Below are 144,179 nucleotides of genomic sequence, written 5' to 3'. Positions count from 1 at the left end.
CTTTCTTTCAGATGGCTTTCCTTTCACAAATGCCTGCTATCCTTCAAAATGAAGAGTTTTAACTTCAAAGCTTCCTTAGATCATCACAGCATCCCCTCATCTGAAGGTCTATAACACAGTTTATACCATGAGAGCCAACCAAGTGCTGCCCACTTAGGTTTGGAATTTAGTATCTGGTCCTACCAATGATACAGAAAATGCAGATGATCAGAAATCAGTGAGAAAACATGCCAAATTGTTCTCGGAGGTATCACTTGAGACCGGCTGGCAATGCAATGCAAACTTAAAAACACTTGTCAAACATGCTTCCGTGATTTTTTTTTGAGTGATGTTTTCAAATTGAATTAACTTTGATTCTTTTTTAATTTTCTTTTATTTTCACAATGAAAAATTTAGTACATGGAAAGACACGTCATTGTTTTTCTCTCTTTGCCTTTAAATTCTGAGAGTCATCACATTGTTTACCCTTCTTTTCTGTTTTCTTTTTCCTCTTTTCTGTTTCCTCATCCCCTTTATCAATCTATAAATGTGATTGCCACCATAATTAAGTTTAAATTTCTGCAGCTTTTTATTCCCTTTCATTTACTTCTTCATCTTGATCCACTAGCAGCCAAGTCCTTTAAAAATCTATATCCCTTGTTTTAGTTCCAAGCGATGTTTGTCAAATTTTCTTTGGCACTCTACCATAGCAATGGCATTTGTCTAGCAGGTGACCAATAATGCCTGGTAGTCAATGAGTTGGGCTGCTTGCCTTTGCTTTATTTACTTCATTGTCCTTTTGATTTTTACAGTCTCTTAGCCCAAGCTTGAGTAGAACTCTGTGTAGTCCAGGGCTCAACTTGCAACATTTCTGCCTCATTTTCCTGAGAGCTGGAGTTACAGATGTGTGACATCAGATCTCACAGGTGAACTAATTGCATTTATTTATTTATTATAAATTTTGATTAAAAATAGATTTGTTTATTTGATGGTGTTCATAGGTGCTTTGCCTGCATGTACCCCTGTATATCATGTGTGTGCCTGGGGTCTCTGATGTTCCAAAGATCACTTGAGACTGAAGTTAAAGACAGTTGTGAGCCACCTTGTGAGCTGGGAATCAAATCCGAATCTTTGCAAGAGTAACCAAGGCTCTTACTGTCTTAGTGAATTTTTAAGTTTTAGTTTCTGACTCACTTAGCCACTTAACTGAGCTCAACACTTCTGAGCTCTGCCTCTTGACAATCTTTCTTGACTTCTAAAACTTCCTAAATGGGCTCTGTCCTTGTTCCTATGTGGTCATCCAAAAGATCCTCCATGCTTGCTACTTTAATGATCTAAAAAATCATTCTCAGTGGTACTCTTTTTTATTATGAGAATGTCTCATATTCTGACAACTAAATACTTACGATGTTTATGAATATATACTGTGTCTATTGTAGTGGAGAAATTGAAGCATTTACTATACTTTCCTGAGAGTTGGGCATATCCTATCACTGACTCATTCTGTCATCGGAGTTTGTCACCTAGACAGTTTGGGATTAACAGTGTGTACTAAAGGCGTGTCTGCATTCCAGCTGGATCACACAGACCTAAAAGGTCTTTGGTTGTGACCAGAGCTGCTAAGTGGAAAAAACTTGCTGGTAGAGGTGGAAACATTTTGGGAAGCAAGTAGCACAAGAAAAGGGAGATGGCTCAGACCTGATGATTGAGCAGAATGGAAGTTACCCACAAGATGAAAGAGGAAAACAAAATGGGCTAAAAGGTAGATCATCACCCCCACCCCATCCCCGGCCAAGGGGCTGGGAGCTAGGTGTGCGGCCAGGAGGAGGGAGAGGCTGTGCAGGGTGAAGAACATGTTTCTAGAGAAAGGGTTAATCTCAAACTGACTGTGCCACCAGAGGGGAGCAAGATTACCACCCTTAGCTTTCCCAGTAGTCACACAAAGTCTTTGATATCAAAACACCAGTGCTTCAGCTGCAGTAAATTCAGTCATTTGCAAAGAAATTGTGAACAAACCACTAAAAGTCTCAGATCTCAAAAATGGCTGGTGCATTAATTGTGAAAAATATGGTACTTTCCACTGGAGAACAGAACAAGCTCTTTCTGGCAGAAAGGGGTTTTGGAATGACTAGGCTTCCTGGGGTTTGCAGAAATTAAATGGGAGCCCTGGCAACTCCTGGGGTTTGCAGAAATTAAATGGGAGGCCTCACAGTCAAAAGTACAAGCCCTTTCAGACAAGAGCAGCTGAGAGTCACCAGGTTATAGGAAAAAACCTTGACCACTGATTTGAAAGGTGTTTAGTTTAAAATGTCTCTGTTTCAAGGAAATCATTAATTTTGCAGGCAAATGGTGGGATCTAGAAAAAATCATCCTGAGTGAGATATCCCAGGAGCAGAAAGAGACACATGGCATATACTCACTTATAAGTGGGTACTAGACCTATAAGCTAGGATAAACATACTTAAATATGTACACCTAAAGAAGATAAAAAAGAAAGAGGACTAGGGGTAAGATGATCAATCCTCATCTAGAAAGACAAAGGGGATGGACATTGGAAATAGGAGAAAACAAGTAACAGGACAGTAGCCTACCACAGAAGGCACCTGAAAGACTGTACCTAGCACTGTATCAAAGCAGATGCTGAGACCCATAACCAAGCCTTTGGCAGAGTGTAGGGAATCATATGAAGGAAGGAGGAATTAGTATAACCTAGAGGGGACAGGTTAGCCCCACAAAGTCCAAATATATATGGGCACAGGGGTCTTCTCTGCGACTGTTTATCCAACCAAGGACCATGCATGGATATAAACTACAACCCCTGCTCAGACATAGCCCATGTTAGCTCAGTATCCAAGTGGGTTCCCTAATAAGGAAGACAGGAATTGTTTCTGACATGAACTCAGTGTCTGGCTCATTGAGCTTCCCCTCACCGCTAAGGGAGGAGCAGCCTTGCTAGGTCACAGATAAGAACATTGCAACCATCCTGAAGATACCTGATAAGCTAGGGCCAGATGGAAAGAGAGGAGGACACCCCCTCTCAATGGACTCAGAAGGGGGCAGGGGGGCGATGAGGGAGGGAGGGGAGGACACCCCCTCTCAATGGACTCAGAAGGGGTCAGAGGGGCGATGAGGGAGGGAGGGGAGGATTGGGAGGGAAAGAGGAAGAGGGCTACAGCTGGGATACAAGTGAATGTACAAACTTACTTGAAAATAAAAAAATATTTAAAAATAAAATAAAATAAAATGTCTCTTTTTCAATAAATGACTTAAAACAGAATGGGGAAAATGTTCGAGAATTTTTGGTTTCTTTAAAAATTCAGTTATGTTATGTGAATTTGTTTTTGTTTTAATCCCAGTTCTGGGATATGGGGCTGCTTCAAATTGTCCACAGCCGCTAACTATGATTGTCTGTTCCTCTAGGAGCAGCATGATTTTTGCCAGCTGAAGATAGTTTATGTTTAGAACTCTGGGGACTCTAAATGCCAGAGCCCAAGATGGGCCAGAGGTGATTTGAAGAGTCAGGCTGCTGCTCTCCCTGCTGCTGCAGTTGGTTGCCTTTGTCAAGTGGTTGTGCACAAAGAAATGACTAGAAAGAAACTGCGTATCCTGTGGTCAGAAATCAAACTTGCTTTAAGGAACCAATAACCCTAATGAGCAAGAAGTAGTCTAAAGAGATCTACCCCTCTATCTTTATTCTTCTTTCTCTAGTGTTGGGGGTTGGAAGGGATTTGGGTGGAGAAGGGTTGTAGGTATAAGAACACAATAAAGTAGCCAAAAAAATCCAGCTACAACCAAAACTTAGTATTTCTTCGGGTGCCACATGAATACATCCACAAAACTTGATCAGATTAGGAAAAAAATATACAGCATGTAATGCGATATATGCAAACTTCTTTAGGATTCATTTAGCAGAATACATGTGAAGACAAGTGATTGGCAAAGAAGGAGAACAGACTCTATGAATAAACAGTGGATGAACAAAATTCAAAACAACTATAATGTGGAATAGTCTAGTGATGGAAAGAAACAGAAGGAATCTGAGGAGACAGACGGGGCGGGGGAAGGAGAGAGAGACAGAGACAGACAGACAGAGAATCCCACTAGCATTAAACTATGTCAATGCCAGCAATTGTGAACCTTTTCTCTTTGTTGTTGTTAAGTACAACATTACAATAGTTCCTGTGACACAAGTTACTCAACAGAAACGCTGACACTAGTTGTCGACAGAAGATACTTGAGCAGCATCCTTAGTGTTACCATAATGTGCTCAAGCTACAGAATGGAGCAGGAGCAGCGGGGACTCTTGCCAGCTGTGCTTCGATGAGTGTTTGAGTGAATCTGCATACTCCATGTTTATTTTTAAGCATTGTTTCTCATAAAACAAAAATCTGTTACAAAAAAAGAAAAGAAAAGAAAAGAAAATAGTCTGTACTTAATTTTCTTGGTATAGTCTTTAATTTATTCATGTGACAAATCATATCTGTATCTTTGTCTTTTAAATGTGTGTGTTAAATTGCACAAAGTTCTTTAATAATTATAACTCTTTCTGATGGTTATGAGGTATGAAATATATGATCTTTCTAATGTCTTGGTGTTTACCATAAAAGCTTATCATGGGTACTGCTGAATTTAATCCTGATGTCTAGAACAATCGTATACATGTTAGCACATACAGATCATTTCAATTATGTACATTCAACCAAGAAAGTTTAAAGCATAGCTCTGGAAGTCAGAAAATGAAAAAAGAATGATGTTTTGTGCATGCACTTGATCTAAATCAGATAATTTTTCAATATTTTATCAATAGTTTACTTTTCTTGATGTTCACCAGAATTTATATTTCTCTTTAAAATGACTGGCCCTAAGACAAAAGTGATATCAAGTGCAACAAAACCCAACATTCTTTTCCTTTGTTGTTGTTGACTAAATCTGGTTCTAATACAGAGAGGAATTTCCAAATATGACCCTGGAGCAATGCAGAAAGCAAAAGTCAATATGATTCCCAAGGTATTAAAGCTATCAGAAGGAAGTTCTAGTATTTCCTTATATACACACAATGTAAAGTGAATCAAGATATGATGTCATGCTTTATTACAGTGTTTATTTTCATTACAATTCACACAGTTCGTCAAGGTCAAAATGACACCAGTCTTACTAGAAAATGTGAGATTTGAGTTACATCAATCATTTCTCTCTGTTTAGTAACAAACCCTGAATCTTCTCAAATTTAGGGCATAATTCTAGAAAATAGATGGTCTCAAAATTCAAACATAAGTGGCAAAATTTCTCCTTTTAAAGGCTTCATTGGAAAAAGTTAACTTTTGTAGTTATGTTGAAAAAAAAATGCAAAGACCAGGGCACACTGTCCTTTTTTCTTTAGAAGTTGTAGAGGCCTTTTTTTCAGCAGTGTGATTCCCTGACATCCCCCCACTCTGCCATTCTACTAAATTTCCTCTCACATCTTCTATACAGCCCCCTCCCACATACACAGGACAGAAGCCGAACAAGTGGAGAAGAAAATGATGAGAGTGATGCCGAGGAGACAGCAGCGTGGTTAACATCACAAGATCAGAGGGAGCCCAGAAGCAGAACCTAGAAAAATCCTTTCACAGCATGCAATATAGAACAAAAATCCCCAGAACACTCAAATACCACTATTATCATGTTTCAAAACAAGAAAGCTAAGAAAGGTGACAAAGGGACCCAAGAAAGGATTGGACATACTTTAAGCCACCTGTGTGTCAGGTGGAAAGTTTTCATCAGATCCCTTTAATTCTTTTCTTTGATGTATAAGCCCAATCAAGACAATAATATGTCCTTGAACCAAAATGAATCTTCTGTGATAGACTATCACTCTGGGTGATAAACAAAGCATTTAAAGACATAAACCAGCTCCGTAGGTGGCCTTCCCTCACTCCAAGAAAGCTTTTGATTAAAATAAAAATGTATGTAAGAAGTAAAGTTGAATGAAGTCGCACACAAAGTTTTATTTCATTTGGGAGACATAAACACAATAATGACCCCTCTTTAACATCTCCACTCAGGTAGACATATTGATCAAACTAGTCAGGAAGTAAAAAGGAAGAGACTTCCCTTCAGCTGTCTGAATGTTTTTCAGTTTTAGGAGAATAACCATCAAGTGTTGATGTGCCTCTGAATAATTCTTTTCTGCAGTGTTCTTAAACTCGCTCAACAGAGGATAGCATCTGTTCAATGGGCTTAGTAAGAAAGCTAAAAAGCAAACTTGACTTCAAGAAAGTCCCTGACTTCTGACCTAAATGCAATCTATTTTGAGGCAGCCTTCTCAGATCGAGAAATGAATACTGGGGAAAGCCAAGAGAAAACAATCAAAGAGCAGGCAAGAGATGGAAGAACAATGGGAAGAAAAGCAAAGAAATTGGGGCCAGATTTCAGCACGAAGAAGAGATGTTCTGATGGGAAGGAATTTCTTCTCACACATACCTATAGGCAGCTTTAAAAACAGAGCTGCTTGCTTTCCAGTGTGAGCGGAAATATGGAGACTCTACTTTATTGTCTGGCATTTAAACAAAGCAATCTTAAGTATTGTAAATGTGACCATCTTAGACACAGTTCTGTTGGGCCTCTGCTTTACTGTGGAAAACATGTTTAAAACAACTAGAGACAGGGCACGCTGGCAGGCAACCCTCTTTCTCAGCTCAACTCTTTTGGTAAGAAAAACTTCAAACTTAGGGCACTGCGAGTAAATTGGCCATTTAATTTCTCAGTATGTCAGAGTATCTGGAGGAGACAGAGAGCACGCCCAACCAACATATTCACTCAGGATCTCTTAAAACACTGCTTCTTAAACAGCTGCAAGTGAGAGGGAGCACAAATTCACTGAATTCGGGTGAGGACGGTTCATTAATATATATTTAGGAAAACTGATAAAAATGTAAACCATAAATAAATCAGCATTTTGAACCTGCTACTTTGTTTGTAGGTGTCGCTGATAGTTTATAGAGCAAAGAGGTTGCTCTGGAGTTCTCTGCAATAAGAGGTTTTATAAAATGCCTTATTTTTCCTTGAAAACTTATATACTAAATTTTTGAACATCAGAAGTTACAGATATGGGTGTAAATTCTGTCCTTTGATAGAATTTTAAAATTAAATACTACCTTCTCATTTAGTATCTTGCACTGAAATGAAAATGAGCATAATTAGAAAACTGACCTCAAATTCTTTTGTGATTCTAATTATCAGGCCAATCTTTCAAATTGTGTGCAATCAGAAATTAATAATTCTTAATTTGTCTTAATAATGGAGGAGTAAGGTGGTAAGAATAACTAAAATTGATATGAATTACACAAGCCTATTTAAACCAATGCTTTTCACTTTTCACTTATCATATAATTCCTATTTTTAAAAATAACTAAAGGTGTTACAACTACAGACACATAAATATACTAACAACAACCACTGTGTGTTTCTAAATGTTATATAAAATATACTTCAAGTGTGAAAAAATGTTAAGTGCTTGGAAAACATATCAAAAACACCTACAGTTATTTTGACCGTATCAATTTAAAACTTTAAAATATTTGTCCTGTAAACATTTATGCAAGCTTTTCATATGACAAAATATAGAAACAAGAAAAACTGAACAAAGTACTCAACAATTAAATAAAAACACACTTTATATGCTTTGGGGAGAAAGAGACAAAGAAGGAGAGGGCAAATGAGAAAAGAAACAGAGACAGAGAGAGACAGTGACAGAAAGAGATGGAGAAGGACAATGGAGAGGCTCTCCAGCTAAGGATATTTTAATAAAACTACATATTAACAATTGTTTTTAAAATCAAGAGCAATTACTTCTTATATAAAAGATACATTTGGCTCATAACATTTGTTGTAACATTTTTCCATTTAGCCATTTTCTCAGTAAGGTACTGGGTTTTGTGTGTTTTATATTCAGCCATTAAAATTTTGTGAACATAAATTACTTTTTTCTTAATGATTTCTTCCATTGTGTTTAAACCTAAACTATCAGTAATGAATGATATAGAAAGTACAGTTATGTATAGATGTTATCTTTGGAGTAATGATTCTTAAACATTTAAATTCAAATTTTCTTCATGCTGTAAAATTATTAAGAACTCTAAAAGTCTTAGGTTTTTGACACAGCATAGCTTTTTCATAAATTGAAAGGTTAAAAACATAATGGTAATAGTTTCTCTGTGCCATTTATACAGATGCCCTCACAGTTAACTTCTTATATAATGTATATGTCAAACCAAATGACCAACGTTGATAAATGTTGTTCACCACATTCTAGACCGTGTTTGGATATTGCCTACTTCTTGGCTAAAAAATCATTTCATTAAAGATTAAGTCCATGGTTTGAATGCTGGTGACTAAATGCTGGTGAGTCCTCTGTAAGAACATCAACAGCTTTTGCCTGCTGAGTCTTCTACCATGACCTCATTATCATTTCAAAAAGCTAATACCATTCTCATTCGTTTTCCATAAGTAAATGCGTGAATCGGCATTTTTTCTACATCCTAAGATACCATTTTGTAACAAATTTAAACCATAAGCAGATATTAAACTGACTCCTGTTTTTAATCTAGACAGTTTTGTGAAAGTGTAAAACAGTGAGATCTTTATTTTATAAACATTTATTATTATTATCATTATTTACAATTTATTCATTCACTTTATATACCAGTTGTAGCCTCTCCCTCATCTCCTACTGGTTCCACCCTTCCTCCCTCCCTCTTCCTCCTCTATCCCTCTTCCTTGGTCCATTGATAGGGGAAGTCTTCCCACCCTACTGTCTGACATTAGCCAATCGGGTCCCATCAGGACTGCCTGTATCCTCTTCCTCTGTGGGATGGCTAGGTCAGTCCACCAGGGAGAAGTGACTAAGGAGCAGGCAACCAAATTCATGTCAGAGACCGTCTCTTCTCCTCTTACTAGGGAATCCACATGGAGACTGAGCTGTGCGTGGGCTACATCTGAGCGGGGGCAGGGGGTGTCTAGGTCCTCTCTCTATATATGGTCTTTCCTGAGTGAGATATCCCAGAAGCAGAGAGACGCATGGTGGTATATACTCACTTATAAGTGGATATTAGCCATATTATATAAGCTAAACATACTAAAATCTGCAGACCTAAAGAAGCCAAAGGACAAAGAGGGCCCTAGGGAAGAGGCTTAATTCTCACTCAGAAGAGAAAACAGGATAGACACAGGAGGCAGTAGAAGAGAGCAAACAGGACTGGAGCCTACCTGGATGTCCTCTAAAGACTCCAACCAGCAGGGGACTGAAGCAGAGGCAGAGACTCACAGCCAAACTTTGGACAGAGAGCATGTAGTCTTATGGAAGAAGGGGACATAAAAGGACCCAGAGGAGACAAGAGCCACACAAGGAAACCAACAAAGCAAAAAAAAAAAAAAAAAAAAAAAAAACAGGGCCCAGGGGTATTGCAGAGACTGATGCATCAACCAAAGACCATACATAGAGTGGAATCTTTCTTAAAGGGTTTTGTTTGGGATATGTTGCTTGTGATCTCAGCATAAGATTTCTTGAGAGTTTGTTCTTGCTATATCTGCGTAAGTCAATTAACTAGCTTTTCAAAAATATGTTTTTAATTTCTAATATGGAAACTATGGAAAGTTATAACCGTCATAAAAGATTATTGTCTTAGTTTACTTTGCTGTAGCCATTTAGTGATCTGAACTGTTCCTGAATCATCTTAAGCAACTGTCTTTTCCAAGGTCTTTGCTCTTGCCTTCCCTCTGGGAGGAACATTCTCCTCCTAGTTAGTAGAATACACCTTTCCCTCACATCTTTGAGGTTCACCTCACCAGAAATGCCTTTCTTGGTGATTCAAAAAGATCAGAAGTCACAATTCACCACAGTAATCCTTATTCCATGCATTCTGCATAATTAACAATATTAATTATAAATATTTCCATGTGTCTGTGTGGGAGTATGTGTGTATGATTGCAGGTACCCTCAGAGGCCAAAACAGGGTCTTTTTTCCCCTGGAGCTGAAGTTATAGGTGGCTGTGAGCTGTCTGTCTTGGATGCTGGAAATTAAGTCCCAGATCTCTATAAGAGCAGTATGCTCTTGACTACTGAGCTATTCCTCCAACACAGTACTCATTTTTTGTTGGTGATGCTTTTTTGTTTTGTTTTGTTTTGGTTATTGGTTTGACTTTTGTGTTTGTTAGTTTTAAATTTCTATTCATTCATCCATTTATTTTACATCCAGACTGGTTTCCCCTTCCTCCTCTCCTCCACCTCCCAGCCCCCACACCTCTTGCCCATCCACTCCTCTTCCCTTTCTACTCAGGAAAGGGAAGGCCTCCCATGGATATTGACCAGCCTTGGCATATCAAGTTGGCAGTAAGATTGGGTGCATCTTCTCCTACAGGCTGGAGAGATGAATAGCTCAGCAGTCAAGAGCATGTCCTCCTTTTGTAGCAAACTGGGGTGCAGTTCCCAACATCCAAGACAGAGAGCTCACATACACCTGTAACTTCAGCTCCGGGAGATCCAATGCACTGTTCTGGCCTCCAAGGACACCTGCCATCACATATTCCCACACAGACATACCTAAATACATGTAATTAATATTGATAATTAAGCAGAACGAATGAAATAAGAACTTTGTTGACTAGACAAGGCTAGGCTAGACAACACTAGTAAGGGAAAAGGGTCCCAAAGGCAGGCAACAGAGTCACAGACAGCCCCTGTTCCTATTGTAAGGAGTCCAACATGAAGAGCAAGCTACACAACTGCTACAAATGTGCAGAGGGCCTAGGTCAGTATTTTTTTTATGTACTTACCCTCAACAAGCTAATATGTCTACATGTGTATTGTCTCCTTCTCCTAAAATGTATCTAACAAAAGTCTTTGCTTAAAAATAATTTATCTTAACATTATATCTTTAGTAAATTTTTTAGGTATGTAAAGGATTCTAATGGCGACATTAGTTCTGGTAGAATACCACAACACTTTCAAAAGAATGACCCACGGAAACTATGCCCTGAAGAACTGTGAGAAAGGCTTCAGGAAAAAAGGAAGAGGACCTGTGTTACCTCAGGTTTACTTTGGTCCCTGGATTGTTCTTGGATATGATTTTGTGCTTCCTGTGACAAACACCCACATTTCAATTTATAAGACATGTATATTCTTGCTGGATATCAGATCACAGCTATTGAACCCAGTCAGGTCAGTATAGCCTGAATTTGGGTATGGCTTTCCGGGTTGCTTTCATGCTTTCCCAGATATAACTTATGGTGTTTGCCAGGCAATTGTGTTTAAATTGGTCTGTCCTGAGAAAGCTCTGTTAATATTTACTGTTTGCTTGCTGGCATTTATTTACTTTTTTTAATCATGATTTTTTCTGATCTTAAACAACCTTCCTGAGATTCTTGCTTTCCTTGTTACCTCTGTCTATGAAAGTATACTGACCCTGAAGTAAGAATGTCTAGAGCATCAGAATGTAGTGTGTCCCATTCTTTCAGGTCCAGAAGACAAGACCTGCACTGGTTGGCTGAAAATCAGCCTTGGAGTACACCTATCATTCCAGCACTAGGGCACTGAGACATAAGGATCACAAGCAAATTTTTCAACAACATTGTTTTGATGTATATAAAAATGAGCAGGATTTTGAAAGCTACATTTTTTGAGAATTAAAGCAGACTTAGAATGTATAATATTGAGGTTACCCAATCCCAGAAAGAAAATATTACATGATCTCTCTTATCTGAATAATCTAGCCAATAGTGTATGATTATACATAACCAAAGACACATGTGGGTACAACAGTATTACATAGAAAATATAACAAGAAAGGCTAAATATTGGGGGATATAGGACTGAATGTAGGTAATGGACCTGAGCTGTGAAAGAGGACATTAAGCTAATTGTTTCTCTAGTTATAACTGTCATGAAGTTTTCATTTTTGTTGGTAGATAAGTGCATACAGAAATATTTAATACTGTAAGGATAACAAGCATTGTGAAGCTTTAGAATGTTATTCTAACTGTGTAGAAATTCATTGAGATATAGAGATTGTGAGTCCTGTTAATGTTGGTGTGCTATATCTATTTTATTTGCAATGTTTTGAATAATAAAGTTTTTAAAACATAGTTGAAAATGCTATTTATCCCCAAAATTGTTTTGTAGAGGAGGGTAAAAATAGTGAAAGTATTTGTTGAAACTGGTCATTTTACATGAGATATTAAAAAATACACAATAACTAATTTGAAAATAAATTTTAAAAATGATTCTAGGACTGCTGCTGAGAAATCCAACAGTAGAATATTAAATATTCCACCATACAAGGTTGTAGAAAAATGGATTATTTGTTAGAACAGAACTGCATTTCAGAGATTACAACCACTAATGTGAGTTTTATTGGCATAAAAGAGCAGCTTGAGTGGTAGATCTTATAAAATCCTGTATTTCTGTTAAGTTTTGTCAAAAATCTCAGGTTGAGAAAAACCTGTCCACTGATCTCATCTTCCCAAGGGTGCTGTGGCTATGCACACGCTGAGAACTGCCAGAAAGGGCTGGGAGGAGATCCTTGCCTTTTTAGACTCAGGTAAAATTTTGTTGGAAGAAGTATTTTAGCTGTTTTTTCTAATTTATCCCTAACTTGCTATGTAGGTCTAGTAGATATATCTACACACACACACACACGCACACACACACACACATTCACATTACAAACAAGTGATAGTCTGAGAGAAAAGCTCACAGTATTAGAAAAGAAAGTCCTTCAAGGTCTGATTACATTGTCCTTCACTAATTGTGCTTAACAATTCATTCAAACTTTGATGCCTTTTTTTTAAATTATGCTTTACCTCATTTATAAATAACAATAGAAAATTAAAGGCTACATGTCATATTTTGAGGGACGGTAGTTCTTTAAAGACAAATAAGTTTCTTACATGCCTGCAATGTTGTCAATGATAAAAATAATGTTTACTATATTCTAGCTGTATTCAATGTTATTTTTTACTCTTTAAACATACTGGATCATTAGGTGGCTATGGTTGTCTCAAATAAAAATAGCATTTTCCTTTTAGTAATGAAAGAGCTGATGTACTTTAAAACAAAGCTTACTGACTGCCTATCCTGCTTCTGATCTTCCTCCCCTTTCCTGAACTCCTTCTTCTCCCCTGTTCTAGGGAAGTTTGGATTCTGGCCTATGTATCAAATAATAACATTTGATATCTGGCAAGAATATGTGCTTTAAATTCACTGAGTTATTGGGACATGAAAGAAAGTTTTGAGGTTGGATATATAACCAATAGTGTCATAAAATCAATAAATCTACTGTCTAAATAGAAATGAAGATCTCAGAATGAATTCTAAAATATAGGTATCTTATACAGCCTCATGCATGAATCATACCCTTTGTGTTTTCGTGCTTCTATTAAACTTTGCATTTATTATGAAACCCTTACATATTGTCAATCTATTTTTTAACCTAATTATTCCGCTACTCCAAAAGCATAGCAATGTAGAAAACCATATACAGAAAAAGAAGGATTGTGCAGGAGAAAAAAAATGAAAGAAAAGAGAAGATGAGGAAAGACATTGGTGAAGCTGAGGTAGGAAGACTGAGGCCTGCTTAGGTTGTGTACTGAGTTTCAAGCTAGTAAGACATTGTCTCAAAAAATTCCAAACCAAACCAAACTGCAAAATAACAAATTAAATAAAAACACAACAACAACCAATTTAAGGAACTACAGAAAAAAGTGGATTGATTACACCACATTGAAAAATGAATGTGAGGGTGGAAGGTCTCATTCTTCCCATGCAGGCAAGCATTGCAGAAACTTCATTTACTTTAGAAAGTAGATTCTGCCCAGTCTAGAAAACTTACCAGAAACTCCATGGTTCCTAACACAAATTTCTGAATTGTTTTATATCCTCTGCTTCCATTATACATTGAAAATTATTGTGTTGGGTCACTTGGGATAATGATTTACTCAAAGACACATACTTTGGGAAGCAAGAGGAAGCGAAAACCAAATCCTATCCAGTTATTGACTTTCTAATACGTTGTTTGTATAATAAGCACCATTGGTCAGAAATGGCATCTCCTTCTGGAGCACAGACCATGCTTGCTTATTCTCCAATAAGTCAATTACATCCTGTCAGCAAAGAAGTAAAGCATGAGGGATTACTGCCAATTGCAACTGTAGGTAACTCAACAGTTAGCACATACAGGAAGTGCTTGTCAGTCTTTGTAGGAACCTGAGGTCAGAGAACTGGTACAAATTCCATACCCCAGACAGTTCTACTGTTGTTAGTACTAAATCTTTCTATTCCTAACCCTGAGGCTTTTGTCTTCTGCTAGTATTTATGACATCGTAACAGACAACCACTTAACTTGAAAATACACTCTTACATCCTTCACAGTTGACACTATAAAAACACTGAGTTGAATTTATAAGAATTATGTGGATAAACCTCTCGTACATACTGTTATGGGAAGAAAGCTTTGAAGCTACATATGTATAAATGAATAGAACATATGATTCTACATGTTTATACATTCACATCTATATTGATGAATGTACACACAATATAAACCCGTTTTGAAGCCAACATATGCAAATAACTACATATATGTTTAAAGAAGGTTAGATACCAAACAATTGTACAGAATTACTAATCCCCTGGAAAGGAAAGGTGATCAGACATTCTGGCTAGGGGGAGCAGAAGCAATGAATAGGGAGGGGAAAAGAAATCTCACAGTTGGGTTGAGCTTCATTTAACCTCTGGGTAGAAAGCAACCAACCAAATATAAGTAAACAGTAAATAAATACAAGTAAGTTGGTCTAATCTCTTTGCCTAATGCATTTCTGCATATGTAGACAAATAGTATTTGCTGGGATAAAGGGACCTTTTCCATAGAATTCCCTTAGCAGGATGATTCCCATGTGAAAGAATTCATCATTATAAATATATCTGAAATGTATGAGCTTATAAGGAATAGTACTTTGAAGAGTTCAGTATATCTAATTGAACGTTCCTTAGTATAAATTCGCAGTCCAAGTGCTTCTGTTGTAAAGTCACTCTGGAAGTCCATATTTGGGAGCATCTAGCCAACTACTGCATTCTGATTTTTCTTAAAAGTAACAAAATCTTAGTAAATTCTCCAGTCTATCCCGTGTTTTTGTTAATTAGAACTGTTGCTTGTTTCTCTGTGTGGTTCTTTTATCTCTGATTCTACTTCACTGCTGCTTCCTGCATACATTCTGCTTCAACAAAGCATTTAGTGAGCATTTATGGCGAACTTACGGACTTTCTATTTTGTACTCATTCAACACGTGAATCTGTCTCCTGTTCCTTGCGTTAAGCCCACTAGGGTGGAATAAGACCATTATCACAATTTTGAGCCAAAGTTGAACCTAGCTTTAATTAAACACTGGCCAGAATGAGGAACTCCATCCAGGACCCTTGTAATGTTCCCAGGAAATGGTGACAACTCACATTTGGCAGAGGCTTATAAAAGACAAACTCATAAAAGCATGTTTTTTCCCACACGGTCCATTCACGGGCACACATATAGCCTTAATGTCTTCTTGCCGCCTTCCTTCCACCTACATCCAATCAGGGGCAAGCACACATCCTGACTTCCTGCCTAAGTATCACCTATGTCCAATCAGGGGCAAGCACACATCCTGACTTACTTCCTGCCCAAGTACCTCTCACCAGCATGTGATCAGATCAAGCACATCCAGTGGAGCTGGTCAAGCAAGCTTGTCTAGGGAAGCAAAAACAACTGGCTTCTTACCTTACATAAACAATAGCCTCCAACTTTTCAAGAGCGGTCTTTGCTTGCGCAGGGCTCACGGGTTAGAGGCATTTTTGTTTTATGGATCTCTGGGTCACAGAACTAAAACAAAATATAACTTTAGCTCTCACACCTGCTTCCTCAAGTCAGCTCTCAGTATCCCTAGCATATAAACTAAGTTCTTGGTATACACTCTCCTTCAATAGCAACGTTATTAAATGCTGAAAAAAAAAATCCTCCAATATTTCAAATTTGACTTTCTGATGCTGGCCTTTCCCTTACCCAAGCCCATACTGCCTAGGCTGGCTTTTCACTGAGCTCTGAGATCTACGGTGCTGGGGATCTAGAATCACACCACAGCACCTAGCTCTTTTATGGGTGCTCGGAATTCCAGCTTAGGACTCCATGCTTCCAAGGCAAGCACTTTACCCCTTGAACTACCTCTCCCAGCCAGCCCCACGTGGCTGGTCGGTCCAAGAACATATTTATGTTTCTTATCCTGTCTGATGTCGTTATCATGAGGGAGATCTCAAAGAGAAGAATAGCACCAAACAAAAATGAACTTGGGCACACTTTTGACGCCTTCCATTTCTCTCACCACGTCCCTTCCCTTTGACCTCAGCTTACCTAGGGTTTGGCTCCCCTACCCCACAGCCAGTTCTCCTTAAGCCACTGTCACAGCTTTGTCAGCTTCTGGTGCTAGACACTCACTTCCCTTCTGTACTTACAGCCCAGACTCTCTCTTATTTTCTTCTTCCTTTCTAGTATCCATCCTGTTTACAAAGATGGTCTCTCTAATCTTACTTTCTGCTCCAAGTTATCACACTTAGAATAAAATCTGAAATATGCAGCATTAAAAACAACAACAAATGCAAACATTGGGCTGTTTAGGCTCAACTTGTGTTTGTTTGTTTGTTTGTTTGTTTGTTTTCTCCTTTCATCCTACCGTACTTATGCAGCTGGTTCTCAGCCAGGGCACGTTCAGCATTCTCCGGTCTTAGCACATTCTGCGGTCTCTGCCATGTCATGGATTTCTGGGTACCATTACTCTGTCTGCATTATGCTCTCTTCTCTCTTGTTTCAACCCAAATCATCACTTGAAGGTTGACTCTGGCGATGTCTCCATCCCAATTCTTACTTTATCCAACTCTCAGCTTGCTGCAATTCTAAACAGATTTCACCTTCCTCCAAGCGGTCTCACCAAATCTTTTAAAGATTTATTCAAGTTTGCTGGAGAAATGGCTCAGAGGTTGAAAACACTTGTCGCTCTTTCAGAAAACCCACTAGATTCCCAGCACCCGCATGGTAGTTTACAACCACCTAGAGCTCTAGCTAAAGGATCTTCTGTCCTCTTCTGACTTTTGTGGACACTAAGCACACACATAGGGCACACACATATGCACACATGCACATGCAAACATACATGTGTATGTATGCAAGCACATTATACATATAAATAAAGTGAATAAATCTAATAAAAAAACAATAAACTTTTTACCAGTGATTTCCTTCAGTCTACAGTGTCTTAAATGTCAGAGCCAACTGTTTTGTTTTGTTTTTTTTCAATACCTGGAAGGAAATAACTTCTTAAAAGGTGTGTGGACTAGACACAAGCATAGAAAAGGCAATGGTTGGAACGAGGAGACCATATTTAGGTAATTTCGGAGAAGTGAAAAGAAATGCCTGACAAATGGAGCTTGGAGAAAGGAGAAAAGTCAGAAGTTATAAAGAGAAAAATGTCCATAGACAGAATGCAAAGAGGAAGCTAACCCAGAGACATAGGAGTCCAAGTTCAGACATGTCCCTTGAGCGAAAAAGAAAGTGTCTTATGAGTGAGTAGTGCTAAATGTTCAAAGGATTGCCATGGTTAGACTGTTGTATTTTTGAATTTAATTTCGTTCACCAATTTCAAACTATTCTCTCAGAATTATTGAACACATAAAGGTAACAAGTGCCCATGCATGCCAAATAGTTTGCATGTCTCTCCCTCTTAGAAACATTTTATGAGATGTCATTCCCCTTGGAGAACCTTGGTGCTCTGGGTTTGTTACTCCAAAAAGCCAATGAGCATCCAGGATTTTTAGGTTTTCATATTTTACCTGATTGGAAAGCCAGAGCTCCATGTGTAGTAGTATTATGCTGGCAAAAAGCTTCAGAACCTTTCACAAAGAAGGTTCGTCACTCTCACGAGTCCTCAGAGGGAGCAGTTCTGATTTATACTGTTAATTCCTTTTTGCCGGGCAATAGTAGGTAAACAGAAGTGATTTGAAATCCTTTCTCATTTCATTAAAGAGTATATGTTGAAGAGATAACAGAGTTTTATGTTGACCCAAAGTTCTGAATTTCTAAGGAAAAGGACCCATCTTAACTCTAATAAAAGCCTATTTTTCCTCCTGAGCACAGTGTACTTTCACTGCCTCCTCACAGCACTAGTTGGTTTATTGTGCTACAACCTAAGGTTCTGTAGATTCTTTTTTTTTTCAATATATTACCAATGGAATTTGAGAATATTTGCTGAGCACAGTATGATCATTTTTAATCTGTCCTCTATATGCCCATGTTCTCTGTATAACCAAGCTGTTTTAACACAGATTTCATCTCTTGGGAAGAAAGAATAAGGTTTTTCACAGCAATATTATACTCACATATTTCTACAGAGATATCATCAAATTTTCTTCACATCCATCACACAGGAAGCCTCCCGGGGTGATGATGTAGGTGGTTACAATGAAACAAAGATATTTATACATAGACGTGTACACATACACGTCATTCACCGGAGAGCGCTGGAATGTTGTCTCATTCAGTGGAAAAAAGATTCAAAATGCAAGTTAGAAAATATAAGCAGTTGGGTAGTGCACACCTGTAATCCCAGCACTTTGGGAGGCAGAGGCAGGTGGGCCTCTGTGGGTTTAAGTCCAACCTGCCTGTTCTACAAAGCAAGTCTAGGACAGCCAAAGCTACACAGAGAAGCCTTGTCTTGAAACCAAAAGCCAAAACACAATAAAAGAAAGAAAGAAAGAAAGAAAGAAAGAAAGGAGGGAGGGAGGGAGGGAGGGAGGGAGGGAGGGAGGGAGGGAGGGAGGGAGGGAAAGAAGAAAGGAATGAACAAAGGAAGGAAGGAACGAAGGAAGGAACGAACAAAAAAAGAAAATGTTATAAGCATAAAGCTTAAAGTAAGTCAATAACAGTGGCATATTGCAAACATAAACTTGGAAAATACACTTTTTATTCTTCTCTCCTGATGAAAATTAGTGTAAGACAATAATATTTCATATATGTGTGTGTGTGTTTATAAGTACATCATTATATGTAAATATCACTTTCTCCCATTCTACACATACCAGTTTCTCCCATTACCTTATAGGAATTCCTGGACCATAAACTACTCCTGAGAATTGATTCCACACTCTCTCAAATATGACTTTTTATAAGCCAACTCCTTTAAAAATATAACATTTCATGTATTTCCCAGACTACAAGTCAAATCAGTTGTATGCAAACATAATACTTTTTCTACTTTTTTACTGCATGGTGCTGAGAGGAAAAATTTTAATATATCTGTGTGATATCTACATTAATGTAATGGTGGAATATTGAAACCACTTTTATCTGCCATGTTTCTCAAATGGAAGCGGCAGCTAATTTTTATGGTAGTTAAACTGTGAACCTGGCTCACAGTCTCGCCTCTGTGGCTGTGCCCCTATGGTATTATTAAGGCAGTAGTCTTTATTCTTCATCGTAGACTTTCAAAGTCGCTATGGATATAAGAAGCCTATCATGTGGCCATGTCTTCACCGGAAAATGTATGCAGCAAGTCCTTAATAGAATTCACAGGTCTTTTGAGAGATTGCAGTTAAAGTTTCCTGGCATTCCCAAGGCATGCTATAGGGAGTTTGCCACACTCTACCTGTTGATCGTCTGGCTTGCTGTCTATCTTATAACTTCCGACAGCACACACCCCTGCGTGAATTTTCTTTCTTGTAGTGAATAAAGGCTTCCATTCACATTTTGAGGTATGTACGGCAGCAGTAAATCTTTCACAGTTACTGTTAGCAGCAAAAAGAATGTGCTGAGAAGCAGACTTCTCTTTGGTGAATGCTTGAGTGATGGGGCGGATGTGGAGGAAAGATTATGCTCAAGTATCCCTATGCTTTTATGTAAATCGAGCAGACCAGATTCCTTGCTGCAACTCTGATAAGCTCCTTGCAACACCTACAGTCAACAACATCTTTTCTTTCACTCTCCGCTAGCTCTCTGGATTCCTTGAGTGACATTCCCTGTTGGTAAATCCCCCACAGAGTGACTTGGGCTCCCATGTGCCTAGCCACAATACCGGTAATGACAAGATCCTGAGGGGATCTGAAACCCTACCTCGACAAATTGATTTCTGTTTTTCAACATATATTCAAAGCAACACTTTGGCATTGTAATGTGTGACTCTTGACAGGGTAAGGTAAATTCATCATGCTAAACTGAAATGTTTCTGGCAGATGTCTACTCTGTAACAATCAAATTGCGTGTACTGTAATATATGACAACGACAGTGCTACCTCTAGTTGTAAAACTTACAAGTATAATACTTTATTAATAAAAACCTGGAAAGCAATTACATAATGCATTATCCCACCATGTTTTTTTCATTTAGGAAAACTTTTCTGCAGACAGCTTGCCAACTTACAAACAATGGAAAAATTTTTAAATGAATGCAGGAAGAAAAAAAAAAAGCATAACCTGTACATTTCAAAGATATTCAGGCATTTTGATACTTTTCAAATTCATGTGGCTGCTGAAATTTAAGAAAGCATAAAAGTGAAATGTTTTCTCTTATTAAATATTAAGTTTGCTCTCCATGGAAAAAGTCATTTGTCCCAGATGAATGCCCTTCTTTAGAGAAGAAATTATTAGAATGCCAACAGTAAGCGCTGAACTCTTAAAAGTGAATAGTTTTGCAATAACCTAAATATGGACACCATTTATGTGCTTCAACACCATTTATCTTATTTTAGCTCTAAGCACCTGAAACATATTTTGCTTAAAAGAAGATGTCATCCAAATGAAGGCTCCCTTTTGACTTCCTAATAAATTCAAAAGTTCAGCATGTGACTTTGGGTCTTCGGCATGCTCACTCAAAGCAAAAACACTCATGGGACCAAAACACAAAACCTTCTTATTGTCCACCACATTTAACTTTCCATTGTATAGTTTTCATACAGCAAAAAATTCCTGTTGCCTTGCTTCCAATACTTTCAATAATTATTTCAAAATAAGTATTTGCATGAACAAATACACTGCTGTTTCCTATTTGCATGATGCAGTTGACAGAGATAAATTGAGTTTCTATCAGGGAATCTGTATTCTGACTCCCTTCAAGTATTTACCTCTCTCAGTAGAAAAAACTCCGGACAGCCTCCACCTGCCCTTCCAAAAAAAAAAAAAAAAAAAAGAAACAAAAGAAAAACAAAAAAACACCAAGTGGCTTTCTTTTGCCCTGGTTATTCCTCTTCTTTTGCCCTTATTATTTGTGTTCTCCAAAGTCTTCCTTGAAATTCCATTGGTATTTGCAACTCAAATTTAAATATTTACAATGACATTAATTATTTAAAAACATTTAAATATTTACATTTGAAGTTAATTATTAAAAAAAAAAAACACCAAAGTGATTCATTCAATGTCTTTTTTATAACTTAGCATGAAAGTTAAATAGTTAATACAAGCTTGGGGCATTTTATTAGGATTAAGGAAAAACAACATATGAAGCCTGGAACTCAAAGCAAGTTAGGTAACTTCTTCAAGGCAGTAAACACCCTGTCAGACCAACACAAAATTGGAACATCTCCAATTGAGAATTTAAATCAGGTGCTGCAAGAAGACAAAGCTTGGCAAGAATATAACTTTGGAAACTTTACTCACTAATTTTATTGCTGCTGGAGGCCAAGCAGAGATTTGAGTCATAGAGTGCCTAAGTCTGATGCCTGGAACTGGAATTACTCATGGTACTGGTTACAGAATTATTCACTTAGTCGATTGATTAGTTACCAGTAAATAAATGGTTGGTGATTTGCTGACTTCATTTTCAAAGGTAAAGCTAGAGGGTGTGAATAATTCAGTAGAGGCCTTTCCTCTAATCACATCTCCCTCTTGTAAGTTCTTAGCCCAAGTCTGGTTTTATACCTTTCTCAGGGTTCTACAGTATACACCTAAACACCAACAGCTGAAACTTGAGCATTTCTTCTCTGCCAGGTCCTCTAGATGTCTTTGTCAGTGTCACCCTGATCGGCTTCTTTCTTTCACATCTCTCACTCTCACCTCATCTCTATGCATCTCTCTCCTGACAGTCACCCTTTTCCTAAACTCACCCCACCCCTGTATTTTGGCTTACAGGAAACATTAACCAACTAAAGAATTGGAACACATCATTCCAATTTATCTCCTAAGATCGACCACCCGACCACCACATGTGCAGCTAGCTATAGTTACCCTCCAAACTCAGGAATTTTGGCAAAAGTTCCTACCTCTGGTGAGGTTGCATTAAGCACCTTCAAATCCATCATGCTGCCGAGGGAAACATCAGTCATGTCTTCAAGCACAAATGTTCTTTCAGACTTTGATGAGCTTGATTTTATTTCTCATTGACACAGTTCACATGAGAACACTGGATATACTTAACAAATCCATTCACGTAGGACACGCTTTCAATGATCACACCTCTCAAATGGGTTTAATTGAAGTCCCCCTGTCCTACATGTGTCCCTGCAAAGTCTTGATACCTGTTTTCATCACATTTGGATAATTAAATCAAAGCACACTCTCTCCAATTTGTGCTTCATCCCCAACAGTCCGCCATCCATATTGACTCCTTGATAAAATGCAGGAAAATATGAATATGATCTCATCTTGTCCTCATTTAGAATCCTCACAAGCTCCATTAATATGCCCTGCAGGAAGCAGTCCAAACATTTCCAAAGAGCATTCACAGTATTGCCTACTGTGGCTCAGTTCTGCTTCTCACCTTTATTTCTTCTTCATGCTGACCATTACCATGATTTCATAATACACTGATGATTGTTAACGTTGTTCAAATCCAAGTTGAAATATTTCTACTTGGTAAAACAACTTGGTTATAAGAGGGAGTCTATTTTTCTTATCCCTCTGTTCTATGAACATTCTGTCCATCTCTATAGTAATGCCAATCCTCTCTCTACAAACTCAGAACTTGACAAACACCGTAATCCCATCACTTGGTCATGTGTGCACATCTGTGTGTGTAGAGGCCAGAGGAATATCTCTGGTATTGTTTGTAAAGCATGATCCACAGTGATTTTGAAAACAAGGTCTCTTATTGGCATAGAACCTGCCAAGCAGGCCAAGCTTGGCAGCCACAGACTCAGGTAGTCACAGGTCTCTTGGTGCTATGTTGCCTTTTGCTTCCCAGGGTCTGACAAAGATGATCAATAGATGTTCCTTAACTAACTTTGTGAATAACTGGGATGGCAATAAAACTGTTACAAGTCTCCCTGCCTAGGAATGAACTGACACCTAAGGCTGGTACTGGACCTATTTTAGTTCAAGAGAGATAGAGTCGCTGAAGACAGACACATTTAAGCTATTTTATTACCATTTGTAAGGTTATTTAAATGACCTCTAAAGGACACTTCTGGGAGACTAATTTCCAGACTAGGATTTCTCCTACAAATCTGCTTACGTGTAACTTGTACAGCATCATTTCAGATTGGGGGGCAAAGTAAAGTTCCATTACACTTAGGACTCCTACAATGTTCTTTGTAAACCCACACGTAAGCCGGACCGTTCTGAGTAATGATTCTCTCTCCCCCCTTTTTTTTTGCCTCCTCTAACTAATTTATAATAGTAGCAAATGACAGTGGGTGGTCATTAAACCAAGGTTGTTGAGGGGCTATCTGGAATGTCCAGTGTCGCACTTACTCTATACTATTTCACTAGCTGTCTACAAAGAAGTACACAAACATCCAAGGGAATCTCAGTATTCATGTTTTTTGAAAGAAATTTAGAAATCTACAGCAAAATGACTGGATTCAGTCATGTGCTTTGGCACACACACAAACTTACAACCTCACTAGTAAGGACACTGGCAGGAAATAGATGGCTCCCTCATAGCGCTTAAGGGACAGGGGTTTTATTACAGACTGTTTGCAGAAGAAAGTCAGTTGTAAGAACATCAACAAGGGGATTGGGGTGTTAGAAACCAACTAGTCAGAAATTATTAATTCCAAAACCTGGAGAGGAAGAATGAAGTACCAGGAGCCCAAGAAAGGGGACTTGTGGGCAGAAATCTTGTCTATGGAGGAGGTTAAACCACTGCCTATAAGAAAGGAGCCTCAATCCATGATGGGGTTAATAATAATCCCTTTCTTCCCTTCTTCGATTATTTTTTTTAGTGTCAACCATCAACAGATGTCCACCAGAAAGCAAAGCACATAGAAGAGGCAGAGATGTTAAAAAAATATCGAAGGGTAAATAGAGGACAAATTACTTTTTTAATTTAAATTTATTTTTTAAAATTTATCCACTTTACATCCCAATCATAGCCTCTCCTTTATATCATTATGGCCCCACTCTCCTACTCTTTTTCCACCTCTTCTCCTCCCCCTTCCTCCCACTAGTCCTCCAAAAGAGAGAGCCCTCCTCGCTTACCAAGTCTCATCAGGATTGGCTGTATCCTCTTCCTGTCATCTGGCAAGGGGGATGTAATCGAGAATGACATGATCTCAAAGACATCAGAAACGTGACTAGCAGAAAAGGCCAAGCAAAGGTCAGTAATCTACATTAGGTTCTCTCAGTTAAGGGCTAGTACACACAATGACAGTTGAGTAACTATGATTTTATATCTTGTGGAGCATTTAAGCCAGTTCAACCATTCAAGATGGGAAAGACTAGAGACAAGAAACAAGACAGGTAAGATTTCATGTCCTCATTCCAGGTTGAAGCAGAGCAATGGTGATCAAATCTTTTTTTTTCCTACTAAACAATGTGTGATATTTCATAAGACATGTGCTGATATAAAGAAATGATCTAAGAATACAAATTAGGTTTCCTTGGTTTATCAGTAAGCTAAGCATTACTTTGGGAAAGAAGGTCTAGTAATATATCCCGTTTTTTTTTTTCATCTGTAAAATGGAGGTAAAAAAATAATGTATATCCAAGAAGAGCTGTAGTGTTGAGAAGATCAAATAAGAAAATGGATTTGGTTTGCTTTTGAAAAGCTTAACAAGCTCTACAAATGTCAGGCCCTATCACTTCTGGATGCTATCTCCCAAAGCTGGTCCCTGGGTATGTGCTTGCCAATCATCATATCCTGTCTTTGGACTATCTTCCCTTAACACATGGAGCTCTTCACTCAACTCCAACTGAAACATCACACACAAAGGGAAGATAAGCAGTGAGGAAATCCAAATGTGTTGGCAATGCCACTGCATGTTAAAAAGAAAGAGCGAGATTCCCGTTGAACTAAGTTTCTGCCATGCATAACTCCTCTTTCCATAGGTTCTATTAACTTCAAAGGGAGCTCCATGCATGTAAATGATTATATTTATTGGATGCGCCAACTCCTTCTTATCCTCCGGGCACAATTAGAAATATCATAGAAAATGAGTGTTAGGGACTTGGACCCATATTTGATATTCTATGGGAAATTTCCCATCGTTACAGATGTTAAAAATCCTGCCCAACAGTCCAACTATGAATTTGTAGTACTTACCCTTTTATATCCGTGAAGTTTGTTCACCCCCAACACCCCGTGGTTTTAGAATGCTCTTCTTACCATAAAGGAAACTTATTCCCTTTATATCTGTATAAACTGGTGATAGGCTCCTGGCAGACATACAACTTGTTCTAACACAAATTTAGACTGCATAAGCCCTGTCTTTCCAGGAATTGTTATTACCTTCCTAAGATCATCTCATAAACACAGCAACTCTGTTCCCAGTTCCTGTTCATGCTGGGAAATGCTATCAAAGTCATGGTACAGAACTGCCAGGATGCTCAGTTCAATATTCCATCCACTAAACTACACTGTGATTTCAGGGTTCATTGTAAATTCAGGTATTATCATTCTTCTTGTTAGATAGTGAGGCTTCTCTGGTAGGAATCTCTTGAATCAATGAGAAGCCCTTGGTGTGTACAAAACTCTCTGTCATTCACAGCAATTTGTTGTTTATTCATTCAATATTCAGAAGTCTTATAGCTTATAATGGAAGTGTCTCTGAGACTGTGACAAATAACTTAATGTCCTCATTATGTTCTATCAGTAAATATAAAGATCCTATAAATGCTACAGACACCTGGCCTCAGCAATGTTGTCGTTATGTGTCTGTGTGTTTATAAATTCACCTAAGAGAACAAGTTAATATCCAACTGTGCACTCTTTTAAAGTATCACATGGAGAAAAGAAATGAGCCTTTCAAATTAAATATATAGAATTATTATGAGAGAATGTTGTAATTACATGATGAAAGTATCTGTACTGAAATATACTCACAAATAATTGACAAATTGAAAGACACAAATACTCCTAACAATGCTTTGATAAACTCCTAGTTACAATGATTCTTTCCAACTCATCTGTAAAACAACATATAAAACTACATCAAAGTAATTTAGGTCCACTTTGAATTATTTGTAGTAAACAAAACCGTAATGAGAGTCTAACTTTAGTAAACATTTATAAAGCAAAATAATCTGAAGTCCATATAGCAATAAAAATTTCTAGCGAAAATATGTGTAAGTGGGTTTATTTTGAAAGGAAAAGTCCTACTCCCAATGTCATAACCAATTAAATTCTCCAGGTAATGACCCCATTTGCATAGTGAGCAGAACCCACAAGTGGGAATTCTAATGGGTACACCACCTGAGTACAGTAATTGAGAGTGACAAACTTGAACTAGTTTTGTGCTAACCTCACTGAAATTCTGCTCAGATTATTTTGAATGTCAAGCTACAAGTCAAATTCCAAGATGATGGATTTGTTCTTTTTTAAGCTCCAAGTTTGAATAAAAGAAATGCATTGCATGTCTTCACTTTAACTAATCTGTGTTTCTGTTTCTCCCCTTGCTTCATTTTCTTCAGTGATTGGAATTTAATTTTATTCATTAATTTGTGAATAATTAGATAAAAAAGAAATAATGTCCTCAGCAGCTAAATTGCTTTTGGATTGCAAGTTAATGTACTTTTACCAGAATATATATTATATAGTTAAACTGGCATAACAGTTTACTAAAATGTAATTGTGTAAATATGCCCAATTATTCTTTCTGATTATCTAACAAAATTTAATGTAATGAATATTCCAGGGTATTTCACTTGTCCCCTACTCTGATGCTGATAAAACACACTTTCTGCAGAGCTCATCAGAGATGATTTGTCACCTGAAAGTGCTGCTTCTAAGACATTCTCTGTATCTCTCAGGCACTATTCATGTCCTTGAAAGAACTGTGCACTCTGATGGAGGGATCATATGACGGCCACATTAAATTATATAATAAAGGAGATTTTAAAACTCCAAGAGTCAGACACCTGATGAACTGTGCCTCCTAGGTTTTGAGGTGACATTTCAAAACCTCTTTTGTTTCACTCTAAGATTGCTTTCAGTGCTGTTTGTAGGTGTCTGACACAACTCAGCCACATCTGTAATTGGCATAGCATCCAGCCGACAGGCTCTGTACATCTTTGCACTGCAACCTACCAAGTTAAGAAATGTATTGGTTCAATATAAAACAGCAGGATGTTTTTAGACATAGTTACTAGTGCACAAGCTTTAATATGGCTTGGTTTCATCCTATAATGAGATCTTTTGGTTCCCTGCTCAACAGACTTTTATTCCTCTGGAAAAGGCTATGAACTATGTCAAGTGGCTCGGATGCTTTTGTCCACCCTCTTTCTTGGCTTTGGAATGTAATTCCTTTGCTTCTACCTCTCTATGCATCAGACAGAACTTAAGAACCGTTTCAATTTTTTCAAGTTAAACTTAGAATTTCAGTGTTTGAATTTGCTTTTCACTATTTTTTTTTAAAAATTACTTTTCACCTAAATTTCACAAAAGGGAGCTGCCTAGAGGTAAATGTCTAATTGTGGAGCTACCTTTGTCTTTGTCTTCCACAGATGTATCTTTAGCTCCAGGTGGCTAATGTATCAAAGGATGGGTTTCTTAAAATGATTTCTTTACAGCCACTACCCAACCATGTAAATGATTCTTGTTTTGTGTTCATCAAATAGGCTGAGGGGAGCCTATTTGATATAAAAATAAAAAGATGTAAACAATGCACAAACAAGCAGCAGAACTAGAAATGTGAGCTTCTGCCCAATTGGAAGACATGGATCTCCTTATTTAACAACTGGCTGCTTCTGAACTTTAGTTGAAAGTATCCTCTCTTCTGGCATGTTAAGAACAGGATGGGACAGGTCTCTCCCTGAGGGATGCTGGTTTGTAGCTGGGGAGTGGTCATAATTTTGACTGTAACCTTCAGATTAGCTACTGATAACATTAAAATCTGATCTTATGAGTAGTATTTAGAATCGCAGTCCTATATATATAATTAGATAAAAAAGAAATAATGTCCTTAGCAGCTAAATTGCTTTTGGATTGCAAGTTAATGTACTTTTACCAGAATATATATTATATAGTTAAACTGGCATAATAGCTTACTAAAATGTAATTGTGTAAATATGCCCAATTATTCTTTATATTTATATTCCAATATAAATCATATATTATATAATATCTATTATATATAATTATGTGTAAATAATGTATATAAATAATATAAGTATAACATATATTATATGTAAACATATATAGATAATTTGTTTATGGGGTGAGAGGCATGTACATGTAGGTACCCCAGGAGGTCAGAAGAGGGCATCAGATCCCTTGAAACTGGAGTTAACAATGGCTGGGAGTCCCCTGATGTGGGTGCTGGTAGCCAAACCCAGATCCTTTCCAATGTGTATCCTCTACAAGAGCAGGAAATGCTCTTCCAGCCTGAGTCACAGATGTTTAAGGTAAATGGTGCTGCCATTGTTCCCTGAAAATTTTGCAATAGGAAGATACAAGGTAAAACTAGTAATCAGTGACAATTTCTGCTAAAGCAACTTTCCTTATCAGGGCTGTACCACAATGCCACTCTGTTTCCGTAACTTTTTCCTATCTTAAAACGAACCTCAAATAATAATCTTAGAGAGTTGGGAAACAATGGCAGCCTCAATGGTGGAGGTATCAATTTCTCTCTGGAAAGGCCAATCTTCTTCCTGGGGTTGAAACTTCCGGAGCATCTTGTCATTTCCTTAGGGTAGCTGGTTGCACGTCAAGCACATAGAAAACACTGACAGAGATGAACGCTGCAAGGTACTCAATAATAACAAACGTGTGGTGAAAAACATCAGTAGATGTGGAGGAAATCCCAGCCATACATTAACCACTGCTTCAAAAAAATCAGTATGCTAGGGCATTAGCATAAGAGATGGGGGAAAATAACATTTGATGAAATCTTGATTGTTTCTCAGATCAGAGAAGGCAATCCTATGGCCCTGTAGACCACAAGCAATTGAAAGAGAGGAAAGTGTTGAATAGTGTTTAACTAAAAATAATCTTAGTTATGTTATTAATCCATTACTAAATATCATTTTTAGTAAATGATTGCTTAGGAAGATGGATAAGCATAAGCATTAAGTGGCATTGCAGTTCCTTGGATGGAGCCTTGCCTTTGTTAGGTAGCGGTGCCTAATGTAGAGAACTTCACAAGCTGGAGCGTGAAGTTTTTATGGACAGAGAAGATCTTATACGGGGTTGCCTTGGCTACTCTTTTATCTATTCAGACAACACCTATAGTTCAGGTAAGGAAAATGGTTACAGCACCCCCCCCCCCAGAAAGACATAGAATAAAGTTATTTTTCTTAAAAAAAAAAAAAAAAAAAAAACACAAACAAAGAAACAAAATGGACTGGGAAGACCCCCCCCCAAAAAAAAAAAAACAACTTCTCATGAATACTTATATCATTGTTTTTGTTCAATCCCAAATCCAAAGCATCTCCAAATATTTTCCATTGCTGTCTTAGGTAGAAAGACTTCTGACAATGAAGTTTTATGTAAAATTCATTAAATGTAACACCCAATTTTATATCTTGGAATGCTGGTGTTTGCCATTCAATGTCAGCATATACAAAATACCTTTTTTTTTGGTTTTGTAAATGGAAATGAATTCCTCAGGTAAATAAATGAAATCAATCTACAGAAAAAGTGAAAGCTAGTGGATTGTTGATGAGTAATTCCTGCCCTTGGGAGGGTGAGGACAGGAACTCAAGTGAGTTTGACATTGCCCACAGTGAGGAGCAAGTCAGCCATCGTTACTCTGTGAGATCTTATCTCAAAAAATACAAAATGCAAAGGTTTTGTGGGTGGGTTGGTGTCTTTTTCTCTCCACTGAAGTCCTGCCTGGACACTTGCAGCTCCATATCCTCCGCTGCTAGAAGTCTCAGCGAAGATGACCCCCACAGACTTCCTGGGGCCTCCCCTAACCCAGGTCTCTGGCAAATAGCAAAGATGTACCCCACTGCCAGTTACCTTTCTCTCACCAGGCCCTCTCTCCCAAACTCTCCTTATTCCTAGCCCCCTCCCCTGCTCCCTTTCCCATTCCCTTTCCTACCCAATTCCCTCCCTCTCCATCCACCTCCAATGCCTATTTTATTTCCCTTCTGAGTGAGATTCAAGCATCCTCTCTTGGGTCCTCCTGTCCTCCCCTTAACTTAGCTTCTCTGGATCTGTAGAGACAAAGATGGAGCAAAAATTGAGGAACTGGCAGAACAAAGAATGGTGCTGCTTGAGAACCAGTCCCTGACAACATTAATGTTACTCTGCTATGCTTATAAACTGGTGCCTAGCATAACCCCACTCAGAGGCTTCACCCAGAAGGTCATGGAAACAGAGACAGCCAAACTTTAGGTAGAGCTCTGGGAGTCACATGGAAGAGTTGAAGGAATGAACTATGGAGGGAGCCGGAGGGGTCAAGGACTCTACAAGAAGACCTTACAGAGTCAACTCACCTGGGCCCACGAGCCTCACAGAAACTGAACCATCAACCAAAGACCGTGCATGAACTGGTCCTAGGTCCCCTGTACATCTGTAGCAGATGCGTAGCTTGGTCTTCAAGTGGATCCTCTAACAACTGGGGCACCGGCCCTCTCTGACTCTGATGCCTCCCTTTCAGTTCTGTTCCCCTAACTGGGCTGCCTTGTCTGGCCTCAGTGGGAGAGGATGCACCTAGTTCTGCAGCGACTAAATGTGCCAGAGTGAGCTGGTGTTCGTAGGGGTCCTCCTGCTTCTTTGAGGAGAAGGAGATCGGGAATGGGGAAAAAGGGATTGGGCGGAGAGGAGGTGGTTACAGTCGGGATGTAAATTGAATAAATGTTTTTGGAGGGAGCTTTTGAGACGGGGCTTCTCTGTGCGGCCTCGGCTGTCCTGGACTGGCTTTGTAGACCAGGTTGGCCTGGAAGTCAAGAGATCTGCCTGCCTCTGCCTCCCGGACTGCTGCGATTACGGGTGTGAGACACTGCCTGCTCAACTCTAAATAAATACATTTAAAAGAAAGAAAGGAAAAAAAAAAGATGTGAACTTAAAGAAAAAAGAAAGAAAAGAGGGAGGGAAGAATGTGAAGGGGAAGGAGAGAGGAGATTGAAGGAAAGAAAGAAGATAAAGGGGAGAGAGGGCGGGTGGAGGTAATGAAGGAAAACAAAGAAGCTTATATTTTTACATGCTGTGAATATTTAAAAGAATACTGTGTTTTGGTATCCTAGGGCAGCACTGATTTGTGGACAAAATATTCTATATTTTTCTCAGTTCATTAGTGGGCATGGATCTTTTGAGAGACTAGGAAAGAACGACTAGGTAAACTTTCAGGAAGGGTAATGAAAATCTTCAGGTTTTAAATTATTGTCGAAATCATTTACATATAAAACAACTAATATATTAATTAGATATAAAATGATCTTAAAGCACAATAAAGGAGTCATGTTTTTAATTTTAAAGCAGCCAGAATAATACAGCTCCAGTTTGAAAATATGCCACATTTAAAAAGAGACTGAATGTCTAGCTGTAAACCATAGCAATTAGTCTTGACGGCCATAAGATTCAACAAAACACTTTACATACCAAAATTCTAAAATATGTTGAAACTGTTTTCACATTTGCCTATTTTTCTTTTGAATTATACAAGATGCCTTAAGGAATGGCTTGCCTGTAGTAGAGTGCGGAAGAAAAGTCCTACACAGAAAAGTATGGAAATTAAATTCTGGTATTCACGAATGCTCTCTATTGCAGAAAAACATTTCAAATGCACGAACATTTTCATTGCAAATCATAGCAGGATATACTCAAGCATCAGACAAGCCTCTGGTTAAACAGTTTTACAGAATAGCAAGTCAAATGTTCTAACCATCATTAGGAGGCTTATAAACAGGTGCTCTTCTTCATCCTACGATACAAGCACAAAATAGCATTGGGTATATGGAAATATTAAGGTTCCCACTATATTTGACATAACAAATGAAAGTTGCTATTTAAAAGACAGAAGAGGAAGGCAGCTGTAGGTTAGCATTGTATTTAAAGTGTATGCATGCGTAAATGGTACTAGAAAGAAAACTCACTTGATTTTGCTTTTCAACGAATATTTAAAATAATAATTTAATTATAAGCTAGGCTTTTTTGAAGGAAAAACATAGCTGACCTTCTCATTCTTGATGTTAAAAAAAATATTCAGGTCTCCTAAAAGTATAGGCTGGCTAAAGGCTTCTAAAAAATGCATTATTTCTAATGATATGAATTTCATCCGGAACTGAAAAAAATAACATCACCCAAACATACTTTCAGGAGCCTACAAGGAATTAGTCAATGCAACCAAATTTTAAATCCGGAGAGAGAGAAAACTCATGGGAGGATGTGTGTGAAACCAAACTCACGCTTCCACGCGAGCTGACTCCGCCGCTATCTAATCAGTCTCCCCCCGAATTTATTTCTTTATATTTTTACTATCCTTCTAACGTGCCATGTTGCCGTAACTTAGCACACACTTGGAATACTGATATCTGGTGATGGTGCAGGACATCTGAGCTCTTTCTGTAGTGGATCCAAAACTTACATACTATGAAATACAACAAGGCTATGACTAGAAGTCAATAAAAATAAATAGAGCCCTCCCTCACCGCACACCACCCCTACATAAAGAACTGAATCTTTCAAAACATAAGCCAGCTTTGGAAAAACCCCAAACCAGAATCCTGGGTTTTTTTGTTTTTTTTTTGTTTTTGTTTTTTGTTTTTTTTTTTAATCTTAAAAAAAGCTCATTTAAATGAAAGTTGTTAAAAAAGTGTTCTACATTTTTTTTTGGTAAAATATCATTATGTTAACAAGGTATTATGTTTTCATTAAAATTTATAACATTTAAATTATGTGTAGGAAAGTGCATATTTGCATTAGTTCAGATTTTATAGTTCTAAGAAAGCTGTGTTACTGCAATGTGCAAAGGAAGGCACATTCTTTTCACTTGCTCAGAGCGCAGACAGTTCAGGCCGTCTACCCTAAACTTTTCCCTAAGTTTAAGTAGCTCATCCTAAGGCATCCACAATGCCACGCCCTCCATCAAGCCTTCCTCAAAACCCTGCTCTTCGCTTCGATAGCATCTTGCCTGAACTGCCCTGACACCAACATGACTTGCTACCGCGTTCCTTCCTTAAAGCTCCTGTCCTGCTCTCCTCCATGAAGCTGCAGGCTGCGCTAGATGAGAGCAGGATGCCCTCAGTGTGCTCTGGGCAGAACCCCAGAGGTGGAAAGTTCACGAAGGACACCAACACGGACCTTCCCACGTCTGCGAACGGCTCTGCCCAATGCCGTGCTTAGTTAGAATAAAAAGATGTTCACTTTTAACCTCCAATAGATAAACAGCAGACATAAGCGATCTGGCTTAAATACATACTGAGCAATGTTGTATTTAGAGCAAAGAGTTGGTGAGAAACGGTTACAAGAAACAGACATGTCAACAGAAAGAAGACATTTAACTTTTTAAGGTGTGTATGTGTGTGTCAAAATGTCTTCCGATTATTATCATGTATAAAGAAACTCCAAAAACCAATTAGTTAAAACTTCACATATTAAACCACATAGATCTTGTGAAAGAGGAAGAATTTCAGAGATTACTTACAAAATAATGAGTTAAACAGTGCAAATACTGAGTCGCTTCATGAGAATCTTACCATGTGCTTTTCTTTCCCCTACCAGAACTATTGTAAAATGGTCTCCAGTTTTAATACAAACAAAAGATGAATCTTTAGGAAGGGAAACAGATGCCACAGCATTCCATACAGATTTCTAAACAGTCTGAGGATTCACAACAGGCATCCATGATGCCACAGTCCATGTCACAAGGGCAGTTACAGTCATCGCCCATCTCGTCGCCACAGCAGCAGCAGCAGGCTTCAGAGGTACAGATGCCACATGAGGCTTGTCCCAGGACAATGTTGCAGAGGGTCAGGAATTCACAGAACAAGCACGCCAGGATGCAGTGGACACAGCAGTCTTCACCCGCACGCCAGAGGGGACCACATAGGGAGAGAAGGAAGGGACAAAATGACACGTTATCCAGAGACTGGGCAAAACTGGTCCAAGTTACAGCTCAAATGATACCCAGCCCTACACTTCTGTTGTTGACTGGGAGCTAGATGTACAACAAGGAGCTCAGCCTACATGAGTGATCTGTACACATGGAAACTGGACTGGAAAACTGAGCCGTGGTTGTGTGCATGTGTGTAGAGTGTCACTCTGACACTCTTTGTCATTCATCTTGATCCCAAGTATCACGTTTCTGGGAAGCTTACTTATTGTTCACACAACCTACTGCTCTCAGTAACACTGTGTTGAAATAAATTTACTAAGAGAAAATTTATTCACTTGTGACACGCATAGGCTGCAAAATTGAAATGAAAAAATAGGAAATATTAGATATACCAATCATTAGTTCAGTAGTTAAACCAGAGCCCACTAAACCATGAGGCACACATTTTCTTTTCCAAATAACTCAATTTCATTTCATTTCCTTCCTTCCTTCTTTCCTTCCTTCCTTCCTTCCTTCCTTCCTTCCTTCCTTCCTTTCTTTCTTTCTTTCTTTCTTTCTTTCTTTCTTTCCTTCCTTTTTATAATGATACTCTCTAGTTGGGTCCAACTATAAAGTCTAGTTTTGCCTACTTCTAACAAAAGGAATAGCAAATACCAAGAATGACAAAGTGGCTTCACCACTTCCTGATGGTGACAAAGTAGTTCAATCTCTACCATTTCTTGAAGACTTCCCAAGTAAATCGATAGGGGAAAAAAAAACCAGACAGGCATCTAATACATTTATCATACATGTTACAAAGTTCTTTTTTTTTTTTTAATAGTGAGAGGATTAACTGATGGAAATACTTATTTCTTGAATCTTTAACACTTGTAATAGAACCATGAATAATGTTTCAGACAGGTTCCAAATGAGGGATATTTAAACATTTTTACAATATACGTATTTTTTTATGTGTGTTTGTTAGTCTGTTTACATATTTTGTACAGTGTAAGTTGGACTGTAGTGGGGACCAAACTCATGGTCTCAAGTTGCTGGGCAACTGCCGACCTTTGAAGCACACCACCACCCTTCAACAGAGTTTCAGCAAATTATGTGAAAAACCGAAGGAAAAAGGAAGTCTCCAGACAAAAACCAAGGTTGTTGCGTGGTTGGCCTTGCTGTAATGGGGAAAAGCAGTCCTTATTCCGCCATGCTGCTATTGTGCAAGTAGCTATGACCTGCAGGACTAGCCCATCACCAGTGTGACAGTGTCTGCGGTGAGGAAATACAAGCGGTGACCTTTCACCCCCGCAAATCTATCACTGCCATCCCATCATCAGCCTCTCAGTTCCTGGACCACGTCAGGTGGAGAATTTGGAGGGTGGCTGAAATAAAGGTTGAAACCTACAGTCCTTTTCCCATACACTGAGTATCATGAATGAGAAGAGGTCAGAACACTCAGAAGATAAACTTCAGAGCCGTTCGTGGCACTAAAGACTAACAAGCCATCTCTTTCCTTTTTAAAGGTTTAAAGTGGCAAACCCATTGACACACAATGCTCGCGCAGAAGCTAAAAAGAGACTAGAGATGAAAAGAGGTTAGGTCTCTCCTTCTTCCCCTAATGTGTTGATTTTTGGTAGTATCCAAACATTTCAAAAAACTTTGTCTTGTTTTTTTTTGTTGTTTATTTGTTTTTGTTTTGTTGTTTTTTATTTGTTTGTGTTTTCTGTTACAAAACCATTTAAAGAAAAACAGTGATTCAATGTGAATGTCTAGACTAGGTGAGTCTGAAGCCCATAGTCTTACAAAGCTGGTTTATAGTGCATACCTATGGTGGGTTCTTCTGCCCATTTTTCCTGTATATCATCATCCCAGTTTCCATTTGATATTTCTTTGTTCATTTGAGATGTTTCAGGATGGTGATATCATCATGACTTGTAAAATATGTGAAAAGTTATAAAAATAGTATTGAGGGCTCCATGTCATGGTGAATGCCTATAATCCCACCACTTATTTGGAGTGGGGGAATAATGAATTAAAGGCCATTCCAGGCTGCATAGTGAGAAACGGTTTCAAAATTTAACATAGTGTTTAATTGTCAGTATTTCAGCCCTCCCAATTTAATAAGCTTCAAATACTTACCCACTCTGACCAATTTCAGCAACATTTCACTGAAAACTTAATTTCTATCCTACTATAGAATGTTTAAATTTCAAGAATGAGAAAGGAAATTAATAAAGAGTATACATTTCACTGAACAGAACACTGCTTGGGCATATAGAGCCCTTATATATGAATCATAAAATATGCCACACATAAACCTATTTGTGTGTGATAAGCCTATCAAATATAAAGAGGGAAAATGCTTGTCCCATTGAACATTATAACTAGAGAGTTGGGCCAAACATGGTGGTATCCTTGCCTGTAATCCTGGTATTTAGGAGACTGATGTAAGTGGATGCAGTGGGTTCTAGGGCAGCATGGGCTACAGGGTGAGGCCCATTCTCAAATAGAGGGCAAAATGAAACAAAAGAAAAACACTGACCCTTGGAAAAAATAATAGGTTATAATATCAACATGTGCTCTCTCCATCAGTATGGAAGTCATCATGCATGAAGGCCAATAAGCAATACATTTTCCTCAGAGGGCTAAGAGTTATCCACCTTGACTCATACGGCTCATTTTCCTGCTCTACAGCATCTTAGTTGATGAACACACCAGATCCAGTTTACTCTCACAAATCTGTAAATATTCTGGTTGCTCCTGTAGCTCTGCTTGATTAAATATTCCTTTTGGAGAAAACTGCAACTATGTTAATAGTAGCTTTATTCGCAATAGCCAGAATCTGGAAACAACCTAGATGTCCCCCAACCAAGGAATGGATACAGAAACTGTGGTACATTTACACAATGGAATACTATCCAGCTATTAAAAGCAAGGAAATCATGAAGTTTGCACATATATGGATGGAACTAGAAAAGATCATCCCGAGTGAGGTAACCCAGAAGCAGAAAGACACACGTGGTATATACTCACTTATAAGCGGATATTAGCTATATAATATAGGATAAACATATTAAAAATCTATACTCCTAAAGAAGCTAAACAACAAGGAAGACCCTAGGGAAGAGGCTCAGTCCTCATTCAGAAGGGCAAACAGGATAGACATTGGAAGTGGGAGAAGACCGGAAATAGGACAGGAGCCTTTCACAGAGGACCTCTGAAACATTTACCCAGGAGGGTATTGAAGCAGATGCTGAGACTCATAGCCAAACTTTGGGAAGAGTGCAGGGAATCTTACGGAAAAAGGGAAAATAGAAAGATCTGGGGTGGGGTGCAGGGGACTAGAGTTCCACAAGATGACCAACAGAGCCAAAGAATCTGGCCCCAGGCTCTGCAGATGAACAGCCACGACCCATGCATGGAGAGGACCTAGATCCCCTGCTAAGGTATAGCCCATGGGCAGATCAGTGTCTATGTGGGTTCCCTAGTAAGGGGAACAGGGACAGTCTCTGGCATGAAATCAGTTGCCTGCTCTTTGATCACCTCCCTCTGGTGGAGTGGCCTTACTAGGCCATAGAGAAAGAGGATCAAGACAGTCCTAATGAAATCTGATAGGCTAGCATCAGATAGTAGGGGAGGAGGACTTCACCTATCAGTGGACTAGGGGAGAGGAACAGAGATGGAAGAGGGAGGGAGGATGGGAACAGAAAGAGATGAAGGAAGGTGCTACAGCCAGGATACAAGGTGAATAAATTATAGTTAATAACAATAATAAAATTTAAAATGTATTTTAAGTGTGTTCATGCTGTTTCCTACTTTTGTACTCATCCTCATTGGTTAGTGAATATATATATATATATATATATATATATATTCATATATCACATTCCATCTGTAAGACCGTTGTGAAATGAGACTGGTCTCTCAGTGTATGACATGCTTTTGTTAAGATAAAGGGACAAAATGGAGAGCTGACCTAATCTTTAGACTTCTCAGAGTTTGAGGCAATGAGGAAAAATGCTAACCAAATGTCAGAGTAGCTAGAGATACACGGTTACACGATCAAGTCAATGAAGTGCATCAGACAAAGTGAGGAAACAAAGAATGAGCAGAGGAATAGGAATCATTACCAAGACCTGGTAGAAGAATGAGCTGATAAGCTTCAGCATCTCCACTTTACTAAAGAGTCGACAGTAAAGGTGACCCTTTAAGTCACACTGGTTTGGAAGACTGAGAGACTACCAGCCACACTGCTGAAACAGAAGCAAGACAATGGGCAGCCTAGAGATGATGCCTCACTTAAAGAAATGAATCTGCAAATCCAAACCATAGAAATTTGTGTGCACTTTGAACAGGTGCAGAGACATTATAAAAGAACTGCTGTGGGAAGGCTGATGGAGACAGACAGATCAGAGGATAAATCCCTTTACAGGAAATTAACGTTCACAACATTCCTCATCAGCTGAAAGATCTGGGTCCCACGTGGTTTGCTAGAGAGCCACTAGAGCTAAGAAGAAGAAAAACCTAAAACCAAAGTACCCCCAAATGCTTTGTATCCTTCTAAATCACAAGCAAAGAAAACCAGTCTATGAAAAGTACCTGAAGAAGCCAAAGGCCAAAATTGTAATTACAGTGATATCACTTAAGCCACATACATTCATTTTCTACTCTCCATCCCTAAATTCTATCAGGTCAGTTACACAGTTGTATTTATTACTTGCCAAAAAAGCTTTTGAGCTTTTTTTGTTTTATTTTGTTTTTGTTTTCAGAATTATGACTCAGCAAAATGAAAAAGCTCACAGAATCTGAGCACAGAGTTGTAACAGATTTTCTGCTTACCAGTGCCTAGCGGACTCAAAGGTCACAAATGACATTAAGGTGGTGGGGATTTGTGAAGCAAAAATATGTTGTAAGAGTTATCCTGTTCATGTGGGTGAGCATGCAGGCAAGCATCACACTTGGGAGGTAGAGGCAGAAAGATCAAGATCTCCAGAGCGGCTTTGGCTTTAGGGGAACATTGCCTCAAGACAACAAACAAAATCCACAGCAAAAGAGGAAGAAAATGTCGGGGGAGGTAACGTATATTATAATGCCAAGGTAGGAGTATTGCAAATTTAATGCCAGCCTAGATTATAAGGGAGGCTCTAGCTTAAAACTAACTGCATACATACAGATATACATACATACATACATGCATCAAGTCCAAGAAAAGAAAGTTTTAAAAAGATGAGACCTCTGCCTGTATCTGGTTCATTGTTAAAAAAAAAAAAGAAAGAAAGAAAGAAAGAAAAAAGAAAAAAAAATCCTCTTCCCTGGGTCTTTGAGGTTTTCAGCTTTTATGGGTTTTATTTAGTCATGATTTGCAGTTTTTGCCAAAACTGTTTAACCTTTAAGAAGCCAACTGGGTTCTGGGAAGGGTGCCGATCCTAAACTGGGCCAAGCAAGAATTGTGCAATTCAGTGTACTGAGAGGAGTACTCAGCCCAAGACTGACAGCTACTCTAATGTTAGCAAAACCAAGGACACAGCAGCCACCAAGGAGCCAAGAAGAAGCATAAAAAGATCTTCAGCAGGACTTTTGACTTAAAAAGCATCAGTGAGTAAAACAAAAACATACTGTTAAGAATTACTGCTGTCAGAGCCCCAAGCCAAGGTCACCCCTGGGAAGCCTGTGCTGCTGCCCATCTGTAGAGCTTCCAGCCACACACCACCCCTAAAGTCACAACCCAAACCATAAACAGCCCCTTAGCCACTGGGGGAAATTGTCTGTGACAGATCTCAGGAGCTCCATTTGGTTGAAAATGAAACTGAAGGCTCTGTTTGGGAGGTCAGCCAGTTTATAATGAAAATGTCCCCGATTGAGTTATCTGATTAGTATGTGGCTAAATACACTAGGAAATATTGATACCAAGGAAGCAGTTTGTTGGAGCAAATATTTGATCAAGAGCCATAAAAAAAAAATGGAATGATAAACTCAGGTCTACTATAGACAACTCTTTTTCTTTCTTTCATTTCTTCCTCCTAAGATGTGGTATGACAGTTACTCTTAATTTCTTGGTACAAAGATACCCAACAGAGGAAGTTGAATACAGGAACCGGCAGAAAGCAGAGAATTCTCAGAATCACCCACAACCCACTTTTGAGGGAAGGAAGATTTATATGTGCCTTATCTTGAATAATCTGAATAAAGTTTCCTATGACTTAAAGTGCTTAAAAATACTTTCCTTTCTGAGTACCCAACATGTAAACAAGATGCAGAGAAACAAAAAGGTGCATTAGCATTTGGCAGGCCAAGGAAAGCAATGCTGGGTTAGAACTTGCAGACTGATACACCGTTAGTGACTGAGAAAACCACGTGGAGATCCAAGGTAAAGAACACCCACAGTTAATCGCTATGCGCTAAATGGTGATGCAAACTACATGGGGTCTGTGGCCTAACTGGGTGAGGGCATTCCTGTCTCAGAGACTGCATCACTGGTCCCAGAAATTGCATCACTGTGTTTGCTGTTTCTTAATAGAGAATGGCAAAGCAGGATAGAGGTGGGATTGAATTATCCCACGTCACAGCCACAATGGCTGAGGCGGTCTAGCCTTTGCGAAAATCCAGCTGGTGGGGCCCTGACACAGCATCTCTTGGGCGTTCTGCTTTTCAAGTGTGTGGTGTGTGTGGGTGGGGTGTATTTACAAACTGTGCACAGTAGCCCAGCTGCAAGCGAATGCGTGACTCAAGACAGGGGCTGTGCAACATTCCTGGCCCACAGCCCTAGACTGACCACCTGCCTCAGAGAACAGGCCTGGAGTGCACCGCCCACACAGAGGCCTCTGGCACAGGGCAGTCCCTGGGGCTCTGGGCCATGGCTAGAAAACAGAGGCAACATTTTCCTAATGGAGAGGAAAGTGAGCTAGGTCAGGAGGTTTATAAGAAGAACGTTAGAGAAGAGTAATATTTTCCATGCAGAGCTGACTTTGGGGAAATGAACAATTGTCTTTACTATCATTTTTCTCCTCAACATATTCAAAAGAATATTAGAGAAAAACCACCCTGTCCTCCTGCACCCCACCAAGGAACCCATCAACAGCTTCCCCACCCCACCTCCGAATTCCGGAATCCACCTCTTTTAATGGAAAGGTTACTATATGTTCCAGGCAGGTAGCCTGGCGTTTCTTTTTTCTCTGTGTTCTTTATTCTGTCACCAGCATTGTGCACAGCTAACACACAAATTCTCCGAGATTTGATCCAGAACTCGGTCTCAACTACAGCACTATTCCAAGAAGAGTGTTTAAAGAGTTGTCTTACAGTCTAGGAAGATAACATTCAGAGCTGAAGAATTGTTGTTTCATAGAAGTTTAACACAGAAAGGAGCTTTGGGTGTTAGATACGTTTTTAAAAATCACTCTATTTTCATTATTTATCTATTGTTTCTAATGTGCGATGTGTATGCAAGTGCAGGCTCTTTTTCGCCACAGTGTGTGTGGGAGTCGGAGGACATACTGTTATGATTCTTTCCTTTTACCTCATGGGTCCTGGGGGAGTAAACGTGGGCCACCAGGCTTGGAGGTAGTGCACTGTTACCTCCTGCGCCATCGTGCTGCCTCCAAGGCGCTGTCTAACACATTATGTCAAGATCTGACTTGAGAGTGGCTAAAACATCAGTGATGTAAATGATAGCCCCTGTTTACTGAATTGTATTTAGGATCACAAGTTCGATAGAATGTTACTGTCCTCAGGCTTGTGAGGAACACCAAGCAATTACGGAATTGACAGGTGCACTTGCTAAGTGTTAAGCAGTGTGCTGCTGCTGCCGCTGTTCCTCCTGGCAGTAGTGATGGCGATGTTGGTGTTGCTGATGGTAGTGCGGGTACTGGTGGTGATGGAGGTGGTTGTGGTGGTGGCAGCGGTGATGGTGGTGGTGGTGGTAATGTCAGACTATGATTCCAGGAAGACCACAACTCTCCTCCTCTGTCCACTCAGCTTCAATGCTACACCAACATGGAGCCATTCTCCTCAAATCCAGGAAGGCTTGAAAAAAACTCAGACACAAAAGAGGAGAAGGCACCAAAAAGTCATTGTAATTCTAGGAGACAGACACAGCACAAGAGTAAAATAGAAACCTAGCCATAAAAAATTTTTTTTTAATTATCTGTGTCTGACTACAGCAAAGTATTTAAAAATAATAGTCTAGTTTTCCATATTTCAATAATCTGTTTTCTTCAGAAGTTAGAAAGCATGGAGAAAAAAAAGGGTAATATTGTTTTAGTTGAATGCATTCAGTGCTATTTTCAAGTTGACCAGTTGAAATATGTCTCATGTAAGATTGAGTACATTTTTAAATATAAAAAATCTGTAACACTTTATCGAGTCACAAAAATGCATTTTGAAGGCTGTCTATAAAGTTCAGTAAGCAACAGTACTTGCAACCAAGGCGGTTGACCTAAGTTTGAGACCCAGCACTCACATGGTAGGGGAGAACCGACTCTTATAAGTTGTCCTCTGATCTCCACTCTGAATGTCATCACAAGTAGAGAATGTGTGCATGTGTGCACACACACACAAATCATACACACAACGAAAATAACTAAGTAAATAAATAAAAAGTAAACACAGTATTTATTAATAAAGCATTACTTTGCTTGAAAAAAGCAATATCCAACCGTCTGCTCAAATTGGTAATAATGCCTTCTATGGACAGGACAAAACAAATGAGAGTAAATCATCTAGTTTTCATGAAAATATGCATTTGAATAAAAATGATGGAAAAGTTCTTTCCAGATGCTTACTTCAACATTTTCCCCAATTTTATTTTCCAAACTGTATTTATTTCAGAGCTAAAAATTTGGCTTGCTTCTTGTTACTTATGTCTTTGGTTTAAGAACTGTGCAAGGCCTATTTTGAAAGAAATCATGGCGGGTTTTTTGTTTTGTTTTGTTTTGTTTGTTTTTTTGTTTTTTTATGCCAAAAGGCCCACAATTATGTGTCTACTACACTGTAACTATGAGGTGATGATTATGATAATAAGCAAATTAACACAGTAGCCAGCCAGTCAGTGTAAGTGGTCTATTACAGAGACCCATGAAGGTGGCCAGGCTGCCTGTATCAAAAGCCCCCATGGCGGACTGAAGTGCACAAACGGGATAAGAAAAGGCTTGGGTCACCTAGGCCAACAACCTCACAGGACAGGAATTAAGCACACTGCTCAGGGCATTTAACTTGCCAGGGCTTGGCAGGGTACAAAGGGCACCTTTGCCATCCAAACTGCACAAAAGACACAAACCAGGCTGGTGCTGCGGCTGGGCAGGACATCTGGTCCAGCAGGAGGCACTATGTCCTCCAGGCGAGCGCTGTGTAGTCTAGGGAAGGCACAGGATGTGTTCCCTTGCCCTGACAGAAGGGACAGGCTCCAACCAAAGTGTCACAGCGGTCTAACACACACACCAGGCAAGATGAAGAGACAGCCAGAGCGAGCCGCTACCACGGGACAAGACACCAAAGCACAAGTTCAAAGCCCTGCACAGGAGGTAAATCCTATTATTTATGGAATTAATTTGTAAATCAAGGATGGTTGTTAGTCTTTCCCCATTACCCCTTCTCAGCCTGTCTCATCTATTAATGTAATGTGATTTTTTTTCCAAAGGCACCAGCACAAGCCCCAGATGAACAAGACAGCATGACACTAAAATTATACGGTATACATTTCGCCACTTGAATTTAGTTCCCCAGCAATTCTGAAGCCAAAACAACCTACTGCCTGCCATGTTTGCGAGTGTCCTAAATGTGACAGCAGCAGCGGGACTGGGCCTTCTAAACAAGACGTTTTGTAGGCGTGTCAATTACTTTAAATTGAGGAAGAGAAGATTAAAAAAAAAAAAAAAAAAAAGCCCTCGCAGTGAGCTGTGGCACAGTTCCCTCCACAGTTCTCCCCCCACCCCCCACCCGGGCCTTCCCTCAGTCACAGCTCATTACCTGCTACTGTCATTCACACTACAAAAGGAAACGCGGCCAGTTTCCAGGTGGGGAAGGCTGTTTGTGTTTGCTTGAACAAGGCTCTCAGCACAACAGGGAGAAACATACTCTGGGGCACGGAGAGACAAAAGGACAGCAGTGAGGAACCATCCTTCTGTCCTCACCCAGGGGCACAGTCGGGAACATGCTGTTCAGGATCACTGTGGCGCTAGGAGACGCGCACTGGCTTTCCAGCTCGGCTCTCCCACTAATGCATTAAGAAATCTTGAGCCGGTCATTTGTCTCTGCTTTGCTAGGCATACAGGAGAGGGGTAAAAGCTGCCAAGCTCTTTTTGAGCACTAAGACCTCGGCATCATGTAATCTGTAGGAATAGATTTTTAAATCTAGCTTAGGGTCTTCTCTTGGACTTTTAGAGCCGTTATTATGTTTATCACAATTTTCATTTCTCTTTTTTAAAAAGGGATTTGTTTTTATTTGTGAGAGAGAGAGAGAATATGTCACAAGGATGCAGGTGCCCAAGAAGTCCAAAAGAATGCCAAATCAGCGCTAGATTGGAAGGAGGATGGGAGCTGCCTGGTGTGGGGTCCTGAAAACTAAAAGCAAGTCCTCTGCAAGAGCAGGGAAGTGTTCTTAACCTCTGAGCTGAATCTTCAAGTCCCCAGTATTGATTGCGTTCGTGTGTGTGTGTGTGTGTGTGTGTGTGTGCGTATGCACCCAAATATGTGACTCTGGGTACCCATGAGTGTATACAGAAGCCGGAGTGGGGCATCAGCCATCTGGTTATATCACTCTCCACCTCATCCCCTCCAGACAGAGTCTCTTGCTGGACTTGGAGCGCAGCGTTTTGGAGCTGGTCTGGCTGGTCAGAGAACACAGGTGAGCCTCTTCTTTCCACCCCTACAGTGCTGGTGTTACAGGTGTCACACACTCAGCTTTCACATGGGTGCTAGTGGCCCAAACTCTAGTCTAATGTCAGCTCAGCACTGATCCATGTCCCCAGATTCTTACCCACAATCTCTGTCCCTAATCTTACTGAAATACTTAAAGTACAATGGAAAACTAATTGATGCAAAAATAATAATAATAATAATCAGACTAAAGTTCAGATAAGCCTGAGGACTGGAGCGACATATTGTGCATGAACCCCAAAGTACCAGTCTTCGGGCAGAGGATGTAGGCTTCGTAAAAATGTTGGGCAATGGCCAACATACAAGCTATATTTTCATGCCCACAGAAGACATACAAGTCAAGTGGCAGCAGACAGAGAACACGTTCTAAAAATGGCAAAATAGCAGGAAATTGGTAAAATCTGAATGACAAAATACTGTCATCACTCTTTCTCAGCATAGGAACCCAGAGACAAGGCCTTGGTGGTTAAATTCAACAAGACTTACTGAGCATTGGCTTACGAGACAGACACTGCTCTGAGTACATAGACAAAGCCCAATAAAATGATGATGAAGACAGCATCGTGGCAATCTAGCACGGCAACTCTGATGGTTCAGATGGAGCCATAGCGCTAGGGGAGTACTGGTAAAGCAGGCTGCCAGGCCGCCGATACACTGCTTCCTACTTTCCAGGCACTGCTAGAAGTAGTTTACAAATGTATCTTCATTTACCGCAAAATTGTAGAGGATAGCTGTTATGATTACCCTTAAATGAGAAATGAATAGAAGAGTCACTCTTGATTCAGATTTGTAAGACAGAGCTGTGAAGGATGAGAGCAATGAGTGCAAGGGTTGATGGGGAAAGTCAGAGGGATACATGAGCTATGCCTTGAAGGAGGGCATGCTAAGTGAGATGAAAGTACGGAAAGGTTGTTCCACCCAGCGGGAAAGCTATGCAAAGGAACACAGCAAGGATACATGTGCTTTTTTTTTTTTTTTTAAAGAACATTATGGCCCAGTTTTGTTGGAGGTGGATAACCAAGAAGAAACCCTTCAATTTTCTATGTCAGAAGCAACGAGTCACAGAGGAAACGCAGCCATAATCAGGATCAGTGGGGTCAAACAGGTAGCTTTAAAGTGATACAAGGCATTAGAGCGATATAAGTTGACATGACACTGACTGTGGAAGCAATGACTAGAGAAGAGTCTCATGTCACACTGCCTGGCCTCTGGAGCCATTTACCAATGAAATCTAGACTTGGTATAAAACTGATTTTCAGTATGACAGGTCATCTACATGACACATGTTAAGACTGAAGATGCGGGGGTGGAGAGATGGCTCAGTGGTTAAGAGCGCTGTCTGTCCTTCCACTGGACCAGGGTTCAACTCCCAGCACCCACATGGCAGCTCACAACTCTCTATAAGCAGTTCCAGGTGGTCTGACACCCTAACGCCAATGTACATAAAATAAAATTAATATAAAAAAAAAGACTGAAGATACTCAAATGGAGGCATTCAGGAGGGGCTGATGCTATCCTGAAGCCTGCGACCAAAGAGATCTGTAGTGGGTGGAGGGTGCTACAAGTTCTACAGTGAATGGCACTGTGTACTTTCCTAGGGGAAAATCACAGGGCAACAAGAGAAGAGACGGGAGACAGCAAAAGCGAGGAAAGAGCAGAGGAAGAGCTGAACTGGCAGGGATGAGGAGTTGCTACCGAAAGCTTTCCTTTTATTAGTATAGCATGGCTACTCCTGTTTTGAAATCAAAACAGCTGCAATTATCCAGGTAAATCCCTCACAAGATTGGCTCCACTAACATTCCCTTGTGGAAAGAAGGTGTGTAAGGCGGCTTGAGTGAGGCTACAAACAATTAGTGTTTGTGAGGGGCTTCTTCCGATACGAAGCCACCTGTGAGTTGCCCATAATCCTCAGTTCGGAAAGCAACCCCCATGAAACTCGCTGTCCACCCAGGTAACTTGCATTGAATCATTCCTTTGATGTGTCATGCTACTCTATCTGGAACGAACAGACATTTGTTTAAGTCTCCCCAGGAAAACTCACACAATAGGAGTTAACAAAGAATAAAAACCTGGGAAAGGGAGGTACCATGAAAGGAAGAGAAAGAAAAAAAAATGTTTGAAGAAGTATGTCAGGTACTGTGGTCCGAGAATTTCCAGGGATGGAGTGGAAGTGCTGATGAATAGCTAAGAGGTAAGAAATGACTGAAAAGGGACAGTCAGAGGCCACAAATGCAAGGAAGCTATCTGCCTAGGAAACCAGAACCAGAAATTCAAAAGAATGAGCAACGTAGAAAAGATCATAAACACACACACACAAATACAAACATACACACAAACACACACATACCACAGGCTCACATGCATGCATCCACATATAAACACAAAACACACGTTCACATGCATACACACCTACCACACAGGCTCACATGCATGCACACACACATTTCCATGTATGTACACACACATAACACACAATGCAAACATGCTCACAGGCACACAACACGCACACACATGCACACGCACACACATATTTCTTGGCAGGAACGCATCTATGGTCCCTATGCCCTGGAAGAGTTCAGATAGAATGAGGACCCCGGAGTGCATGAAAACCCTGCACTGACAGGAAGTGTGCTGCCACAGGAAGACAGGCAGTTCCTTCTTTAAAGCAGAAGTAACATGCTGAGGCTGAGGTTTAAGTGAGCCTGAAGGGAGTACGGGGGGAGCAAGGCCTTGAGGAAGAGCTGGTGGCCTTCTCTGTCTTTGTAGAGTGACAGACTGAGAGAGCCGTTGTGTAAAATGGGAGCAGACAGGCCTGCTTGGCTTGCTAGCTCATTGTTGTGTTAGGAACGCCGAGCTCCATGGAACAAGTGCTCAAAGGTGTGTTAGATAAATCTGGGGCGCACACGCTGTGCTAAGAGACTCCAAGAATCCCGTTTAGGCCCAAGACCACATGAGTGTGATGAGAGCGGTTTCAAGGCCACCAGGGTTTCTTCAATAGTGTTATTCCCTAGAATAGAACGTGAGAGTGCAAATGTGCATCTCCGGGTCAGAAAGCAGCTATGTCGGGGAACGCCAGGACCACAGGGAAGACTGGAGCTTGCCGAGGACAGCCGATGAGAACCAGGGGAACAAAGGGGAAAGGGAGGAGAGTTTTAGGTAGATAGATCGGTGGGTGACAGGTGGGTGACAGAAGACACAAATGACACCGATGACAGACATATGGATGATAATAGATGCGTAAAGAATGATCATACACAGATGCTAGATAAGTAGCTGATGGGTTTTGATTTTCACAGTTAACTGGGGTTCAAGAGCCCATAGTGCCAGATTTATATTTTTAGGATTTAGTTCTTATTTATTTATTTATTTATGTGTGTATGTGTGTCTTTGTACTAGCGTATGTGTGTGTATTCAAGCACGCCCTTGGAAAGCGTGCAGAGGTGTCAGAGGCCTTGAGCTGGAGCTGCAGACGGCTGCCTGCTACCCAACATGGGCACTGGGATTTGAACACCTGTCCTCTGCTAGAGCAGGGAGTGGTCTTAACCACTGAGCAATTCCACCTGTCCTCAGGAATATTTCTAAAGGTCTTTTTCCTTTTCTTTTATAAGCAACGTAAAAAAATAAAGAAGCCACTGATTGAAAAATAAGCTGGGACCCCCCCCACCCCCTTCAGAGCCTAGCTCACAGGCTGCCTTTTGGAAAATTCCCACTGACTCAGTGGCAGCCATCGGCGTGGCCTGAGCTTGACTTGCATTTCCACTGGAGCATCTCCTGATGATCCGCAAACACCCACGCCCAGCAGTTATCTGCCACAGATACTGAAATGTTCTTTCTAAAGTAGCTACTCTTTTGTCATTCCAAAATGCAATTTCTGCATCACTCACTGAGCATAATTATTAGGAAAAAAAAATAAACTTCAACTTCTTGTGTCAAGTTTAAATGATACAGTGCTTTGGGGATATTATTCCCCAGGAGGCCCGCATCCTCCAGACTGATTTCCCGAGAGAAGCCACAGGAGAAATGTCGGCAGGCTTACTATGTCTCCGGGAAACTGCGTATTAATCCATTTTATTCTTTTCTTTCAATTATCTTCATATTTCCCCAAACTCCTGATTTTTCAGTCTTCTAAGCGACAACTACTATTTACTAGTATGCTTTTTTTTTTCTCTTCTTCAAAACGAGGAGCAGGATTTACTTCCCCGAGTGAATTGTTTTCAAATGATTCTACCACGCTCCTCTGATTGCCTCCCATGCCCTTTTGAGAGGAGGCTGCTGATCACCTTCTCAATTTCCCTCCAGTGAACTCTGAGAGGAAGGGATGCCAACCAATGACCCCATGCCCCGCAGGGGCCTGAGGCCACACTCGCTAGACACCAGTCAAATCACGTCTGCAAATCTGCCTAAACGCCCATAAATAAATGTGTCACCAGGTTGTTGACTTGTCGTTTTTTTCTTGTGCTTATTGATACAAATTTAAATAATGATAACTCAAAACATACCCTATAGAAGTCACATACTCAGTTTCTGCCTTCTGTTATAACCTGGCACTGCTGAGTATGTGTTAGCAAAATTACAGCTCAAAAACGTAAACATAAAAATAACAGCTACTTTAAGAATTTACTATTTACTGTAGATTTAAGGTGACAATCTGTGTTTGCCCTATTGTGTCATTTCAGTTTACTGGAAGTCCCTTCAAACACCATTTGGAAAGTCTTTTTTTCTGCACTGTGAGAAATACACAGTTTATACAAATACACAATACGTGCATGCCATAAAACAAATTCTTTTCATTGCAAAGAATGAATAGGCCACTAGTGGGGTGAGAACAAGTGTCTCCATATTGTTTCTTGTTTTGCTTTCTGCTTCTGATGAGCCATGGGAAATTAATGAATTAAATTAATCCATGAATTAAAATACACAAGATTTTTAGAGCTAATCAATGATGTCAAATTACTTTAAAATACTACTAAAAGTGAAGTTAGAATAAATATGTGTTTCTTTGTAGATAAATTATGAAGATCTAGTAGCAACCAGATAGCTACTGTAATTTCAGGGTTAATTAATATAAGTAACATTCATGATTTATGCAACTGTAATGCAAAATGGAAATTCTAGGGATAATAAGGTCACAGGTATTCCAATTCTATAGAAGTTTATGAAAGAATTTACTATTGAGGAAAATATTCAATTTAATCTAAATTTTAGAGGTTGAGAAAATTGTTGCTTCCTGCTTCCATCTAAGTAATGGACATCTCACTCCATAATCACCATGACCAGCAAGACTTAAGATCCACTCACTAAATGCTCATGAGTGTGCTTTCCAAATAGTTTTCTAGTACAGTCAACTCATCGCGCGCACACACATACACACACCACGCACACACACACACCACACCACACCACACGACACCATACAGTATTCTATGAACAACACTCTGATGCACTTTTTCTCTGCGCCCACATTTTACAAACAGTAGGGCATTCTTGAGTCCCCAGCCAGTTTTTCTTAGAAGACTCAATACATCCTGCCCATCCTGTATCTTCTCCAAAAACCCCTCCTCCCTGCATGTGCTTGTATCCGATGCCATTGATGCAACTATGAGCTTACTGAACTCCTTCTACAATGATCAGAATCAGAAACCTTTAGTACATGTAACTTGGGGCCAAATCACAATCTATTTTCTTATGCAGATGATTCTAAACCACATGTTTACTCTGGGATAATCCATGGGCCATTTGAAAGATTTCCAGTGAAAAGGCTGGAAAACGTCTCATGGGTTTAAGACATTGCATGATGCAGGTTCTATTTGTTCTCAAAACATGACAATTCTTTTGTAAGGATCCCAAATCTGATAGGTATTTATACACATACACACACACTAAAAACACACACACTAGCAACACGCACACACTAGCAACACGCACACACTAGCCGCACAGTGTGTCATGAATCTCCTCCCCTTTCCCTCCCTGCCTCATCATTATGCATCATCTATGTTTCCCTTTCTTAGATGACTTTGCCAATCAATACATCTAGTCCTAAAACTTTCACCTTCAGCCTCCAGTTCTTTCATTACCTTCCCTTCCTTTCCCTTGGAAAACTAATCTTGAGCATTTTGTTTTTCCTTCTGTCTAGAATTCATAAGACATGAACTCTAACCAATAACAGATGAAAAATATTACTTGTCTATGTGATGGTTAAATCTTCACTGTCAATTTGAGTGGATTTAGAATTGTTGAGAAACACACTTCTGATTGTGCCTATGAGGATGTTTTCAGATAAGTTTAAATGAAGAGAGGACTCACAGTGAACATGGACAGTCCATTAATGAGATGGACTCCTGAGCTGGAAAAAGGAGAAACCTGGCTGAACACCAGCATCAAATTTTTATCTTGCTGTGTGAAGATGTAATGTGCCTCTTGCCACACATTCCTGTCACCATGAATTCTCTTTCTCAAAAAATGACCATTCTTTTGTAATGACCTAAAATCTGATAGTATTAAAACACACACACACACACACACACACACACACAACATAGTACTATATTATGAATCCCCTCTCCCAACTTATCCAGCCTCCTCTTTATACATCATCACAGACCCTTGAACTGTGAGCCAAAATTAACCTTTCCTTAATTGCTTTTGTCAGGTGTTTTGTCATAGCAATAAGAAAAGCAACTGATACAACCACACACCAATGCCCTCCACGCGTGAATCCCGTTCATCCTGTTGGACTTCTGGTTGTGTGTGAAATGCAAACACTCATTCTCTTTCAAATCACTGTCTTCTTTTGGTTTCCAGGCTGGCTCTCTATTCTTCCTTGATACTGTCTACTCATGTGTTCTTTCCCCCAGTTCTTTTTCTATATAATGAACGAGCAGCTCAGGGCTCTATTCTTGAGCTATCTCCGCATTTTCCTTCTTGGCAGTACTTCTTAACCGTGAATTCATGTTAGAATATATGGAAAGTGCCCAAAAGATGCTTTTGGACACACTCTATTCCAAATGAATCATAGCAAAACCCACACTTATGCTTTATTCCTTGTTCCCATCATCCTAGACTGTGTCTGAGCCATACACTCCACCCCATGTTCCATAGAAAAGATCTCAGACTGCAAGGCCATTCTTTTGAACTCCATCTCCCCATACTGCCACACATTGCAAACCACCGGTCATAAATTATGACATCTCAAATCCAACAACACCAAGGACCAAACTTTCTTCTATCCCTAATATCACATGCTAGTTAGGGGCAACTCTGTTCTTCCTCTGGCCAAAATCCTGGGAGTCATTCTTAACCCTTTCATCTCTCCTGCTAATATTACATTCTTCACCCAAGTGTATTCTATAGTCAGTGCATATCCACAAGCAACAACATCTCATGGCTTCCAGCAATGCCATACAATGCTAACCATCACTTACCCTCTGAACCATGGCAAGAGCACTTGCAATGAGCCTTCCTTTGTTGTTTTTGTTTTGTTTTGTTTTGTTTATTACTAACTTACTCTCAGCAAATAAGACAAGGTGATGTTTAAAAGCACTAAATCAGACCATGTCAACACAATTGGCTCAATACCGGATGCAGGCTTCCTGTCTCAAGATTAAAACCTGCCATGGTGGTTCATTAAGTCCTACCATCAGTTCAGTTCTTAGAAACACTTGATTTTCAAATCAGATATCTGTGCATATCTAACCTCTCCAGTTACCTCAAGAATACCACGGAAGCTAACAAGATTTTATTACCTTTCCTTCAATCTCAGAAAAAAAAAGGAACAACTTTTATCAGATTCTCAAATTAATCCATTAAACCAAACATGATCAGTTACTGTGTAAGACACAATTGCAATGACTCACAATTCACAGTTAAATCTCAGCCTTTTCAAGTGACAATTGGGAAGAGCAGATATGCTGAAGCACACACTTGGTTTTGTTGGGTAGAACTTTTCCCCAAGATTAAAACACCTACACTTCAAGAAAGATCCTAAAACTCAAGAAACAAACAACTCAATAGCTTCAGGAAGTCTCTGAAACTGAGAAGATTTACTAGGCCCTCTTTCCCAAGCATTTATAAACTGTAGGAATTGCTGAGAAGCACTCTTAGACAAACTGAGCTTCATGGAAAGGACACTTTTGAAAGAAACCTGTTGAGCTCTTTGTGGGTTGTGGAATATGCTCCAGGTTTCTTTCTTTTGTGAGCTGTCACCCATGCTGGGATGAGCTTTGGTGATGCAGCTGCTTTTAAGGTATCTCTGCCCCTATACATGTTCCTATAAGTGACTCCAATAGAATTACTGTTCACTAAGTTGGACTTTGGTGGTATCTGTATTTTGGTTTGTCATTAATTCCCTATCTGGGGTGAGTAATAACTGCTCTCACCTCCTCAAGAATAATGTTACACAGCATCTTTAAACATATATTAAAATTTGCATATTGTATGCTATCTGTCTGAATTACACAATGGCTTCCTGACTCATCTTTGCTATACATGTTGTAACTCTGTAACTATTTGTTCACCACTTTATGTCTTGTTTTATTGCAAACTATTATTTGTGTAAAACTTTGATTAAATTCAACTCAGGGCCTTGTGAATGTCAGTTACAAGAAGCTGTCAAGTTTTGTGCATCTGTGGACCAAGACACAAAAGCCAGAAATGTGAAACTCATAATCATAAGACTCTTTTAATGCCTTCCATTCAGACGGGATCACTATTTTTACAATAGAGTATGAGTGGGGACTTGAGAAAAGGGGCTTAAAAAAATTTTACCCTAGTGGCTAGGTTTTTGGTCATTTTAGCAAAACTTCATATCATGCCATTCCGTAGAAGTTACTCAGAAGTCCTCTAAGATTAACTAAGCATTCATCCCGTACAGAGCAGAGCCCCTGAGGTCAGTGACTCATCAAATGCTTCCCCAGTTGCTCAGTTCTTTAGTTTTGATAATGTTTGTCTATTCATTTAGTCTAGTGTACTGAACTCAAGATCTAAACTCTAAGGAAGCTTATAAATAAGCCATGCTTCCACCTCTTTCTAGCTCCAACCTTTTTCTCTCTCATGGATCATTTCCATCCAAATGTAAACATACTCAAATCTTTCCCATCTTTGAAACAAAACAATATAAACTCAAGAAAACCAGTTCCCTGGATCTTCACTTTGGCCCTGGCGTGTGTGTGTGTGTGTGTGTGTCCTGATACCGATGATTTGTATCCTTCTGGCTGCCACATGAAAATGGTTCTTAGAAGATTTTTAATTAATATCCAATTTATTAAATCCAATAGGATTATTTCAAAGCTAATCTTATTTTACCTGCCAACAAAACTTGGCATATGGTCCCTTCGTGTTCTTAGAGACTTTGTTCTCTGTCAAAAGGCTATATGTTTGTCTTCTCACCTTTCTTACTTCCTCCCAACCAAGTGGTCCTCCATTTCGCTCTGACTCTGAATTCTTCCAGGTTCTCCTGTCAGTGTGGCATTAATCAGACTTGCTTTCCGTCTGATTTTCTCTCTGGAGAAATGTCTGACATTGCTGCGTGTTTGCCTCCTGTGGATACACTCCTATGGCATCAAACTGGCCAGCCTCCAGAGATCTGAGACATTCTTATAACCAGCCACCTGACCTTCAATTGGAAATCTTTACTTAAGAGTGGGCTATTCAGCTGTGCATGGTGGCACATACCTGTAATCCCAGCACTCAAAGAGGCAGAGGCAGATGGATTTCTGTGAGTTCGAGGCCAGCCTGGTCTACAAAGAGAGTCCAGGACAACCAAGGCTACACAGAGAAACCCTGTCCTGAAAAAACAAACAAAAACCAACCAAACAAACAAACAAAAACACTTCTATGTGAGAACAAATAACAATAAGCATGCTTGGTTCTGAACTTTCTCTCAAGCCTCACAAGTATGTTTCCAAATGTGCTTTGGAACTTTCCACTTGAATTATTTCTGATTGTCCAGCTATAAGGCCAGCCACAATCAGCTGCCAACGACATTCAGCTATTCTTCTTGATTTTGTAATTTCTAGTTATTTTCCCAATGACCAAAACCGGGAAAGTAATGGCAGTCCTTCCTAGAATAAGCACACTACTTCTGTTCCTATTCTATGTAGAATTAGGCTTGGACAAAGACCTGTCCATCTACCTGGAACCCATTCAACAACCTCCAGGGCTTCTACTGTCCATACATGGCACAACTTAAGTTTTGAGAATAAACCTTCCTCTATACTTGTCCTATAGTTGCCTACTTTGCCTATAGTGTGCAAACCGGTCTCAAAACAAAAGAAAGCAAAAAGTAAAACAAACACCACAAAAAAAAAAAAAAACTTAAGAGTTTTACCACTGTACTAAAAAAATATGCTAAAAAGCATGGTGTGTAAATAGGGTCATGGGTTTACTCGGTTCTTTCCATTTCACTTGGCTCTGAATAGTCTCTTCTCCCAAGCACCCCACACCCTAAAGCTTCCTGGCCAATCTATCTGTATCTCTATTGTTTGATTTCCTCCCCACCCATCTCCTGAGTGGATGCTGAGCTAATTTAAATGGTTAGATCAGTTGCCTGAAACAGACTGACTACAAAACCAAAAGCCAAAAATTCCAGTAATGGAGTTGATACACAGCTGACAGCTTTTAAGACCATTCCAGATAACCTGCAAAAATGTTAATTATTTTAACAAAGGGTGAGCGGGTGGACTCTGAGAATTGAGTTATGTTATCAGCATCTCTATGTTGGTGTGTGTGTATGTGTGTGTGTGTATGTGCTTTCAAGTTTCAGAACTCCTTCAAATCCTTTCTGTTTTCTAAATAAAGTTATTGAGATGTTAATTAAGCACCACAGAAATACTTTTTTGTAATGTTATTGATAATTGTCATAATTTTCAAGCATTTATATATTTCAAGTGTAAAAAATAATGACTTACTTCACAGTACACACACACACACACACACACACACACACACACGGGGATTGTTGTTCCACTTATTTTACTGAAGGAGAAGTGAAATTGGTTAAATTCCTATTGTCCAAATCACTGGCAAATACTTCACTCAAAAGTATAATACTAATCCATTTACTCTGAGTGTTATTCAGACATGCACTGGAAAATACTGTGCCTGAGAAAACAGGACACAACCAAGCAAAATATCACCCAGGCAAATTAACTACTTTGAGGAATGCTATGCCATATCTTGCTCAAGTCATACAAAAACTGTCTCTGGGAGCTCTGACTATAACACTGTACTGATTTCATAAATCCCAATTGTTATCTAACCACACTACAGTGCTGGTCTGCTACGTCTACCTTACAGGAAAAATCTTTTTCATGGAGGAGAACAAAGATTGTAAAATGTTACAAAACTCCCAATGAGTATCTTCACCTAAATGTTGACACTTTACTCCATGCTTTAAAATTTTGGAATGTGTAAATATAAAAATAAAAATATGAACATCTAAAAATATACAGAATACAATAAAATAATAATAAAAAAGAACTTGATGAGGTTGGCAGTAGTTCCCTGTAGGACTTACTGTTGGCAAGAAGAAGCCCAACCATCTAGTATAGTGTGAAAAACCGTCACAGTAGGAAGGCCGAGGGAAATGTATAAAAAAAGAAGTAAGGGGAAGAGCCTAGAAAGGAGCAAAGATCTTGGAGTCGGAATGTCATAGAACAGTGTAAAGAAGGGCAACAGAAGACAGGATCATAGAGACTGAACTTTGATCCATCCATAGGTCCAGATACCTCCACTGGAGCCTGCTAGCTTCTGAAATCCAACAAGTCTCAAGCCACGTAATATCTGACTTACAGTAACGGGACATCACTACAGAGCAGAAAGTCTGTAAAAACACTGCGATTAGTGCAGTGCATGCTCCAAGGAAGAAGATGCCAAGATGTACACAAGTACAACCAAGAGAGTCCTAAACAGTGGATGAAAATACAACATAAAAGAATGTAGCTGACCCAGTGATGTCCTTCAGCAAATCACACAAAATGGGAACACATCTTCAGAGCATACATCCCTGCTGCCAGTGGATGATCTTTTCCTGTACACTCCAGTATCGTCTCTTATCCTGTGTCAACTTATCCACAAAACCAAACAGTTGATATAATATGAAACAGTATTCATCTATAGAGCTTCTTTTACCCTTGTATGCCTCCTTCTATTCGATGTTAGTTTTAACTGTTAGCTGGACACAATATAAAATCACCCTCAGAAAGAGTCTTAATGAGGAAATGTTCAGATCAGATGGGCCAGTAAGCACGTTTGTAGGGGTTGGTCTTGATTACATTAGCAGATGTGGGAGAACCAAGACCATGTGGTTTGGGTTCTAAGTTGTATAGTGGTAGAGAAAGTGAGCTGAGTGGTCAGCAAGCATAGGCCTGCATTTCTCTTTGGCCTTGACTGTTGAGGAGATGTGACTTCTTAAAGTTCTAGCTGCCTTGACCTCCTTGCTATGATGGACTCTAATGTGAAACTCTGAGCTAAAATAAAGCCTTCCCCTTACCCCCCCCCCCCCCGCAAGATGCTTTTTGTCAGGGTATTTTATTATGTCAACAGAAAAAGAAAGTAAAAAAAGTCTTACTTTCAACCCTCTAACTCAGTTCTGTCTGTCAAATCCCTACCCAGCACCTTTTCCAGGAAGCACATCTTCCTGCCACCAACCCCCATACACTTTAGTAGCGATGATGACAAAGCCACTAAAGCCCACTGAGTACTTATAACACTGCTATGACATAGTATGTATAACACCCCCGTTTTCCAGGTAAGATACTGCCTCACAAACCGGCTATGAACTCACCCATACATGTATAATGGTCAAGGGGATTGCTGACAAGCAAACCGGGCAGACAGATTCCATAATATATGTTCTACACGTCAGACTACGCCAACTCTATATGATTAGGAGTGAAATGTCACCAGCTACTGCTGTCGATACGGTGCTTTTCCCGTCCTTCCAAGCACCGATGCTCAATGTGATGCTGAAATTCAGGGTGTGCCTCTTACAAATACTGACTCTAGAGTATCAAGTGTGGAGTACAAATTATCAAACATCCCTGGAAAGAATAGGAAAAACTCTTTAACAATATTTTTGTTGAAACCTAATTTTTACAAAAAAAAATAGCTATAACTGGCACACCTAAAACATATTAGCATTTCCCACCACTATGATAAGAAAAGTGTCTGCAAGACTAATGAAAACCCTTGGCAATTTGAATATTAGATGATACTAAATTACACTATAATTATTTCAAAGGTCAAGAATCTTACACATAGTCTTAAAACTCTCCACCTGGGTGATGCAATCAGAAAATTTAAGAATGTATGAAAATATTTAATTATACAAAACAGGAAGAAATCTACTAATTTAATAACCTTTAAGTAAAATGTGCTGTCTTCCCACAAAAGTATTCTTTCCCTCACCGCAAAAAAAAAAGAACATTTTAGAAGCATATATGAGGTATGTTAGTTTCAAGGAAGACTGAGACACCATGGTTTGAAATAAACCAACATATCGCGTATGAGTACTTGGCAAACTCTAAGGCTAGAAGGCACCACTAAAAACACATTAAACAGAGTCAGCACCTCCCACCGTTTGGGGAATTCAACGTTTTAGGAAATCGCAAGTTGGAATGCATACTGAGATGAAACGCTGGGCCTTCACCACAGCTGTATTTCCATTCACAATGAGGTGATGCTGGAAGGCCAAGTAAATGGCTTTTAGTTCAGATTATTTAGTCACTTGGTTCATCAGCTAGCTTTTCTTTGAGGTAGTATCACACAATGTAGAACAATTTGGCCTTGAATTATGCCTGGTGTCCACAGAGGCCAAAAGAGGGCATTGGATTCTCTGGAACTAGAGTTAGAGATAATTGTGAGCCCACATGTGGGTGCTGTGAACTGAGCCCAGGTCATACAGATCAGCAGCCAATGCTCTTAACTGCTGCCTCATCTCTCCAGCCTCCTGATTACATAACTTTAAAGGGCAGCTTTGTCTTTAATACTTTGATTCCATTTTTACAGCCAAGATACTTCAGACTCAGAACCAGCCCTCTTTGTGAAATATGAAGAAAGTTGAGACATTCCCAAAAGGTCAGGGCTACCGCAGAAATGGTTTTTGCTCTGCTGGAATTGTCCCTGGTTGCAGAAGGCCTACATTACATGCTGAAACAGTGGGTCTTGAATTGGTTTGGTTAGCTGTATGAATAAACATGGATGGAATTTGTTTTTTAAAGCAATTGCAATGGAATGTTTTCATGGATGAACTTAAAAAAAAAGAAGAAGAAGAAGACTGCCTGTTTCTTTGTTTGGCAGTCTCCTTTCTGATTTTGGCAGACTGCACCTTACTCTAATGTAGTCCTGGCTTGTCTAAAACTAGCTTTGTGGATCCTGTTGATGTCAGATTTGTGATACCCTTGCTACATTATAGATATGCAATAGTTTGCTTCTGTTTCATATTTACGTAAGCCTTCATCATGTATGCTTGTTCTACATGCAGCAACTAACAAGAAGGTACAAAACAATGTTATCTGAAAAACTTCAAAAGCAGCTATGCATGCTCCCTTTACCATTCCATTCTCTTTTTGGTTGTGCTCTTTTTATATTGAGTATAAATAATATTGACCACTTGGGAGACATCTTTCAGGCTCAAATGTTGCTAGTATACAGATTCATTACAAAGATGAAGAGTTTTCACTGACCAAGTTTGGAAAACACTTATTTAGAAGGGCTGGGGCATTGTTTGCACTAAGGTGAGGCCTGGACTTCAACCTGGTTGAGTGTGTGGAGTGTTGAGATAGAGCTGACAGCAGGCAAGAGGCAGGTCATCAGATTCTCTCAGCTGTGTTGTCTCACCTAAGTTGCACACGCCTCCTGTGTGCCGGAGACTGTCTACCTGCCTCATTCACAGGACACCCCTTCCTTCCAGCCACACAGTTCTGTGAGCTACAGGCAACTGTCAAAATACAAATGGAAAAGCAGGTACAGAGGGGTTCAGAGAAGCCACCACCAGCAACAGGTTCCAGGTAAAACCGAGCTTCCAGAGCAGATGTTCTGGTTCCTCAGCTTGACCACTCTAAGCTATCTGCCTCATTCAAATTCTCTGAGGTCAAATGAGGAGGTGCATGTCTGTAATCCTGAAGCAAAATTTAAAGGCATGACCTTAAATAAGAGTAACATTCATGAGGATATTTTAACATTGAGAATATATGAAATAGGATAATGAAACGTTAATCTAGATTCAAATAAAAAAAAAATTACGAAGTGTGCAACTGCCTAAACTCTAGAAGCTAAAAGTGAAGACAAACAGGACTATACGCCGTGTTCTGATGCCTTCCTTTATGCTTCATACTCCTCATGTCCCTGACTTGATTGTAAATGCTATTTTGTGAGAACTGTACCCTCTAGGGGACTCCCTATATCCAGGTATTTGTGGTCAATCCTAAAGAGATTGGAGAGGAGAGATGAAGAAAAAGAGGACAAAACAAGGAAATGGGAGAGAAAAGGTGGGAAAGAGAATGTTTGTTTCATTCATATGTTGCCTTTTCCCCTCCATGTTTCCTCCAACGATGCATTCTTATATTCCAAATAAATTCCAACACAATTAGAAACAGGAATCACTAGAAAACTTCATAATCTATTTCCTGTTAGGCTGACAAGCCAGTGTTACAACTTTTTTAATATTAAAATAAACAAATATCAAATGGAAAACAAGGGCTTAAGAAGATATGAGTAAATTCATATGTATAAAACAAGTAGAATTCAATTGCATTCAATTATTTCACCCAATCACCTCGAAGTGAAGATCCTCTAAAGAAAATTGCATTGCCTTCCCAACTCCTTGGAGAGCCAGGTTAGTTAACAGCCTACCCATACTTCAGAGATGACCATGCAGCTTACATGTCAAACTCATTTTCAAATGTCAATCATGTCCTTTTCAATCTAATTAGTTTGGAAAGTAGTGTCACTGACCTGGAACTATGCAGACCATTTATTATCATATCATTTGATCAACCTAACACTTTGCCTCAGTTGAGTTGAAGACACCTGTAGCCAAAATGTAATATCCTTTCTCCTCCTACTCATTACTCGTAACTCTCAATACAATTCCCTATTTACAGCTCAATTTATCACTGTAAGGACTTATGGCTAACTTTCCAGAGGCATTCCACAGAATCTTCTTTAAGATTTCAAGGCAATTAAAATCGAAAGGTAAAGGAAATATACTCAGATAGTGAAATGCATATATATATACACACATATTTTTATTAGTACCAAATATATAGGGCAGATATATATTGTCATCATATTGGGTTTGTTTTAAGATTAAAAAGAAAAAAAAAGCCTGCTCTGGGTTCATAGTATTTAGCCTGGTTTTAATTTGGCCATGGCAGATGAGATGGGACTGAAGAAGAAATAATAGCTAGCTCTCCAGAGGTCACAGAGCATTGGCACGTGTATATGAGATAAAAGCAAAGTGCTGGGTGGGGCTGGAGTGGGTGTGTGCCATGACTACCTACTGGCAGCCAGGGAGCTGGAAGATGGCTCACAGAGTAGACATCCATCACCTGGTCCATTCCCCAACAAGCCCAGGGAAATTACATGATCTTTTCCCTATTTCAGCTTTGCATATTATGAATGAATTTGCAAGACAAAAATGCAGGCAGGTAAATCTTATCTCTTCTGCACAGAGTAACACACTGTACCAAGGAAGGAAAAAATACAGGCACTCTGATATACCCCAAAATGGAATATTCATATTTTTAACTGTGGCATTTAAAAAAAATGTGTACCTGTTCTATTTAAAGTAATGACTAGTCACTCTAGGATGGTAATCTAAAAGCAGGATGCTGGCTGTCAGATATTCCCTTTTTATCCTGGACTTTTATTGGAGGAATTTAAGTGTATTTTACCCAAATTCTGGCTTGTCTGATGGAAAGGCAAGAACGTTACTCGTGTTCTCTGGATCAGTATACTACTGCTGAATAATTTTGCATGAGGTTTAAAGAAAGATACACACCTATCTCACACTTACCTTCTGGTGAGGAAGCTGACTTTTGCGAAAAGACAGCACTGACTTTACTTTTCTTACTGACATTATTGTTTACAGACAAGCTGGACTGGATTTTCCTGTGCATTTTCTGAGAAACAGGAGCTGCCATCTTGTGATTATCTGTGGATGAATGTTTGGCTCCGTGATGAATTCCGTTCCCGTTGCTCAGACCTGTGTGGCCACCATTCTTCATCTTGCACGTCTCCTCCTTGCTGGGCTCCTGTGCTGAGATCTGCAGTTGAGGCAGGCGCTCAGGTTGGGCTAAGTTAAAGAACAAACAAAGAAAATCATCCAGTTAAACAAGAGGAACCATTATTTTACAATAATGAAAATACATATTTGAAAACGTAAATTCAAAAGTAGAGACTTGAGGTGTAACAAATAACGATAAAACTGAAGAGACGGGGCATATAAAGGAGGGAGAGGAAGAAGGAAAAGGTGAAAGTGGTAGGAGAGGAATGTTGGAGAAGTAGGGGAGAAAGGGAAAGAAGAAGGGAGGGAGAGAAGGATGGAGGGAGGAAGGAAGAACGAAAGGAAGGACGATAGCGGGATGGTAGGTAGGTCTGGAAAGAAAAATAAAAGTTCAACAAAAATGATTTCAAACAAAGATACAAAATTAGAGGAATGAATTGAATTTTTTGGTAATTTAAAATAATGCTTAAGTTAAAAATCTGCTAAAAAAAAAGTAATTCAATAGTGGTTCAGTGAAAGCTGCTCATTCTTGCTGTTCTCAGTCCTAAGTGCTATACATGATCTCAGTACTATGCACACCAATGACATCTTTGAAATGAAAGCAATAATGAATTCAGACACTCAAAGTTGGACAGGAATCAAACATAGTTTCCTTCAAAGAAATTCTAAGTCTGGAAGAAAATCGTTTATGTGTTTATTCTTTTAATTTCATTTTAAAGAAAAACTGGTTCAACGTGAATGTGACATAGTGCCGCTGCCAGAAGCAAATGAGAGTGCTTCGATGAACAACTCCTACTTGAGTCTGGACCAAGCACAGGACCCGCCTTCATCCCTCTTAGGCAACGTCGCGCCAGAAGTCCCAACAGAAGAAATGACTGAAGACATTAAAGAAAAAAAATGTCAGAGTTCTGGAAAGGAGAACAAACTCTCCTGGGGTTGTGCACACTTAGGAATTAATGAGTACCCTAAGTTACTAAAGATTAAAGAAGACATACTTAGGTTAAACTGTAGGAAACAAATCGTACTCCAGAAAACCAGTGCTAATGACAATCAATCAACAAATGAATAAGAACAAATTATCTTTTCACCATAGGGTGAAAAACAAAATCCCAAATCTACTCTTTAAAAACACTAAGAGATAGCCAGAGTTAAGTACGAAGGATAGGAAGATTAGTAACAGGTATCAAAAAAAAAATAAAAAAATAATAACAAAACAGTATTTAAAAGCATAATAGTCCAAATAGTGGGCATAAGAATTTTAATTCTTTGGTTATGAGTCTTAGTATCTGCTTTGATGCACTGCTAGGTAGAGTCTTTCAGAGGCTGTCTGTAGTAGGCTCCTGTCCTGTTACTTGTTTTCTCCTACATCCAATGTCCATCCCATTTGTCTTTCTAAGTGAGGATTGGTCATCTTACCCCAAGTCCTCTTTCTTGCTTATTTTCTTTAGGTGTACAGATTTCAGTATGTTTATCCTATCTTATAGGTCTATATAAGTGAGTGTATACCATGTATGTCTTTCTGCTTTTGGGATACCTCACTCAGGATGATCGTTTCTAAGTCCCACCATTTGCCTGCAAATTTCATGATTTCCTCATTTTTAATTGCTGAGTAGTATTCCATTGTATAAAAGAACCATCGTCAGAGTGCAGGGAATCATATGAAAGAAGGGGCTGTTAGTAAGACCTGGAAAGGACAGGAGCGCCACAAGGACCAAATATACCAGGGCACAGGGGTCTTTCATGAGACTGTTCCTCCAACCAAGGACCATGTATGGATATAACCTAGAACCCCTGCTCGGATATAGTCCATGGTAGCTCAGTGTCCAAATAGATTCTCTAATAAGGGGAACAGGGACTAACTCTGACATGAACTCAATGGCGAGCTCTTCCACTCCCTTCCCACCAAGGGAAGAGCAGCCTGGCTAGGCCACAGAAGAGGACATTGCAGCCAGTGCTGAGGAGACTTGATAAGCTAGGGTCAGATGGAGGGGGAGGAGGACCTCCCCTATTAGTGGACTTGGAAAGGGGCAGGAAGAAGACGAGGGAGGGAGGGTAGGATTGAGAGGGAATGAGGTAGGAGGCTACGGCTGGGAAACAAAGTAAATAACCTGTGATTAATACAAAAAATTAAAAAAATGTAACTAAAAAAAAATAGAAGCTGCATCTTGAAAAAAAAAGAATTTTAATTCTATTACATTAGCTTAGTAAAGTTCCCGCTAACATTTCTTTCAGGGTTTTTTTTTTTATTTTTATTTTTTTTTTTTATGGTATGTAAGAAGCTTACCCCAAAATAAGGAAGAGAAATAAAAACTATCAAAGAAATTTTAAGGAAGAAAACTGAGAGTTGATGGGACTTGAATTAGATAGTAAATGATACTACACAATTCCAGTGGCTCCAGCACAGTGGCATTTGGCCATGCACAGACAAACACAATGGAGCAGCAGACTTCCAGATATGCACATACATAATCATGCCTATGCCATAAAGATGAACCCAGACCATCCACAAGTCTGTGTATGAAAATAAACTCTTTTTGTGGTAGCACATGCCTTTAACTGCAGCACTCAGGAGGCAAAGGTAAATTGGTCTTTTGAGTTCAAGGCCAGCCTGGTCTACAGAGTGAGATCCAGGACCGCTAGGGCTACGCAGAGAAATTCTGTCTCGAAAAAAGAAAGAAAGAAAAGAAAGAAAAGAAGGAAGGAAGGAAGGAAGGAAGGAAGGAAGGAAGGAAGGAAGGAAGGAGAAATAGAAGAAAGAAAAGAAAACCTTTTTGGACTTAATGTGGAATGACAGAATACTTTAATGGCATGATAGTAAGAAAAGCTAATGAATCTAATTCTTTGGAGAATGCATCAATGAAGAACAGGGTAAATGGTGACAATCTCTGTTGACCAGCATTTCTGGATAACTCCATGTGACCCCATGACCGATATCTACAACTCAACCTTAAATAGGAGATCCATTTCTTAGGAATGTGCAATGATTTGATTTAGAAAATCATGTGCCCCTGTTTCTTGGAGCAACGAGAATGACATCCTAATGACTGCCATTGAACCCACAGCTAGTTATACATATGCATTTCAAAAGCTGTCAAGAAAGACAGTTAAACCTAATTTAGTGTTCTTTACAGAGCACTCTCTAGTAATCTCTCCAAATAAATGGAATGTTTGAGGTACTTCTTCACAACTAACCATTCGGGCAGTCTGAGAGATTGGTTAAGTTGAAATGTAATTGTCCAGTGCTCTGCAACTCTTCATCCATCAGTCAAAAACGTCTTCTCATACTAAGTCCAAGATAACCTGAGAATTACTGTATAATAGTTAAATAGTCTCATTAAATAAAAAATCCAATGGTAAAGGACTGTGGCCTGCCTCCAAATCTAAACAATAAAAGATCTGACCTTTTTCCTTTTTTTTTTTTTTCTGCTGATATAACTGACTATGAAAATTATGGGTTACAGTTGAACTGATAGTTTAATGCATCCTTAATGATTTATCTACATTTCAATCTTCAAACCATATCTATTTCTGGGGGCAGATAAATGATAGTATTTTTATTTTTTGTTTCACTGTCACCTAATTATTTTTCTGTGGTTTTGAATTACACTTATGTAACCAAATATTACCTCTTCACTTCAAATTTTTTTAAACAGTTTTTTTAGCAGAATCATTTTGCCCTATGTGTGTAGTACACCAAATCAAAACTGGATAAGCTTTTATCTTAGTCATCTCAATAGATAGGAAATGTAACTTCATCGACCATTTTTCACGGGTCTAGTTTTAATCTTATGGTTAAGACCCAAATAAAAGTAAGCAGAAAACATGATTTTATTTTCAAATGAAGAATGAAAGTACCTTCGTGATTGTATCACAACTATATTTGGTTTAAAACAGATTTCTTATTGTGTACAAATCATGTATAGCTGTAAAAAAAAAAGGCATGCTAATATGGAGATGACACAATGCTTCTTAAAACACAGGCAACGCCTGGGGACCCTCTCTCTAGCTTTAATGATGCGCTGTTCTCATTCAGCTGTCTTCCTTTTTTCAAATCTTTACATATGTGACAGCTCTCAAAAGTAGACCATAGACCATCTGGCATTTTCTGAGGTGTAACTTGTGCAAGTTCAGCTCTATTGGGAGCACACAGCTATCCTCTGCCTGTGTTATAAAGGGACAATAGAATGTAGAACTTAGGGGTTGTTTTGAATTATTCATTTTTTTTGCCTGTATATTCAAGAAATTTTTACAAACTCTGCATTTTGTACTACATAATCACATGCGTTAAAGGTACAAAGAAACTTTTTGACACCTCTTTTCTACAGAAGGCTGGCATTTTGTTTGATATGTGAACATTCAGCATCTGTTATATCACTCCAAACAGGATGGGTGCCGCTACAAAAGACCCCATTTTAAATTTACTCTCTATGAGCAAAAATGTATTCTCGATATTCAGAAACGAATGCAATACATGTCAAAATCTCAAATAGGAGCTATTAGAACACTCAGCATCCTCAAACCTGGAAAGCACTGGTCACCTGATCACAATATGTGTAGAGATTTTTTTTTTAAACCACAGTTCACACAATACAGCATGACTGTAATTTTAATATCCATGATGAATAGTTACAGATGTCTTTTAAAAATACTGTTCTTTCTAGGTTCAAAAGTTTTCAATCTGGGAGGAAACCAATAGAATTAGATCGAGCAGTTTTCAATGGGAATAATAAACGTGGGGATAAATGAGTCAATAGCATGAACTTCTTTTGATAATTAAAAAAAAAACTAGGTGATATTGTAGCTACTATGAAGTATATTTGAAACTGCAGTTGCTGGTGTAGCATCAGAAAGCCACGTTTTATTCCAGCATATAATCTATTAGCACGAGCAAATCATCTTCTTTGCTGGTCCCCACAAAACTCAGATTTCATAAAATTACAAGAGTTTCCATTCACTTAGTTAATTTAAACCATTGATGTATGCGTAAAAATCACATTAAATCCCAAGCCACTTTTCCTAGAGATAGCTGTAAGGTTCTTTGTGGGTATACAGAACCACATGGTCGGTAGGACAGACAGATAAACAGATGGACACAGAGACAGACAAACACACACACGTACAGTAATGGTAGAGATGTTATATATGTAATATTGTACACAAATATATGTACAATTTACCACATGAATATGTTATTAAAAGAGAGTTCTAATCTTAACACTTTATATGCAGTGGTGGCCTTAAATGGGAGAAGGAATGTTTTTCAACATGACCCATGATAAATCTACCCTTTTTTTATTGCTGTATAACGTAAATTTAGGTACTACCCCTTAGAATGAAGCTGACCGTCCTCTCCTTCCCACCAGCCAGGGCCAAGACTTTCTCAATGTGCAGAGGCTGGGTGCCCATCCCGTAAGCCCTGCCCAGCAGAAGACTCCTGGGTACTCTACACTGCTCTTCCTTACTCCCTTCCAAGGACTTTTGGAAATCCTTTATTTACCTCTTGACCTTCTGGATTCTTTTGGTCACATATTCTATTTTTTATCTTCACTCAGTTGAACGTATATACTAAACATATTAGAATAATATTTTGAAATCCTTATGTTATTGGAACATTCGTGAATTTGTGACCCCAGACCCCAGTCAGCTGCTGTGGATCCCCGGATGAGTTCACATGATGGACACCACAATTAATCCTGGCTCATCAGACTTCATTTTAAAATATTAATACAACTGTAAAATAATCCATTAGATGACAATGGGAAGTATTTCTATTCAAAATTTTTTTTAAATGTTAAGAATTATTTGGATTTTTTTCATACAAATCTTTCACTTGCTTGGTTAGAGTTACACCAAGATACTTTATGTTTTTTTGTTTGTTTGATTGATTTTGTTTTGTTTTTTGTGGCTATTGTGAAAGGTGTTGTTTCCCTAATTTCTTTCTCGGCCCATTTGCTTTTGTATACAGAGGGCTCCTGATTTTTTTTTTAAGTTAATTTTGTATCCAGCCAATTTGCTGAAGTTGTTTATCAGTGGTAGATAGGTCCCTGGTAGAATTTTTGGGATCACTCACATATACTATAATATCATCTGCAAATAGTGATACTTTGACTTCCTCTTTTCTGATTTGAATCCTCTTATCTCCTTTAATTGTCTTATTGCTCTAGCTAGGACTTCAAGATCATCCTGAGTGAGGTAACCCAGATTCAGAAAGACACACATGGTATACATTCACTTATAAGCAGATATTAACCATATAATGGAGGATAGCCATACTAAAATCTGCAGACCTAAAGAAGCTAAACACTAAGGAGGACCCTAGGGGAGGATGCTTAAATCTCATTCAGAATGGCAAATAGGATAGACACCAGAAAGGAGTGGAAGAGAGGAAACAAAGCCTACTATAGAGGGTCCTCTAAAAGGCTCCACCCAACAGGGTATCTAAGCAGATGCTGAAACTCACAGCCAAACTTTAGGTAGAGCGCAGGGAGTCTTATGAAAGAAGGGAGGGACAGAAGGACAAGGGAGGAGGCAGAAGCCCAGCAAAGCTAAAACTCTGAGTCCAGGGGGTCTTGCAGAGACTGATGCACCAACCAAGGACCATGCATACAGAGGAACTAGATGTAGCCCAGGGGCACCTCAGTCTCCATGTGGGATCCCAACTAAAGAGAACAGGGCTGTCTCTGACATGAACTCAGTTGCTTGCTCTTTGACCACTTGCCTCTGGCAATGTAGCCTTGCCAGGCCACAGAGGAAGAGGATCCAGGCAGTCTTGATGAGACCTGATAAGCTATGGGCAGATGGCAGAGGAGGAGAACTCTTCCTTTCAGTGGACTAGGGGAAGGGGATGTGGGGGAAAGAAGGAGGTGGGACTAGGAGGAGTTGAGGGAGGGGCTTCGGTCGGGATGTGTAATGAATAAATTGTAAAAAATTAAAAAAAATTAAATTAAAAAAAAGAAAATACATCCCAGAAATAGATGTTCTACAAAAATTTGTTTGGAGAGATAACTGGTTTATTGTTATTGCGTTTCATAAGGAACATTTAGAGTATAATTAAACATATTTAATGCCTCAAGAAGGAGACTGATAGCTTCTAGCAAATCCATTTCCACAATGTCCAAGGAAGACATCTATTCCTGTTCCAACCTTCCCTTGAGTTACATTCAGCCACTCATCCATGTTCCTTAAGATGGACTTGTTTCTATAGCCTCCTTTCAGGCCTGGGCCTGAGGGCTTGGGTATTACTTCTCCTTATTGTGGTTGGCAGCCAACAAGCTTTGACCACAGTTGAGAAGCACATGTCAGGAATGCTGAAGGAACCAAACAAGAGGAATCCTCATGCAAACAGTGAGCAGACTGACTTCCCAGTCTCATGCTGTGTTGGTTCCGTTCCTTACCTTAACCTCCCTTCCAAAGATCCCCCACATCTTAAATGTCTTCTGTTTGCCTCCTATCTTTAATTCTGTGATATTGCTACTAATTATGTTTTAACTAACCATTAAAAAAACCTCTATCAAATAAATATGCAAACATAATCTTGCATTTTCTAGGGAAAAATGCAATAAAAATAAATAAATTCAAATAAAAAGAATTTTGAGGGAACATAGGGCATTTTTCAATTAAGATATAAATCATAAATCAGTAAAGAACAAATTGCACTACTTTTTTCTCTCTAGACGTAGTTTCATATCTATTGCTTGATTTTTACACTCAAATGAACAACAAGTTTGGCCTTACATCTTACGATGCCTCAGAGTTTCTAAGTTTTTAAGTTTCTAAGTTTCTAAGTTTCTAAGTTTTTAAGTTATCTGGGTAAGGAGTATATCACTCATGGAGTTAGAAAGTTGAAATTGCCAGGTTTGGTTACAGAGCATTAGCTACATGCTTTATGCATGTTTTTAAAATAGTATTCTTCTGTGGTAATCTCGTAGGATTATGGTATTTGCTAGGATTCGCTTTCTTTCCTGACTCAGTACATACTTCTAACCCTTTCCATCTTTGAATCAACTGATAAAAGGGACTGTCACCTATAATTACTAATAATTACATTGTGAATATGACTACAAAATAAATACATATGCATTTATACACAATTTACAGAAAAGAAATGACTAAAATCTGCTTTATGTTATAAAAACAGTAACTCAATAAAACAGCTACCATAAAGGTATGATCTTCCCAAAAGCTATTTTAAATGCTGAAATTTGTATAAGATGCAAACAGCTTTTTTTTTCTTTTTCTTTCTTTCTTTTTTTTTTTTTTTTTTTTTTTTTGAGCAACAAATTCATTTCTTTAAAGGAATCATCCCTGAGTTTGTTAATAAGCTATAGAAGGTACATTTGGGATCGATATGTCTGTGATTTTCTTACAATGTAAAACACATTTCTTTTATGTTTTAAAAAGAATCAATTGATGGGCCATTAGAAGAGTAAAAAGCCCTAATGTTATCTACATTCTGTTTCACCAAACAGAAGCTTTACTGAGAAGTCTCAAAACAAAAACAAGGCGGTGACTACAGAAAGGCTACTGTATTGTAAGTGAAACGTTTCTTCACTTTTGTTGATGTTTCTCCACCAAGGTTTTAGATAAATGGTGTTTACATTATTATTAGAAGGGTTTTTTGTTACGTGATCATTTTACCACTTTGCAGTGTATATAAGAGGACAGGATGTATTTAAATATGATTTTCTTAAACTATCACTTTAGAGCCACATCACTTGACCAAACGTGCATCCACAAACATGCAATGCATGCTACGGTGAAATTAGGGTGAGTAATAATGATAATTAGTGGGTAATTATAAGGTGCAAGCCCAAATTTTCAAGTAACTAAAACCTCAAAGTTCACCTAGAGGCTTTCCACACTAATTAAAATATTCAAGGGCCAGAAAGAAGATCTTCTTTCAGGAAGCCTAGAGCACACTTGAACCTCATCCTAATATAAACACGGAGATTTGGACAGCTGTCGAACTGATCTGTCACATGAGGCCTAAACCCAAGTTCTGCCTTTGGGTCATTTAGCCTTCTTTGTGTCTTACAGACTTGTAGATAAGGAGTGAACACAAATCAAAAAGCTTTAAACTAAGAATTCTGATCCAGAATGAAAACCTGCAGGAGGAGTCACTTATTGACAAGGCCAGCTAACTACAGAGGTAAGACTGAGAGAAAGAACATCGCTTATCCTTGCCAAAACTAAGCAGCCAATGATAAATATTAATGAAACATAAGTTGTAAAAGCTTCCATCAGTTCTTGAGATGCAAAGTTTGTGTTGATTAAGGGTGGAGAGTTATGCTGTTCTGAACGAAACTTCTCCTGGTTGGAGGCAGTTGTAAGGAGCCTAATATATACTGACAGTCTGGACTCCAGAGCTTCTAAAGTAAAATACCAAAATGATCTTAGGATGTGTACCTACTAGAAAAAGCAGGCAACCTTTTTAAAAGCTCATTATCCTGTCATCAACACGGCTATCGTTAGCAACATGCAAATAAACTGGCCTGTATAAACCTGAAAGTGTACCCTTCTATGTAGATAAATTTTTATAAGACACGGAAAACAGGAGCCAAGGAAGCCATGGTGAGTGGATGAAAGGTTGGTGTTCAGCCTCCGGGCACCTAGATATAGGACTGCAAAGAACAGCCTGGGAAGCCGGTAATCTAGACGCACTGACGTTCCGCTAAGCATGTGTGTCAGCTAAGTCTCAATGGGCAAATTACTTGTCCCTGTCTCAATTTAGTGTTCTAATTAAAAATGCTACGAAAAGGACTAGGAGAAACTAAGGAGGAGAAAAAAACAACAGTGAGAGCCTGAAATGAAAGGCCACAACAAAGAGCTCTCTTTACCCAGCGTAGGAGTACGACAGAGATGGAGCTTTCCCAGCGGAGAAAGCCTGAGCTGTAGGAGCAGCTTCGGAGCAAACCCACCACCAGAGGTAAGGCTGGTGACAAGATGCTGTTAAATATTGATTAAAAGAGATCAGAGAAGGCCAGATCTCAAATGTAGAAGGGGCAAAATACCAAGAAGAGGTTCTGCATAAGAAGGAGAGAGAGAAAGAGAGAGAGAGAGAGAGAGAGAGAGAGAGAGAGAGAGAGAGCTACAAAAAAAAATCCCTTGGGACTTTTCCACTCTGAGGTATTCCCTCCATCTAAATATTTGTTTCCAACTGGAGAAGAACTGCTATGTCTCCTCCAAGGGACCCAGGGGACTACTCTCTGAAATGGCTGTGATGGATACCAAACAAGGCAATCATAGCAGAGTCCTCCAGCAACCAAACTCAATGCAACACAGGACACAGGGCTAGGTCAGGAAGAAACTCAACTGGGGAAGGCTGCGCATAAGCCGTGTCCATGCCATCCTCACAACCATGCATCCAGCAGACCCGCCCTGGCCCTTTTCTATCTGTGCAGGGGCTGTCCTGCATCGCCTTCACCGTCTTAATCCACATATGGGATGAAAACAAGGTATACTGATCTCGGTGGGTCTCCTGAAGCATTTCAGCGGAGGGGTCCACATCACCCAGAGGTCTAGAGAAGGACATGCACTAGGTCTGGACAGACCATCTACGTGGCTAGTTTCCCATGAGGAAGGGTGAAGTGCGCAGGTGTCTGGGAGGAAGAGGGGCAATCGGATCACACTAAGTTCAAAACAGTGTGAAATTCTGTATACGGGACGCAACGTGGCAGACCCGAGCATAGCATACGCTGGTGAGCTAAGGTCAGCAGGGCAGACACCTGTGCTTGTCTCTGCACCATCACCCTAGTTTCCTGGCAACAACACAGACATTAATGAGAACGGGACCTAGATTTATTTACAGTAATTTCTGCAGCAATGAAATGTGTTTAGTTGCATGCATTCGTACACAGGACCTGACAATCCCAGGTCTTCGCTGACTCCCACTGACAGCAGAGTGCTCCTTAAGGACAAGATCCCGTATTCCTAGAATTCCATCAACCTTATCAGGCACATACTTGCTGACAAAGAGCCTCGTATGATGTTCAGCACCCAGTGGACACCCGGTGAAAATTAACTGATGATGATGAATTATACTAGCTTTTAAGCTGTCACTTGATCCCAGAATATAATAACCTTCCTGAATAAATCAAGCAACAGTTTGGTATTCAGTACCATTATAAACTTCATCCTTCACCTTCCTGAGCCTGGGGAATTGCTGTAAAAGCATAATATAAGGAGAGTAGAACTGTAGCAAGAATTCAAGAAACTCTCTCTGTTATAACAAGGGAATTAAGGATTCAGTCACAGATACAGTGGGTTGTGTGGGGGAATGCATCAAAACTGCTCACAAAGTAACTTTCTTGAAAAGTAGCATGAGAAGAGTCTTTGCCAAATTCTATATCTAAAAAATCCTCCCCGTAATAAAAGCAAACTCAGCACAGTGTGCGGGTGAAGACGGAATAGCCTGATGCACAGGGCAGTGCATGTACAAATGAGGTCACAGGTAGAAGACATGGAGTCAGGTAGAACCTGAAATGCCAACTAAGAAATGTAATGTTTAAAAGGGAGAGGGTACAAAACAAACAAAAAGAAAAACAAACCAAAAGAAACGTCCCCAGCTTCAGTGGGGCACACAATCCCCAGCTCAGTGGTGAGCAGCTGCGATGAGGAGAACTTCAGGAAGTCCCCTTAAAACGTGGCCTGAGACCAGGAGACTGCTGTGCTTTAGAATTAGTAGCAGCTCTTGTTACAAATGATGCTCCTGCTGAAATAAAGTGAAATTTCAACACAGAGAATAAAGTTCTAAGAACTGACTCAAAGTCAAATCAGGTCCTAATAATCGCGTATGACTCCCACAGAGGGTCCTGGAACATTCCTCTACAAGGAAGTAATACAGAACCTGCTGTCCTACGGAGCTGCCAGTGATATTTAAGGAAATGATGCAAAGAAGTGTTTCCAGATTGCACAGAGTCTCATATGCACATTTAAATATGCATATGTTTATAACAGCTTCTAGTTGATACACAATAGAAAAGAGTAATTATGCAAATGAATAAGGAAACATAATACTGTTTTCTCATTCTCATTCCCATGGTTAAAATCTGAACTCTTCTACTGGAAGGTTCCTTTAACTTTTGAAACCTGATTTAGACTACTGAATCTATCAAATGGCGGTATTACTTGACAGAATAAAATATTACTTAAAACAAAAGCATCAACAAGTGGCTACGTATAGGGACAAAGCCATTAACCACACTTGAAGAGTTCCAGATTGAGACCATTTACATAAATGCTTCCTCTCCTAATTTCTCCATTAGAATACACTAAATCTATCAAGGTCACTTTGGCTGCAAAATGGCTGAAATAAGTCATTTTAAAGTATTTGTTATATACTATTCTAGCGACAAGGAATCTTATTGGGAACAAATTTACAAAAAACTCAGAGCTTATGGATATTTATGATCTCCGTAACAATAAATTCAGAGGGTATCCCTACTAGTATTAATGACACATCTTAATGTTATCAAAGGCAAGGATTCAAAAGCAGGGAAAGAGCTGTCAAAATGACATCACGGTGTCCCCATCTGCCAGACATCACACTGTGCATTGTGTGGTAGCCTCTAACCAACTGTAGTTCTTTCAATGGTCACTTCATATTTCTGATGTTCTGTGCTCAAGGGCACACTAGCTTCCCTTGTACAGAAAGTTGATTTTGCTTTTGTGATAGGAAAGACAGAAAAAAAGAAAACACTTTCAGATACTCAGTTTGGCACATTCTCCTAAGAGACAGCATCTTCGGCAAGTGTGTGTACGCACATACTTCAGAAGCATACTGCATGGACACATGTTAATTTTTTTGCATGTAATATGTTTAAATCATGGTATTTTAAAAAAGAAAACAACAAAGACAAAATTGACATACAATGTCAGAAAACAAGGATAAAATAGAAAAACAACAAATGAGAGATGAGGATGAGGGGAAAAACACAGAGTGGTGAAAAGCAGGGTCGCAGATGATCAAGAGCCTGTCTGAGGGATCACAGTTACACAAGGAGGCTTCCACGAGGATCTGGACCACTTGCCCCCTCAAGCCACGTCTTGCACACAATCCCGAGTCACCTGCCACCTGTGTTTAGCATTTCTTCCTTCTGCCTTTGCCCCACCAGTTTAGTCATTGTCATTTCCTACCTAACAAAAACAGAACCAACCCACAATCCATCTGTCTTACTGTCCTGATGAAAAATTCCATGTGTATTTTTTTTCATCTTTAGGAAGAAATCAGTACTTTACTAAAGCAATCCCGACAATGCCTTCAACTTCTATCCCACCGTTTTCCTGAACCACAGCTATGAGGAATGTGTCCTGCTTTTCAAACACATCAGTCTTTCCAGGCCATTGTGATTCTTTTCTATCCACCGCCTTGGGATGTTCTCCACCATCTCTTTAAGTCTACATCACATTTCATCTAGTCTCCACCTTTGTGAAATGGGCCTCCCTGAGATGTCTGTGACTCCCTCCTCTTGAAATTAAGAAAAACATTGTTTAAAAGTTTGCATCACCACCAGACATTCCTCCACAGCAAACGTCTTGGCATTCGTGGACTCATACAGTCACTCAGCAAGCATCTGTTTGTTCTGATAGGCATCTGCCATATGCCTACAATGCTGTGCATAGTATCTGCTCCAGCGCCTAGAACAACAGCCACTGGGAAAAAAAAAATGACACAAATGGAAATATGGAAGCAAGAGCATTCTTCTTCAGCTCCCAATTTTAATCCTTTAAACAAAGCCCTAATAAGTATATAATGAGGCTGGAGAGATGGCTCAGTGATTAAGAACACTCACTGGCCTTCTGAAGGTCCTGAGTTCAATTCCCAGCACCCATCTGACAGTTCATCACTGTCTGAGGCCGTCTCCTGGTGTGCAGATATACATGCTGATAAATAAATAAATCTTAAAATATATATATATATATAGTTTTCTCACAGAAAATCTGAGCAGAACTGCCTTTCCCTACACTCCCTAATAAAATCTGGCTTCTTTCTTTTCTTCGGTGATTTTAGAACGTGTGGCAAGTATGGAAATCCTCTAAATCCCTAACCACCCAACATAGCCTGTAGTTCATTAGGCGTATCATTATTTCTGATTCAAATGAATGAGGAAAAAATATGTCAAATTTACATGTTATCATGATTTTCATGTTAATTTCACATTAGAATAATATAACCATGTATTCCAACAATGGACAAAAAATCATAGAGATAAAGAACTAACAACAACAAAATATCTTAGCACTTGCCGTGAACAGTTGATGGAAATGGATGTTGTACAAAGAACTGGGTTTCTTGGGGGGGGGCGTTGTTTCTTTGTTCAGTGTTGTTTTTGGTGCTCTGCATTCTTTCATCAAGTGTTTATTGAATACACTTTAAGTAGCAGAGAAACTAGTGAAACGGAGGTGAGGGACAAACAAATAGTGCACAGCTGCAAATTATGTTAACTATTAACAAGTAAAAACTATAACTTGAAACAGTATTTTTTCCAAACATATCCAACAGAAATGTTTCTTCCATTTTGGAAAACTACAAAGGGCATCTCAATAAACAGGAACAGGAATGAGGCCAGACTAACATCCTGGCAAAGCCTTGGGGCAGAACAGACCTCATAGTTTTGCTGACTGAGAGAAAGCCAGCCTCCCTAGGGAATTCACACACTGCCCATTGGGCAACCCATTTATCACCTAATTAAAACTATAAACGATAATGAAAATGTTGAGAAAACACAGGATGTGATTCCATAACTGTTCCTGACAACATTTTTTCAGGATATTGTGCTTCTTTAGCATAAGCCCATCAAGTTCCATTGACCAGAAGCTGGCATAAATACTTTGATTTGATTCAAGACACTCCCAACAAAAGGGCTCTTAGAAAGTTACCAAGCACAGTCATCAACTATAGAGAAAGGTAACATGAAACCACGACTTGGAATATTAGGAAACACTTAACAGAAATTTTATACTTTAAATACCATCCAAGAACAGAAGAAATATGCATCCCTGCCTCGGAAATGGACTAACCAATTTATGCTGCAACCCAGTGAAATGATCTCAAGCTCCATGGAAGTGCATAAACAGCATCTTGCTCTTGCATCGGCAGAAAGAAGGTTTAAGAGAACTCTACTGCTGGGTTGTTTTGTTTTGTTTTTAGGAGGCTATTACTCTAGATGTATGGTCCTAAACCAGATTCCTTTATCAGTTTCGGTGGGTAAGTCTCTGGCGATAGTTCTCGAACTTTGTCCAGCTCCACGGAGCTGCACAACATATTTACCTCATGTTTTTCCTTCTCTGGGAACTTCTCTCTCATCTCTCCAAGTGTGCACTGTGCTCCAGAAGGACAAATAAAGCACAGGACCATAGACAGTGAAACTGCTGAGAATAGCACTTTGTCATATAGTCAAACTCTCAGAAAACAGATAGACAATTGGACCGTGAACTGATTCACTTTGTCTACATGGAGCTTAAAAAACCCTACTGGCTCTATTAATTGTTTCCTATTAATACAGCTTTCAAGATCCCTCATCGTGGATTGCAACCTGCAAGCGGTTATTACATATTCTTGTCCACAAACAAAGCTCATTTTCGAGAATTGCAAAAAGCGCCCAGTTTGGACAGCCTTGGGTAATTCCTTATCTATTTCATTCCACTTCATTCTGTCAACTGAGAAACACAGATTAAACACACTAATTCCCATGGAATCTCCCTGATTCATAACGTTCCAAAAGCGAAGGTTTGAAGTTCAACGTCAAAAGGTGGGCATATAATATGTACATGTCTTAATACCCAGAAGTCTAGTAAAATATAATAAACAGTGTAAACACTCATTTCTCTCGGGACTGTAATGCTGAAAACTGTATCATCTAAATATCTATCTGGTTGGGAGAGTTGGTTCAACAGTTAAAACACTTGTTGCTTTTGGCAAAATCCAGGGTTTGGTTCCTAGCACGCATATAGCAGCTCCCAGTCATTTGTAACTCTAGTACTAGGAGATGCAAAGTCCTCTTCTGACCTCCTAGGACACCAGGCATGGATGTGATTCACATACAAAAAGGTAAGCAAAATGCTCATACACATTAAATAATAAAATAGATGAACCTAAAAATAAATTATATCTAGCAATGGCATTATTTAGCTTTTCCTAGAGAAATAAGAACAAATGTTTGCAAAGTGTAGTATCTTACCTAGAAAAAAAAAAAAAAGAGTTTGGGAGCAAAATCAGCCTGCGTGACAAGTGCCATGTTCCTTGTTCTTGAGGCTGCTACAGTGACAGGAGCAAGCAGAGGAGGTAAGAGTACATCTCTTTACAGCCAGACCTGATAAGCTACGGTCAGATGGAAGGGGAGGAGGTCCTCCCCTACCAGTGGACTTGGAAAGGGGTAGGGAGAAAATGAGGGAGGGAGGGTGGGATTGGGAGGGAATAAGGGATGGGGATACAGATGGAATACAAAGTTAACAAACTGTAATAATATTTAAAAAATAAAAATTTAATTTAAAAAAAAAAGAGTACATCTCTGCCTTTTTTTGTTGTTGCTCTTCCGGCTGGAAAACCACAGAACAAAAAGGAATATGAAAGGGAAAAAGGAACAGCATATGTATCAGAGAGGAGAAAAGACAGTCTTTTCTTGTTTCTGAAACAGTATCTCACTATGTGGCCCTTCCTGATCTGGCTACTCAGATATAACTAAATAGACCGGGCTTGTCTTGAAACTCACAGAGATCTGTCGGGCTTCATCTCCCAAGTGCTGAAATTAAAGGCATGTGCCACCATACCCAGCCTCTTAATTTTCTTTTTAAGCTCTGGTAATACGACAAAATGTTAACCCACATTAAATATGAGTGGCAATACGTTGGTGCTGGTGTCCTTTTTCCATCTGATTAAGGTAAGTTATGCATTAAAACTCAAAGTTAACCTTGAGTAGCCTTTGCTCGATGCAATGGCTCCTTGCCTCATCCTTTGCACATAATCTGGTCAGATACACTTTTATGAGTATTTTATAATCGTGTAATAAAAACCACGACATCTTGTGGTCGCTTCTCCCGAAGTCCTGAGTAAGGAACGAGATGAAGCCACACTCTGCTTCCCCCCCCTTTATTCTACTCCAGATAGCTACTTAGACCTGCAAAGGCAGCATTTGCATCGCAGTACAGCCAACAGAGCACCCACACTTCCTTCTCAGTGATGGGACACTCCATCACTGAGGACTTGGACAGTGACAAGAATGTTGAGATTTTCTTACGTGACCTGTCTCTGTTTGATGAGGAAGGAGATTATCTCCAAGTTCTCCCATGTTGGCAGAACTTAACAGCTTAAAGACAGAGTGACTTGCCCAGTGTGAATTTCATGAAGAAATGAAATCTGAGTCATAGGACCCTCGCCCTCCCTAGGCCTCACCTTCTCTATGTACATAAAAATCTTTCTCTGAATCTCAGTGCTGTGTGATGCCTGCACTATTGTTGTGTCCAATTCCTGTCAGAAAAGAGAGCTCAGTACTGGCAAATGAAATGTGGGGCCATTACTTCATTTTCAAGGTAATTGACTAATGGCATGTGTATTTTCCCTTTTTATGTAAATACTATGCTGCATTTATCTGTCAGTGTTGGCTCCTCCAGTTCTTTCAAAGTCTTCATACATTATCCTTAGAGTATAGGCACTTTAGCACACGCGTCAGGTGGACAATGGATGGAAACTATCTAAAGTGAAACAGCTCTTTAGGAAGATTTATAAGAGTAAAGTCTGTGAATAAGAAACCATCACTGTGACATTTTCCACGGGACTATGTTTTAATGTGGTGTGCCAAAAGGCTGTTGCAGAGATGTGTTTAGAATGGTGATATAAATGACCACAAGCTGATCTTCCGAACATACTGTCCACACATAGTGTCCTGTTTCTTACTCACAAGCAAAGAAACAAAAATAATAGCATCAATTAAGAAGGAGAAGAATAAGGCCATCCGTAAAAGATGTTCTCAACCCTAAGAAGTGCTATTCTAAAACTACAAACTGCCCATTTTTCAATTCAACATAATTTAGTGTTTCATACACTAAAATGGACACTAAATCTGTCATTATTACTGACCAGGCTGTCACTAGTCCCTCTCGGTCCTGCCAAAGCGCTAGACTCTGACCCTGAGAGCTTAGATGTGTAGGCTTAAAATGTGCTGTGGTTAGCCTTTGTTTTTAGTTAAAAAAATAAAATAAAATAACTGTAGAAAATGAGCACTCCCACATGGACTTTTGCACAGTAAATATATACTCTGGGAACTGTGCCATTAGAATGTTTTTACCTCAACACAGTAGATATCTCGAGAAAAACAAATTAAATTTGAGGCTTCCTCATAGGCAGTGCCTCACTAAGCTCCTGTGTTCTTTAAGCTGAACGAGGACAAGGAACTGAGGATGACCTCCAATCTTATCAAAACAAGTCAACCTGAGAAAAAACAAGAATACGGGAGTGATGGATAGGGCAATGTTTTGGGCTCCGTTTTTTCAAGAAGAAAGGTTGTGCAATTTAAGACCATGATGATAAGGCTTCAGGGAATACATTTCAAAAAGTCACAGTGCTAGGGCTCAGTGGGGCAGCACACACCTTTAATCCCAACACTTTCCAGGCAGAGGCAGGCTAATCTCTGTGAGCTTGAGGCCAGCCTGGTCTACATAGCAAGTTCCAGGCCAGCCAGGAGTACATACCAAGACCCTGTCTGAAAACATTAAAAAAAAAAAAGTATAGAATTCATTTTTGTGGATTTTTATTATTTCTATGGAGAATCCAAAAATATAGGAATATTCGTGATACTATTCTATGTATTACTTCTTTCTTTGCTATTTGGTATTTTTGTTATACACCAGCCATGACTGGGCCATGAGTTATGAAACCCTAAGGGGACTTTCAGCCATTTTAAGTTTTGGTCCATTACTAAGGGTGTTGCATTGAATGCATATAATAATACTTTCAGCAAAGGTGGGGAGGTACAATTTTACTGCTTGTGAGTCTCTTTTGAAAGGGACAGAAAACGCAAACAACTACACATGCCTGCGTTATATAAACTGTATCCTCATTTGCTTCAGCAGTTGAAGTGAAATGTCATAGGCTCTTCCTCCACATGAGGATGACTGGAAACCCTTCCAGACGAGCAAATTCTGGTTTAGAATATGTACTCCCTACCACAAATCAGTTCCTTCCAGAGAGGCCCTCGCTTCTGTTTCACTCAAGACACCCTACATATTACAACCTCTATTCTTCCATTTCTTACCCATTGTTTATTTCATGATTCGAAGTTTTCTTATTCTGTGAGCACTGACTTTTCTGCACTAGTCCATTGTTCATTAGCAAAGAAAAACTCATCATAATTTAAATAGCCAAGCCCTGCATAATGTTAAATATTGTCATACCATAACTCACATACAAGCAATTATTATTAGCTCACTGACTACAAACAATGGCATCAGATGTACAGAAGCAGTGTTTTCCCAGAGGCTCTAAAACACTGGCTATCATCCTTGTTTTAGTCACTGTCTTAAGTAAGCAAACTATGAACCTTTATATCATAAGAATGGCTTAAAATCACGCCTAATAAATCTTCTCAGACTTCCGCTGTATTTCCATACCATTGAAAGAAATAGCTGATAGTGCACAAAGTTGTGAAATACACTGTTCTCCAAAGTATATGCTTCATCAGCAATTTATTTTAACATCCACATCTCCCTCTCAAAGGGAATTGAAACTAATTATGTATTGTCCCAAATGCCTTGATACCACTGATACCATATGGATTCATATATTATTCAAAAAGCTGATTTTTTTCTCTTATTAATATGATTCTGAGGTAAACCATATCTCTATTATAAGAGACCTCACTTTCCTCCAAGAACAAGCTCCAGATGTAATAGTTAAGAAGCTATTCTTTCCAATTTATCTACAAACACTTGATTAGAGACTGCTAACTGAAAGAGAAAGCTTACTCCAGTGCAAGGCAAAGTATCAAAGGAAGATGAAAGAGGCAGGTGTGTGTAATTCTTCATAAAATTAGATAAAATGATTTTCATCTTTAAAATTTCACTCATATATAAGATAAACTTTGATTTTTATTAAATGTATCAAGAATACTAAGACAATCAAATAATTCCTTAAGATTACATCTAAAAGCCTCTGAAGTCCTTTCATTGTGCCATTTAACAAGGCTACATGTGCAAATTAAATAGTTCTTTTTCAATATGATGAGACTGACAAGCCATGCATAGTGAAACTAAAAGTAAGAAACACATCTGAACAATGTTTGAGAAAACAATTTCCCCAAAGGACTATGGGATTAAAAAAAAAAAAAAAAAGAAGTGAGTACCTGTTCTACCAAACAGGCACACAGATGGGATTTTAGTGGTTTTATTAATTCATAAGAAACTGCTTCTTCTTCTTTTTTTCTTTTTTTTTTTTCTTTTTTCATTTAAGGCAAATGTTCAGCTGATAACTAATGCTCAGATTATTCTACAAACGTATCTGTTCTGAGGCAGTACATTTAAGAGCAAACCTTACTGTCTCTCCGTATGCCAGAATCATCCAGGGAGCACAGGATGCCTGAGTTCCACTCCCACATGATTCCAAGTTAATTGGTTTGGGCGGGACCTGGAAAGAAGTCTGTTACGCTAACATGAAGAATGGGAGCCATCGTTCCCCACAGAGAGATGTGACCGCAGAATCTTGTCCCTGCCCCACCTATGTCTTCAGCTTCGGTCTTCTAGATTTCTTCTTCCTGAAAATGAAATGTTGTTTTAAAAAAAGAATGGCGTATGCCAAGGTTCTTATCTATCCTTTGGAATGAGACCAAGCTCCAAGTTTTAAAAAGCAAAGCGGTTTCTTTCCTAAGATGTCAAGTTTATATTAAACCCAGAAATTGTCTTGAATTTATTACAACAAAAATGAAATATAGAAGGCGTATAGAATATTGCAGTTTTTCCAACTTTTTTCCCAGGGCTCAACACAAAGGCAGGCTACAGACTCATGAGTACCGATGATAAAGCAGCTGGAACCTTCAGCTAAAGGAGAGCAACAGAACAAGAAAATTTGAACACAGGGAACTTCCCAGAGACTCATACTCCAACCAAGGACTATTCATGGAGATAACCTAGAACCCCTGCACAGATGTAGCCCATGGCAGTTCAGTGTCCAAGTGGGTTACATAGTAATGGGAAGAGGGACTGCCTCTGACATAATCTGATTGGCCTGCTCTTTGATCACCTCCCCCTGAGGGGGGAGCAGCCTTACCAGGCCACAGTAGAGGACAATGCAGCCACTTTTGATGAGAACTGATAGACTAAGATCAGAAAGAAGAGGAGAACCTCCCCTATCAGTGGACTTGGGGAGTGGCATGCATGCAGAAAGGGAAGGGAGGGTGGGATGGGGAGGGGAGAAGGGAGGAGCTTATGGGGGAATACAAAATGAATGAAGTGTAATTAATAAAAAATTTAAAAAAAAATAGACTAGAATTTAGGCATGGCATACTTACATGTTAGTAAAACTGCCCTCCTCACCCTAGTGATTTTACTGTGAGCTCTAGAGGATCCAAACTATCACAAAATCCCTCCCCATCCTCTTTTGTAGCAAGAAGAAACTTTCACTTGTTCAACAACGAACACGGAGGCGATGAAACAAACTGAGAACGGCCCTGCTCTGTGAGTACAATGGGCTGCACCAAAATTCACCGGGATGCCAAATTTGCCTTGAGGAGACCTCAGCCCAGCAGTGAATAAGGGGATCCACAACTTCAAAACCAGTGAGTTCTTCCTGGGAGAGGAGGATAAGCCCTGTTCTGATGAGAGGAAAAGACACTGGTCTTGCTGCCTGGCTAAACATATTTAAATAACAAGGGAAGCCTCTGCCTGAAGGAGAAAAAGCCTGTAACATATTCATGAAAGGAAGTGAAATCAAAAGTAGGACTGACTCTGGTCCCAGATTCCTCATCCAGAATCAATCCCTGATAGTTTCCCATGGTCCAAGGATTGTGCTAATTTCCGGTCCTTAGAACCATGCAACAGCAGGCATGGATCTTGACTAAACTCACAACTGTGGCACTGGCTAAGAAAGAAAGAGCATTGAGTGAAGCAGGGTGAGCATGTCTGGGAAGAACTCAGAGCTCACGCAACATCTGAAGGAATGGTATAGAAAGCCTGACACTGGTAAGGAGATCACAGGCACCTGGGAGAATGGAAAACCAGGCTCACAATAGAGGCAGACAGAGAGAGAAAAACAAATGTCCATCAGCAGTTGCGTCTCATCAAATACTACAGACAAGGAAGGAAATTAGCCTACTGGAATGTGACCATTAAGCACAAGTGAACCCTGAGTGTGTTCTAAGACAAAGAGCAAACTGAGTTAAGCTATCAGCCACACAGTACCGAAGTGGGTCTGAATATCAGCAGCCGGTGCTTAGCTAACATGTGGAATATCCCAGGGATGAACAATCACGCTCTAATCCATGCCCTTAAAGAGCAGTACACACACAAAGGCGTGTGTATGCGGGAACAGATGAAAAGTGGAACTCAGAGCTGAGCAGATGTGTGTCAATTGAAATAGAGAGCATATTTTTTACAAGAACCAATTCTTCATGATATAGCATTTTTTTCTTCTATCTTCTCTAGGCCTGGAAGCCATTTTTACTACTAAGGCAAAACTGTGGAAGAAGCAAGAAAGTGAATTTCTGATTTCAAAATCTTAGGTGGAATAGATTTTGGTGCTAATAAAGATCAAGGTATATCTACATTTTTAAGACAGCAGAAGCGAAGTAAACTCTTCAAAGAGGCTATCTATGTCATTCTAGACACATTAAAAGAAGTCTGCATCAGCCAAACACTGGGGAGTCATGACTCAAAAGTCACAATACTCACAGAGTTCAGATGTGACTGACAGGTTAAGCCAGAAGTTTACGTGCTGGGTAGAGCCACAGTCAGAACACACTCTTTGACTCACTAAGCTTCAGCCCTCTGGCTTCCACTGTCACCTGGAAATCTCTCACATTAAGAGTACAGGGGACCTTGCACATATGTGGCCAAAGGGCTGGGCAGCTTGGTCTTCATGTGGGTCTCCTGGAGAGTGGGGGATGGGGAGGAGCTCTTTCTAACATGGACTCTATTGCCTGCTTTTGGATCACTTCCCCAAGGCAGGGCTGCCTTGCCTGGCCTCAGAGGATGAGGATATGTTCAGTCCTGATGTGACTTGATGTGTAGGGAAGGGCTGATACAGGGTGTAGGGAAGAGGACTCCCCTTTTCTAGAAGGAAAGGGAGAGTGAAGGGGGAAGGAGATGAAGGCAGCAGACTGGCAGAAGAGGAGAGAGGAAACACCCTTGGGATGTAAAGTAAATGAACTGAAACAAAATAAAATAAAAGAGTACAGGGCCTAGATGCACAACCAATATTACATTTTAAAAAATTCAAACAGTAAGATTTTATTCAATCAGTCTTTAATAATTCTAAACAAATTTAGAGCTAAAAAACAAAGTATTATTCAAATCATCCTTTAAAGGGATATTTTAATGAGTACACATTTTTATTTCATAGGCCTTGAAATTTGTTAGTTAAAAAATAAGACAAGTTATTTAAAGGTATTTAAAATGTCAGTTGTATCAATGTAAGTAAAAATTATGAATCTTTAAAAGAAATAAGGTACAACCAAGTACCATGCATGGAGATAACCTAGAACCCCTGCACAGATGTAGCCCATGGCAGTTTAGTGTCCAAGTGGGTTTCATAGTAATGGGAAGAGGGACTGCCTCTGACATAATCTGATTGGCCTGCTCTTTGATCACCTCCCCCTGAGGGGGGAGCAGCCTTACCAGGCCACAGAAGATGACAATGCAGCCACTCCTGATGATATCTGATAGACTAAGATCAGAAGGAAGGAGAGGAGAACCTCCCCTATCAGTGGACTTGGGGAGGGGCATGCATGAAGAAGGGGGAAGGAGGATGGGGTTGGGAGAGGAGGAGGGAGGGCCTTATGGGGGGATACAAAGTGAATAAAGTATAATTAATAAAAGTTAAAAAAAGAAATAAAGCAAACATCAACCACATTAACGAAACTCAAGTACTGAAAATTTGAGTATAGGAAAATGGGTTTAACTTTTTTCCAATAGTAAATTATTGTATATAGGATTATTTAACTTCATAAAAAAGTGGGAGGTGTTGTTGCTCTTGTCACTTTCTGTGATTATGACAGCAGCTTTGTCATTACAAAGAAATGGTGAGAGGACAATCTGCAAAGTGGGACAGGGGACAAGGAAGGGCAGGCGGTATCCGGAGATTAGCTGAATGGCCATTTTCTGGTTACACTGGCATGAATCAATTATTCATGACTATTTGAGATGGTGGGAATCTCTATTTCTTAAATTTTCCAGGCCAAGTTCTCACAAGTTCTCAAGAGCCATGGCAAATGTATTTAATTAAATAATGTTCCAAGGCAGAACACATTTCTGTATCCGCTCCCGTCTATGTTTCACTTAATGTAATTTCACCCTCTAATAGCGCCATTTGAGTGCTTTAAAGGCGATTTCCCCTGATTTTGGTGCATCTTGCTACTGAACCCAAGAAACTTGGGAAGAGTTCGGCTTTCAGTGGAGAACTGCGTAGCAAAGATTTGCTACCGACTCCTGAGGACTAGTTGAAAGGAACAGAACAAGTTATAGCATTGATTCTTCGCTCTGCTGTGGCAAAAAGGGAACAGAGCTTCTGAAAGGAGTTAAAAGAGGTTTCCACAACCTCTCTCATTCTCTACACCCTCACCCTCTGTTCTGAGCCATGGGCTGAACTGAAAGCAAGTCACATGCTCTTATAGGCTGCGGCTGGTGCAGGCAGAGAAGCTTCCCCTCCAAGAGACTGCCATTGTTCCTTCCTTCTCCCTCAGCGGTATCAGCTACTCAGGGTCAGAACTAGCGCATCAACAGATTTTCGGAAAAACAGATTCTCCCTGGATTGCGAGAACTCAATGAAAAGTCAGTTATAAAAGTAGGATATAGTAGTGTTTCATGCTTAGCAAAACTAGATCCCAGATCCTTCATGTCTACTACTCCATCCACACTCAGCTTTACTGACCTATGACCTGTGTAGACATCTACAGAAAGCCCACTTCTTACAGGGACCCAGCACTGGGTAGGTTTAGTGCTCTGCCTCTGTTTTCTTGAAATTCACGGTGGTTTTTTAATAAGAGTCTCTCTCTCTCTCTCTCTCTCTCTCTCTCTCTCTCTCTCTCTCTGTCTCTCTCTGTGTCTCTGGGTGTGTATGTGTATGTCTTTCTGTCTGTCTCTCTATCTCTATCTGTTTCTGTCTCTGTCTCTTCTTTGTCTTTCCCTCTCTGTCTCTTTCTCTGTCCCTCTGTTTCTCTCTGTCTCTCTCTGCCTATTTCAGTCTCTGTCTCTCTCTTTCTCTCTCCACTCATACTTACTATCCATTGACCAAATTGTGTGGAGGTTCCTGTTTTTTTTAGGACCTGAAAAAAAATTAAAATTTTCTAGCCTGCCTCCAACGTTAAGTTTGCCCTACACATGCCGGGGTGGGCCCTCTGTTGTTTTGGGACACTGGTCCCTACCCTGTTATTTTTGTTATAGAGGAGCATTTGCTTTTTAAGAATATTATTGCATTGCATTTAATGTAATAAAATAATTCATGTAAGGGGGTAATCCTCTCAGTGTAGCTATTGTAAATGGGTAGCCATATACCCTATAGTGATAGATAGATAGATAGATAGATAGATAGATAGATAGATAGATAGATAGATAGATAGATGGGTGGGTGGGTGGATGGATGGATGGATGGATGGATGATAGATAGATAGATATATAAATATCTATGTCATGAAGGTAATACTCATCATGACATGTATATTTTTCCATTCTACTTTTGTGTATTTGCTATACTAGATGGAAAAACCTTCTTAAAGTCCTATAGTAATGAAGACCAGAAGCTGTAAATGATCTGTATCATTTCCCACCATTTTATAAGCTGTAGTCTGTGGATATCAAGCTCTTGTCCTATCTCCACACAAGCAGATGCAAGCACAAAGCAGTAAACCCCAGTATAATCTACGAAATGTGTACACTAGTGCAGGAGCCCAGGTATAGCCCACAGGCAGCTAAAGCTACAGCCTTGTCCCTTTCTGGGTCTGTTAACAGAGGAAAACACCTTTAGCTCTGCTTCCCTGCCAGGTAACATGGCGATGTTTAAAAAGCCTCAAAAGCTTTTTTTGAAGTGGCCCTCTGAGTTTGATATGAACCATTTCAGTTGTCCGTCCGCAGGCCCTGATCTCACCTAAAATGGTTGCACCTACCCACCTCAAATCTACATCTTCCATTATCATATTCGACCTTATCGCCCCACATTTCCTATCCAGGTACAGCAGCTAGCCCTGACTTGATTGTTAAACAGCAGAAATCTCTCTAGAGTATTAACCTTTGTTCTCCTAGTTGTAAGCCTCTTCGTGTCTCCTTTCCCTGGCACCACAGCTCATCATTTTAATAACTCTGTTTAGAGGTCCTTAAATGTTTTGCATGGTTATTTTTTATGGCCCTTGCATAATAATTGACACTTGTTCAAACCAAAACATTTGGCCTCGTTCCCAGCAATTGTTTCAACCCATACACCTGGGCTACATAGTGAGTTCCAAGCCAGTTGTGACTAGAGTGAGACCCTACAGAGAGATGGAAGAAGGAGGCTCTGAGAAACACACTCCATCATTCTTCCCTCCTGTAATCTTACCACTGACATATCTGGACCAAGAATCTTTCTCACCTTGATTAACACAACAGTCTTATTATTAGCCGGTTAATGACTTTCATCCTCTCCATTTCCATTTATTTTCCAAAGTCTTACAAGAACAACCACCCCAATGGAAGCCCAGATTTAAAAACCATAACATCGCAACTCCAACATCATCAGTCTTCACTTAACAAAGCCTTTCCCTCACAGCTCTCTCTAAATCAAACACTTTATATCCATGCTTATGCAAAAGTTCATCTCCATTCAACCATTCCCTCTCTCATTTTTAGGTCTACAGATGTGCTATGTTTTGGGCTTCTAAAACACGTATACACGTACACACACGCACATACCCATTTTACACACACACATACACACACACACACATACACACACACACACTTCTTCAGCTATCTAAATCCTTTTGATAAGATCACAGGCATGGCTTCCTCTGCAAAGTTCTCTCTGATGGTCTCTCCCATGTGAGGACTTGGACTTTTCTCATGTAAACATACAGCTGCTCTGCACCTTCCCCTGGGGTGATGCTAACACAAGCCCTCTTCTCAGGAGAAGCTTCCTCTCCCACTACACCATAAATTCGCATGCAGAAGCCATACCATGACCTCATCCCCACTATAACTCAATAGTAACTAAATAATCAGTGTCTCCTTTGCTCAGCTTTCAAAGCTTTAATTTATTTCCCAACCCCCAAATTTTAATATAAAAACACAGTCGACAAAAAAAAATAAAATAAAATAAATAATTTCTGTGCAGGTTCTCAGAATTCTCAGCTCCAGGAAGTTTGAGGTTGGAGAACTAAAATTATCTAGACCACAGCATTTGTGGTCTTGATAATTAAGCGCTATTTATTTCTTCAGAGGTTAACATTTTTTGAGACAATCTCTATGATAATTCCCAGGCCTAAGTTCTTCTTAGAGACCTGAAAAGTTTGCAGATGAGAAGGAACTAAATGTACTGTCGATGGTGAACCCTTATCCTTCACCTGCACTCCGGCTCAACCTCTTCTCTGGCCACGACGTAGCAAAAGACTTCAGCATTATCAGGAAGAACTTGAAAATCTTGGACAGACAGACATATGGTGTGGATTCAAAGCCGAATGGCCTAGTATATGATGAGGAGCACACACAACTATATTAGAACAAAAGTAGCAGCAGAAGAGCTATAAAGACAATATGTGTTGCATTTTGCATAACACAAGTACAGCCACACAGTGCTCATACAGGCAACCCTGAGTTCTTATCCTGGAAGTAGTCAAAGGTCCTCTACAGCGGTCTTCAGACCTCATAATGCTGCCACCCTTTAATGCAATCCCTCATCCTGCGGTGACCCCCAACCATAAAACTATTTTTTTGCTACTTCATAACTATAATTTGCTACTGTTATGAATCACAACGTAAATATCTGATGTGCAGGGTTAACACAGTTCTTGCAAAGAAACACATAGTCTCTGGCATAACCCTCAGAAGGCTCCCGGGATTAGTAGCTGCACTTGAAATGAGAAATTAGAGTTCAGTGATGTTAGTTAACATACTCAACACCAATAAATGCCACACAATCAGGACTGTCCCTAGCAGCTCATTTCCACTGGCCTCTCCACGCCAATAGTAAAATGTTCAACCCAAAAGATGAACAATATTTCTCTCTGGTTTAGGGGAAGAACCCCAGATGAGCATGGAACAATTCACCCTGAAAGTGAATAGTGTCAGGAAACTTACCTCTACTCTACAACAGTGGTCCAGATGACGATTAACAGAAGAGGTAAATATAATAGACCATCAAAAAATGAGTCACAATCACACACCAATAAATGACACGCCACAGTTACAGCCAGTCTGAAAACCAAACCATCAACTTGATTTTGTAATAACTGATGACTAAATGTTCTGCTCTAAGACAATAAGCAAAGCAACTGTGCTAGCTAGCTCGTTTGCTAGCTAGCTCGTGTAAACGCTTGGTTAGCATGGGAGAAAGACAGAATTTACTGACATCTGGATAGAGGAAGAAAGGACACTGAGAAACTTAAAAATCAGAATGACTTGATTCCAGTACTTCTCAGAGACACGAATGAGCAGGAGGGTCAGGTAATGCCTGAAATTACTAAGTGTGAATTTTTTTTTAAGCTACATCTACTGGTTCTCGCAAGGTGCTACATTAATGGGAGATAACTTTTAGTTTCACGTAAACTGAACTCTAAAGAAAGCCAAATAATGGTTGTTGAAATGGGCATTCAAACATGAGACCTGTGGAAAACACTTAAATCAAAACCTCTTCGTGCTCTCTCTCTATCATCAAAATAAGAAATGTTCTAAGTATGCGACAGTATGCCCAAGCATCTGCTTTCCTTTCGCTGTTTTTTGTACACAAGCAGAATCCCCTGAAGTGATGGAATGGTGTTCATTAATGGTGATCAGCTCTAAGCTGGCAGAGGCTCAGAAAAGAAATAATAGAGTTCCTAACAGCAGAGCCTGTTGATATGGAGAGGAGATTCAGAGACGCCAAGAGGAAGGCTTCAAGTAGGAGGGTGAGTGGAAAAGCAAGGAGCTGCTTCTCCACAAGGGCGGGCAAGTGTGAATTAGAGAGCGGCTGGCATTCTCCTGCCAATTAAGTGCTTACTGTTATGAGAGCTAAAAACTCTTCAAAATGAATAAATGGGTTAAACAGAATGGGGATTACCATTTAAGTAGAGCATTCTAACTTTGCTTCAGATCGTGGGAATACTATAAAATCACAAAGGAGAGAATTAGCTGAACCAAACAGTTTAATTTAATAGGAAATTTATTTTAGAAGAGAAGCTGAGGAAATTTTCTGGAGTTAAGTAATGACATTTGGAATTAGAGGCAAATTATGTACAAAGCAATGTCCATGGACAAAGTTAAGCAAGAGGAATGTTCAGAAAGACTTAGAAAAATCCGCAATAGAGACCTCAGGCACTTTATGAAGAGGAACAAAGAAAAATGTTAGCTCTTCATAGGAAATGACGATGGTAGAATTTGAGCTAAATGAAACCAAAACATTAGCGACACATGGTGACTGCCTGAGAGTAGAGGAACACGTACATACATGTAAATGCATATACACATATATGCACACATAAGCATCAGCATATACACACGTAAACACCCCTTCTTATTTTGGAAATCACCCCAAGATCATTCCTTTTTAAATATACTTAAAATATGTGATGTTGCCCGTTACCCTTTATGGATTTGTGAGTATTGCAGAGTAAATAGAAAAATTAATAAGATGTCACTTCACTGAAATGTGTATTTTATGAAGTCAGAAAACTGCCAGTTATAAAAACAAAGCACTATTAAAAAGTGTAGGTTCAAATTATACAGCACACCCAACATGCTCTTGTAAGGGGAAGAGCCGATTTCTCAGTCCATGCTCTGGAAAAAAGAAAAAGTTTTTATACAGTCTGAAATTTAAAATATACCCCAGAAATTAAATTATACACCAAAATATTTTCTCAGAATATAAGTGCCTCTTAAGCATTTTAAAGGATCTCTTTTTAAAAATCATAAAATAGAAAAGAAGCTTTTCAATTATAAAATTTCCTCAGAAAACCTCTATTGTGCTTTTAATTCTTTGCTAATGTAAGTTTCTTTCTTTTCTTTTCTTTTTTTTTTTAACAAACTTAAGTGGCTAGAGCTGTCTTTTTTCATTTAAATTTCATAAGAAAGAGATTCACAAGGCACAGTCCCTCTCTAGACTCTGTGTGGCCTATTTATTGGAAATGCTTCATTCCATATGGATTTCTTCTCTTTTATTTATCACTTCCAGAAAGGATTTTCTCTAATAAGTTAGCAACTCGGGGGCCAGGGATTTTAAACCGAAGCCTTCGAATCACAGCCCCACGCCTGTCACCTGCCAGGCGTGTTGTGGAAGGACTAAGGAGAGAAGACGCTTCCGTGTATCACAGGAGCCAGCTCCGTGTGACCTTCATGGAGGTCAAGGTTAAAGTTCTCAGCTTGGATCTCATTTATGAAGCCTGCGAATACACCCTCTAATTAGAACGCAATTTCCAAAGCAGCCACTCCCTCGACTTTCCAGGGCTGTTTTATTCTCAGCAAAGTAAAGTAAAAAACAGCCTCTTCACACAGTGCCAGATAACAGTCCATTATAAATTATCCCTTAAATGTCCAACAGAGAAGGCATCAGGCACCCTGGACAATGGAGACAAGTGAGTCATCCTTCAGCCCTCAGTAACTACTCTCAAGAACAGATAAAGAAAACTCAGTCAGATTCAACAGTTACTCTTTGCACTTTTGACATCTGCAGCTGAGCTAGCCCAGGGAAGGTTGGAAAAAAGAGTGGGTTGTGAGTTTGAAACTGTTCCCACACCCCAGCCGTCCTCTTTTTTCTTTTCTTTTCCTGATGCTTTCTCCCTCCAGCCAACCTAGCACCTCAGTGGGAACACTCACATCAGTTCTGTGGGAGCCAGCTGTCCTGTTCTTCCACAGCGCTCAGGGAGCCACACAGGACTCCTGGAACAGGCTGAGCCAGAGCTGACTCACCACAGCTGTTCCCTTCCAGCCCCGCGGAGTTCTGAGCCACAGCCTCCCTTTCCAAGGCCTATTGTTATGACAAAAAAATGTGTGGAGCCTCGAAAATGCCCTGAACAGTAAAGCAAGATGAAAACACCCATCTCCCCTAATGTGGGAAGCAGACATTGAGGCAGAAAAGGCTCAGGACACTATCGGGGAAGGCCAGGAAGGAAAGGCAGACAGACAGCCTCGCGGAGTACAAAGCTCAGTGAGATGGACTAGTAGCCGCTCCCACAATAGCACACTTGTTGATGCGTCTGGAACAGGGTCACATTTAACATGCTGTAAGTTGTTCCACTCTGAAGGTTTCTTATACATCCAACAAGCCCGCCTTCATCTAGAAACATATGACTGGAAAAAGAGCAGAAACAAGAGGGTCTGGAATTTTCAGTCCTCCTTCTAGTCAGATGTTCACCCACAAGTATTTGGAAAACCGCTGCCAGCTGAGGTTTCCAGTGGCGTTACGGGCTATGGCCATTATTTTCACGTATCTGTTTATCTGCCAGAGGTCCCAACAGCACTCTCATAGGAGGTGACAGGTCTCCCTGTCTCTACATTCTTTTCTGTGAACATTAGTAGCAACCTAAACCCTTGTTCCCAGATGCTCCAGGGTCCCAGGGCACACACGGCATCATTATCTCAGCAAGGAAACTGTTTCCTGCAATAGTTTTGATCAGTGTCCGCTGAACTGGTAGAGACAATGGAAAGAGCACTTCACTTTAAATCCTGTCTTCGTAACACTATGAATTCTGTGGCTAAAAAGAATTCTACCAAGCAGAAAAAAAAAAAAAAAAAAAAAACTTTAACACATTAATCCAGTTCTCCATACCCAAATGTAACAGTGTATTGGGGGATTTGCCTTCAGTGATCTTATTTACATTTTTCTAGTGTATATCTTGGGAAAAAAGACTGGAAAAATAAATCAATTCGATGGAATTCTTACAATTCTGTTTCTAAAATAAGAGAGAAAAATTAAAAGAGGGGGAACTACACGTGTGTCCCTAGTACGTGGAACTTAAGTTTTCTCCTTGTATACCCTAGTGCCAAGTCTAGTTGCTAGGAAACCACAGGCAAAATATGCCATCATTTCACCAAACGTTATATTTCCCAGTTTTAGAGCCAATATTTCAATTAAAGAGGGTCACTATATGTTGAGGGACAACTGTTTACTTGAAATAGTGTTTATTTGATTGTTTGGAAAAGGCTATATAAATCCTGTTTGAGCACATATCCTTCCTTCCTAGTCCAGTCTCCAAGACAAAAATATCTCAAATCTGAAGTTAAAAAAAAAAGTTTTTGAGATTTAAAAAAAAAAGCTATAAATGTCTTTCAACAATATTTTTAATATTTTTTGTCAATTTTCTGCCAAGTTGGCCTTTTTCTAGTATTCAGTAAGGGCCAACCACTGAGCATTCTAGAAGTAATGTCAAAACTCTTGAAGAAAAGAAAAAGGTAAGACAAAAGAAAATCTATATCATAAATTGTCTGAAGTAATGAATTAAATCTAAATTAGATAGTACAACACTTGAATCTGAGAAATGTATTCTTTCTCCACTCTAGCATAATAATGTAGAGACGCAGTAACCATGAACAAGAATTCAAAATATTTTCTTCTATGCTTTTTCAGGGGTGACCTTTTACTCTCTCTCCTTTGCTAAATTCTTTTCATGGAAAATTCAATTTGAACAATTTAGGGGGATTCAAGGACTAGACACAAGTTTACATCTGAGGCCTCATATAGAACTCACATTTTGAAGATCATCCAAAGGATAGCATTGTCAGAGTGAAGTAAACACACCGATTGCTTTGCAAATACTCTACAAAGCAACCTGAGGGGCAAGAGAAGTATCAAAATACACAAGTAGTGAAACACAAGCAAGTTAGGCATCACTTGCCAAAATAACAGAGAGCACCAGAGCACTGCCCTTTAGATCTTGTGTTGTTTTCTTAGTGTCACAGTCCAACATGACCTTAAAGATGCCTGATTTCCACTGAGGAAAGAGCTACCTCTGAGGAAACCTAACAGTAGAGTATAATATCATTTACAAGTCAATTATTCCATTCTAGAGAAGATATGAAGGTTCATGGTATATTTCCAGCCTAGTTTTAGCTCTGATGTTTTAGTACTGATAAAAACTATTTCAGAGTTATAGATGTGTAGCAACATTACTTGGGAAGGTAACTGAAGGTTATGGTATCATAGTCACACCCCTGAATCATGCAAATTTTCTCTTAAGAAGAAATACTTACTTCTGATGAGTTCACCATCTGAAGGGGTTCTCCAAATGGACTGGTCCCGCATCAGCCCACACCTGGAGTGGCTACTGGTAGCTGGACTTACGTCTTTCTCAGTAATGTCCTCATTACATTTTTCTGGAAAAGATTATAAAGTGTTTATCATTTGATGAATGCTGCAAGTCTTTCGCATTTGGGGGAATGTAGTTTGCTTGTTTGAGGGTTTCTTCCCGAGACAGTATCTCATAGAACACAGGCCTGGAACTACTATGTAGTTGATGATGACCAGTATCTTCCAAGTGCTAGAATCATAGATATGCGTTATCACACATGATTAATTTTTCGTACTGTCATAGCTTCAGGAATTAGAATTACACCATTATTGACTGTTGCTTATGTTATTGGCCCAATAACATTTGCTGAGCACTTACTATCTTTTCATCATTAAAGAAACATGCTCACCGTAAAATAAAATCTCTCAGGATTGTAGTAAATAAGGTTTAGCGTGGAAAGTAATCTATCACCACAGAAAAATGTAGAAAGGTTACATCAAGAATGAGAGTGAGTGAGTCCATACAGGTAGGAGGCAGGTGAGACAGAAAAAGCATCAAAGGAGAAGAGACTACAAATGATTGATGGAGATGAAAGCCAGACCACAGCTGAATGAGAAGTGACTGGGCAGTGAGGATACAGGAAACGGGTACAGAGTTCTCTCTGTAGATGCTGAAGGAAAAGCCAAAGAGTGAGCAATGCATCCTCAGACAGGGAAGTATTTAGGATGAGAGGTTGATCTGTAGGATTATGGGTCCTCAGTGGAGAGGTAACATGTAAGGAAATGGAATGTCTTGTTGGGAGCATAAGTCAAACAACACACAACCTATAACACAAGGTAAAATGCATGCTATGAAAGGTCCAGCGCACGAAAGGAGTTCAAAAGAAAAGAAAAAAAAAATCTCATCAGGATTCAGAGATCAAGGAAGACACTATAGAGAAAGAAGCACATTGGACGGTTTCTAAAAGATTAGAAGAACTTCAAAAAGTCACATGGGAGAAAGGTGGAAGAACAGCATGGCAAAACTCCAAAAGCAGACACCTGGGCAAAGGTCCTAGCTCTGGGCTATGAAGTTCTTTCAGAGGGACAGGAGGCAAGACTAACATTCCGATGAAGATATAATGCGGATACCCGAGTGCCAACACAGGAAATCCAGACTCAGTTCAAAAACAAGATGAACAAATCAAGGCAGCCACTGAAGCTTTGTGAAATGCCGAAGCAAAGCTACATGTTAATAAACAGGTACATCTGTGTTTCTCAAGCCTAACTGACTGGGGAACGTTCATGAAAAAGCAGACTCTTAGGCCACGATGAATAATTCTATTTCATTGAAGGGACAAGGGGCTACCCTCAGGTGATACACTGTTCCTATGTCCTTTAAATAGGAGAGAGGGATACAGATAGACAGACAGACACAGACAGAGAGACAGAGGGAAAGGAAGAAGAGCTGGAGAGGAGAGAAAGATACTAAGTCTGGCCCGGATAGGCTCGCATGTCTGCGCAGCTGGTCCGACTGATGGAGCTACTTGAAAAGGTTGTGGAAATGTGAAGAGGTCAAGGCCCAGTGGAGGACGCGGTCACTTGGCCTGGAGGCTTCACAGCATGCCCCACCTTCTACTTACTCTCCGCTCCCTAAGAACAGATGGTATGAAACTAGGCAGGCTTCGGCGCCTGCTGCAGTACCTTCTGCCCACATGTCTTCCATGCCAAGAGGGACTGCATTCCTCCAAAACAAGCCCTTCCTTCTTGAAGATGTTTTTGTCAGGGTGCTTTATCACAGCAACAGAAAAGGAACTAATACAGGCACTAAAGTGGAGCATTAGCAAAGTTCAAATAGACACCGATGGGAGTTTAACCGAGTGACCTAATAGAAAAGGTTGCAGGTGTGGCAACATAAGGTTGGCACGGATAAGCAAACAGGGCTGGAAATGACCAATCTTTTCATCTGGATTTGATGGCAAAAGTTCTGAAGAATGGGAGAAAAGCCTATTCATTATGTCCACAGAATACAGATGGTGTCTACAAATAACTATGCATTTCACTGGGCGATGTCTGTGTATTACTCAGGCTTCATGCAGGTCACAGTCTAGGTGATACGTTCAGTACTGAGTACCTGAATGCGCAAACAAGGAAGAAAGTTACAGCCAGCTTAGCTAGCCTGTAGGGAGTGGGTGAAGTCCTCAGTAAATGGATATTGTTGGACATGAGCAATCCATGTCAAGGACAGAGCCATAGGGCATTGGCACATTCCACACCAAGGGAGGCTCAGATAGATTGCCAAACTTTCCACTAGCCCAAGAGTTCATAGTATGTACACAGAATATACACCTTACCCGCCCACATTACAACCTGGAGAGCTCTCCTATAGAGAGTGCTTCTAGTGACAATAGCTAAAGCTGCCTCCTTGATTCAGCTCTATCTGTAAACGCTGCATGACTTAGCTGTATACTGTATGCCTCCAGTTTAACCACATATAGGAAACACTATTGTCCTGGGTGCTGGGCTTCTCCATCAGCGAGCCTAGGACGCTGCTCCCTGCTGTTCTCTGTCTATGTGTTTTGTCTTTTCTTCCCTCCCTGCTGTCCAGTCAGGTCAGTCCCTGGAGACATGCTGGACACACACTGGTCATCTTCCTCAAATTCCACTGTTGAAGCATTTCCAATTACTCATCGGAAGAAAGACTACACTGTACCATGAGGAAGCAGTGGAGAAATGACCTGATGTCAAGCTATGGAGGCAAAGAAATGAGAGACCTAAGACAGAAGTTGTTAGCTGTTAATCTTGTTTAGATTTCCAGTAGAAGGGGAAAAACTTCTGCACATGCAAAAAAATCTCATGTATCATAGAGATTTCACAACAAATTAACAATTCTGCCACAAAACACCTTTCAACACATGAGAAATAGATGGATGTAAACTCAGGATGAAAACCAGAGCTTAAGATTGCTACAAAAAAATGGGGGGGGGAGGCCTTCAATGCTAAGCATTTTCAGACTGCAAAACCATATTCAAACATCAGTAAAATATAAATTAAAAGCATGTTAAGCCAATATGTTATAGATTTATGTGACATTTACCCAGCATTATCATAGGGGAAAAAAATGTAATCTTCCGAAGATGTGCTAGTTTCAATTAAAATCTTAACTTTCTTAAACAGTTCCAGAATTCTTTACTGCTGTAGTCAACTCAGGCCTTTTGAAGATTATCAGTGAAAAAGACTTTCTACAGTCTCACTAGTATACATGAACTGGCTTATCAGCAGTTCTTCATACTCCTACTGTTACATAGCTGACTGCCGCCAGGTGTCATGCTAGTAGGCTTGATTCAATTAGTAACTTTAATTGAAGCTGAATGAAATTAATTATATAATTTTGAGCTGTTCAAGTTTAATTCCATTAAAATTAATTCATGAAACCAAGGCATTATGAAGCATTGCTGACTAAAAGAAAATAGGTATGAATAAAGCCTCTAGACACACTTGACGCATATTTGAATCATGTCCAATATTCGAGTGCTAAGCACAGACCCTCTCAACTCCGCACTGAATAAATGACAGTGCCACGTGGCCCATCTACACATGGAACTATGATGACGTAACCTGCTCCTGGGGAGGAACGGAATTCTTCCTACCCCAAATTCTTACCAAGAGACAGTTTATCATGTTTTTTTAAAATGAGTTTTCCCATTCGGAAATTGCAGAATTAGATGATCGCTAGTGTCCTGAAGTTAAAAAAAAAAAAAAAAAAAAAAAAAAGTTAAAGTAGTTTTACCTCTCTGTGCCTCATTATATTCAAAAGGTTATAAAATATGTGTAATTTCTATGACATCACAATCACCAGCGTATCCAACTTTGCCTCCTTTGAAAACGAAATGTTTGGCTTGAAGAAGGTCTCTACTTTATCCTATAATGATGCACTACACCCAGCCCAAGGCAAGGCCCCAGGAAAGGTTCCCAGTAAAACCTTAAATTGTCTTCGGCTAATTCTTTACTTTATAAACAAAATACCAGCCTATTAGCTAGGGCTAGGGTAGAGACCACAGCACCAACTAATTTCCCTAGCAGAGGATATCAGTTTGTACCTAGCTATAAGATTTTACGTGTGTAGCCAAAGGGTTCTCTTCCTATGTGTAGAGGATTTCTCGTATAAGCCATGGTTCTCAGTGGTGTCCGTGGAGTCGGACTGGGTTGTGACTCAGTTGAGTCAGAACCATGTAGAGAACTCTTGCCACACACAGATGCCTGGACCCCAGCCTCAGAAGTTCTCATCCAGTGGCTTTGGTGAATGAAAGGGTTTGGCCACACTGGGAAAATTGTAAAATCTGTATCTTACTAATCATCTCAACACAGGATTCCATGGACTCAAAGAATGAACGTTTACCTAATCATCTAATTAACACATCTATATTTAGTCACACTTCGTTGTTAGGACAGCTATGAATGTAGAAAATCGGAATGATTTGTAATACTAACCGGTTCTACTGATATATGGGGTAAAATAAATATATTTTAGATACCAAAACTTGAAAGTCTAAAAAGTGCTACGGGGCCAAAGGATTGGGGCATGCTTTTGGGTGTGTCGAGCTTTCCAGTGTGGCTCCTCTACACTGAGATGTGAAAAATGATCTTTGGATAAGCAAGGAGACTGTGCCATAATAACAAATCTCTCAAGCAGGGAGACCAAACACACTCACACGAAACTATCAGGCCCCAACAAAAGAGAAGGCAGTAAGAATTGCTCGGGGTCAGCCTTCTGACTCCAAGGTTGACAGCTGTGCCAGCAGGGCACAGCCTCAGTGTCCTCCTCTACATGGGGAAATGTAGGTTTGGGCTGCTGAGGCCTTCTCGCACTCAGACTTTGAGACTAGCTCTGCACAGGGTTAAGGGTAGAGCCCAAATATCCCATACGTGCTAAAGGATGTTCAGACTGGAACATTCTTTAGAGAAAACTTTGTAGGCATTGGATTTGAGTTAATCCTTAGAGAAAGTGACATGCATGAATTAAGTCAAAGTAAAAGTCAAAGGAGGGGAAAAGAGCAATTCCAAATGATCAATTTAAATACGGTATCTCCTCCTCCAGAATGACTATCTAACATGATCCATGCCCTTTTTATGGTTTTGTTTCTTTTCTAAATTTCAGCATGAATAGTGAGAGGCAGTCCTCTCCAATCATGATTGTTCCTGTTGAGGGAGAATGGGAGACTTCAAGTAAATACAATTTCTATTTAATTTAAAATTCTCTACTATTTTACCTAGCTGGCATTATCCAAATTTCAAACCTTGGTAATGTTACTTACTTATGTCTGACAATTGGAGAAATCAAATAATGATTAATAACAAGAAAGAAACGTTAATAACAAGCAAAAAAATATCTAAAAACATTAAATAAATTGGATAATAATTTAGGTAAAATTTATATATGCCATATAACAGCCACTTACTTGATATGTGGCTATTCGCTAATTTTTTTAGGAAGAAAGATAAAAACGCTTTGCTTTGTGAAAGGAAAGTTAATGAATTTTTGCAGTTGCAGTACGTTTGTGGGAATTTCCAAAGGGCTTTAAAATATATTTAGTTGATCTTTGCAGCCATCAGTGATATAATTAGGAAGAAAACATCAGCCCAGCTTTCCTGATGAGAGAGCATTACATCTCAGAGTCAGAACAGAAGTAGAAACGGGAGGGATGGAAGGGGTGGAATCTTACGGCTCAGCTGATTTCATCAGAGAAAGCTCATTGCTCACACAGCCCTTCTCCCTAACTGTATGGCCTCACAACACGGGGGAACATGGTCTGCTCTTACTCTGCAATGTCGCCCACGTGATCTTTATTTTGAATACAAATATGTCATCAGGTAATCTAGATCTAGTTATACTTGTGTCCATTGTGGACAGAACTAGTGAGCTCAATCCCTTCTGTTCGACCATCACTCAAACTATTAAAGAGGGAGGTTTCTACCAATTTCTACGCAAGCAAGCAATTATGTCATTCCAATAGCTAATTTTCTGTGTGTGTGTGTGTGTGTGTGTGATATGTGTGTGTGTGATGTGTGTGTGATATGTGTGTGTTTATTTGAATGTGTGTGCTCACCGGTGTGTGGATATAGAGGCCGGAAGCTAACATTCTACACCATTCCTCCACCATTTGTTTGTTTATGCACTTACTTGAGACTGGTTCTCTCACTGAGCTTGAAGCTCACCGCTTTGACGGCAGTGGCTAGCCAGTGATCCCAGGGAACTCCTGTGTCCACCCCTGCAGTGCTGGGGATTCGCAGACGTGTCCACATGCCTGGCTTTCGCGTGAGCTCAGGGCGGCTGAGCTCAGGTCCTCAGGCTTGTTCAGCACTTTATCCAACAAGCTATCTCTCCAGCCCTAATAACTGAACATTTTTGACAAACAAGAGTAGCAAAAGAATACAGAACGTTGCTTCACTATGAACTGAGCTTAGCACAGTCTTGGACAAGAATTCGTGATTAAACGTGGAGACACTACAAAGTTCTGAGCACACACAGCCTTCCAAGAAGTAAGGAGAATGCCATCGTTTGAACTCCTAGATATGTGTACCTTCCCCTGTCAATAAAAGATTACCTTTAGGTTCTCTGGGACAGACATAACACCCCTAACTTGTACTCTGCACTAGAGAAATACTTAGAAGTGCAGATTTAAAATCAGTGTGCCCTGCCAATGAAACCACCACTAACGATGTGAATTCTATTAAAGTTATTCTTTGTTAAGATCCTTCTTGTCTTTGAAGTATCATCTTTAAAACGAGAACAATGATGGTACCTAGAACATAAGGTTATATCAAAGAAAACAGAAGCATGTCTAGAAAGCAGACTCTTTTTTATAGAAAGCGCTCTTCCAAGGTGGCTATCACTGTTCTTTTACATAAGCATCTTTCAAACTCCTGATATGAAAATATCTTGGGGAAGCCGTTGAGGGCAACACCCACTTTCTGAAATACAGTACAAGCTTTGCGTCTGTCGATTGAAGAAGGAAAAGCACTGTCCTGTGAGAAGTTGTGTTATGTTCTTTTTCCTCCCGTGGACAAGGCAGTTCTAAGAGGAGGAAAATAATTTCAAGTCAAATCATACACACATTTGGATACTTAGCAGTCTGTGGGCCATACAGTCTGGGTTTTCCTAAGCCTTTTCTATTGTTCTCCTTTAATCTTATTTTTTTTTAAATGTGTTATCATGTCATCTCAAATAGTCTGTTGAACTAAGCAAAGGTATGTGTAAACTCTCAATGCAATCATCAAGTATTTTTTATACTTGTTATCTGTATGGTATTTACTAACTTAGTGATGAATAAATAATGACCAACCTTGGAGACTTTACAAAGCCCCTCCAAAGCCTTAGTAAATGTTTGGTATACTTATATTTTTACAGAAAGGAGAATACAAACCTCTGTGCTTAAATTTAGGGACTTTTACAAGTTGGGCTTCATCTACTTCTATTAAGTACTCAATCTGTAACAGATAACAGTTTCCAAAATATCTCCATTGTCACCCTTTCCTAACCTACATCCCTATTTCCTCTATCTATAAAACTTACCTTGGGAAACTTCAGTTTCTCTATTCAAAACCCACACAACTGAATTCTAGTTGACAAAACTGTAAGAAATATGGGACAAAAATCCCTAAAAAAAGTGAAAAAATCTGTGACTATATTTTTCCAGAGGCTCAGAATAATGTGGAAATTCAGCAAATGCTCTCCAAATGTAACCTTTAAAAACAAAACAAGACAAAAAAAAAATAAAAAAGCAAAACAAACAAAAAAAAATAGATAAGGCAGTTCTCAGGAAGACCTGGGGCCTGGAATTTCACTTCTTCACTGACCCAACAGAAAAGAAAAATAAAAAATAAAAAAAAAACCCAAAACAACCCTTAAGCCTAATGACCTTTACCGAACAATGCAAATTCAACTTTCTTTGTCCAATGGATTACAATCTCCAAAAACACTTAAGATCATATAAATAAGCATTTAATATACATTAACACACAAGCAAGCATAAATAAAACTTCCATTATTTTTATAAACACAAAATACGTGTAATCATAGATAAACTATCAGTGTTTATGGACTGAATTGAATGCCTAAAGCAATTCAATTAATTCACTGTTTTAACCAGGATTTTGAAGACTGGCAAGACTTTTCAGCAAGATCTAAAATTCATTCCTTCAAAAGTCCTTTTAGGGATTCAGAAGTATAAGGTATGATTAGATTCAAAATGGAAAAAATAGAACAAAACAAAAAATAAAATAAAAAAAAAAAACAACTTAAATGATGTGGACCCAAACAGCTTTCCTTCTCAGTTGGCCAAAGGAGGATATGCATAAGCAAAATGGAAAATATTTACAAAAAAAGGAACATGTGATTGAATATGAACATTAAAAAAGATATAAAATGCATAAGTAGTTTTAAAAAAATCTCAGTAAGTCAAAAAGGGATACTATGCTGTCAACTTCTAAAAAGAGGAAAGATCAGAAAAAGAAATTTGGCAAAGGGAAGAGAATGTATTACTTCTATCATATTACTCTCCGGTACCTTTATCCCTGATCTGATGAAGGTACCTTTAAAGCACCTGATCCTGAAGCATGGATGCTCCTACTTCCCCAAAATCTCAAGTTTGTCGATGTTTACTTGACCAGGAACACCCACACTATAACCAAACATTCACAGGTTCATGGAATGTTGCATTACTGTCTTAGCAGTCTCCAGAGTTACTCATAGCATGAACTCAGATGAAAACATCCAACACTCAACATCCCCAAGAGCTAGCAAAAGACACAGACATTAGTCCTTCCGGAGAAAGGAAGCAGCTACAACAGAACTTCAGTGTCGAATCACTGTTATCCAAAGACCTCTCCATGTCTGGCTAATATCATCTCCAATATCCCTTTGACTGATTTGCTTTATTTTGTTCTTTACAAAATTGACAGACAACAAAATCTATGTAAATGTTTATCCTTGCCTTATGTGACTACAGTATTTTTTAAAATAGTTCCTGTTCTTTCCTGCTATCATAATTACCTCAGTTCATTCTCTAGCTTTGCAGTTTTACCCTTATCTAGAAGGCTTCCTGTCTGGAAATGCTGCATACAACTCACTGCTGAAATCGACAGACATGGCATCCACAGTAGCGTCCTTACCTAGCAGTCTCTGAACACCTTGTAGAGAGAAATAAAACTCTGCCATCTTCCTATGTCAATGTGATGAAACATACTCATCTTTAACCTTGTCAAGATCACCTTTCTTTTCTTTGTTTCTTCTTTTAAACCTATTATTAGCGTGTAGGGCTTGTACAAAATCATGGGTTTCGTTGTGACATTTTTGTTCATGCACAAAATGTACTTCAGAATCCCTTTTTCAATGATCTCAGTTTTACACAGTTTTTTTGTTTGTTTGTTTGTTTTGTTTTGTTTTTCTTTCATTTTTTGGTTTTTCAAGGCAGGGTTTCTCTGTGTAGCCTGGGCTGTTCTGGACTCACTTTGTCATTTGATCAGGACCACATTCCTTTTCTGGCTCTCTGGTCCAGCAATGAACCCTTCCTTGTTTGGCACTTTTACAAGAATGAAGGGCACTGGGACTCAGCAATGAGCCAAAGGGGTTGTCTAATGTGTAACAGCATTTCAAAGGCCAGGAGTCTGACTTTGAAGTCAGAGCAGGCCATTTCAAGTTGTGGTAAGGACACAAATAAAATAATGATGCAGCTACGCACATTAGCATTCTCGATCTTCAAGGGACCGTATACATGGCACGCATACAAAGCACCTAGGGACATGGTTTTCTCTTTCAAATGCCAATACTAAAATGTATGCATGTGCTAACATACAACTCATTTCCAGCTTCAGTCCAGAGACTGCAAAAAGACTGAACAGAAAGGCACATGTATGTGAATCATCTTGCTTCAGATCATGTGGGCGAGAATCTGAAAACAGAAGTAGACTGCAAGTCGAAACCACAAGCAAAATTAAAACTTTCGGGTTAAAATTACTCTGTGCATAGCAGTTCCTGCTTACTGGATTCTGACTGATCAAAAATAGAATCTATAAACAAGAACTCATAACTACTCCAGAAGCTTAAGGTTAAAGAGTATTTCTCCTTCCAGGTATGCATGCTAACATAATAGGAAGAGCTGGACTTTTAAATCCCTTCAGGAAGGAGCTGCTGTTACTGGCAAAGAGGGACAGAATGGGAAAGAAGAGGAAAGGAGGGAAGGAAAAAAGGAGAAGGACAGATATAAAATACAGATTCATATATGCAATCTCTGTCTGAAATAGAAGGGCTACAGCCTCTCAGTCTGTCCGAATGAATCACCAACATTAAAATCATCCTAAAGTCTAGGAGACAGACCACACAGTAGTCTTTTAACAAAAGCTGAACACAAATATGGAGCGATAGAAACAGAAATCCCTCGATTCAGCCTCTGCCGTCACATAAGAGAATACTTACATTATCTCTTGCAGTTAGATGGAATTTTTCCCCTGTTGTTTGTTGTTCTAAACAATTTTCCATTTTCAAATGTCATAACTTTAGACTATGTCAATTTATGTTTCCTTATTTTTCCCCAGCCTTTTATTGCTATAAAAATATAATACTGCTAAAGTGCACTGTTATTTGGCTTTCTTTCCATGAAATCATCTCAACCAGATCCAGGAAATAAGGTTGAAAGAAACAGGAAAAGCCCTAACACGCCCCAAAATTCCACAGCTTCTTTCACAGCCCTGTAAAGGTCACTGGATCATATATATCAAGTCCTTGGATGCTGACTGACCAAGCGAACCAGCCTTCGCTCAGCTGGAGTCTTCACCTGCCTGTGGCAACTTTTGCTAGCTCTGAAGCTTTCTTTCGGTATCTTCCTCCTTCCTCCTTCTCTTTCTCTCTCTGTATCTCTTTGTCCCTTCCTTCTTCCCTCCCTCCCTCCCTCCTCCCATCTCTCTGTCTCTGTCTCCTCTAACAACCTGGAACGAAGATAAATGAGTATGAAAACAATCCCCCCTCCCCAGCATTTGGAGGACATTTGTCCTTTGTCCCTCTTTCTCCCATTGCTTCTGAAACTCTGCCAACTTCCAGTCCTATGCCCATTCCAAAATCCATTCTCTCTCCTTCTATTCCCAAGCTCCCACACATTCCCGTCTGAAAAAGGCAATCAACCATGCTGATCCGCATCCAGTATAACTCATGCCAGTCATTCTTAGCTAAGCCCTCAGCCTCACTGAACAGTGCAGAGTTTGCATCAGATTGATTCCCTCTTGAATACTTTCCTCTTTCAAAATTTCCCACAAATCTTAAATGTCTTGACTCATCCTAACCTCTCCTGCTCTTTACAAATATTACCATCTACTTTAGTCAGAAGATCTGGGCCTTCAATAGTCTCTTTATAACTAATTTTCTCCAGATTAGTACTTAGTCCTTTTCTTCCCACACCATTTCAAAGCAAAGCATTTCCAACTCTCTTAAGTCTTGCTAGAATTCGACTTTTTCAGCTGCAAGTGCTCACCACAAAACACACCCAAACCACCCATGCTTTCTTTTGATCCCTCTGTCCTGCGCTTTCTCCCCAGTAAGGTGTGGGGAGAATTCTCAGTCAGCTTTTCTTGGAGGAGCTTTCTCTGCATATCCTTGGTCCTTTATAAATGACAGGTTTTTTTTTGTGTGTGTGTGTGTGTTGTTTTTTTTTTTTTTTTTTTTCTCCTGTAACCACTAAATACCACCAAATTGTCAACACTCCTGGAGGACCGGCATGTACTCTTCTTTGATATTCTTTTTCTGCTTCCATCCAAGGTGCACTCCTTCCCTCAAGATCTGGTCTCCTCCCTGACTCTGGACCCCATCAACTACCTCCCTGATAGTGAATTCTTCCTCTATGAATCTGACCATTGCAAAACCAATTTCTAGCTACTTGGTGGTGACTATGACTAATGCTACCTTTCCTGAACTCAACATAATGAAAACACGACTTCGAGGCTCCTATATGTTACCATGCTAATGACAGAATCTATAAATTGCCTTAAATTCTTACCTTTTCAACAGCTTCTACAGTACATATTTTACATAACACCCATTTAATTCATCAACATGTGTGGAAAATCAAATTGAACTCAAAAGTAGGCAAGGGTCATCCTGCTTACACTGCTATTCTTGAAGGTTTCTCATGTTTCCTCAGTTTCCCCCGTACTAGTGCTGTCCTAGGTCTACTCTTTTCCAGGCTACTGTAGTTACCTTCTTGACAATTGCCATTTCTACTCTTTCCCCTATCCCCAAAATCAGCCTTTGACCTATCACCAGATTTTTTCTCCTAAAAACACAAATGATGTCTTCTACTTTCCCCTTCTAAAGAACCTTCAACGTTCCACCAATGCCAACAATAAAAATGTCCGTGTTCTTCAGCAGAACAAAGGCTCCTGGCACAGACTTCCCCTGGTCGTCATGGGCATTTCCATTGTCATCCTCTGCTCCTTCATGGAGCTCATGGAATTATCTGTCAGGAGTACCCACTGTTCCATAATCAACCCTGCAGAACGAGGCATCCGTGCTATCATCTCAGCACTGGCTCCTATCTCCATGCTTCCTAGCCCACATTATATTAAATTTTCCAGAAGATTTTGTCAAATTCCCAACTAGAGATGTTTTGTGTCTTTGGGGTTTTTTTCACTGGACTTTCTTTGTGCCTCTATTATGCTATACTTAACATGCTGTTCAGTTCACACCAGATTCAACCATACAACAGTTTTCCTACTGTTCAATTCTGGAAACTCAACCTTTCCGAACACTTTAATCAGTGCATAGGTCTATCACTTTTTACTCCTTCCTTCCTTCCTTTCTTCCTTCCTTCTGTTCTTCCCTTTCCTCCTGTTCCTTTGTTATTAAGTTTTTCAAGTTTGCATTATTTGCTTCATTTGGTGCTTTTCTTGGCAAAGGGAAAAACAATGCAACACTGACAAGCCTTGCCCTCATAGAGCTAAATTCATAAAATGAACATTACTCCCTTCATACATATAAAAGAATCAGGATTTTGGGTTTCAATGAACTTAAAAGTGTTCCCAAATCCCCTTTAATTCCAGACAAGTCTCCATCTATTTTCCTAATTATCTCTGTCCTTCCTCAAGCATATCTATTGAGAAGCGTTTTAGAAGAGCTTCTACTGGGTTTATTTTTATTCTTCGTTATTTGTCTGTGGCTGCCGGTGTTGTACTCGTGTATTGTCTGGAATTCATAAAAAACATAAAAGTTTTAACAAAATTTATTTTCAAAACTCTTTTGAGATTTATTAGGGAAATAAACATAATTTACCACTATTTCTAGGAAAAATATAATCCAGGTTCCAAGAGTCCAGCATAGAAATGAATAAGTCACGTGAACACTGAGGGCTGTTTTCTGTCCTGCTGTAGTGTCTCCAAGAAGCTATGAAGAAAGCAGACCAAGAATATCTACTGAAGTGGCAAAGGGAATGTCGGAATCCTAGTTATTGTGCTATGCTTTCAATTTTCCTCTCTTTTTTAATAGTAAAGACATTATTTATTTTAGAATATGTGATTTTGAAGATCAGAAGTACTTTGAGAATGAACTGACGTATAAAACCAAAATTTGGGGGAACATCAGTAGAGAGTTTGCATGGAGTAATAAAATTTAAGTTTTAGACTTATTTTTACAGATTTTTGTGGCGTCTCTGCTCTACCCCCAACTCCTTTCCTCTCCCTCAGGCATAAGAGGTCAATATAATGCGTATTTCTGTAGCTAAAGGCTTTAAATTAATAAGCCCTAGACAGAATCAAGTAGTACCTAGAACTTGTGTGAAGGCAGAGTCTTTGGTTTCCCACCTAGGAAAGGTGACTATGCAGCTAGTAAGGATGAAATTCCTGCTGGTACCTGAGAAGTAAGGACAGAAGGTTTTTCTGTATAAACATCACTGACTTTGGGCCAGATCACTCATTACTGTGGGAATGTGCTATCCTGTGCCCTGGAAGATGCTCAGCAGTAGCCCTGCCTCTGCTCACCAGATGTTGGTACCATACACGGCCATATATTACGCCCACCGAATATGTCTCCATTACAGTCAAATGTCTCCCTGGGGGTAAAATCATCTCGAGTTGAAACTCAATGACAGAAGCTGTCCAAAGGGAAAACACTTTGAGACATGCCATCTTTAAAAGTGATTAAACAACATGACAAAAGTAGAGAGGCTCAGATATGTACACGCTTACATTCTATACATTGAAACAAACAGGCTTCCTCAAAAGGAAATCTGATTAGCTCTATAAACTCCTGACAACTCAGCTAAGCTTCTAAGTCGGAGCTCCTCTTAAGCAGTTTCAACTTGAAGAGCCTCTCCTCACTTCTATTTTAGATTATTTTTAATTAACTTCACTGGCATTTTGCATCCTGCTATGAAAAGTCCGCCTAATAGTCTCAGAGGACTCTCCCTAGAGGGAAGAGTACATTAAATCACACATTATCACATTAAAGTATACACCAGCGCTGAGTCCAACGGTCTAGAGCTTAGCAAGTACAGTGGGGTGGGGGTTGGGATGGAAGCAGGCTCAAGTGATTCACAATATCCAGAGCCTATTAACTTCAGTGCGTCTTCCCCATGTGACAAGGTTGTATTGATTCACTACTGAAGTCACATCTATCACAATGGCACACGTTTTCTAATTTGTGCTCCACCTGGTTTCTTGTTCACTGCTGTATGGGGGACAATCACTGCAGTGCGCAAACCCCTGAAGTTCTTTGGAAGTGCTTTCCCTCTTCTACCAAAGAAACCAACTGGAATAAATTATTTCTAAGGATTCTGCTACATATAAATCACAAAATTACCAATGGAGTACTTAACTAAAAGGCTCTTTCAATTACAAAAATGCGGGATAATAGAAAGAATATGTAAATGCTTAATCAAAAAGAAAACAAAACCGCAATGAGAGGAATCATAAACACAAACCCATTCTCTCTTAAATTAAGAATAAGTATGGCCCAAATGGCCTTGCATTGACCAAGGCATTTATACAGGAATTTTCCATGAGAACATAACTCAGTATTTCAGAAGTTGGTTGTAAACTGGGAAAGCATTAAAAATAAACAAACGAAAGATAAAAAAAAATAAAAAACAAAACAAAACACTTTCTGTCTCTAAAACAGAGACAAGTCAGAAGCTCGGAGGCCACATCCAGCCTCTGGGCTCTAAGTATGGTTATTTGGGTTTTTTGTTTGTTTGTTTGTTTGTTTTTACACAGACCAAAAAGAAAAAAAAAAACCCTTGGGCCATCAGAAGATATGAACCCACATGACAGTACTCATCAAGAACTAACCAGTATTTCCCACAAACTTTCCTGGTCCCTTGAACCTCCCTAACCCATTGCCTGCCACAGGTCTTGGCTCCCACTTACAGCCTGCAACCTGCAAGCTCCTTCCTCTGTAACACCTTTCAGAATGCCCTAGAGTCCTGACAGCTATAGTGTTTTCAAGGCAACAGAAAAACTCACAGAAGCATAACAGGAAGGTAAACATTTGGGGCTGTTCTCTCAATAAAGAAAACTTTTCTAACTCAACGCTGAAAATGCAATGAAGTGTTCTGTTAAATTTCCCATCACCTTAAAGGATGTAGAACTGAGTCCGAAGTTTGATTAGGGGGTTCAAACTCGGATAAAAATCCCTACAATTACTTCCAATTTTAAGAGTTATGCCTTGGGTTACCTTAATGAATAGTCCATTGCAACATAGTAAGTGTGGTATCATATACAAGACCACAGTGTGCATTTAATAAGCATGTTTAACTCTGCAAAAGACATGTGCTTTTTTTCCCTTTTTACAAAATGTCTTCTGTGAATGTCCCTAAAGTATTATACTTTCCTTACTAAATTTAATGCGCAGAATTTTAAAACTAAGTTTTGATTAACTGAAGAGTAATGACCTCCTAGGCTTAGACACTATGTTTTGTTTTTCAGAAAGGAAAACAAAGAACCTAAAGATAGGGTAAGAAGATAGGAAAATCTGGGAAAGGTCATGTTCAGTTACAACAAGACACTGATTTTCCATAGGGAGATAGGCATGTTGTGCGTAACCAGCCCTTCACCTCAGGCCCTTTTGGATGGCCTGCTTCTTGCACTGAGATCACGTGATGCCAAGCAGCTTTGACCTGCGCAGGTACACTGCATGTCCGGGTAGGCTCTTCTGGCAGGTTTTAAAAACCCATGCCATTAACGTTGACTTCTGTGAATACTAACTATTTCCAAATCAAATCGTTTTACCTTTAGTGTCTGATGTTGGTTTTTGGCCTGAGCACTGTTGAACAGTAGTGATTAATGGCTCAAGCGGGAGTGTAAACAGCCTGTCAATGAGTCAATATGACTGCTGAAGACATGCCTGAACGACAGGAAAATGATTGCGCTGACAACGCGATGTGTGTAAAATGGGCTGCTTCTGAAAAGAAAAAACATATGTTTATCATTCTAGTGTTTTGCTTCTCTACAGCTAACCATTTGAATTTTCTGTTTAGGAAACGAAATGAGTCACTCTTCTAAAACAAAATGATAAACATAACTCAATTTAACAGTCCCGGATGCCAGAACATTTCAATTTAAGCATGGATGTTTTCTGCTTTTATCTACTGTGGCTAACACAGCAACTTCTTTTCCATTTTACTGCCATAAAATAAAATAAAATTAAAAAAAAAGACAATATATATTGGAGCACTTTGGCCAGATTTTAGATAAGCTTAAAACCAAGAGTATAGAGTAAGTCTTGGAGGCCTAGATAGTTAACTGGTGCATGACAGCAAGACCTCTCCTCTTTTGAATTGTCCTTAGAGCACAGGGTAAGAGAAATCTCAGAGTCTGATTCTGCCACCAGTGAGCAACCGAAGTCTTACTACCTTCAAAGAAAACGCAGTCAAAGTTTTAAAATGTGGTTATGGAAGTTTCCCAGAAGCAAAAATATTGTTTTCCCTTTGGAAAAACAAAAAGGGAGGGGGGGGGACAGAAAGAGAGGGAGAGAGAGAGAAAGCTAATTCATTCTTGGAACACGATTTAAAAAAAAAAAGATGTTTATTTCAAAACAAAAAGTTATTGAAAACATATGCAGGAGCCATTTCCCAAGAAAGTGGTCCCAGAACCCTGGACGCTTAACCTGGTGGTAGAGTGCCCCACAAGAACCAGAAAGATGAGGACAGCCCACGCTTGGTCAGAGAGCAGAGACAGCCCTGCGTGAGAAAAGGACGTGAAAATTTTAAGAGAACTAGACAAGGCTGGCAGATCACACAACTCCACCCCAACCCCACCGAGTCGCAGGCCAAGAAGGTAGATGCCCCCGCAGCCACCTCGCGTCGGAGCAAGGAAGGGAGGGTGGAGGACCAGGGACCCCGCCCTCCCGTCCGGTTGTTGATCTGGGGCAGGGATCCTCGGGCAGACTTGGGCAAGTAACGCGGAGTGGGCGAAAGTTCCCAACTCCGCGAGTTGGATCCCCGTCCTCCCTGCGCCGCCGCCGCCCCGTCCCACCAGTGTGCCAGCGGGTCCCACACTCACCGCGGGCCGGGGAGCCCCGCCGGCCGCCGCCCTCCTCGGCCGAGCACTGCTGCCCCGCGGGCCCGGGAGCGAGGGCTTCGCCCGCGCCGGACATGGGCCGCGCTCCGCGCCCGCCTCCGCCGCCTGCCGCCGCCCGCGGGGCGCACCGACCCCGGCTGCTCAGGTGCTGGGTGCAGGGTCCGGCCTGCTTCTGGCGGGAAAAGCAAAAGGCACAGCGGGGCCGACCGTTTGGGGAGAGCCGCACGCCGCCGCGGCGGGCCATTCCCTCCCCCTCCGCGTCCCTCCTCCAACTCCACCCCGGGGAAGTTCGGATTTGAAAGCCGCCGGCCGGGAGGGGACGCGCGGGGACACCCGGGGCAGCGCGACCCGCGGGAGGGGACGCCCCGCCACCTCCGCTCACCTCGGCATCCCCCCCAACCCCGCCGACGCTCCCCGCGGGCTGCTCCCGGTGCCTTCCGCCCGCCGGAGGCTGTCAGCGAGGCTCGGGCCGCGGCCGCATCGCGTCCCGCCGCCCCCCGGCTCGGGCCAGACGCCGCTGTGACAGCGACGGTGTCAGCCGCCAGCGCCGGCTCCGCCCCCTCCCTCCAAGCCGGCCCTGCACCGGGGAGGACTTTGGGATCCACTTGTGCCTCTCTTTCACCCCGGGGCCGCCACTCCTACGCTCTTCAAACACTTCTCTCTCTGTGGCTCCCTTTCATCATATCCGGATTGGGGTGGCCTCGAACTCTTGGCAGGCCGCCCCGCGGCTGGGGGGAGGCCCGACCTAGGGTTTGGCCTTGCGCTCCCTTCTGGAGAGAGCTGTCTGGGTCAGGAGGTCAGAGCTAGACAGGCCTGGTGCAGGCTCCCCTCCCAGGCCTAGCCACCAGGGTCTGGGAAGGGAGCTGGCCTTGGCACCCCAGCTCTCCTGGGAAAGTTCTCCCAACACCACCTTCCATCCTGCCCTCCATTAAATCCCAAGAAATGCCCCAGGGAAACAACCTTTGAAAACGGGGAAGCGCTCCTGTGTGTGTGTGTGTGTGTGTGTGTGTGTGTGTGTGTGTGTGTGCGCGCATGCGCGCGCGCGTGTGTAAGTTCTGTTGTGAAGAGTGTGAGGAGCAGGTGGGGATATACACACACACACTACACACTGTGACTTCCCCGGTAAGACAAAAACATTCGTATTTAAAGCCTCGTTCCTGAGTCCCCGGGGAACTTCCTTTATCTCTTCATCTTCTTTACTTCCTGCGAACAGGATTCCTGATCTGGTAAAACCAGTTGCACTTACTGGCAGCCACTGGAACCAGCTGGGTGTGCAAGATTAACATACCGGAGGACCTCTGTCCTAGACCCGGCTGAATGCCTCCCTGGCCCTGTGGCACTGGTGAAAAGCTGAACTGTGGTCAGCAGTAAAAAGCTCATCGGCTGTGGGTTTCCACAGGAAATGTTCTGATTGTAGCAGGCCCTGAAGGACCCAGAACAAGGGTAACTGGGCGTCAAGCGCTTTCATAGATCTGGCTAATGTCTGCTCTTTCACTGAGGGAAATGCAGAATCCAGTCGAGGGCCTCTGAAAGGAGCACCTCTTCCGATGGACGGCCTAGGACTCGGAGTCAGCAAAACTGAAGGCACGCGGCGTCTCTCTAGCCCTGCCTTTACTAATACATCAGGAATGTTATGTCTCGGAAAAGTGACCAGAGGTCTTTTCATGAACTGAAAAGATCCGTTTCTTACCTCTAAAGAACGAGCGTGTTCACACTTGATTTCACCTGTCCTGAGAAAGCAGCCTTCAAAGGTCCTGAAGACAGATATTTGGATCATGCTCCCTGAAAGATAGATGACATTTTGTCTGATGACCTGTAGCTAATAGACATGCCTCCTCCTTTTAAGTTAAACGTAGAGATTTTTTTAGATGGCGTTGTAAAAGGTGCCTTCACTCTCTTGAGAGCCTGTCAAGAGTCTACACTCTGTGGCGCCTGCTTGGGACGGGGACAGTTCTGAGGAGGACAGCAGCAGCATTAGGGAACACCCAGGGAGCTTGAGCTCCAGACAGCGCAGCGCAGCCTTTACTTGCAAGAGTTAGTGAGAAAGTTCGGGAATGTTCTGCTCTATCCCCCACTGTTTATCTCCTCCTTCAGGGTTGCTCATTCTGTCACAAGAATGTAAAGATCTAGGATAGGCAGACATGGAGAAGTGTCAGCTTGCTTCAACAAAGCGGTGATTTTTCTCTTCAGTCTTTGGTTGAGCAAGTACGTGTGCCATGGTGCCTGTGTGAAGGCCTCTGGTGCCAGTCCTTACTTTCAGCGTGTTTGAAACAGAGTCTCTTATTGCTCCTAGTTGTATATACCAAGCTAGCTGACTCTTGAACTCCAGCTATTTGCATGTCTCTAACACCCATCTTCCTGCAGGGGCTCTAGAATTACAGGCGACACTTCTGGCCCTGCAAACGCAGCCCTTCACGTTTGCACACGAGCCTTTCTCCCACAGAACCATGGCCCCCGATAAAACATCTGTTCATTGAATTGCAGGCCATATTTCATCTTTACATATGGCGTACAATGACTAAGTTCCCTGATGAGATGAGCATTTGAAATCAGGATCCTCTTTCACCAGTCCTTGAATTAACTAGATAGAAGCATTTTCCTCTAGTGGGGGGAAAAAATAAAACACAAATAAAAAATGCTGGGAGCAAACAAAAGACTGTGCTGTACAGTCACCAGATTGGTCAAAAGCTGCATCTTGCTCTGGCATGACCCTGAGTATGTCAGTCAAGCACGCTACACTCTGGTTGCCTTAGAAAGGGGGAATAAGTTTCTCCATGAAGACTTTGTAAGGTTATATCCCTATGGCAGTAGAGAAATGCTAGGTGTGTGGGGAAAAGCCCAAACTCATTAACTATTGCTCTCATAGAAGAGAATAGAATGAGTAGCAGACGGTGAAGGGTGGGAGAGAATGGAGTAAGGGTAACTAAGGCTATAGGGGTACATAGAGAGACAGGGGTAATGACTTTAAGAGCTGTGTGTCACACTAAGGCAAATATGGTTGACAAGAGTTGCTTATATGTTTAAAAGAGCAGGGACAGAGGCCTTTCCAAGGTAAAGAAGTGATAAATGTACAGCTACTGGGCACTAAGTGAAAATAAACAGTTTCAATATTAATGCACATCTCTGGTGGAGCGGAAGCATTTTCCTGGTAAAACCGATCATGAGAAATTGACTGTGGCGAGGGCTGCATCAAACTAGTGGGTAATGGGCTGAGGCAGTGGCTCAGCAGGTGACTGCAAAGACAGGCTTGGGGACAAGCACCTGCAATCCCGGTACTGCGGAGGCAGATCCTTGCTGCTTCCTGGCCAGACGGCACTGCCTATTTACAGGAGATCTGCTCACTGAGAAACCCTGCCTCAAAATTAGAGGGAGCAGGGAATGGACGGAGCCTCTCTGCTCTGTTTTCCATACACATCCACACTTAAAGCAACTATGCTACGTACCTTCCACAAATTATATCGAGGAATTCTTACCCTGGCTTTGCTGAGGTTCCAGTCCAGCCTCATAAACTCCGGTCTTCTCTCCTTAGGTCTCACGCCGTCAACCCAGTGTATGCTAGGAGTTAGATGTGTGTTCCTGAGACCTCCCTAAGTTTCCCTCTCCCCAATTCTTACTGCATTGGCTTATTGTGACTACTGAGCTTGGCTCATGGTGAGCCACCCAGTGCCTGCATTTCATTCTGTGTCATGGGTGTTTATGTTTCCCTTACAATTCATGTGTTGCAATCCTGAGTCCCAGTACGACAGTATTAGCAGAAGTAATTAGGTCATGACATCAGTGCCCTTATAAAAAAGACTCTACAGCTTGATTTGTCATGGCAATACCTAATCATCTCCTCAAGCCACTCTGTCCCTTTTCTAATGCCTTGATTAGCACTCAGGAAAAAATAATAATAATAAAATGAAAACCACTGGGAATAACAGAAGCATTCAGACCTATGGAAATTACAATTTTATTACATTTGTATGTTTGGGGGTGTAGGTGGTATGTGCTCACATGACAGAAAAGCAGAGTGGAGGTCAGAGGACCTTCTCCCAGCATGAGTGGCTATGGGAAAAAAATTCAGGTGTCAAGACCTTTTAGTTTCTGAGCCATCTCCCTAGCCCTGAATTGTTTGAAAATCCACCCTGGGGTGTTGCATAAAATAGTTTGGGAGCACTTTGGATGCTCAATTAGGAGATCAGAAATAATACAAGTGGCAAGAATGGAATCCAAAAATCAGAAGGTAAAGATAAAGACGAGAGGAACCAAAGGTTTCTAAGAGAGCGGTGAGCAACTCCGCACCTCCAGAGATGAAGCCGTGCGGAGAAGCAGGCTTATTCAGGCACGTAAGTAACTTAAGACCCACAAGGCATCCAGTGAGAACTGTGCAGGGCTGCTGGGGGTTCACCTGGAGTACCAGCGCTCTGCTGTTACTTTACTCCCTGGGCAGCTACAAGGCTGCCCCAAGGTTAGTGTGCAGAATCATAGCATAGGGCTGACTTGTTTTTCTAAACACCCCCTCCTGTATTGTCTGGCACCCCTGGAGCTAGGCACCCCTGGTGCCAGGGCCCCACTTGCTCTTCTAAACATCTCTGGTTGATCCTTGTGCCTGAGTTTTCCATACTGTTGGACCTCACAGTATTCTAAATAGGTAGAAGGATTCTGTGGAGGCCAGCCTTCCAGTAGAACTGAACATCCTAATCCTAGATCAAAGCCTCCTGCCGCAGACATCACAGTGTGCCCTCGTGAGTGATCCATAAATCCAATGACATATGTGCACAGTGTGAGCAGATGTGCTTGAGTTAGGACAGTGGCATTATGAAGCATCCTGTGGCCTGCTTCATCCTCATTTATTCCGTACACACCCATGGACCATCTCTCAAGCACCTAGGTTACATGTTAGGCTCTGGAGATAAGCTTGGTGTTTCAAAATCAGATCTTACTTGCACAGAGTTTTGTCTGCCAACCTCACATCAAAGTCACACACCTCGCATAGCTATCTAAACCAGGGTTTTATAAATAGGGTATTTCACTTGTGTATGTGTGCCAGGGGAGGACAGTGTGAGCAGGTATGTGCACGTATGCTTGTTTTTACATGATTACATATTGAGATTATACAGTATAACATATAACGTACTATATTCACTTGTGGATAGTTTATAAATGAGGGTTTGTACTCAAATATTTCATCAGATGCTTTTTAAAAACAAGTGACTTTGGGCAGGCAAGTCGGGTCAATGGGAGACCTGCTGTGCAGCCCAATGGACCTGAATTCAGTCCCTAGATCCCAAAATGGAAGAAGAGAATTGACTCCAAAAAGTTGTCTCTTATCCCACAAGTATGGCGTGGCATGTATGGGACCCCTCTCTTTTATAATAATAATAAGTCTTGTTATTATACACAATGTTTTCAGTATAAGTGACTTAACTGCTCTAAGTCCTTTCAGAAGCGCTCATTGGGTTAGCCCCAGATTGCACCAATGTGGTTCTTCTCTAGAACATACATATAAGGTTCATGCAGAGCCATGATTTTAGGAATCTCCAAATCCAAGGACACAGAAACTAGAAAGTAATGCTTTTCACAGCCTTCACAAAATATCAGCGCACGCCACATACGTTCTCAAGTTGTGATTGTTCTTTTGTGAGGACAGACCAACTGAACAAACTTTATCATATACCCTTTTCACTCACAATATCTCAGAAGAGGAAAGCATGGAGTATGGGGGCTCTGAGGCACAGGGAGTAGCTAAGGGAGCTATTAGGTCAGTGAAATGACAGCAGGAGAAATGGCAGCTGACAGACAGGGAAGACGCAGGAAAATAAACATGTCATAATAATGCCTTGGTGAATTCAGCACAGTGGAGTCAGTATTCCTAATAAGGGCCGGAGTCATTAAGGAAGGCGTCGCTGATAGGAGTGTTCTATTCTGTTTTTCAGGGAACCAGGTCAGTATTTTTACATTTGAGGAAAAATTCCGTTAAAACAAAACAAAAGTTTACGTAAAACAAACACACTAACAGGTATTGTCACTGACAATTTGTGAATTGTGAATTCCACACTGAGATGATTTTGTACCAATTTTGATTGGGGTCACACTGTTTTAACCGTGATGCTCTGACTGCCAGGGTCCTGGTGGAAAAAGAAAGGTTCAGTGAACAGGTGTACGGAATTTCATCCTGCAAATAAAGCACTGCATTCTTATTCTCTGTAGCGTGCTGGTCTTTTAAAGTTTTAACTGAGGGGACTAGAGAGATGGCTCCATGGACTGGTGCTTGGTGGACAAGCCTGAAGACCCCAGCTCAGATCCACAGCACTCCCAAAATAAAGCCAGGCCTATCCATGTCTGTATCCACAGTACTGCATCAAGTGGGCAGACAAGTTGATACCAGTGGGGCTAGCTGGCCAACCAATCTAGCTCTCCTCAGGGTCAAACAGGTGAGCACACACACACACACACACACACACACACACACACACACTACAAACAGGGCGACATTTTAAATTTTTATTTATTCACTTTACATCATGGTTACAGCCCCCACCTTTCCTCCCAGTCCACCCTTCCTCACCCCTGCCTCCCATCCTCCTCTCACCTCCTCAGAGAAGGGGAAAAGTCCCTACGGGTACCCAGGACGCCTTGTCTGGGTGACATTTTTTTAAGCAGGGAAAAAAAATGGCTTTTCCAGATTTTAAAAGAGTGAAATCACCAAGGTTCACAATTTTTTTCCTTTTTCCCATGTAGAGAAATAAAAGAAGTAAACTTTCTTTATTCAGCACAGCAAGCAAAGAAAGCACAGGGCAGGTGCAAATGCATAGAGGAAATACGTTCTTATGTTTCTGGTAAGCTGTAGGTAGAGGAAGGGCAGAGGAGGCCAACAGAGTAGGAGAGCACACTCATATCATTAAGGTACCACCAAAAGTCACAGGAAGTGCCCTCTAAGCTCTCAGGCATGGGTCAGGGCTCTCAGGGGATGTTTCTGAGAGGGAAAGACACCAAACCCAGTACTTCTAATGAGTAAAATGTGCCTGTCAAAGAGGTCAGGGAATTCCAGATAGAAGAGAAAACAGCTGCCAAAGCAGAGGCACGCGGAAGCCCCAGAGAAGCTAAATGACTTAGCAAAGGCATTGAGACACTGGAGACGGTACCTTAGGCCCAGTTTCTCCCCATGTGGGCTTCCTGCCATCCTCCTAGAACACGTGTAAATGAACCCATCATTTCTAAGTGATGGTGAAGCAAACATTCCCCTGATGCTTTCTTTAGTCGGGAGTTCCAAAGATTCTGTTGTTGTTACCGGGAATGTGTGGGCAGAGATGATGCACAAAATCTCTAGTTTAGTTAGCCAGCCTCACTGGCCCTTCCTCTCTAGGCTCTCAGCTACAGTCTCTTTTGACTGACTAACTGCTCAAGACTGGGACACTGGCTATCATGGTCTCTATCTGCTTTACATTTCTCTTCTACGCGAAGAGAGAGGAAGCTTACAGTGGTCCTTGTAAGGACAGCACGACTGGAGATCAAATGAAAATAGGCTTACTAGAGGCAGTGGACAGAAAACAGATCTTTGAGTCATATGTACAAAGTGAACCAGAGACACTAAGAGGAGACTGGTGAAAAAGTCGATAAGCCCAGAAGCCCTGAAAATGACAGCTGAACAGCTAGCCTACCAAGTCTGCTATTATAACCTTAGTGTGATACTCATGACAACGTACTGTAAGAGACCCCCAAACTCACGTAAGTTCTTGGGTAACAAGAAAATATTTCATAGCTGAAATTTAAAAATAGTCAAAATCCTAAATTTCTCCAAATTCTAAGTTAAGAACTATACAGTAGATAATATGTGTATGATTATAGCTAACCTGTATGCTTCACCTCCCTCTGACACTGCTTTTGCTCATGACCCAGAAGACTGGAGCATGAAATCTCCTCCAGAGGTTCATATGTTGAACATTTAGACCCAAGCACAATGTTCAGAAGTAGGGCTTTGAGAAAATGAGAAACTCAAGGGGGACCTAAGTGGTCAGCGGGATACTGGCTTGATAGATGTGTAATTTGGTGGCACTCTGAGGGTGAAGTAGGAAATAGGAGATGAAGTGTAGCTGGAGGAAGTAGGTCATTGGAGACACGCCTTGGCTTTGACCTCTGTGGTGATTTGAAAGAGAATAGCCCCATCATTTCACTTATTTGAATATCTGGTCCCACACTGATAAAATAGTTTAGAAAGAATCAGGAGGTATGGAAGAGGTTTATCATTAGGGGTGGGGTTTAAAGTTTCCAAAGACTTGTGTCATTTCCACTATTCTCTCTCTCTCTCTCTCTCTCTCTCTCTCTCTCTCTCTCTCTCTCTCTCTCTCTCTTTCTCTCTCTCTGTCTCTGTCTCTCTCTGTCTGTCTGAACTGTACTTGTGGATCAAGATGTGAACTCTCACTGCTCCTTTCCGTTTACCACTCTAGAGGCAGTGGGATGTGGGAGAATGGAGCCCATAAATGAGGTCACAGGCAATAGCCAACTTCAGTCAGAGAATCAGACAATTCGTACTGTGAGAAGCCACAGGAGTCAAGTGTGCAATCCACAAGGGCAAGCCACACATGGCGAAACTGTGTTTTTTCTATACAGGTATATAAAGAAATAACAGTTGGGACGTGTCATGAATAATCTGAAGTAAACTCGGTCCTGTCTGTTCCCAAGAGGAGCACAAAAGCATAATCCAAGAACAATTCCGCATTTTTGAAGAAACTGAGGTCACAAGACTCTTGTCTGTTTTCTTGGTGTTTTCTCACAAGCGCTCACAATTCTCCACACACAGCTCCATTCTTGGACTGTGTTCTGCCACCTTTCTGCCCCCATCACGAACCCTTAACCCTCTGGCACCTAAGCTAAATTAAACACTTTCTTTTATAAATTGCCCTGGTCATGGTATTTTATTACAGTAACAGAAAAGTAACTAAGAAAACCCCTTTCTCTTTGCTTCCTGCCTTTCAATAAGGTGAGCAGAGCTGCTTTTCCATGCTCTTCTGCCCTGTGAGGCACTACCTCATGGCTCCAACTTATGATGTCGGACAATATTGGATTGAAGCCCCTGAAACCATGAGCCAAATCATTGTACGCACTGGTATTTTAGCACAACAAGAGAGAACTGACTGATGCAGAGGCTCCTTTCTTGTGACCCTGCGTTCTCAGATCTAAATGCCAGGCTTTACATAGAACAAAGGTGACATCACACATGCACTGCAGATATGAGCAATGCAGTCCTCTTTCTTCCAGGAGACAATTCTACCCCTGTACTCACAGCCCCTCCAAAATGCATTTGGGCTCGCAGTGTGACATGTAAAGACATTTACTGCAATGCTAATTATTACTACTGTTACTACTACTACCAATATTAGCTACCTCAAAAACATTACTTCAATTTCAGACAATGCAATACAATTATGAGAAGAAAAGATATTGTGAAAGTATAAGGGAGGAGATACCTTACATACATCCGAATAATCTCCAAAGAGATCATCATAAAAATTTCCTTTCTCTTAGAGAGGCAATAACAAACAATTCTAATTGAACTATCCAGTCCATAAAAAGGCATAATTCCCCATACCCAAGCCATATAAAACACTGAAGTCAAATGAATGACAGTCACTTAAAAGATACGTCAGTCTCCTAATAGCTAGAACTGTGACTATTACCTCACTTAGTAAGAGTCTTTGCAAGTATAACTAAATTAAATCTGTTAAGATGTAGAGAACATAACCATACTATCTTGGCTAGTTTTATGCCAACCTGATACAAGATAGAGTCATAAGACAGCAGGAAACCTCAATCCAGAAAATACCTCCATAAGATTGGCCTATAGGACCATTTCTTAATTAGTGACGGATGTGGGAGGCCCAACCCACTGTGGTGGTACGACCATTGTGGGTGGTCCTGAGTGCTATAAGAGAGCAGTTTGCGCATGTCATAGAGCAAGCCTGTAAGCAGCGTTCTCCATGCCTTCTGCCTTAGTTCCTGCCTCCATGTTCCTGCCCTGTTCTAGTCTTGCCTTGACTTTCTCTGATGACGAAAGTGATGTGGAAGGATAAGGCAAATAAACCCTTTTCTCCACCATTGCTTTGGTCACGATGCTCCATCACAGTACTAGCAGCCCTAACTAAGACACACACAGACCTGGATTTCATTGGCAAGTGTCCTGTAGTAGACACAGAGAGAAGATAGTCATAGAGGAGAAATTGTCCCAAAGATGGAAATAAAGACTGCAACTAAATGGCCGAAAGCCAAGGAATCTGGCAGCCATCAGAAGCTAAAAGAGGCCAAAGGCAAATGTCCCTAGAGCCCCTAGATAAAGTATGGCCCTGTCAACACCTTCATTTTAGACTTCAGGCTTTAAAAGTTGAGAGGTGAAGCACTGTGTTTTTAATCTACTATTTTGAGGATAATTTGTTACAGTAGCCAAATAAATAAACGGAAATGCTTTTAGAAATATAAAATTGAGGCTATTTGGGAGCAGTGTGTTTGAATTATGTGAATTGAATTGAATTATTTAAAATTTGCTATTCTCTTACCATTAAAAAAGAAAACAATGAAACAAATTTATGAAGGGCCTCAAACTTTCCACCAAAACCCTTTTCCCATCTTGACATGTGCCTACCCTAGCATCTTGGTAGCTCTTAATGTTAGTTATAATGATATGTACAAGTGCTTTAGAATACACATATTTTGTTATACTCATTTTAATGTTACCACTGAGATCACTGTATAATAGATATTAATGCATTGCTATCCACATACTATAAGTTGAAAAGCTTGGATTTTATCTGAAATTTGTAGCTAATTATTCTCAGATATTTATTGAGAGTATACTTTACATCAGACCTGATATTAGTTCCCATAAATATAGAATTTATGTTTCAAGCACAAGATGTCAGATATTTGCTGAAGACTAAAATAAAATGGAAAACACAAAAAATGAATATTGGTCTTGCAAGGCTTAGTCTTTGCACACGTAATAACAGAGTAAACACATGAGCATATGTAAGTAAAAATAATGACTTATGATGAAAAATTATGTAAGAGTGTATATTGTGAGCATATAATCATAGACAAAGTCTCCAAAAGATCTTCAAAATAAAGTGTGTGAAAGGGCCAATAAACAGAAGATTGAAATGCAGTAAGAGTTATTCAAGGAAATAGGAGTTAGGTCATGTAGCAAGACTGAAGATAAAGCTTGGCAACCACTCTACCCAGCGGCTCTAGGGAAATCTGCCTCTGCCTCTTACCTAGATGTCCTGGATAAGAGGACATTATTGAGAGCATACTCTACATCAAACCATGGGGAGGAGAGGAAGGACAGAGGCATCAGCTAGTGCAGGGCTCAGGTGAAGGTGGGAGGAAGCTCATGAGGAAGCTCCCAGCTCCAGGACCATACCATGGTCATCCCAGTCTCACAGAATATGTGCCTCACTTGTGAATTTCAAAGGCTTCAGTTATCTCAGAACTCTTTCTATACCAATTTTTCTTCATTCTAACAATAAGATCATTTATTTGGTTTCAACAAGTCAACCCATTTCAAGTGTGTTTACTTAAAGAGGCTCGTAGTCATTTGACATCACCAAAAAGCTGTCTCATACCCAATGTAAAGAAAGAAGGGAGAAAAAAAGGACCTGGGGTGGGAAGGGAGAACACTTAGAACATTCTTATATATACAACATGAGCTGGGACATCAATATCACGAAAATATTGTTTCACAGTAAAAGGGTTTGTGTTGTCAGTCTCTTTTCATCCTATAGTCTTCATTTTATTACTTCTAAAGAGCAGAGAACACCTTCCATGTCACTGTATGATCAAACGAATGGTATTTGAAAACCCTATTAATGAATGAAAACTAATTTAAAAAAAAAAAGCATATATTTGGAACTTCCAAAGATTCAATTATTGAACAATGGGAAAGAATACCAAAGCAAGGCAGAAAATGTAGCCATTGGGACCAAAGTTTATAAGAAAATGGTGAAGTTCAAGTAAATCATTGCAAAGTAAAACTTGCTGCCTTTTTCTGTCTCCTTGGCTTTCTAAGACATTAGTATGATCCAGATGGGTTGAACTCCACATATAGCCCACACTGGCTTCCAATTAGAGATGCTCTTGTCCCAGCCTTCCAGATGATGGCATTTCGGATATATATCCTCATGTCCTACTGTAAGGGATCTTTTGAAGAGTCTGTTTGGTTTGACTAGAAACCCAGAGTGATCTTCTCATAGACAGTGAGCGATGGAATTCAAAGGTGATCTCTTAGTCTTACAGACACTAAACCTTCATACCAAAATATGATTATTTTCAAAACGACACAGAAGCAACTTTTTAGGATTAACCAAAGATTTTGTTTTCTGACAGATTGATGCTGGAGGGTACCTGAGATTTTATTTTTATAATTTTTTATTCATGTGTGTATGTCTGTGTGAGTGAAAACTATACATATTCAGATACTCACAGAGTCCAGAAATGGATATTGAATACCTTGAAACTGGAGTTAGGTGTGGTTGTAAGACAGGAGACGTGGGTACAGAAAGACAAAGTCAAGCCCTCTGGGAGAACAGCAGGGGACTTAAATCACTGAGTGTCTCTTTCCAGCAACCTTTACAAGTTAACAGTTTCAAAGAAGCAACTTTACATTTAAATAGTTACTTTTGGTGTTTTTATATTGTTTTGTTCATCAAAATATCCAGCCAATAAGTAATGGATTGTTCCTGTAACTAAGTTACATGTATGCATTATAAATATTAAATACTAATACACAGCATGCAGATTTCTATTTCTGAAAATAATCCAGTCATCTAAAAATCAATTTTTTAATTTACCTTACAAATGTAATATTCAATTTTACAAAGTACAAAATGTAAATTTAATCATTTAAATGAAAATGTTTGAATGGCTATCTTAATCTAACTGTGATTTTTTTTTTTTTAACTTGTGAGTTAGATACCAGAAAGTGATTAAAAAACTTATAGCAAAGTTAGGTTCCTTTGTCCTCTTTTCAATTTGTGTTTCTATCATACGCTTTATGTTATGAAGATTTATTTAAGGTTTGATATATTTCTCTACAGCATCGTGTAAGGTTTTCAGCAGTATTAGGATTAAGATATTCTACCGCCTCTTCCCCTTGGAACCTCGTCACCGCTCATGGTGCAGACCCGGTATGACTCTCTTTTTGTGCTCTGCACCCCTCCTCAGCCATTCAGCCCCTCGCACCTCCATTCTTTACTGCCTCCTCACTGACTCTCTCAGGTCATCGCAGCCACCCTACTCAGCAGGGGCCCCAGTAGGCTACCCGTGTTTCCTTCCGCTCCTCCATTCTGGTCTCTAGGGCACCCTGAGTCCTGCCTCTGAGGCCCACTTCAGGCCCTGCTCCAGTGGAGCAAACATGAATTAAGCTGGGAGTTATATCTGCATGACAAACTACAAGAGAAACAATTCAAGCGAAGTGTCACTACAGCTCTGGTTTTCATAGGCATAAATTCAGATGCTCGAGTCTTCTTAATAAAATTCAAAACCGAGTATTACTAAAAGTAGCCGGCACTTAATCTGGTTGAATGAATACATTCACAATTATTTATCATTGTTCACAAAGTCTAGCAAATATAATACAAATGGAAGTTAAACAATAACTGCAGATACTCTCTCACTGGTGACAAACAACAACAACAAAACCTTTTTGCTGTAATTAGATTGTATGTGAGGTACTATAAAAGTGAAACACAGTAGCTTCCATAATGGTCATGTTGAGGGACAGAAGGGTTTTGTTTTTGTTCGTTGTTTTTAAATATGTAACTTTTCCCTAAACTGGCAAGAAGACACTACCCGTGAAAATGAGTATCTATCGATTCCTTTTTCTCCTTTCTGTGAGAACCCGACTTCTCTCTTAGAAGAGAAATTATTTTGGTTGTTGTCTGTACCTTAAAAATAGGCAGTCCATGACAATGGGAAGGCGTGGCAGTGGGAGCAGCAGGCATCCGGTCCTGTTGCATCCTGGGTCAGGAAGTAGAGAAGACCAGCACTGTTGCTTGCTGATTTCTTCCTTTTCCTCTTTTTATTCCATCTAAAATTCCAACCTGGGGAACTGTGCCACCAGAAACCAAGGTGAGCTTTCCCTTCCCACTTAAATATCTCCAGAAACATCCTCAAAGATACATCCGGCGTTCTGTCTCCTAGGCGTTCTGAATCTAGTCAAGTTGAAAATGAAGGTTAGCTATCACAAAGAGCATTCCATGCCCCTTACTCTATGGTGGCCAAGGTTATTCAGTTGCTAGAAATAAACTCAACAAGGTAGGTATCTTGTGAAGAAATTTTGTTTAAAAGTCATAAAACGATCTAGACAATGGGTTTATGACCTTAGATGACAAGTTTCACTATGACAACAGCATTTTGCTTAAACGCAACCACTACACCGAATGTTGTAACAGTTACACTTTTAGTTTAGTTTTTTGTTTTTTATTTTTTTTATTTTGGGGCAAAATAATTTCTAAATTAATGTGGACGAAGAACTGCCTGAAAATAGCTTCACCTGCCTCACCAAAAAAATTATATAAGATAAAAAGAACTTTGGTGTTGATGTTGACTTGCCTTATTAGTTAGCAAAATATTTCTCTACAGCCATAATAGTCAAATCAACATAATATTGACACAAATATAAACCAAAAGATTAAGAGATTGTATGTGTATAAAAGCACATACATATTTTCAAGTATTTTATGTCATCATGTTTCAATAGGAAACCTACAGTTACTTACTTAATAAATGTAGTAAACTATTGTGATGATTGATCTCAGCTGTCAGCTTGATAAGATTTGAGATCAACTAAAAGACAAGCCTTCAGTGAGGGAATATCTTGATATAGGTAACTGAGGTCGGAGAACCCACCTTAAAATTGGCGCACGCCTGTGATCCCAGCCCTGGGGAAGACAGGGGTAGGCAGGTCTACAAAGCAAGTTTAAGACAGCCAAGGCTACACAAAGAAACCCTGCCTGGAAAACAAACAACAACAACAACAAAAATGATGGTGAGCCAGTGAAAGAAGGAAGGCTCAGTTGTTAAAGGTACCTGCCGTCAAGCCCAGGAACCTGAGTTCAGTTCACAGGACCCATGTGGTACAAAGAGAGAACTGACTCCCAAAAGTTGTCCTCTGAATAAATTCATGCTGTATTAAGGTGTGTGTTCCCTCCTACACACAGAAATGCGGTATAAAAATGTAGGAATAAATATTAATGTGTGTGTGTTTAAGTAACAGCAATAAAAAAAAAGAGGCCATAAATTCCATAAATTTAAGAGTGAGTAAGTGTACATGGAGGGTTTGGAGGGAGAAAAGCAAGTGAGAAAAATTATGCAATTATATGATAATTTTAAAAACTAACTAACTAACTATATATATATTTTTTTCTAGGAGCTTTAAAAATGTAATAAAAACTTAAGAAAATTAAATTGAGTAGCACCATTCCCTGAGCTCACATCTGGGTTGTATGAAGAGGAGAAAGCCAGCTGAGAGTTGAGCCGCGCTCCTTCCCTGCTTTCTGACTAAGATTCACTGTGACCAGCTTCCTCAAGTCCCTGTCACTGCTGTTTGCCCACAGTGATCAGCACACCCATCCAACTGTCAGACAAAAATAAAGCCTTAGGTTTCTGTTTTCAAACTATTTTATCACAGCAATAAGAAAATAATAAAACAATTTTTTTAAAATCTTGAAAATAATAAAATTATAACTCTTTAAATTAGAGACACTGTCCTCACTGATTTTATGTCACCTTGAGAGGAGGTAGAGTCATTTTGGAAGAGGAACCACAATTGAGAAAATGCTCCCACAAGATTGGCGTGTGAGCAAACCTGTAATGAATTTACTTCTTTAATGACTGATGTGAGTGGGAACAGAGCATTTCGGGCAGTGCTGCCCTTGGGTTAGAGGTCCTGGGTGGTATAAGAAAGCAGGTTACAGTGGACTTGGGGAGGGGCATGCATGAAGAAAGGGGAGGGAGGGTGGGATGGGGGGAGGAGGGAGGGGCTTATAGGGGGATACATAGTGAATAAAGTGTAAAAATATAATAATAATAATAATAATAAAATTACAAAAAAAAAAAAGAAAGCAGGTTAACCAAGTCTTCGGGGTAATGCAGTAAGCAGCATTCTCTCATGGTTTGTATCAGTTCCTGCCTCTGTGTTCCTGCCTTGAGTTTCTGCCATGACTTTGCTCAGAAACAGCCTTCAATTTTAATGTAAAAGTAAATGTTTAAAATGCAAAGTAAGACAATGCTGATAGCTTTAAGCTTAACAAAAAATAGATACAAATCTTCTTACTATGTCAGAAAACTAGAATATTTTTATTTATACCTTTATGCGAACTGTAACTTTCCACGGAGTATAATTCTTATGAATGAATGAGGCTACATGTACCATGTTGTTTGTGGCACTATTGTACTTAAAGAACAGAAATGGAGATATGGTGGTCAATAATTCAATTAAATGTATTATATCACAGTCCACGTTACATATTAGTATGCAGTCACTAAAGAAAAAGAATTAAAGTTCAGTTGAAACAATTCCCATGGATGTTGTTAAGTTACAAAACCGAAATGCAAAGGCATGCCTCTAGCATAGCATTTTACAGAACGTAGACCAAAACAAACAAGAGAACATTAGGTACAGATGTGAATAAATACTCCTGTTTGCATTTTGTATAACTTCAGGGGCTCCATTTACACATGGGAAGCACTTACAATATGCCAGTCATTTTTGCTTGTATGGTTGTTTACAACGTGGGTGTAATATGCTTTGGGGTGTAAATGCAGATGGAAATACATTATAAATAAAAAATTCAATTTAAATATGACTGGTTGTGGAAGTTTGAATGCTTGGCCCGCAGGGAGTGGCACCATTAGGAAGTGTGGCCTTGTTGGAGTGGGCGTGGCCTTGTTGGAGGAAGTGCTTCACTGTGGGTGTAGGCTTTGAGGTTTCCTGTGCTCAAGCTCTGTGAAGTGCAGGAGAGAGCCTTCTTCTGAATGCCTTCATATCAAGATGTCCAACTCTCCTTGTCTCCCCCAGCACCACGTCAGCTTCCCACCATGATGATACTGGCTGAACCAATGAAACAGTAAGCCAGCCCCAGTTAAATGTTTGCCATTATCAGGTTTACCTTGGTCCTGGTGTCTCTTCACAGCAATGGAAATCCTAACAAAGACAGAACACAGTTTTGTGAAGTCCAGGCTACAAGCATGGGTTACTCTGGGCAGAAAGGAACACATACAAGAAGATGTTTTAATGAAAGAATATTGGAGGAGGGGGAAAAAGAAAAAAAGAAAATGACTAAATATATTAACACTTAAATTAAGATGTATGCTAGGATAGTAATAAAAACTGCATGGTATTGGCATAGAAACAGAATGGTGGATCAATGGAACTGAATAGAAGACCCAGAAATAAACCCACACACCTATGAATACTTGTTTTGACAAAGAAGCCAAAACCATTCAATGGAAAAAAGACAGCATCTTCAACAATTGGTGCTGGTCCAACGGGATGTCTACATGCCGAAAAATGAAAATAGATCCATATTTATCAACCTGCACAAAACTAAAGTCCAAGTGGATCAAAGACCTCAACATAAAACCAGATACTCTAAATCGGTTAGAAGAAAAAGTGGGGAAGAGCCTAGAACTCATTGGCACAGGAGACAACTTCCTGAACAGAACACCAACAGCACAGGCTCTACGAGCAACAATCAATAAATGGGACCTCATGAAACTGAAAAGCTTCTGTAAAGCAAAAGACACTGCTGTCAGAAAAAAACGACAGCCTACAGACTGGGAAAGGATCTTCACCAACCCTGTATCTGACAGAGGGCTGATATCTGGAATATATAAAGAACTAAAGAAGTTAAAAAGCAATAAATCAAGTAATCCAATTAAAAAATGGGATATGGAGCTAAACAGAGAATTCTCGATAGAATAATATCAAATGGCAGAGAAACACTTAAAGCGAGGCTCAACATCCTTAGCCATCAGGGAGATGCAAATTAAAATGAGCCTGAGATTTCACCTTGCACCCATCAGAATGGCTAAGATGAATAACAACACATGCTGGAGAGGTGGTGGAGAAAAGGGAACCCTCCTCCATTGCTGGTGGGAATGTAAACTGGTATAACCACTTTGGAAATCAATCTGGTGCTTTCTCAGACAATTAGGAATAGTGCTTCCTCAAGATCCAGCTATACCACTCCTAGGCATATTCCCAAAATTCGCACAAGTACACAACAAGGACATTTGCTCAACCATGTTTGTAGCAGCTTTATTTGTAATAGCCAGAACCTGGAAAGAACCCAGATGTCCCTCAACAGAGGAATGGATACAGAAATTGTGGTATTTTTACACAATAGAATACTACTCAGCAATCAAAAATGAGGAAATCATGAAATTTGCAGGCAAATGGTAGGATCTAGAAAAGATCATTCTGAGTGAGGTATCCCAGAAGAAGAAAGACACACATGGTATATACTCACTCATATAGTCCTATAAGATATGATAAATATAATCTATACACCTAAAGAAGATAAACAAGAAAGAGGACCCGGGGTAAGATGATCAATCCTCACTTTAAAAGACAAATGGGATGTGCATTGGACATAGGATAAAACAAGAAACAGGACAGGAGCCTACCACAGAGGGCCCCTAAAAGACTCTACCTAGCAGTGTATCAAAGCAGATACTAAGACTCATAACAAAACCGTGGACATAGTGCAGGGAATCATATGAAAGAAGGGAGAGTTTGTATGACGTGGAAAGGATAGGAGCTCCACAAGGACCAAATATATCTGGCACAGGGGTCTTTTCTGAGACTGACACTCCACCAAGGACCATGTATGGATATAACCTAGAACCTCTGCTCAGATGAAGCCCGTGGTAGCTCAGTAACCAATTGGTTTCCCATAGTAAGGGGAACAGGGACTATTTCTGACAGGAACTCAATGGCAGGTTGTTTGACCTCCCCACCCCCTAAGGGAGTAGGACTTTGCAGCCAGTCCTGAAAATACCTGATAAAACAGGGTCAGATGAAAGGGGAGGAGGTCCTCCCTAATCAGTGGACTTGGAAAGGGACAGGGTGGAGATGAAGGAAGGAGGGAGGGTTTGGGAGGGAATGAGGGAGGGGGATACAGCTGGGATACAGAGTTAATAAAACGTAACTAATAACAAAAAAATAATAAAATTAAAAAAAGATGTATGCTAGGCCTATATATGCAAAAATATTTTAAAAATTTCACAGTAGCCGTTTCTAAAATAAAATTGACTACTAATATTTATTGAGCTTTTAAACTTCCTACCTAATATTTGCTTAGTGCCTCACCAGTATCAACTCATGGGGATGATCCTGACAATCTACACAAAGTTAATTCATAAGCTTATTTTTTTTTCATCTCTTCAACTTCTCTTAAATTTAAGAATCCATTTGTTTATTGCTTATTTGTTTCTGTATGGATGGTGTCCATTCCTTGTTTGTTATAGCAGGGTCTGCATGCTTTTCTACCTACCCTCCAGTGTCTAACATGAATTGAAGTGTGTTTCCTATAGGAGAAATTATTCTAATTTTGGTGGCAAAAAATATTAACATTTACAAAGATCATGCCTGTTCAGTCAGAAAACTAAACGTGACCCCATGTGCCTTTTGACTCGGGGTCCCTCAAAAGACAACAATCGATAATCTTCTCTGCAATCAATGGAAAGAACTCCCCTGCTAACTCTCATGGTATTGGTGACAGAATTCAGTATTTTGTGGGTGCTTAGGCTGAGGCTCGCTCTGTAAGCTTTACCACGGCATGGAACTCAACCAAACAGCATCAAGACACAAGAGAGACTTTCAGGAGGATAGAGTACAAGACAGCACAGTCTTCTGGAACCTAATTACAACAGTGCAAGAGTCACGTTGCTAGCCTCTGGTGCAATCATCATGTTACTGGATCAAACCTGCACTGGAGACCTTGGAATACCCCAGAAGTTAAACACTGGGAGCCTGCTGGGAGGGTCATTGGAAACTTTCAGACACAGTGTGTTCAAGCAGGGTGACATCCATGTGGTACTCGCCACTGTTTGCCTCGGCAGGTGCTTTGGGACCCTACAGCTCTGGGTTCAGAAAGAAACAATAACCCATTTTCCAAATCTGCGCCTTAGTAACTTTATTGAGATCTTTGTTTAACCCAGATCACAGACTCTCTGTTTCATCTCCTGTTAATTTCAAGTAAATTGTATTTTAAGTTATTAAACATTTTTCACATATGATTACTTTTAAAATTATTTAATTGTTTTTTAATATCTGGAAGATATGCTTTGACAATCCATCATGAACTTTCTACCTTTCTTTTAGTGAACTATATTGCTAAGATCATATCAGTTTTTTAACGTTTTCAAGGAATCAAACTTTCATTAACAATATCCTTACTGAATGTCTCATTAAGTTGTTTCTAGTTTCTTTTTTCTATGAATATTTGACTTACTTTTCTCTACTTTTCCTGGTTTCTAAATTGCATCATTGACTCAAAACTTTGTTATTATTTTTATTTTATACTCATTTTTTCATCTCTCTCTCTCTCTCTCTCTCTCTCTCTCTCTATCTGTCTATCTCTCATATCATGGTCTTGCTTCTAACTTGCTTGCTAGACAAAGCCAGCCTTAAATTCCTACTCCTTCCTGTGCCTCTCAAGTGCTCTTCTTTTACATATAAAGACTCAAAGCAATTACTTTTCCTCTAAACACTGCTTTAGCTCTCAGTAATGGAAGCTGATATATTATTCAGTTTTTTCCAATTTCCATTGTTATTTTGATAAATGATTTATCAGTAACTTGATAGATTAACAATGCTTATTGTCTTCCACATATGCTATTTTAGATGCTTATAATAATTTTGCATTGTTCCATTTCTTTTAACATCTTGAATGCCATATAAATGACTTTGATGTACAATGTATTAGTAAACATGTACTCATTCTTGAATACAGTGTCTGGAAATATCAGTTGCTTAAATTTATACTATTCTTCCGACATCGTTTGTATTTAGTTGCATTGAGTCTACTTTTCCTGTAGTATTAACACTTCCATTAGTGTGCAATTCTCCTGATTTCCTACAGTGAGCTGCTTGCAGTAAAACTCTGAAGTCTCTCTTACACATCTTAGTCATCTCTTGATAACGTCAGTGTTGACTTTTTGAGGTGAAGTACTAAGTCCTAGGCTTCAGATAGTGAGCATTTCCACACTCACTACTTCTTACAGAATCAAGGGATTCTTCAAAGTCAGAATTCTGATATCTTGCCTGCACGTTGAGGTCCATCTATAAAACTCAGCGCAAGATAAGATAATTTAATAATGCAATGCCCTGTGGGGTTTATTATGAAATGCGAAGTCCTTTTGATCTGATACAAGGATGCTCTATTTACAACTAGCATCTGGGAAACAATATCTGGCTAATTTAATATTCTGTGGAGAAACGTCAAATTTCAGACACTGTATTTTTCTACAGTGATTGAATTATTTGTTTCTTCTCTTAATTCTATCAATTCTGGATCCAGTTAGAAGCCACACTGGAGTCCAAATAGAAAGGACAGGCAGGTGGCCTCTAGGAAATAATGGGAAGGTAGCATGAGCCCTTCCCTCTGACTTCCTAAATCTGAAAGACCACGTGTGATCCCTTAAGTGAACTGTAAACACAGCTCAGGGAATCTCACGTCCTTCTCTGACCTCCATGGGTGTCTGCATACATATTTGCAAACACATACATAAGAAAGACACAATTACAATAAAACTTTAAATGGACACCTTCTCATGATTAGCTAAGTTAAGATTCTTTATTCTTATAAGCCCTGTAATACATGACATTGGGATAAATATCCCAAAGCTCCTAAGGTCTGTAAAATATAAATGAGTTTTTAGACATTTAACCAAGTGGGAGGCATCAGAGTTTCGTGAACTATGAGAATCCTAAACGGCCTAAACTCACAATATGAACCCAACATATCCTATATCCTATGACTCTATCCCATAGTTTTCTGGGAAAATTTTGCAGATCAGTTTCTTACTAGGAAAACAAGAAGAAGAATTATTTGTTATTTTATGTGTCTTGGCATTATTATAGGGCCATCAACAAAATGTGAGTGATTGTAAAATATGCAAGAGTGTCTTTGACTCCAAAAACTATACGCAAGTACTGCATAGCTTCAAGCCAGATGGGATCCCCGGAATGAGAGGGGGAAGTGAGTACAGGGCTTAACCCCCTAGTCAAGAACTGACCTGCAGTTGACACCCCCTGATAGAGGAGAAAATCCATTTTCTCTAATATTGGGTATACCTATCACATTCCAAGCCTAGCTCCACGCCCAGGAATAGTTGGCCAACACAAAAGACATCAGTGATATTTTTGTTCATGTTTTGTTTCATTTTCTTTTAATCATTTTTCTTACTGGTCTTTTACCTGTTTGTTTGATTTTCGTTTTTGTGGCTTTGTGGTATTTTAAAAACTAGAGAAGTGCTCTAGAAAAGCAGAATATGTATGGCCCATTGGCACAATGAAATCAAATTTCACAATAGAGTGAAATAAAACACACACACACACACACACACATACACACACACACACACAGTTGTCTATACTTAAGGTTTAGACTTAACATGATCAGGAATTCAATGATATCAACTCCACTGTAACAGTCCTCATTGTTCCCCACTTCTCTCTGTACTCCTTCTCCCCCTTTTCCTGTTCCCACCTCTTTATTAACTCTTCCTTCCTCTTTCTTCTCAGTCTTCTGTCCTTGTGCTGATGATTGGTCCAGAGCATCAGTTGTATTACATTGTTTTCCCTATCGCTTCATTGTAAAGTCACTTCACAATGAAAACCTCATTACACTTGCCAGTTGTCATTCATACTATTTGTGTGATTAATAAACATGGAAGTAGCATATATTTAATTATGATGCAAAAGTATTGTAGAGATTTGGGTTTATGATATGAAAACATGCTTTTGTTGTAATCCCAGGTGTAGGATATAGCACTGGTTCAGATGGTCCACAAATGCAAACTATTTGCCTCGTGTGGGCTCTTTGCCAGCTGCAGATAGTTTAAATCTGGGGAGGGAAGAAATGCCAGAGCCCCGAGAATGTTGGGGAGCTCCTACCTCATGCTGATGTGTGGGAAGTGAATAGCACCACTGGAAAAGGGGAAAAGAGGCATTAATAAATGTAAATAAAATAGTTTATTTACATAGAACTACCTCCATGAAGGTAAGACTGGCAATGTGAAGTAAACCTATGGCATCATTCTAAGAGAACACACTTATTCTGTTAAGTGCAGAGTGTTTAATCTGAGGAAAGTAGCACTTTCCTCAACAAGCTATCTGACTAGTGGCAAAATTATTAGAAGTACCTGTGGGAATGAGTGTTGAAATTAGAAATAGAGAAAGAATAAAGAGTGTTTTGTATCCGGTTTGAATTTTGAAAAGAGAATTCCTAATTATGAATGGTTGGTGACATATACTTTCTTTACTCCAAATATACTGAGTCTATATGTTCCTCAATTTTATTAGACCACATTTAGACTTTTTCCTTTTAAATAAAATAAAATATTTTCCAAGGCAAAATAAAAGTAAAGAGTAAGAGTTTTTTGACATTTCATACTGACTTGAGGCAAACGTCTTCAGTTTTTTACATAGTCCATCTACGAAAATAGAGGGCTTAAAGAAGCACTCCAAAATTCAAGGCACAAGACAGCAGCTTTTAGAGGTTGGGAGCTACCCATCTCTTCCACCATCAAGTTCTTTCTGTTCCTTGAAAGGTGTCTGGTCAGTAATGGGAACACTAAATATTTTTTATTTGAAAAGATAAGTGAATGCTCTCAAGCATTCTTTATGTCACCTAATATAGTATTAGGTAGAAAATCTCACATAACAAAGGCTGTGAAAATAAAGATACATGTACAATATATAATTGTACAATAAAATGGGGTACTTTTTTTCAGAAAAATGATATCAGGCAGATTCCCATCTAGAAGAAAGTCACACATTTACAATCAATTCAAAATCCTTCTCTTACCTTGAAATGCTGTCATCTCTGGGTGTGATGCTGGCATTACCTAATCCGAAAACCTCCCTAAACAGGCTCCTTTAATCCTGAAGTGCTTCCTAACAAGAAAATTCATACAATGACACAGCCTTAAATGTTAAAAAAATATTTTTAGTTTGTGACAAAACACATAGCCCAAACTTATTTTTCCAACTACACACAGTGTTGATGTATATTGGCCATATGGTCCCACAAAACAAATGACCCAGTCACATCCTCTGTGGCTTCCTATGAATTCATCATTCACTTGTCGTTTCAGTATCAGAACATATCATCTAATTTCTTCTTTCCTTTCAACAGAAATGGAAAGACGAAGGGAAGGATAAAAGTAGAATTGACAAATAGGTAGAGGCACATGTTCCAACTCCTACAAAAATTGTCAAGCTTCCCCTCTCGACAAAGACTGACGGAATTCTAAAAGACTACAGAGAGACAAATATTCTTTGAAAGTAGAAACCCACTAGGCAAATGAGAATCAAGATCAGGTTGACATTATGTGACATGAAAGTTAATTCTTGAGAGTAAGTAGGATTTTTAAGTCTCTTTCAGTCACTACTTTAATTTTCTATACATTTTCTTAGTGTTGAGCCAATGTTCTCATAAAACACATGATTCAAAACTAAGAAAAAGAAAACAATCAAAAAATTAACGAAAAAACCAAATTAACTTTCCATAATATATTCCCATTAGTCCACATAAAATGTATTTATGCACAGCGTTTATTCATATAACTTGATTTATTAAACATCTAAAAATACATGGTATAATTTGGGGAATGAGCTCAGCAGTAGGAAGAATTTCAAAACAAGATTATTCTGCCTTAACTGTCTTAACAACAAATTAAAACTCACGTGGAATGGGGGTTGCAAGGTAGCTGAAGCAGACAGCATGAATTGGCATGTGCAAGCAAAGAGCACACAGAACTATCTCAGAAACCACCATATGGAAACAGAGCCAGGTGCCTGCAGTGCATAAGAAGCAGCTATGACTTATTCAAACACTTGTTTCCACTTTGTCATTGTCTCTCGGCTCAATCATCAGTTTCCTAGAAAATGAGTTTTAGTTTGTCATCAGTTTCCCCCCTGGTAAACAACTTTATATTCTTCCAGGAAGAACCTTCTCATGCCGATTATGGAAAATAGCAACAAAAAGATAAAACCAGCACAGCACATTTATAATTTCAGCCATTGGGAGGCTGAGGAAGGAGGATGTCATCATGAGTTCAAAAACTTAGGGGCTCCAAATAAGTTTTTTCCCTACTCACTGTACCGCAAAATGAAACAAAGTGCTGGCTTATTGTTCTAAAAAGACTTCTAAAGCAAAATATTGATAATCTATCCTTTCTCCTACATAGCAGTCCCTATCCTCTTTGTCTTCCATCTCCTAGTCTATCTCCTTCTAAAAATAGAACCCGAGAAGCTGCCATGAGCACCTGAATTCCAGATGTATGTCTTCTTCCTGAGGACTCAAAACTCAGAAGAAGACATGGTTATTGGGACTGAAACTAGAGCAAACTGTGGGGAAATCTTCAATAAAGAAGTAATATCAGAACATGAAGGTGGTTCAAATCCACATTGGTACTGTGCCCTCCAAGGCAGATGCCGTCTTCACATTGATTCTTTTCCTCATAGTGCATAATGTCTTCATATAATTTACATGATCCATGTCATCCCACAATTCTCTTTCTCTGTCTCCTGTGCCCTCACGAAGCAGCCATGGAAGAGCACAGAGGTTAGAAAAATCCAGAAGGAAAAAACTCACAGTCCCCTGGCCTCTAATTAGTTTGTAAGACTGGACAGCAAGGATGTGACTGCAAAACTGGACACAGTCATATCTTACCAGGGAAATTGTAAACAATAGAGTGTGATGTAATGTGTCATGAACAATGAAATTACACAAGTATCCAGTTTTCAGTTTTTAATGTTAATTAAGGGAAAAGAGCACATGGATTTGACCAATGAAGACGCATATGAGTCATGGCCTTTTCCCTGGTCTTGACTAATCTATGACTCACCTCCTAGGGAGAAAAATAGAAGTCTCCCTAAACTGTTCATCTCTGTCAGTCAGCATACTTCCTTTTTCATTCTCACTTCTACCAGCATATCCCAAGCATTTGTCACTTAATACTTAGACTGTTGGAATAGTCTAGGGTTTTTTTTTTTTTTTTTTTTTTTTTTTGTGTGTGTGTGTGTGTTTTGTCAAGCAATTATAGCATAGAATACTTAATTATTTTCCTGATACTTCAAAGAACAGTGAATCTGTTTACTATTATCCTAACAGTTCATTCAAGATAGATTTCAAAACTTTCAAGCAGTTACCTAAGTCCCCAGTGTCACTGAAGCAGTTCATCTGTGTTTTGGTCTTGCTGGCCTAGGATAGTTTCTTTCTCTGGCATTCTGCTCAGTGCCCAGAGGTGGCAGGTCCGCGTGACATCTCTGCTCAAGGTTCTTTTTTTCTCTATTTTTCCCCCACTCTTTTTTTTTTTTTTCAATGCAGTTTATTCAGGAACCTTGAACAATCTTCTGACCCTGGGGAAAGCCAGCCCACAGCTTAAATAGTCTCTGGGTAGCCAACCCCAGCGTGCCACGTGGGCAATGCAGATAGGTCCATATATACCGAAGCAAGCCAGATCCTTGGCCTTGGCCAAATGTGGAGTTGTGATAGAGAGCACTCACCATCGGGAAGGTGGAAGGCGAAAACCAGCTCCATCTTTAAGGCATAGCATTCCGCAGCTCTCTACAGGTCCCCTTTTGTTTTAGAGGCATCAGGCAAGAGTAGAGGTCTGATCTCTGATATTAGAAATAAATTGGGACTTTGTACAGATGTTCATTTAGGTGTCATCCACCCAAAGAGCATCAGACCCGTCCAATACCTTTTTCTCAGAGGCGGGACCTGGGGCATCAACCCGCATGCAATCAGACATGCTCTTCTCTGGGTCCAAAGCGGCTGACCCTGAGTGCAGTGCTTAGCCTCGCATCCTGAGCGTAACATTTTAGCTTTTTATGGTAGCCAACCATGCTTGGGGAGACTGTCCTGCTTCAATGGCTGTAAAGGCCTGAACCCATGCCCGCCCATTCCTTCAGATGCTTCATGGCTGCAGCAATCCATGTTGATAATCCTGTGGCTAGTCCTGCGTCCACTCTGGTAGAACTTACTGTGACAATGGCCACTCTCAGCTGCTCCATCGTAGTATCGAATTCTCCAGTCCAATTACCTAAAATATAGCTCGACAATTGTTTAGACAGATTTGCAGCACAGGGAAAATTCTCATGTTGTATGCTAGTGACTCAAAGTCCAGCATACTTTCATTGACAGCCAAGTTGAGCGATTTGCCATAGGGTATCAATTTGCTCCTGCACGAGGTCAATCCTCTGATTGAACACCATCAAGCCTCCTTTTAGTTGAGCATTAATTCCTTTTTGTACATCTAAGGCATGAGCTACATTGGCTAAAAGGTTATTCCGGGTCTGAGCAGTCTGCACAGTATGACTCCTGGCTAATGCCGCAGTGGTAGCTCCAACAGCCGCCAATGAGATGGCATTAACAGTTGCGGCTGTAATTCCAAGATCCCTTTTCTGTCTGAAGAGAGTCATAGTGTGAGGGGCATCAAAGGGCACAGGAACCCAGCGAGGCATGCGAGTAACCAGCTAGTAAATTTACTAGCATTCCAGCATTGTTTTCCCCCACTCTTACTCTTCTGTTTTAACCAGTCACTAGAGACCATGTTGACATTCTCATGTTCTGAATTATTTTCCTGGGAAAGACCTGGGAACATGGACTTGGCCAGAGCACTCAGTGGAGCAAGACTATTCTCAGCTCCAGTCATTCACAGTCTCCTTCACCTTCAGTCACAGATGATAAGACCATGCTAAGGCTTCAAGGGGTCATGTTGCCTGCCAAGGAAAGCATAGGAAGCTAGAAAGAGCCTACTGCCTGGCTTTGAATGAAGCTGAAGTACTAGATGGGGTGATGACAAGAGGGGTTCTAGCTTATAGATTCAGTTAAGCTGGGAAATAACTCTAAGGTCTCAGATGCAAGAACCAACACATTCTCTTTTTGCTTAAGCAAGTGTGGGTTGGGCTGTTTGTCATGGTTGATACCGGAACCCAATGGCAACAATGCATGTTACAGGGCACAGGTAACTGAAGAGAGAAAGCAGCCTGTTCCCGTTTAACTATACAAAGAATCTTTGAAAGCATAACTACGGAAAAGCCAGTTCAAATGATTTATTGAATAATGCCTAAGATGACAAAATCGTCTTGAGGGCTTTTTCTTGTTCCTCATGACCACATCATTATTAATATACACCTGATAGTTTGCTTGTAAGTAATAGACTAAATTCCCAGTATTATATCCCATATTATTAAAAAGTTAGATAGGAAATTATAAATATAAACTACATGGGAATTTAGTTTGGGTTCAGTCTGACTATTCAATTCAGTGATTAGGATGTCTTCACATGGGAAACACACATTTTTTAAATTTTTTTTATTAATTACACTTTATTCACTTTGCATCCTACCTGTAGCCCCTCCCTCATCCCATCTCTATCCAACCCTCCCTCTCTCATCTCCTCCCATGCCCCTCCCCAAGTCCACTCACAGGGAGGTCCTCTTCCCCTTCCCTCTGACCTGGAAGAGAGAGAAAAAAGAGAACAGGAGTCTATCGGGTCTTATCAGAACTATCTGCATTTCCTTCTTCTGTGGCCTGGTAAGGCTGCTCCCCCGTCAGGGGAGAGGTGATCAAAGAGCCAGCCACTGAGTTCATGTCACAGACAGTCCCTGTTCCCCTTACTAGGGTACCCACTTGGAGACTGGGCTGCCATGGGCTACATCTGTGCAGGGATTCTAGGCTATCTCCATGCAAGGTCCTTGGTTGGAGCATCAGGCTCAGAAAAGACCCCTGTGCCCAGATTTTTTGGCTCTGTTGCTCTTCTTATGAAGCTCCTGTCCCCTCCAGGTCTTTCTATCTGCCTCTTCTTTCATAAGATTCCCTGCACTCTACCCAAAGTTTGGCTATGAGTCTCAGTATCTGCTTCGATACCAAGCTGGTTGCTGGTGGGAATGTAAACTTGTACAACAACTTTGGAAAGCAATCTGGCACATTCTCAGACAACTAGAAATAGTGTTTCCTATACCACTCCTAGGCATATATCCAAAATATGCTCAAACCTTGCAGCCAGTCCTGAAGATACCTGATAAAAGAGGGTCAGATGAAAGGGGAGGAGGTCCTCCTTAATCAGTGAACTTGGAAAGGGTCAGGAAGGAGACGAGGGAGGGAGGGAGGTTTTGGGAGGGAAGGAGGGAACGGGATACAGCTGGGATACAGAGTTAATAAAATGTAACTAATAATAATAATAAATAAATAAATAAATAAAACAAAAAATAAAAACAAAAGGACTATTGTCCCAAATGGCAATATATATATATATATATATATATATATATATATATATGCTCAAGATACAAGGTCATTTGCTCAACCATGTTCATGGCAGCTTTATTTATAATAGCTGGAATCTGCAAACAACCTAGATGTCCCTCAACTGAGGAATGGATACAGAAATTGTGGTACATTTACACAATGGAACACTACTCAGCAATTAAAAACATGGAAATTATGAAATTTGCAGGCAAATGGTAAGAACTAGAAAACATCATCCTGAGTGAGGTAACGCAGAAGCAAAAAGACACACCTGGTACATACTCACTCATAAGTGGATACTAGACATACAATATAGGATAAACATACCAAAAACTGTACACCTAAGGAAGCTATGCAAGAAGGAGGACCCTAGGTAAAATGCTCAATCCTCATTCAGAAAGGCAAACAGGATGGACACTGGAAGAGGGAGAAAACAGGGAACAGGACAGGAGCCTACCACAGAGGGCCTCTGAAACATACATTTTTAAAACCCTTTGTAAAATTCTCAGGATCAGTGAACTAAGATACATGAAGCTGAATGACAAAGTAACACTTCCTAAGGTTTGGAAGATGCCCCAAAGGTGAAAGTTATTTTCTTTAGCAACAAGGAGGTTAGGAGTCTCATACATTGTGAGAAACAAAACATTTTAATATGTATTAAAACCACTTGGCAACCCTTTTCCTCTTTGGGATTGTCATTTAGAAGACAGGCTTTTCACTGTGAGTTCTTTCGCTGGAGGTGGTGCAATTAATCAGCACATTACTCTCTTGGGCTAAGCAGCAATCCGTTTCTCACTCTTAGGACATTTTTCTTTCCTTAAGAAACTGAGGACTCAAAACTAGGCTAATGTGCAAATAATATCCTAATAAAATCTTCTAATAAGATACTTTGTAGCCTGGATCCAAATCTAAATCAGAGGGCACAGTATGCTTGCATTTTGCAAATGAGAGCTAATGATGGTCCTCCCTTTTAGTGACCTCCATGGGGCACTCCCTGGGACCATGAGCTTGGGATATTTGCATTCTTTGTTCATTACAGTCACGTTGTATACCTTTAGCCTAGAA

At 40.0% G+C, this 144,179-nt stretch overlaps 1 protein-coding gene across 3 annotated transcripts; it reads right to left on the bottom strand.

Annotated features, from left to right (window-relative positions):
- Positions 1–31,790: 31,790 nt before the first annotated feature.
- Mdfic (MyoD family inhibitor domain containing) lies at positions 31,791–114,216 on the bottom strand. 3 transcript variants are annotated; one of them, XM_021647803.2, is made up of 5 exons: positions 113,975–114,216; positions 113,575–113,764; positions 96,021–96,143; positions 62,265–62,543; positions 31,791–34,359 (listed from the first exon to the last, which is right to left on the bottom strand). In XM_021647803.2, exons 2-5 carry the CDS (start codon positions 113,666–113,668, stop codon positions 34,112–34,114), a joined length of 744 nt encoding a protein of 247 aa, XP_021503478.1. In that variant the 5' UTR covers positions 113,669–113,764; positions 113,975–114,216; the 3' UTR covers positions 31,791–34,111. The 3 variants fall into 3 exon arrangements, with proteins under 3 accessions (XP_021503478.1, XP_060230225.1, XP_021503477.1); XM_060374242.1 differs by having other exon boundaries at positions 113,575–113,761; XM_021647802.2 differs by lacking the exon at positions 113,975–114,216 and having other exon boundaries at positions 113,575–113,889.
- Between the last annotated feature and the right edge of the window lie 29,963 nt (positions 114,217–144,179).

The sequence above is a fragment of the Meriones unguiculatus genome, chromosome 21, assembly GCF_030254825.1.
Source record: "Meriones unguiculatus strain TT.TT164.6M chromosome 21, Bangor_MerUng_6.1, whole genome shotgun sequence".
Lineage (NCBI taxonomy): Eukaryota > Metazoa > Chordata > Mammalia > Rodentia > Muridae > Meriones > Meriones unguiculatus.
The sequence above is the reverse complement of the archived record's forward strand: the minus strand, read 5'-3'. Positions and strand labels throughout refer to the sequence as shown.

Coding starts and splice junctions, on each gene's coding strand:
- Mdfic (XM_021647802.2), bottom strand. CDS start 113,836: ATGGCCCGCCGCGGCGGCGTGCGGCTCTCCCCAAACGGTCGGCCCCGC. Junction 96,144..113,574: donor GCGGGGCTCCCCGGCCCGCG/GTGAGTGTGGGA, acceptor AATCTTTTCCAG/AAAAATGTAATGAGGACATT. Junction 62,544..96,020: donor AGATGGTGAACTCATCAGAA/GTAAGTATTTCT, acceptor TCTTTAACTTAG/CCCAACCTGAGCGCCTGCCT.